General features: G+C 49.7%; 1 protein-coding gene and 1 pseudogene across 46 annotated transcripts; one reads left to right on the plus strand and one right to left on the minus strand.

The window, feature by feature from the left end:
• Positions 1–27411: 27411 nt before the first annotated feature.
• Positions 27412–59280, minus strand: LOC135964997 (presequence protease, mitochondrial-like). Of its 46 annotated transcripts, none has more exons than XM_065520219.2 (10): positions 59144–59280; positions 58644–58691; positions 56542–56644; positions 54148–54218; positions 53973–54069; positions 52465–52625; positions 48957–49006; positions 47422–47538; positions 46570–46664; positions 46074–46480 (listed from the first exon to the last, which is right to left on the minus strand). In XM_065520219.2, the coding sequence occupies exons 1-10, from the start codon at positions 59269–59271 to the stop codon at positions 46145–46147; spliced, it is 1206 nt and encodes a 401-aa protein (XP_065376291.1). In that variant the 5' UTR covers positions 59272–59280; the 3' UTR covers positions 46074–46144. The 46 variants fall into 46 exon arrangements, 18 of the variants coding, with proteins under 18 accessions (XP_073856988.1, XP_065376299.1, XP_073856989.1 ...); XM_065520222.2 differs by having other exon boundaries at positions 47387–47538; XM_065520227.2 differs by lacking the exons at positions 46074–46480; positions 46570–46664 and adding an exon at positions 38468–44940.
• Positions 42165–43695, plus strand: LOC102140647 (Y-box-binding protein 1 pseudogene; annotated as a pseudogene).
• Positions 59281–142094: the final 82814 nt, after the last annotated feature.

Here is a 142094-nt window from a genome sequence, read left to right on the forward strand (position 1 = left end):
TGAGAACTGAATGGCTCCTTTTTCCTGAGTTTTATTTTCCTCCTTAGAAATAATGTTTCATTTTCTTAATGACAATTTGCAGCTTACACACATCTTGCTTAGTTTTGTCTCATAACCCATACATGTTCCACACCCACGTACACAATACCACACCAAGACGAACATTCCAACATTCTCCGTAAGTACAAATTTACGGTGTTTCCCTGAGAAAATCACTAAGAGACTTTAGGAAGAATTGAGAACAGGAGGGGTCTGGATTAAATCGTTTCTTTCATGGCTGTGCAATCTACCAAAATATATATGTATGTTGGAAATGCTAGTGTCTTATAGTATAAAAGTAATAACACATGAGATTTGTTCCCATTCAAGAGTGATGTGGTTTACTCTGGCAATATTTAAGAAAATTGTCTCTCTACGTATCCATTGACCCAGCAATTCAGTTCCAATAAACATGACGGACAAAATTTATACAGATACAAAAGGAGATACATGTAAGATTATTCCTGAAGCATTTTTTTCATGACAATAAAAAAGTGGAAACAACTTAAATATCCCTCAATAAAATAAAGAAAAATGAAATTTGGTATGAGCATACAAGAATCTATCACAGAGTAATCCGAAAGAAGTCTCAGCAGGGTTCAGGGAAGTCTGGCATTGGAGGTTCTCAACTTCATGTACCTTAACATCTCCATCCAAGGTTGTAAGGTTCTACCCCTTCCCTCTCGGGGCCCTGGTTCCAGCGTGGGACTCTTGCCATTCCCAATTGCCACACATTGGAAATTCTATGTGTGTTCATCCCCACTGCCATAGTAATATGAATTAACTTTAAAACACTTGAGAGTAGGCTGGACGCAGTGGCTCACGCCTGTAATCCCAGCACTTTGGGAGGCCAAGGCAGGCAGATCACTTGAGGCCAGGAGTTCGAGACCAGCCTGGCCAACATGGTGAAACTGCATCTCTACTAAAATTACAAAAATTAGCTGGGCACGGTGGCATGTGCCTGTAATCCTAGCTACTCGGGAGGCTGAGGCAGGAGAATCACTTGAGCCAGGAAGGTGGAGGCTGCAGTGAGCTGAGATGGTACCACTGCACTACAGCCTGGGTAGCAGAGTGAGACTCTGTTTGGAAACAGAACAAAACAAAATCTCAAGAGGAAACCCACTGAAGACCATTTGTACCAGCTCTGGTCCCAGAAAGCAGATCTCCAGAGCTGGGTTACCGGATTTGGTCACCCACCTGACAGATAGCAACAGGAATTCATTTCTGGAGGAAGGAGAGATGGGGATAAATCCGCCCCTGTAGCCTGGCCATTCTTACGACTCTTACCCAGAGTGGGCTGGGAGTAGAAGCAGGAGGAAGGCATGCACCAACTTAAGCATGACCCCTGCAGCTTGACAGGTGTGAGGACCTGGGTAACAATGCTCCTGGAGCTCACTGATGGAGTCATCATGCTCAAAGCACTGAAGGGAGAAAACGGCACCCTCAGGTCAGTCAACTGTGAACTGAGGGTGGTATGAAAGCAAGAAGGTGGGCCGGTCACAGTGGCTCATGCCTGTAATCCCAGCACCTTGGGACACCGAGGCAGGCAGATCATGAGGTCAGGAGATCAAGACCATCCTGGCCAACATGGTAAAACCCCGCCTCTACTAAAAATACAAAAATTAGCTGGGTGTGGTGGCACGTGCCTATAATCCCAGCTACTCATGAAGGTGAGGCAGAATCACTTGAACCAGGGAATCGGAGGTTGCAGTGAGCCAAGATCGCACCACTACACTCCAGTCTGGTGACAGAGTGAGACTCTGTCTGAAAAAATGAACAAACAAAAATAGCAAGAACTCCTTCTGGAAATTTCTAGAAGAAATTTCTAGAAATGGTCTAGTGGTCTAGAGACCACTGGCCTTATCCCAAGGGCTGGCTTTTCTGAACACCAGGCCTGGGGTCTGATTGTAAGAGTGTTTGAAGTACTGAATTCACAGCTATGGCAAGATTCCCATGCTGAAACCAGCACCCTGAAAGGGAAGGAGTAGAACCTTACAACCTTGTGTAGGGATGTTAAGGGTCATGAAGTTGCGAACCTCCAGTACCAGACTTCCCTGAACCCCCAGGGCCTGCAGACATGGCCCCACGTTTCTAGAGGAGAGAAGCCTCCCTTCCCAGGACTCATGCAAAGACCTCCCCTAAAGCCTCCAAGGTGATTCTTACCATGGGGTGATTTGCCCTCCTGCCTTGGTTACTGCTGCAGCAATAGTTAAGATCAAGGCTTACCCAGTGGGGCAAGTACTGACCCTGGTGTGCATCACAGTGGATGAAGGTGGATGGGATGGTTAAATTTCAGGTATCAACCTGGTTAAACTATGATGTTCAGTTTTTGAGTCAAATATTGATCTAGATGTTGCTGTGACAGTATTTTGTAGATGTAATTAACACCTATAATCAGTCAACTTTACGTAAGAGCCTTAAGAGTAAAAATGGAAGATTCCTAGAAAAGAAAGAATTCTGCCTTAACTTCATAACATAGAAATTCTGCCCGAGTCACCAGCCTGTCACCCTGTCCTACAAATTTCAGACTTCAGGCTTCCCAGCCCTCACAATAGCATGAGCTAATTCCTCACAAGAAATCTATCTCTCTCTCTGTCTCTCTATCTATTTATCTATCATCTATCTGTCTATCAATTCAATTTAGTTGTTAAATATCCCCAGCATCATCAGTATCTTCTCATGTAATCCCACTCCAATTTTTAGGACCCTTTTCCTTCCCAATCAATGCCTTCACTTTAACAGCAGACACCCAGAGGTTGAAAATTCCATTTCTGTTATCATTCAATCACTCACGAAATGAGACTCTGATATATGTATCAGGTCAGGTTCTCTGGGTGACCCTATATTTGATACTATAGAACATTTCTGTCAAACTAATAAGTGGAATGACATTGCCTGGTTGTTCCAATCTGTGCTGGATGAAGTAGGAAAGAAAACCATGAGTTCTGGACTTCAAATTTCCAGCTTAAGTGACCTGAAGCTTTCTTTGCCTGCCATGAAAGAAACTCTTATCTCCTGTTGCCTCAGAGCTGAGATTGCTGACAATCAAACCCAGAGTCTCATCACATGAGTGGCTGAAAGATAACACAAATGGAATTCCAAACCTCACAGGACATCTGCTGTTAAAGTGAAGGCGTTGACTGGGAAGGCATGGGAATTGGAAAATTAGAATGGGGACATTCAGGAAGATGCTGATGAAGGGGAGATGTTGATTCCCTAAATTCTGCTGAGTCTTAGCCAGCAGCAGCAATCCCTCCACCACCATCTGGGAGGGTAATTCTGCTGTGCCTGAGAAGACTGTCAGATAGACAGCCACGTTCCTCACTAGAATGAGGACTTTTGGGTCTGCTTTATTTAGGTCCTTTCTTCAGGGGTGGGGCAGGAGAAATTCTCACCAGGAAACCAGAAAGGGGTTTTCTGAATCTAAAGTTATGGGCGCTGCCTAGTAACTCTGGATTCCTCGTGCCAATTGACAACAAGGCACAGAAAAAGAAACGGAACAGGCAGGGGTAATAACCCCGATTATCTGGAGGACATAGGGCTGCTGCTGCATCACAGAGCCAGGGAAAGGCTTGCCTCACATTCAGGGAGCTCACTAGGTGCCTCAGAGGGCTGCCCTGCCTGGTGATTTCCATGAGTGGACAACGGCAGGAGTGGACACCAGGGCTCACAGTGAAATGGTGACCAGGGGCTCAGACCCTTCCAGGATGAAGACCTGTTATACCCCGCAGAGAGGCCGAGGCCCATGGCTTGGGGAGAGGGACCACAGATGGGTGTTTGGGGAGTGCGGCATGTCCTGCCAGCCTTTCCATGATCTCTGAGCCCAGAAGCTATGACAAGCCTCCACCTTGACAAGCAGGGACAGGACACAGCCAGCCAGAGCGTGAAGGGTCTCAGCAGAGCCAGGCTGGACTACAGCGAACTCTGCCGGTGCCGCCCACTGCCCCACAGCGCTCACTTCTGCACAGCAAAGCCGGCTAGCGCTGGGTATCTGCAGCCCTCTTCTGTTCTCATCCCTTCCTGAGGCCTTAATAATGGAGTTGGGGAGCAGTGCCCGCCTCCTTCACCCCGTCGCTGTCTCTGAGGTGTGTTCACGCCGCTCCCCAGAGGCCCCAGTGGGACTCCCGCAGCTGCTCCTCTTGGAAGCAGGTGACTCACCGGCACATCCGCATCCCTGGTCTTTTCTCGTTTTTCCTCTTCCCTTCCAGCGTGTCCCAGGATCACCTCCCAAAGAGGTGACTTGAACCTAAATCCTTGTCTCAGGGTCTTTCTCCAAGAGAATTCAAAGTAAGAGAGTTCTGGAGGGTGCATTGGAGAAACAGATTACGCACAACTGTGGCTGCCTACGGGGTGGAGTAATAGGTCTGGAAATAGAGATGGGAGGGTTCAGACGTCTCGCTGATGAAGTGATCCCGGTCCACTGGTGAATGCTTGCTTTCTGTCTCTTGCTCCGAGCAAGCCCCTGATTGTTGGTTTCCCTCCTCCATGCCTCAGTGTGAAGCCGAGGGGACAGCAGTCGAGTGCTCTCAACGCACCTCTTCCAATGCTGCTCTACCCCCTCGGCCTGTACGCCAGTGATCGTTCTTTCCCGCCAGACTCTGCGGCTTGGACCCGTCGCCGTGCACTCTGTCCCTCTCTTCCCTTCTTCCTCCATCTCCAACCTCTCGCTCTAACCCCCATGACAGCTCCTGCCCACCTCCCCAGCCTCCAGGAGGAAGGACAGATTCTTCACCTGCCTTAGTGCTCTCAGGGGGAACCCGAGCCAGGGAAGACACATCTGTAAAAGTCACAGGAGCCATGATTATCTCCAGTCTACATGGAGGAAAATGAGGCATAAGAAGATTGGTGGCCAGTTAGGGGGAGTGCTGAATGTCTGAAATGCTTTTTAAGTGAAAAATGAGTCTATGGTTCTCTTCAACATGACAGAAAGATTTGCTTAGAAGGTGTGAAATTCAAGCAATCAATAACACTTTTTTTTTCAATTGAATTAGCAGGTAATTCATAATAGAATATAAACAAAGCTTATGAATTTTGTATAGAACCTTTATTCACGGTTACTTAGATGAAAAGAAGAAATAGCAAAGTGGTTAAGCCAATTTATCATTAATTCTTTAAAGTCAAACGTTAAAATCTTATTCCTTCACTATTGCCCCAAACAGGCCATCATTGCCAACAATCTAATATAAAAGTAGCATGCCATAGCCAGCTTTGATTCTGTAAATTTACAGGAATACATTTCGGAGGCATTTCCGGGAGCTGCCACTTATGGCAAAGAAGTCCACTGCTACGTGAAACCATGAAAGCACAGAACATTCCAAAGATCTTCAGCAAAAATTACTAGATATTTGGTCCAACCCACTAGATAGAAACAGTGACTTCGTGTCCTGAAGACAGGGCTGTTTCCTACACGAAATCCAAACTAACGGAAGTAAAAGATTTGTCCAAAGCAGTGCACCTTTGAGAACAGGAGATCGTGCTGTCTACGCTATGCAAAAATGCAGCTTACTTTAGTAACTATCATAACCATTAACATGTATTCTTATAAACCTGGTTTTTTAATTAGTTCATATGCAGTTTCCTGTAATCCAGTGTCTCTTCCTGACCTCTCCTCCCATCACCCTTGCCAGCTGGAGCTCACAGACTCAGATCTACTGCCTGCCCCACGCTCTCCTCCCAATCCTAACCCACGTGGAAATCCACTTCATAGATCCTCCTCCTATTCACACTCTTCTGCCGCCCACCTTCACTACCAAGTCCCTACAGGCTTGTGCCCCACAGCTCAGGATGTCAGCACCACGCCCTGGTGTTTTTCCTGCAGCTTTGTGTGTCTTTTTCTGATCTCTCCAGCAATTCCAGATTCCTTGAGGTGGAGACCAGGTCTCAAGAGCAGGGCACAGTTTGAAGCACGTGGCAGATTCTCAAGCAAAAAGAGGAGCTGAAGATGGAACCACTGTGATGGAAAGCTCTGATTCATCAATCGTGAACCACAGCACTCCTCGCTTACTCCATTGTTGACTAATGTTAACAAGGGGTATGGCTTTCAAAAGCAAGAAGTGGAGGAGCAGGCATTAATTCTAAGCCTAGAAAGTGGGAGCAGGAATTCCAGCACTCTGGGAGGCCAAGACGGGCAGATCACCTGATGTCAGGAGTTCGAGACCAGCCTGGCCAACATGGCAAAACCCCTTCTCCATTGAAAATACAAAAATTAGCCAAGGGTAGCAGTGCAGGCCTGTAATCCCAGCTACTCAGGAGGTTGAGGCACAAGAATTGATTGAACCTGGGAGGTGGAGGTTGCAGTGAGCCAAGATCATGCCACTGCACTCCAGTTTGGGTGACAGAGTAGAACTTAGTCTCAAAAATAAAAATAAAAAAAGGAATTCCAAATTGTGAGAATGATGATGATGACATGAAATCATTGTTCTTGTTCTGCATCTTTTATTTGTTTGTTTTTGTTTTGTTTTGTTGTTCAGTAAAATGGCATAGAATTTTATTTTAAGCTCTGGGATACATGTGCAGGAAGTGCAGGTTTGTAACATAGGTAAATGTGTGCCATGGTGGTTTGCCACACCTATCAACCCATCCTCTAGGTATTAAGCCCACATGCATTAGCTATTTATCCTGATGCTCTCCCTCCCACTACCCCACCTCCTGACAGGTCCCAGTGTGTGTTGTCCCCCTCCCTGTGTCCATGTGTTCTCACTTTCAGCTCCCACTTATAAGTGAGAAGATGCGGTGTTTGGTTTTCTGTTCCTGTGTTAGTTTGCTGAGGATAATGGCTTCCAGCTTCATCCATGTCCCTGAAAAGAACATGATCTTGCTTCTTTTAATGGCTGCATAATATTCCATGATGTACATATACCACATTTTCTTTATCCAGTCTATCATTAGTGGGCATTTGGGTTGATTCCATGTCTTTGCTATTGCGAATAGTGCTTCAGTAAACATATGTGTGCATGTATCTTTACAACAGAATGATTTACATTCCTTTGGGTATATACCCAGTAATGGGATTGCTGGGTCAAATGGTATTTCTGATTCTGGGTCTTTCAAGAATGGCCATGCTGTCTTCCACAGTGATTGAACTAATCTACATCCTCATCTATCATTCCGCATCTTGTACACAACGTATCTGGGTAATTGACTGCATGTTGCTCTTTGGAAAGAGTTGTGTGGGTGCTGTAAACACACTAACAGTATTGAGGCTATTCTTTACTTATTCCAAATCTTATGCTCTTGGTTTTTCTGGTCAAGTTAAACCTGAGATTTGTTTATTTATTAAATGGTAATCATTTAGGTACTACGCCAAGTAGGTAACATTTGCTTTTGTTGTGTTGTAAGTAACAAAATGCCTGATTTAATGTGGCTTAAACACTAAGGGAACCTAACTGTTTCATATAACAAAATGTTCATAGCCAAGGTGGGCAGCTGAAGTAGCAGCTGAATGCTATCAATGTTCTTAGATGCTCTTGGCTTTTGCCTCATGGTCACAAAGTAATAGCCATAGCTCCAGACATCACACCCTCAAACAATATCTCCAAGGCAGGAAAAGAGGCCAAGAGTTCCCAAATTTTCTTCTTTTTCATGGAGAAGGCCTTTCCTGTAAGACTTCCCTCAGGGACCTCTGGCCAGAATCAGGTCGTTTGCCCTTCTCAAAGACAAAAAGTGGCAAAGGGGAACAAAATTAGTAGAACTGTCATTGACTAGTCATAGCTCACTCTCTGGGACTGGAGATGCATTATTTTGAATGCATTGTCCCCCTCCCCATATTGGCACAAAACAATGGTACCAATAGAAAGAAAGGAGTTGCAGGGAGATGGCTTGTAGACATGCAGCCAACAATACCTGCTGCAGGTGCTCCTGATCCAGTCAAAGCAGACCCAGAAGCTATCAGCTTTGTGTGGCATCACCCACACCTGAAACACACTAAATGCCAAACAGCTCATTACCCACAGTTGAAAGGACTGCAGAAGAGAAAGTTCTACCTTCATCGTCTCCATGAGGCAAGAACTGAACTTTTGACAACAGAGCTCCTGAAACCCAGTAGATTGGACATCACTTACATATGTCATTTATTTCTTCTTAAGACAGAGAAGCTGCACTTTTTCTTCTCCCAGTTGAGGATTCTCATTGACAGAGAAACCCTTCTGAGTCTAGAAGGGTGCCAACAGGTTAGAATGTCAAAGAAATTCATGAACTCATTAGAGTTAAAAGTGTCCTTATGTAAGTTTTCAAAAAGAAGTCATCTTTCATTGTTGACTCGGATTGGAGTTCACAGTAATGGCCACAATGGCTTGTCAGTGACTATATATCAACCATTTGTTAAGCCATGATTTCAACTTGACTTTCTTTTAAATGCCTATCTCTTAATTCAAACAGTGACATTTCCGCTTCCATGTAAATTTACTTTAAATTACATATAACTCTTAGAGAATAGCGGTTCACAATGCTGTTCTTTAAACAAGACTCAGCTTCCTGGAGCTGATTTACAGCTAAGGACACAAAGATCTTTTAGCTAAAGCCACCAGAAAGGAGACCAAAGGGATGCAAGTTGCAGAACGATTCTAGCCCTTCCGTGCCTGTGCCTTCTACGAGAGACCCTATCTGAATCTTGGCTGCTCTCTGAAAACAAGAGGAAGAGTTTCTGTCCTGAGTCTGTCTACACCGTGTGTCAAACTAACTTAGAGTCCAAGTGTGCGTTAATTGCCTTTGTAACGCCGGTGTGCAGCACAGAACCAGGCTTCGCATGAGTTCAGCCAATCTTTTGAAGAATAAATTGAATATGTCTTCATGATTAATCCACCTAGAAGTGACTTTGTGAGGAGAGTCAATTATTTATTTGCCAAATATTAATTTTGAAGTACCAGAGGCCATCACTTGGCGTATGAGATTAAATCAGAGAACCCTCATGCATCTCACCATTTTGGGACATTTGGGGTTCATACAGAGCCTAAAATTCACTGTTCAAGCCCCTAATTCCATAGAGTGCTAACATGCTAAACTTCTCCTTCCTCAAACTTTGCCCAAACAAGCCAATTATCTTTCAGTGGCTATGAACCCAACTTCAATCTGTGATTTTGAAACTTCCAGGATAATGTCCCAGATAAATATTTGTAATATTAGCAGAGATGATTATCTACCAAATTAGGAAATTGTACTGTGCAGTCAATTTATGTAAAAATGATACTTGTTTTCCGGAATCAAAAGTATAAAGTTGACATAACCTAAAAAAAAAAAAAATTACCAAAGACAAGAAAGCTAAGATGGAAAGAAACAATGCTAATTTCTTTTTTATAGTGGTAACATATACATAACATAAAATTTCCCGTTTTAACCATATTTAAGTGTTTGTTACTATGGCAATAGGTGCATTCACTCTGTTCTGTAGCCACTACCATCTATCTCCGTAACTCTTTTCATCTTGCAAAACTGAAATTCTCTGCCCATTAAACACTAACTCTCTCCCCATTCCTCCTCCCACTGGCCCCTGGCAGCCACCATTCTACTTTCTGTCTCTATGATTTTGGCCACTCTGGATACCTCATATAAGTGGACTCACAGAGTGCGATTTTGTGTGTGGTTTATTTTATTTAGCACACCGCCCCCAGGGTTCATCCATGTCATGACATGAGTCAGAGTTTCCTTCTTTTTTTTTTCTTTTTTGTTTTTTTGAGACGGAGTCTTGCTCTGTCGCCCAGGCTGGAGTGCAGTAGCATGATCTCGGCTCACTGCAAGCTCCGCCTCCCGGGTTCACCCCATTCTCCTGCCTCAACCTCCCGAGTAGCTGGGACTACAGGCGCCCGCCACCATGCCTGGCTAGTTTTTTGTATTTTTAGTAGAGACAGGGTTTCACCATGTTAGCTGGGATGGTCTCGATCTCCTGACCTCATGATCCGCCCACCTCAGCCTCCCAAAGTGCTGGGATTACAGGCATAAGCCACCGCACCTGGCCCAGAGTTTCCTTCTTTTCAATGCTGAATAATATTCCGTCGTGTGTACATGTTGCATAGAACCATTCATCCTTCAACAGACACTCGGGTTGTTTCTATGTTTTAGCTACTGTGAATAATGCTGATGTGAACATGGATATACAGATACCTGTTTGAGGCCCTGATTTTACCCTTTTGGTGTATATGTCTAGAAGAACTGCTGGACCACATGGTTGGACTGTGTACTTTCTTGACAGGCCACCATAGTGTTTTCCACAGTGGCCGCACCATTTTACATCCTCACTGGCAACATTCGAGGGTTCCAACACTTGGTATTTCCTGGAGTGTGTTTCCATTTGCTTTTAGAGTAGCCATCCTGATGGGTGCGGAGAGGTATCTTACTGTGATTTTGATTTGTGTTTTCTTAATGATTAGTGATGTTGAGCATGTGCTTGTTGGCCATTGGTGTATCTTCCTTGGAGAAATGTCTACTCAGATCTTTTGCTCATTTTTAATCAGGTTGCTTGGTTTTTTATGTTAATAATACTAATTTCTTAACATACATCAATAATCTAAGGCTGGGTGTGGTGGCTCATGCTTATAATCTCAGCACTTTGGGAGGTCAAGAAGGGAGAATTGCTTGAGGCTGGGAGCTTGAGACCAGCCTGGACCACATAGCAAGATCCCATCTCTACAAAAATAAAAATAAAAAATTAGCTGGGAATGGTGGTGCATGGCTGTAGTTTTAGCTACTTGTTGGAGGAATTGCTTAAGCCTAGGAGGTCAAGGCTGCAATGAGCCATATTCACACCACTACACTCCAGCCTGGGTGACAGAGCAAGACCCTGTCGGGAAAAAAAAAAAAAAAAAGGAAAAGAAAAAGAAAAAAGAATATATTGTAACATTTCAAGCACTCATTGATATGGGTCAGATGTTTGTCCCCTCCAAGTCTCACGTTGAAATGCAACTCCTAATGCTGGAGATGAAACTTGGGAGGAGGTGTCTGGGTCATGAGGGCAGATCCCTCATGAATGGCTTGGTGCCCTCCTCACAGTAATAAGTGAGTTCTCACTCTGAGTTCCTGGGAGATCTGGTTGTTTAAGAGTGTGGCACCTCCCCCGCTCTTCCTCTCTTGTTCCTGCTCTTGCCAGAGGAGAAGCCGACTCCCCCTTCACCTTCTGCCATGACTGAAAGCTCCCTGAGCCTCCCCAGAAGCTGAGCAGATGCTGGCACCACGTTCCCTGTACAGCCTGCAGAGCCCCGAGCCAATTAAACTTCTTTTCTTTATGAATCACCCGGTCTTAGGTATTTCCTTGTAGCAACGCAAGAACAGACGAACACACTCAGTCTTAAAAGATTTTTATTTTAAAAACTCTCAAAAATATCTTAGATACGAATTATGAAACTTACCTTTATCCAGTGAGAGTTATGTAACTTCAGGCAAATTCAGATGAGGTAATTTAGCGTTCAGTCTATGAAGCGCTCGCATGTAAGGTTACATTTGCGAGACGAGTGTTTGGGACCATAAATGCTTACGGTTGTGACATGGTCACGACCTAACAATGCCATCATGACTTCAGTCCTCTCTCCTGATTTCTCGAGAAGCAGATTTCCAAGAACAAAACCAGGCAGGCTTTTCGCCCATCACCCTAACAATGGTGTTTCTATTCGGTCATCTTTTCCCACTGATGTGGGAAGGTCTGTGCCAATTTACATAGCCTACCTCCAGGCTGCTTATGTGAGCCGCCCATGGTCAACCAACTAATGAACAGCAGGGTGGACACTTGAACCCTGGACAGCTGGATTGTAAGTTCCCCTCTGCTTCAACTGTATCACCACATGGCCACACTCAAAGTGCACATCATTCCCGCCCACTCCCAACCCGTTAAGTACTGCCCAGGCCAATGCACTAGTCAGGCTTCTGCAGAGAGACAGGTGAACAAGATGCCTACAGAGAGGGAGGAATGGAGACACAGATATTAAGGAATTGTCCTAGGAGATCCCGGGGACTTAGCAGGTCCAAAACCTGTGGGGTGGATGGCAAGCCACAGACCCAGAGGAGACTGAGGTTCAAATCCAAGCGCCACCTGCCACAGAATCCTGGCAGGTCAGGGGAGGTCAGCCTTTGTTCTCTTCTGGCCCTCAACTGCTTGGATGAGGCCTGCCCACATTAGGAAGGAAGACTTGCTTCACTCAAAGTGCAGGGATTTGTATGTAAATCTCATCTACAAACACCCTCAGAGCAACATGCAGAATAATGGAATAATAGTGTTCAAAAGTAAGATGTTGCCTTTGCTTAAGCAGATACACTGTGTATGCACCTCACACACACACACAAGCACACCACCCGATTCCAGAAATACGGGCATTTCCTGGCACCAGTTTTAAAACTCTTTTATGAAATTATAGTAATATCAGATAATAGCTTTGTTTGTTTGCTTTAAAATCCTTATTAGCCAAATTGACATTTATGAACCTCTGTCATTCTCCAAAATGTTGAAAATGTTAGTGGTCTGTGAAATTCAAAAATAGTCAAGAGACTCACTATTCTGCAAGACTTCTGCAGGGAACCAGTGTCTCCACTCCTGCTTTTTATGCTGAGTTATTCATGAACTTCATTCCAAAAATACATATAGAATTCGTGTCAGGTGTCAGGCACTGTGCAAGGTATTCATTAAAAACCAGTGGAAAACAAAACAAAACAAAACAAATATCCCAACCCTACTGGACAGTGCAGGCTGTAGGGGTGAGAGGAGACAATCAGGAAACAGATGCTTCGTGTAACAGATAGTGACCGGGGCTGCAGAGAATAGAGGGAGAAGGAAAAAGGGGAGGATTTCATATAAGGATCCTAAGAGACCTCCTCGTAAGATGCTGCTCAGGGGGCTTACTCATCCCAGTGAGGATACACACAGCGCACCCCTGCACTGGCACTTACGATTGGAGAGTAGACATCAGGTTGGTGTAAAAATAATGGCAAGACTGCAATTACTTTTGCACCAACCTAATAGGAGAGCAGATGTCATACTCAAAGGTCCAATTAAAGGAAGAACTGGTATAGCTCAGGGCAAAATGAAACATTGAGCATTTTCACTCATTTAGACTAGACAACACAAATAAATTCAACTTAACAAATAAAATAATTCATCTACCTATGAGAACGAATGCCACACAATGGTCACCATACCACAACCAGCATTGCGGATCACTCTCCATTCTTCTGCCTTATTTAAGGGAAGCCAAGGCTTTCCTAGGGAAGACTTATTTTTCCTCCGCAGAAGTTGCAGCACTTTGTCACCTTGCTCCTGACCACCAGGCTTTCAGAGCAAAATCAGAGCTCATCTTGAAAGTATGTTTTGGAAAAAAAAGAAAACACAGAAACATTAATCCAAGCCATCTCCTTATTCTCCTGTGCATGCCTCCATTAAGATAGACCCTTAGTCCCACCATTGGTACAATGTATTAATTTAAATGGTAAACTGAATGGGATTGCCAGAATTTGGAGACGAATGTCTTCCAACTGGCTCGATCATAGTCAGCTAGGTACTAGCTCATAGTCTATTCAGTAATCTATTTGCTTGTAAAATATTGCTTCCCAAGGACAATATTGGATTTAGTATAAATAAATCCTTATTTTACAAGGCTCAAAATCAGAAAACTCACAGTGATCAGATTGAACTAAATATTTATTCACCTCTAAAACATGCATACAAAGATATCTGTCAATGCCCATTAGAAATACAATATCAAAAAGGCCATGTAAGCTGACAATAATTATCACAGTCTGCATTTAGCCACCCCCAACATCAACTGCTGTAAATTTATTTTTTTAAATGTCAACAGAATGCCACAAATAAATACCATTCTTAAAACTTTTAAGCTGTTTTAATCTTAGATTTGAAACATGCAATCATATTCATGCTTTGTTTCTCCTAGAAGAAAGTATTTGCTTTTGATTGTAGGGCAAATGATCAACACATTACCCATATAACCTGGAAGATTTGAGAAATGATAGGCCAAGGTTTCTTTAATTCATTTAAAAAAAATAAACACTGACTTTTAGTTCAATTGTTCACGATCTGATTACAGTGTGAAACACAAAATAAGGGGAAACCTATCTCAAATATTAATTTATGACATAAATGACAGGATTCAGGATTAGCACAAGAAGTGACAGGTTCACATACCCTTTGAGCTCCTTTCTCATGGTAGCTAGAGAAGGAAGGTCTGTGCTTTCTGTGCTCCGAGAACTGTCTGCTTAACCTGATGTCCACCGCTCCTTTCCGGGAGGCCTCCCCTCCATGATGCAGAGTGAGGGGTGCCTGCATTAGTCAGGGTGAGATCCATTGCTGTTATTACATTAAGCGAAGGGCTCAGAAATTGTTTTGGAGATGTTCATTCAAGACAAGCCAGTTCTCTTAGAAATGTCACGTTTATCCTGAGTTTTGTTTCCGGAACCTAAACTGTTTGAGAATCTCTCCTTCAAGGTGGCTTTTAAATATTAAAAACAATTGCAATAAAGGAGCACAGAGAGAGAGAGAGAGAGATTTCCTTCTTGCTGCCAGATTTTAGTTGGCTGTACATGCCCATTGTATTACATTAACAATATTTAAATTACAGACTGTTATAGTCGATCCTAAAAGAATGTCATGTTTCCCATTAGGACAGACAAGTCAAGTTTACTAGGCTTTGCTCTTATGTTCAGATACAGAACAGTGAAGAGATATTGCACATTCATATCAGTATTTTAAATAAATTAAAACCTAAGTGATTGTTTTTAACAGTGATCATGGTATTTAATTCTTTAAAAATATGAAAAAAAGGCTTCTTAGCTTAAAATGTGACCTATTGCTTCCCTTCTTAACCATCAATGTGAAGTTTTAGAATAAATAGAAACAGAAACACTTACCTTACTGGCTAATGTACAGTGTCAACTCAAATTGCTGGATGCATATCAGAAGTGACAGCAAATGCGTAGAAGAATGAAACTGGGTCCCCATCTCTCAAATTACCAAAATCAGCTCAACATTTATCAAAGACTTAAATCTAAGATCTGAAACCACCAAAATTCTAGACAATAACATTGTAAAAGCTTTTCTGGACATTGGTTTAGGCAAAGAATTAATGACTAAGACCCCAAAAGCAAATACGACAAAAACAAAAGTAAACAAATGAAACCTAATTAAACTAACAAACTTCTGCACAGCAAAAGACATCATCAGCAGAATAAACCCACAAAATATTCACAAACTAAGCATCCAACAAAGGACTAGCATCCAGAATCTACAAGGAACTCAAACAAACAAGAAAAAGAAAATTCCACCAAAAAGTGCGCAAAAGACACAAATAGACATTTCTCAAAAGAAGATATACAGCCAATAAACATATAAAAAATGCTCAACATCCCTAATCATCAGGAAAATGAAAATCAAAACCACAATGAGATACCACGTTACTCCTGCAAGAATGGCCACGATTAAAATATCAAAAAAAAAAAAAAAAAAAAAACAATAGATGTTGCCATGGATGTGGTGAAGAAGGAAACCTTTACATGCTGGTGGGGATGTAAATCAATACAACTACTATGGAAAACATCATGGAGATTCCTTAAAGAACTAAAAGTAGAACTACCATTCTATCCAGCAATCCTACTGCTGGGTATCTACCCAAAGAAAAAGAAGTCATTCTATGAAAAAGACACTTACACACGCATGTTTATAGCAGCACAATTCACAATAGCAAAGATATGGAGCCAACCTAATTGCCCACCGACCAATGAGTGGATGCAGAAAATGTGGTATATATACACTGTGGAATATTATTCAGCCATTAAATGGAATAAAATGTCTTTTGCAGCAGCTCAGATGGAGCTGGAGGCCATTCCACTATTCTAAGTGAAGTAACTTAGGAATGGAAAACCAAACATCGTATGTTCTCCCTTATAAGTGGGAACTGAGTTATAAGAATGCAAAGACATAAGAATGATATAATGGACTTTGGGGACTCGGCGGGGGGAAGATTGTGGGGGTGAGGGATAAAAGACTACACATCAGGTACAGTGCATACGGCTTGGGTGACAGGTGCACTAAAATCTCAGAAATCACCACTAAAGAACTTATCCATGTAACCAAAACCGCTTGTACCCCAAAAACTATTGATAAAAAGGCATGCCAAGTAAGAAAACAATAAAGTGATGGCAGTTCATACCTGAAAGCTGATAACACAGCTGATGACCACTGGCACCGAGGCTCTGTGCTGGTGACTTCAGAAATTCAAGTGTACGACAGCCACCACCTTGGATAGAAAAATCACAAACTAGGATAGGATATGATATGCACCTGTGAGTGTGTATCTCCTGTGTATTTTAATAAAATATACAATACAACATCAAGACAGTCACACAGATTGGACTGTTGTTCAAGAAGCCAGTGATGGAGAGCTGAGCCCATGAAGACCCAAGGAGCAGCTGTTTTTTCCTTTGAGCCCATTGAAGGGTGACGATACGATATTTCTGCCACCAATAAATAGTTTGTTGTTCCATGAATATCTTGGAAGCCATTCTGAAACTGATCAGTTCGAGAAAACAAGACAGCGATTACATGTTTTAGGGAGGAAAAGTAAATGCAGTAAGACTCACTCACCCTGTGTCTCGCTCAACCAAAGGATGGATGTGTCTGATGCATAGAGGTGTGGTGGTCTATATTCATTGAGGCTGGTAGGATTGGAAAACAAAACAGCATTCAATTATTGACCCAATTATTTGTGGATGGGGTGGTGATTTCCAGATCTCTTGTTTGTAGAAACACTTTTTTCTATCCCTTTTTGCCTTATTATTAATATTTAATTGATCATTATTATACAGGTTCCACCAAAGTGCAACGAAGGATCATGTGCCATCTGCAGTGTTTGGCATATTTTTTTCTAATTGTCATTATCCCTACAAGTTGACTTATTTTTATGTCACAGATAAGGCAAAGACTCAAAGGAAAGTGACCATGTTTCTAAACTTCACCCAGCTAATAAGCATCTGAGCTCGATTCAAACCCAAGTCTGGCTCCACAGCCCAAGCTCTTTATACAAAAATTATGTTCTATTTTATTTAGAAATATAACACCAGGCCAGGCGGGTGGCTCACACTTAAAATCCCAGCACTTTGGGAGGCCGAGACAGGCACATCACTTGAGATTAGGAGTTTGAGACCAGCCCTGCCAACATGGTGAAACCCAATCTCTACTAAAAATACAAAAATTAGCCAGGTGTGGTGGTGTATCCCTGTAGTTTCAGCTACTTGGGAGGCTGAGGCAAGAGAATCACTTGAACCCAAGAGGTGGAGGTTGCAGTGTGCCAAGATCATGTCACTGTCTGGGTGACAGAGTGAGCCAGCCTGGGCAACCAGCTTGGGCGTCCAGCCTGGGTGACACAGTGAGACTCCGTCTCAAAAACAAACAAACAAAAAAAGAAATACAAAACTGACTGCATATCAGGAGGTCCTTAAGAATAACAGCAGAGCCTGTGATGCAGCCCATGGCCCAAGAACCCAGAGAGGCATGGCCCTGCCAGCCCCTGGCCTTGGGACCATGGACACATCAGCAGATGGCGTCTCTCTCAGGATCCTTGCCCAGCAAGGAGGAACACTACTAGCACTTTCCTCATGAGGGTATTAGGACGATTACATAAATTAGAAATGCTAAAGGGCTTGGCGTGGTGCCTGGCACACAGCACAACACTTAAACAACAACAACAACAAAATCAGTAAAATAGAAATGTCAGTGCAAGAGACCATGCTCACATTGGGATCATGTTACTGAGACCTAGTATTTGCCAGTATGAAGCTTCTTTAGGAGAAGATCCCCAGACTGACCAATAGGATTCTGAGTTATGTCATATCAGGATCTGTCCAGGACTTGCTGGATGTAATTAGTAAAGGTGATCAACTTGGGAGAACAAAAGGTTGTTCATGGACATTCTTTTACCTTCTTTAATAGATAAAGCCTTGTGTTCCTCAGTGCACCCACGGATCTCTTGTGAAAGGAGACTTTAAGGATATAAATTCTTTTCTGGATGAAGCATGACTGATTTTTAGAAAAAAGTTTCAATGACCTAAAGATCAAACATTCATGGTATTCTTGTTCAACAAAGTAGATGCTGAGATTCAGTGAAGAGGTGTCGTTGGAAGTTCCTCTTTATTGCTATATTATTTTAAATAGTTTTAATAAGAAAATTTGAGGAAACTGCAGTAGTCAAATGAGTCAAAATGCCCCAGTCTTCTGAAGATTAGGAAATCCATGATTCAGGAAAAATAGTGGTGCTGATTATTCTCCAGTGGTTTTGGTTCAGCAGTTAATTCCATTTCTCACTGCGATTAAAACAGATAAAGCTGATGACATGTGCTTTGCATGCCAACAATCTCAACCTAAGTAAAAAAACCCAAAATTAATAAACAGCAACGTTCCAGTGTCCTTCACGACAACATTGAAGCCAGCGCCCTCCTTTAATGGTAACACTGACTGCTCCTAAGTCTTGGAATATCTTTTTTATTTATTTATTTGTTTGTTTGTTTATTTATTTATTTTTGTAAGTTCGAGTCAAGTCATCCATTTACACATCTGTAAGGGACTTTTCCTTTCCTTCCACCTCAGTATTTATGGGCCTAATTTATCTATAAACATAGGGACTTCATGTCCAGAGAGAACTCCCAGCACCAAAAGATATTCATCGGGATTCAGCATCATCTTAGGGAGCTAATTCAAAGAGTTCGGAGTCGTCATTAACTCATTCCCTCTCCACAGCAAACACTGTCTTCATTCGAGGAAGAGAAACACTTAGGACTGAGTAATGATGGTTATGAAAAATAAAGCAGTATCCTTATGTATTCGTCTGCTCTCATGCTGCTAATAAAGACAGACCCAAGACCAGGTAATTTATAAAGGAAAGAGGTTTAATGGACTCACAGTTCCACGTGGGTGGGGAGGCCTCATGATCATGGCGGAAGGCGAATGAGGAGCAAAGTCACATCTTACGTGGCTGCAGGCAAGAGAGCATGTGCAGGGGACGTCCCCTTTACAAAACCATCAGATCTCGTGAGACTTACTATCACAAGAACAGCACGGGGGGAAAAAAATAAAGCCCCCATTTTTCAATTACCTCCCACCAGGTCCCTCCCATGATACGTGGGGATTATTGCAATTCTAGGTGAGATTTGGGTGGTGACACAGGGCCAAACCATATGACCTCATGTACCACAACACCCTCAGTCAGGAATCTTAAATACCAACTTCTTAAGGTAGTTTTTAACCCGATGTTTTATATTCCTTGACACCACATCCTTCACTGCCAGGTAATGTCAACCCAGTATTTTTAAAGCAATTCATCTAAGTCAAGCTTCATGAAAACAACAACTATAATGGAACAATTGCTTTCTACTGAATAGAATATGAACTATAAAGATAGAATCTGATCCCATTCACTGTTTCTTTCAGTAAAGGATCAGTGAGAACCCTTCTCTTCTGGTCAGCCAGGAATGCTCTCTGCTGACGACATTTTTGCCTAAGTCCCACTGAATTCTCAGACTTCCTCCACCTGGAAATATCTGCTTCTCCTTTCAAGATCTTTATTTCAAAACTTAATTGTTGCTTACAAACTTATTCAAGGTGTGGTCTGCATATCCAGGGACGAATGCTGAGCTGCATAACTCCCCTGCAGGCCCCGAGTAGTTTTGGAGTTATGCTTCTCTAACCTGGGCATACTTGTCCCTGTAGGGGGTTTGTTTTCATCTCTCTACCATGGCAATAAGGGTGGCGTTTCAGGCTCACTTTTACTAGGAAATCACTTTCTAGCTAGAAGAGGAACGGAAAATCCTTCGTTTGAGTAGCGCCATGGTGTGCCTTCTGTGATAACGTTAGACTCTTCTGTCTGCTTCACACACACACATATACACTCATACACACACACACACGCACACATACACACTCATACACACACATACACACACACACACACTCACACACACTCTCTCACACACACACTCATACACACACACTCATACACACACACACACACACTCTCACACCAGTACTACCAGGAACATTTAATCATTTCAAGCTCAATGTCACACGGGTTAAACATTGTTAGAAAACGTCTCAGACTCCATGATTACCTTTACATATTGGCTGACCAGATGTATAATGGGAAGCATCCAGTGGAGGATTTTATGTGACATTATTGCCTTAGCATCATAAAAGAGAGTTTCAACCTACACCATGATGGATAGCTCCTTGTTTTTTCATAGTGCAACACCATCTGTGCTGGGAAATGGTCCACTTCAGAGAATTTTTTAGCAAATTTGAAATGTAAGATTTTGAAGAAAAACATTGTTCTGCTTTTACAAATGACTCACACTGTGCATTCATTATAAAAAAGCTGTGGCAGTGTAAGGTACTTCCTGCTAAATGAAAACATTTTGTATGAATATATTATCTTATAAACACTTAAGCAAGGATGACCCATTTTGTTCCCAAAGCAAATATTTTGATGCATAAGATACGGAAGTACACAGTCTCTAGCCTTCAATGTTCCTGTTTGAATTTGATAGTTTGTAGGGTACCCATGTTTCCACAGCATACAGAATGTGTGACATATATTCTTCTAGTTTGGTTTGCACATATTTCCCTTCTAAAGAGAGGAATACTTGTTGGAGAAGTGTCTTAAAATGCATGTTTTATTCTTATTCAGGCATGGTGAAGCCAATATATCAGGAGACAACCATCATTTAAAAGGTGGCTTGTTACTTTCAGTGTCCAAGAGGAAGGTGCACACCAAGCCTGGTATGAGGGCACCTGGGGAAGCACTAGGGTGGGTCAGGAGGCAGAAGGGGTTGGGGGAAAACGTGGGCTGGAGCCTCCCTTGTGGTTTCCCTGGGAAGAAACGGAGAGGCAGAGTGACGGGCTTGAGTGACAGGCTTGGGGTTGGCTGGTTTGAATCTGTTTGGAGACTCTGGACACAGTAGCTATCCCTAGTTGTCTGGCACCGGGCACTGGGATGCAGGGCAGGTGGGTCGCGGCCCTGGAGTGTAAGAGCCAGTGAAAGAGGTGGTTGGCGGTATTGCCTCTGAATTGGTTGGTTTGCATCTGAAAGGTGAGTTGTTTGCTCTCCAGGAGTGAGTAACCCTGGGAGGGGTGTCCTTCCAGGGTCCACAGACCCCAAGATGTTAAAGCATCACAATAAAAAGGTGCATTTAATACAAGAAGGACGAGCACATGAGCTGGCATCTATGGTTGTCATATCCCTTCGGAGCCTCGGATAATAAGTCTTCAAGAAAGGAGGAGAAAATGGACTTCAGTGAAGGGTAAATATGCGTGAACAATACACAAGCTCATAGCTAGGGAGATACAGGAGGAGGAAAACCTGGAAAAAAGAGCAGTTCAGAGAGTAGAAGTGTCCCTAATAATATGACAGGCTAGGATCTTTCAGGCTCTGGAATATCCACCTAGCTTCAGAACCAAAAGTACCAAATATTGAGAAATTAAAAATATATATTTTTCTTAACCATTTCATAAGAATAAAAGAAGGGCCCGGGCACTGTGGCTCATGCCTGTAATCCCAGCACTTTGAGAGGCCGAGGCAGGCAGATCACGAGGTCAGGAGTTCAAGACCAGCCTGACAAAAACATGGTGAAACCCTATTTCTACTAAACAAACAAACAAACAAACAAACAAAAATTTGCCAGGCGTGGTGGTGCCCATCTGTAATCCCAGCTACTCAGGAGGCTGAGTCAGGAGAATCGCCTGAACCTGGGAGGCAGAAGTTGCAGTGAGCCGAGACTGTGCCACTGCACTCCAGCCTGGGTGACAGAGTGAGACTCCACCAAAAAAAAAGAAGTAAAGGTAGATCATGAATAAAAGATTGGCAGCCAAATACCCTCTGTTTAAATAGAGATAAGCCTGAAATTGTGGTTTATTATAAATGCTTCATGTATCAGAATTGAGATGCTGTAGAATAACTCTTCTAGAATTGCCAATTTAGATTCATAATTTGTGTCCAGAGTCCACGATGAACCTGCCTGGGGGGATGGAAGGGGCGCAAGGACCTGGCCCTGGAACCAGAGAGCACGCAGGCTTTCATCCTGGCCCCTCCAGCACCACCATGTGACCATTTGAAAGTCACTCACCTCCCTGAGCCTCAGCAACAGCACGTGGACCCGGAAGGCCAACCTTTTAAGACCCTTATGAGGCTTAAATGAGATCACACACATAAATCCTGCAGACCATGCCTTGCACCCAGAGTGTGCCTCCACAAGCTTCAGCTCTGTCCATATGACAAAAATATAATCCTATAATCCTCACAAAATTACCCATGTCTTTTTAACTATAAACCTGATACGTTTCTCAGGTGATAAGCAGATTAACCTAGCAAAAAAAGGGGTCACGGTAAAGGTTAATGGACTAGCCCAAATTCAAAGCCAGTGGGGCTACAAGACATGAACCCCCTAAGGAGAAGAGCAGTTACAATGTGTATGCCTCTGCGCAAGTCATTTTACGCATAGTGAACTCAACAAATTGGTTACTGTGGAAGGAAATCTGGATACTTCTAAAAACCAAAAAAACAAACACAAATATAATGTGAGAGATGGCACCAGAAATCATCTGTGTGTTTGGCTGCTGATGTGGTTTGGCTGTGTCCCCACCTAAATCACATCTTGAATTGTAGCTCTCATAATTTCCGTGTGTTGTGGGAGGAACCAGTGGGAGATAATTGAATCACGGGGGGCACTTTCTCCCATTATATTCTCATGGCAGTGAATACGTCTCATGAAATCTGATGGTTTGATAAGGGGTTTTCCCCTTTCATTTGGTTCTCATTCTCTCTTGTCTGCCACCATGTAAGATGTGCCTTTAGCCTTCCACCACGATTGTGAGGCTTCCCCAGCCACATGGAACTGTGAGTCCATTAAACCTCTTTTTCTTTATGTTACCCAGCCTCAAGTATGTCTTCATCAGCAGTGTGAAAATGGACTGATACAGCTGCCTAAATGTAAAGATATGTTCACTAGACTTTATAGAGAGGCAGAAACAAATTCAAATTAGCTAAAAGAAATTTTCTGCTCATTCATGAAGTCAAAGAAATTCTCCAGTTCTCTGAGGACCATGAAACCAGGATGAATTGTTCCTTTTCATGATAATTTTCTAACATTGGCCATTTTATATTAATATAAAATACATGTTTAACATTTTAACATCTCCATCTCAGGATGCATCTTACAATCGGAGACTTCTTTCTTTCTGACTGATAGATAAAATAGTAGTGTGTCAAAGTAGATAGAATTTAAGATTCAATTAAAAACTGTTTTACTGGTATAACCCATAAATGAACAAAGACAAATGAAAAGTAATGCCAAGTAGGGCCAGGTGCAGTTGCTCACACCTATAATCCCAGCACTTTGGGAGACTGAGGTGGGTGGATCACCCGAGGTCAGGAGTTCAAGACCAGCCTAACCAACATGGAGAAACTATGTTTCTACTAAAAATACAAAATTAGCCAGGCGTGGTGGCACATTCCTGTAGTACTAGCTACTCGGGAGGCTGAGGCAGGAGAATCGCTTGAACCCAGGAGGCGGAGGTTGTGGTGGGCTGAGATCATGGCATTGCAGTCCAGCCTGGGCAACAAGAGTGAAACTTCATCTTCAAAAAAAAAAAAAAAAAAAAAAAGATAAAAGAGAAGTAAAGTAATGCAAAATCAATTGAAACTGCAGCCAAATTTCCTTAGAAAGCTATTACTGTCATAGGTTTAAAAAAGAAAGTGATCCAGTCAAAAAGAAAGAGGAGCAAAACAGGAGAACTTATGTCAAGACGTATTACAAACACTAAAATAACCAAGGGGTTGTGGTATTGGAGAAAGGATAGACACACTGATCAATGGTAGACAGTACAAAAACAGACTCACACTTAAAACAATCAATTTTTAACAGAGATGCAAAGGCATTTGATAGAAAAAGGACAGTCATTACAACAAATGGTTCTGGAACATGGCAGCATGTGCATTGCATATAAAAGGAAAGAAAGAAAAGAAAGAAGGAAAGAAAGAAAGAAGAAAAGGAAGAAAAGAAAGAAAAGAATGAAAGAAGGAAAGAAAGAAAGAGGCAGGCACAGTGGCTCACGCCTATAATCCCAGCACTTTGGGAGGCTGAGGCAGGTGGATCACGAGGTCAGGAGATCGAGACCATCCAGGCTAACACAATGAAACCTCATCTCTACTAAAAATACAAAAAAATTAGATGGGCGTAGTGGCGGGCGCCTGTAGTCCCAGATACTCAGGAGGCTGAGGCAGGAGAATGGCATGAACCCGGGAGGTGGAGCTTGCAGTGAGCCAAGATTGCACCACTGCACTCCAGCCTGGGCAACAGAGCCAGACTCCATCAAAAAAAGAAAGAAAGAAAAGAAAGAAAAGAAAGAAAAAAGAAAGAAAGAAAGAAAGAGAGAGAGAAAGAAAGAGAGAGAAAGAAAGAGAGAGAAAGGAGGGAGGGAGGGAGGGAGGCAAGGAAGGAAGATAGAGAGAAACTAACCCTTACCTCACACTATATACAAAAATTAACTATGGAATTTGGTTAGGCAAAAACTTCTTAAATATGACACCCAAAACACCATCATAAATGTTTTATGTTAAATTAAATTTCATCAAAATTCAAAAGTGTTTTAAATCTTCAATCTAAAGACTGGTAGAAATTATGTGCAAAACATACATCTGACAAAGGCATCTTATCTACAATTTACAAACTAGTCTTACTTTTAATCATGCAAAGTCTCAGGATACAAAATTAATGTGCAAAAATCACAAGCATTCTTATACACCAGTAACAGACAAACAGAGAGCCAAATCATGAATGAACTTCCATTCACAATTGCTTCAAAGAGAATAAAATACCTAAGAATCCAACTTACAAGGGATGTAAAGGATCTCTTCGAGGAGAACTACAAACCACTGCTCAGTGAAATAAAATAGGACACAAACAAATTGAAGAACATACCATGCTCATGGATAGGAAGAATCAATATCATGAAAATGGCCATACTGCCCACGGTAATTTATAGATAGATTCAACGCCATCCCCATCAAGCTACCAATGAGTTTCTTCACAGAATTGGAAAAAACTGCTTTAAAGTTCATATGGAACCAAAAAAGAGCCCGCATCTCCAAGACAATCCTAAGTCAAAAGAACAAAGCTGGAGGCATCACGCTACCTGACTTCAAACTATACTACAAGGCTACAGTAACCAAAACAGCATGATACTGGTACCAAAACAGAGATATAGACCAGTGGAACAGAACAAAGTCCTCAGAAATAATACCATACAACTACAGCCATCTGATCTTTGACAAACCTGAGAAAAACAAGAAATGGGGAAAGGATTCCCTATTTAATAAATGGTGCTGGGAAAATTGGCTAGCCATAAGTAGAAAGCTGAAACTGGATCCTTTCCTTACTCCTCACATGAAAATTAATTCAAGATGGATTAGAGACTTAAATGTTAGACCTAATACCATAAAAATCCTAGAAGAAAACCCAGGTAATACCATTCAGGACATAGGCACGGGCAAGGACTTCATGTCTAAAATACCAAAAGCAACAGCAACAAAAGCCAAGATTGACAAATGGGATCTAATTAAACTAAAGAGCTTCTGCACAGCAAAAGAAACTACCATCAGAGTGAACAGGCAACCTACAGAATGGGAGAAAATTTTTGCAATCTACTCATCTGACAAAGGGCTAATATCCAGAACCTACAAAGAACTCAAAGAAATTTACAAGAAAAAAACAAACAACCCCATCAAAAAGTGGGCAAAGGATATGAACAGATATTTCTCAAAATAAGACATGCATACAGCCAACAGACACATGAAAAAATGCTCATCATCACTGGCCATCAGAGAAATGCAAATCAAAACCACAGTGAGATATCATCTCACGCCAGTTAGAATGGCAATCATTAAAAAGTCAGGAAACAACAGGTGCTGGAGAGGATGTGGAGAAATAGGAACACTTTTACACTGTTGGTGGGATTGTAAACTAGTTCAACCATAGTGGAAAACAGTATGGCGATTCCTCAAGGATCTAGAACTAGAAATACCATATGACCCAGCCATCCCATTACTGGGTATATACCGAAAGGAATATAAATCATGCTGCTATAAAGACACATGCACACGTATGTTTATTGCGGCACTATTCACAATAGCAAAGACTTAGAACCAACCCAAATGTCCATCAGTGATAGACTGGATTAAGAAAATGTGGCACATAAACACCATGGAATACTATGCAGCCATAAAAAAGGATGAGGTTGTGTCCTTTGTAGGGACATGGATGCAGCTGGAAACCATCATTCTCAGCAAACTATCGCAAGAACAGAAAACAAAACACCGCATGTTCTCACTCATAGGTGGGAATTGAACAATGAGATCACCTGGACTCGGGAAGGGGAATATCACACACTGGGGCCTATTATGGGGAGGGAGGAGGGATGACATTGGGAGTTATACCTGATGGGTGCTGACGAGTTGATGGGTGCAGCACACCAACATGGCACATGTATACATATGTAACAAACCTGCCCATTGTGCACATGTACCCTAGAACTTAAAGTATAATAATAAAAAAAATAAAATAAAAAAATAAATAAAAGAAAACAAACATTCCAAGTCAAAAATGGGTCAACAATTTGGACAGACACTTCTCTAAAGATGACACACAGATGGCAATAAGCACATGGAAATGTGCTGAATATCAGAGTAATTAGGGAGATGCAATTGAAAGCCAGTGTGAGATACCAGCACACACACACGCATATCAAAAGGTGACCCTACCAAGTGTTGGTGAGAATGTAATACACCTGGAACTCTCAGATACTGCTGGTGGAAATGTAAAATGGTACAACAAGTTTGGAAAACAGTTTGGACATTTCCTTACAAATTACAAATATACTTTCCATTGAACCCCATCATTTCCCTCCTAGGTATTTCTGTAAAAGAAATGATAGCACCTGGGCAGAGTGGTGCATGCCTGTAATCCCAGTGCTTTGGGAGACCAAGGCAGGAGGTCTGCTTGAGCCCAGAAGTTTGAGAACAGCCTGGGCAACAGAGGGAGATCCTACCTCTACAAAAAAAAAAAAAAAAAAAAAAAATTAAAAAACAAATAGCCAGGCATGGTGGTATGTGTCTGCAGTCCCAGTTACTAGGGAGGTGTAGGAAAACTGCTTGATCCTGGGAGGTCTGCTTGAGCCCAGGAGGTCAAGGCTGCAGTGAGCCATAATTGCACCACTGCATTCTAGCCTGAGCAGCAGAGCAAGATCCTGTCTCAAAAGAAAGAAAAAGAAAGGAAGGAAGGAAGGAAGGAGAAGGAAGGAGAAAGAAAGAAAAAAGAAAAGAGAAGTGATAGTCTATTTCTACACAAATATTTGCACACTAATATTTACTGTAGTTTTATTTGTGACAACTAACCACCTAGAAACGACCTAGATATCCACCAGCAAGTCAATGGCTAAACCAATCAGGATCAGTGCAATGGAGGACGGCTCGGCAACGAAAAGGCAGCAGCCGCTGATGCAGCCTGTGTTGCTGAATCTTGAACACATCACGCTGAGCAAGAAGAGCTGGCAGCAGAACAGTGAGCACTGCAGGATTGCATGTTGCACAATTCAAGAAGATGCAGACACGTCTATAATGACAGGAAGCAGCTCTTCCTGGAGAGGGGCTTGCAGAAAGTGAGCGCAGGAGAACTCTGGGGTGATAGGAGCCTCGTTTTTCTGACTGTGATCTAAGTCTCACTGATGGGACATAAGTCAGAACTCCTCACTGTGTAGGTTTTAAATATGTGCAGTTTACTGTGCACCAGTTATGCCGCAATAAAGCCCTAAGCCAGGACAAAAAGAATACTAACACAATGGCAAGAAACCAAACATTTTTTGTCCTATTTTGGGCTAAAAAATATACAATAATTTTTTTAGATTTGAAGGTAGATTCATGCTAAAATACTGAGCTCAGAGGTGGTTCCTCAAATGTCCATGTCCTAAAGGAGAGTGCATTCTTATAATAGGTTGGTTATGACTTATTTTAAGTCCATATCGCATATTAGAAAGCACATTGCACTGAAAGTGATAAAAAGCCTTGTGTCATGGGGACCTGTAAACATGTACAGGTTTGGCAGAGAAAATTTCTGGGAAAATATCCAAATCTATTCTCTGTGGGAATGATCACTTTTAATCTTTTTTTTTTTTTTTTTTTGGTGACAAAGTCTTGCTCTTGTCCCCAGGCTGGAGTGCGATGGCACGACCTCGCCTCACTGCAACCTCTGCCTCCTGGGTTCAAGCCATTCTCCTGCCTCAGCCTCCTGAGTAGCTGGGATTACAGGGCGCACATCACCACGCCCAGCTAATTTTTGCATTTTTAGTAGTGATGGGGTTTCAGCACTTTGGCCAAGCTGGTCTCTGACTCCTGACCTCAGGTGATCCACCCGCCTTGGCCTCGCAAAGTGGTGTGATTACAAGCATGAGCCACTGTGCCCAGCTCTTTTAATCTTTTAATCAGGAAATCAGCACGACCTTTGAGAGAAGCATTTTAGGCCTCTGGACTCATTTACAGGTTTGGTAGGGCTCTGGGGCCACCCTGTGGTGAGGAGCAGGAGCACAGAGCACACACCTGCTAGAGAAAGAAGGGGAGAAAGACGTCACAGGCTGTCAGAGAGTACTGTTTTGTAAAGATTAGGGTCTTTTTAAAAAGCTTAGGTTACTTCATAATCGATAATACAGAAGCTATTAAAGTGTTTCTCAAATTTTACTATGCATAGGGATCACCCAACAAGTCCTGTTTAAATGAAGTTTGTGATTCAGCATTTCTTGGGGAGCCTTCATTCCTGCCTCTGTCATGCCCCATTCAGAATGCCCAGTGTAGATCGAAGGCCAGACTCTGAGCAGCAGGGCTTAGAAGGTGAGGAAGAGAGACAGACACTAATTCCCAAGGGTTGAAGTTAGCATCTTGAGCTGAACCTCAAGCATCCTAGCATTGTGTCCCATGCATGCACAGTCCCAGCCTTTTGGATTGCAGTGAGACACAGGGTCCCCATGAGCATGAGGGCGGCTGAGGCTTCCACAGAAGCTGGGCTGGGTGGGGACTCCGGGCACTCCTCATTCTCATGGAAGGGAGCTTACCAGACTCTTTGAAATTAAAGAAGTCCAAAGTCAGGTAGGCAAGGATTTCTGTTTTTCTCAATATTAGAGTCATGGTAACATGTATCTAAAGCTTATTTATTTGAAATTGCTTTTCAAGCCAGGCATGGTGGCTCATGTCTGTGATCCCAGCACTTTGGGAGGCTGAGGCAGGAGCACCATTTGAGCTCAGAAGTTCGAGACCAGCCTGGGCAACATAGTGAGACGTCGTCTCTACTAAAAGTAAAAAACAATTAGCTAGGTATGGTGGCGCACACCTGTAGTTCCAGCTACTCAGGAGGCTGATGAAGGAGGATCTCATGAGCCCAGGAGATCAAGGATGTAGTCAGCTATAATTATGCCAGTGCATTCCAGCCTGGGCAACAGAGTGAGATTCTGTCTCAAAAAATAAAAAATTTTTTTAAAGAATTTTATTTATATATATATATGTGTGTGTGTGTGTGTGTGTGTGTACATATGTGTGTATATATATATATTTTTTGAGATGGAGTCTCATTCTATCACCCAGGCTACATTACAGTGGTGCGATCTCAGCTTACTGTAACCTCTGCCTCCCAAGTTCAAGCAATTCTCCTCCCTCAGCCTCCAAAGTAGCTGGGATTATAGGCACCTGCCATCGTGCCTGGGTAATTTCTGTATTTTTAGTAGAGATGGGCTTTCACCATGTTGGACAGGTTGGTCTCAAACTCCTGACCTCAGGTGATCTGGCCACCTTGGCCTCCCAAACGGCTGGGATGACAGGTGTGAGCCACCGTGCCCGGCCTCTATATGTATATATTTTCTAAATTCCAAATTTGTCTAGCTAGGTAGGGAATGCAGCAAAAGAAAGGTGTCTAGAGCCCCATTTGTTCCAATACAATAAACATGGAAAGGACACTCATTTCAGCTAACACTGATTGAAGACGTCCCATGTTTGAGGCAGGATATCAGGGCAGGGGTCCCTACCTAACGTTGTGCAAAGAAACACAGCCCCCATCCTCAAAAAGGCTGGCATCGTGATGGGGTAAATTCTATTCGAAATGCCTCGTGGATGAATCTGTCATTTCCCTTATGAGCACAGTGCCACGTCCACCCTGCTGCTTGTCTTACAAATGGACCATTTGGGATCTGGTCCCAGCCTAAAGAAGTAAGGAGGCCAGGCGCGGTGGCTCACGCCTGTAACCCCAGCACTTTGGGAGGCCAAGACGGGTGGATCACGAGGTCAGGAGATCGAGACCATCCTGGCTAACACGGTGAAATCCCATCTCTACTAAAAAACACAAAAAACTAGCTGGGCGAGGTGGCGGCGCCTGTAGTCCCAGCTACTCGGGAGGCTGAGGCAGGAGAATGGCGGGAACCCGGGAGGCAGAGCTTGCAGTGAGCTGAGATCCGGCCACTGCACTCCAGCCTGGGCGACAGAGCGAGACTCCGTCTCAAAAAAGTTGCAAACTTTTAAACATCAAACCTGTTGTATAGCTCATAGTGACCCTTGTATTAAGCTGTGGTAAGTTCCAAGTTGTATTTCATTGTCATTTTCTAAAAACTAGGTGAACAGATGAAAAACAGAATTCAGTTTTAAAACAAGATATTAAGATAATGTTACTGGTTGAAGGTGTCCGATTCTTGGAGCCTTGAACCAAGAATTGCACACAACGCAAAAACGGAGCAAGGAAAGAATGAAGCAGCAAAAGCAGAGACTGACGGAAAATGAAAGCACACTCCACAAGGTGGGAGCGCCTGAGCACAGGGAGCCCGTTACTGAAGTTTCTGGGGTTTAAATCCCCTCTAGAGGTTTCCATTGGTTACTTGGTGTGCACCCTACGTAAATGAAGAGGATGAAGTAAAATTACAAAGTCATGTGCTCGGTGTACGCCCTGTGTAAATGGACAGGATATTTCCTGTCACAGCCCAAGAGTTTCCATTTGATTTAGTTCTCTGAAGTCAGGGTGAATCGGCCTTATGTTCCTGCCTCCAGACCCTTTTCTCCTGCCTCCCTGGAATGGATGGCAGGACATGGAAAAGTGTTTTGTCCAAATGACGTGCCCCAGGGCACTGGAAGCTGAGGACAAGAGGGAACCCGTTGGTGCCACTGAGGAACGCTCACCCGCGTCTCCACACCGCACAGAACAAAGTGAGTGTCCTTGTCCTGAACCCTCTGAAGTGAGTATCTCGCCTCAGCGCTTTCATGAAACCCTTTTTGGAGAGGCTCCTTCTCTCTCCTTTTGCAGTCACAAGGCAGCAGGGATTGCCCCTCTCATGCTGAAGTTCTTCTAAAAAAAAAAAGAGAATAAAATAATAGAATTAATGTAATGAATAATAAAATAATGAAAATGAAACTCTTTTTTTTTTTACAGAAGCAGCTCTGGAATTTCATGTATTGGCATTAAAAGCAGAAAATGGGCCTATAGGCCTGGCGGGGTGGCTCACGCCTGTAATCCCAGCACTTTGGGAGACCGAGGAGGGTGGATCACGAGGTCAGGAGATCGAGACCATCCTGGCTAACACGGTGAAACGCCGTCTCTGCTAAAAATACAAAAAATTAGCCGGGCATGGTGTCGGGCGCCTGTAGTCCCAGCTACTCGGGAGGCTGAGGCAGGAGAATGGCGTGAACCCGGGAGGCAGAGCTTGCAGTGAGCTAAGATCGCATCACTGCACTCCAGCCTGGGTGACAGAGCGAGACTCTGTCTAAAAGAAAAAAAGAAAAAGAAAAAGAAAAGGGGCCTATAGAGCTCAATTTAATGGCCAAAAATTAAGGAAAGAATAAAAAGACTCTGCTAATAATGGTGACATGAGCTGCTCATATTGTCATTTTTTCTGTGACCTAATATTGGGGAGGAGGTGGGACCACCTGCCACCAGGCTCCAGGTGATTTTCAGGCTGTTCCCCCAAATCACTGCAGCCTCTTCCCTCCTGGTCCCTTGATCCTGCTGCTGTGCCCGGCGTCCTGTGCGGCAGGAGGCACCTCGGCAACTGGAAGCTGAATCATGCAAGAAACTGCCTTTCCTTTTGTTCCTAAGCAGATAGCTACAGATAAAGGGTTACATATCTCCACAGGAAGCTGGTCTATGTTCACCTTATCTTATGTAAAGGGCTGATTTACCCATGTGAGATGAAGACATAACTGACCATTCTCCACCTGCTCTCTTTCTCTTGCAACCTGAGGAAGACCACAGGCTCCCTCTTTCCCCTCCAGCCCACCCTTCCCTCCAGCCCACCCTTCCCCTCCAGCCCACCCTTCCCCTCCAGCCCACCCTTCCCCTCCAGCCCACCCTTCCCCTCCAGCCCACCCTTCCCTCCAGCCCACCCTTCCCTCCAGCCCACCCTTTTCCTCCAGCCCACCCTTCCCCTCCAGCCCACCCTTTTCCTCCAGCCCACCCTTCTCTTCAGCCCACCCTTCCCTCCAGCCCACCCTTTTCCTCCAGCCCACCCTTCTCTTCAGCCCACCCTTCCCTCCAGCCCACCCTTCCCACCAGCCCACCCTTCCCTCCAGCCCACCCTTTTCCTCCAGCCCACCCTTCCCTCCAGCCCACCCATCCCCTCCAGCCCACCCTTTTCCTCCAGCAACCCTTCTCTTCAGCCCACCCGTCCCCTCCAGCCCACTCATCCCCTCCAGCCCACCCTTTTCCTCCAGCCCACCCTTCCCTCAAGCCCACCCTTCCCTCCAGCCCACCCATCCCCTCCAGCCCACCCTTTTCCTCCAGCCCACCCTTTTCCTCCAGCCCACCCTTCCCCTCCAGCCCACCCTTCCCCTCCAGCCCACCCTTTTCCTCCAGCCCACCCTTCCTCTTCAGCCCACCCTTCCCCTTTAACTACCGAAGCCCTCAAAATCATCTTGGGAGGAAGGCACAGACCACAGACTGTTTCTGTGATTCCGTGTTTTTTTCTCCCAAGCATGTCCTTAACCTTGGCAGAATTAACTTTTAAATGAATTGAGATCGGTTTCAGGCACCTTTTGGTTTACAATCGCATGCCTCAGCCATCGTGCTGCTCTCTGGCCTTTGTCCTCTTTTACCAAAGGAGGAAGGTGGATTCCATGATCCTAAAACCCCTTCAGCTCTCCATAGGTTTCTGGGAGGACACAATTACCTAAGAGATTAGAGAGAGCATCATAAAATATAAGTAGATGGTGTGTGGCATTTAGGGTTAAGTTTGGCTGCATGAAACAGAAGACTCAATCTAGCAGAGGCTCACACATATAGAGGTCTGTCTTTTCACATGAAAGGAATCTGAAGGCATTCAATCCTCCCCTGTGCACTGGATCTGTGATCTTATCAGAGAGCCCAGCTTCTCCTATCATTCCCTCAGGCACTTTGACTGAAGGTGGTTGTATCTTCTAGATCACCTCATGCCCCAAGAGAGCAGCTTTGTTCCTGCAATCACACTGTATTCAAAGCAGCAGGAAAAAGAGGAAAAAAAAAAAAAAAAAAGCCATACTCAGTAGTTTGGCTCCTTTTAAGGAGTCCTTTTGGAAGTCCTGCTCGACAATTCTTATATCAATAAGGGAGGAGACTACCCCTCATATTGTCTTATGCCCAATTTCTGCCTCCAAAGAAAGAAGAAGTAAAAACTAAAAGGCAGAAATGAAATCCACAGGCAGACAGCCCAGCGCTGCACCCTGAGCCTGGTAGTTAAAGATCGACCCCTGACCTAATTGGTTGTTATCTATAGATTACAGACATTGTACAGAAATGCACTGTGAAAATCCCTATCTTGTTTTGTTCCGATCTAATTACCAGTGCATGCAGCCCCCAGTCACGTACCCCCTGCTTGCTCAATCAATCACGACCCTCTCACATGCACCCCCTTAGAGTTGTGAGCCCTTAAAAGGACAGGAATTGGTTACTCGGGGAGCTTGGCTCTTGAGACTGAAGTCTTGCCAGTGTCCCTGGCCGAATAAACCCCTTCCTTCTGTAACTCGGTGTCTGAGGAGTTTTGTCTGCCGCTCATTCTGCTACATCACAAGGGCCAGAATGGACCCTCATGGCCACAATGGGTGCGCAAAGACAGCTGGGGAATGAAGCATTTAGTGCAGAGCCTCGGTCAGAAGGGGAGGAGGAAATGGATGTTGAACCAACTGTTTCTGTCACATGGCATTTTAGTTGAGCTTGGAAGGATGAGTGGGTTATTCACAGACAGGCTCGGAGGGAGACACAAGCAAGGATCATGTGTGGAAGAAGCACGCCGGGAATTCGCAGGATAAAAGGAGTCTCCCCCTCACTGCAGAGTCTTCTCGCTAAAAACTCAAGGGCTTCTGAATTATTTCCATATTCTTTCTTTCTGAATTTAGAAGATTTACAATTCAATTATATGTAATGCTAAGACATTGTCTTCTTGGGGATCATTTAAAAACAAGTCTGTTTGGGTTTGGAAAGAGAAACCTAAGACCCATGTGGATGGGGAGGGAGTTTCAAGGTTCCTGGAACACAATACTGGAAGGAATTCAGGCAAAATATTCCATGGCCTTCTGACTGCTCTCTGGTGCCTGCTGTGAAGCCTAAAAGCTGTGATGCTCCCCGGGAATGGCTATGTTCTGAAAGCTTTTCCAGGAAAGTGTCTTGAGCTGGGCTACATTGTTAGCTCTCTGGTTCACAGAAAGAGCCATCTCGAAGCCCAGAGGGCACTTAGATAAGAGAGACTCCATGGCACTCAAGGTTTCCTCCGTGGTTTTCTTCCAGACATCTCTGAGGCATCAGAAGTAAGGGTCAACAACTCAGTGTAATAGAAATTTTAAAATATTTGGATGGAAGGAGAAACCTTCAAAATTATGCCTATTATTTAGCATTTTATCTTCCACAAAGCAAAACAAACCTATAAACTTCTCACTGCAACTGTGAGGGAAGAGGATCCTAAAACATTTTGTCTTAGCCTGTTTCCTGCTTCTCTTAACAGAGTGCCTGAGACTGGGTAATTTACTAAAACAGAGATTCACTTCTCACAGTCCTGGAAGTGGGAAGTACAAGGTTAAGGGGTGGTGGGCATCTGGCAAGGACCTTTGTGCTGTGTCATCCCACAGGAAGGTGGAAGAGCAAGAGAGCATGAGGGAGGAAGAGGGGTCAAACTCACTTTTGTAACAGGCCAACTCTTGTGATAAGGAACCCACTCCCCCAATAACAACATTAGTCCACTCACGAGGGTGAAACCTTCATGATCTGATCACCCCTTAAAGATCCCTCCCCTCAGCACTACTGCGTGGGGGATTCAGTTTCCAACACTTGAAATTTGGGGGACACTTTCAAACCATAGTAAGAAATGGGAAAAATAAATTACTTACACAGTGTTTATCACTGATAATAAGGTATGCACAAAACATCATTTATAGTCTATATTGACTATAATATGTTGTGCTCTATTTTCTTGTTAATTCATGCAAAGAAATAAAAAGCAAAGAGAAAGATTTTCGAGAGAGGTATTAAGAAACAGCACCATAACCTTTAGTAAAACTGAGAAACTGGTGGAAGTAATTGTTTTAAAAACCTTTTTTATTTGCTGGTTGTTTGGAAGTCAGTGGTGACATTTCAAGGAGGAGTTGTCATTGGGAAGGCAGATTTCAGGAGGCTTTAGTAAGAGTGCATGAGGAAGATGGGGAAGGAAGGAGGACAGGTGACTTAGAAAGATTCTTGGTGGCCACTGGAAGTGCAGAAATAGAATGGTGACTTCAGGGAGAAGCAATTCAAGGAATGTTGTGCTTTTGCTTCTCTCTTTCTGTCCCTCTCCCCATCTCTCTTTCCATCTCTCTCTGCCTCTCACTTTGTCTGTCTCTGTTTCTCCCTCTCTGTGTCTCTCTCCTGGTTGCTCTGTCTCTCTCTGTCTCTTTTTAAGACTCTGTGTGTCTGTTTCTCTCTTCCCCTGGTCTCTTTCTCCATATTTCTATGTCTCTCTGTGTCTCTGCTTCTCTGACGTTTTCTGTCTCTCTCTCTCTGTCTCTCTCACTCTCCCTCTCTCTCTCTGTCTCTGTCTCTCTCTCTCTCTCTCTCTCTCTCTCTCTCTCTCTCTCTCTCTCTCTGTGTGTGTGTGTGTGTGTGTGTGTGTGTGTGTGTGTGTGTCTGTCTCACTCTCTTGGTTTCTCACTCTCACTTTCCATCTCGCAGCTGTCTTTGGTTTCACTATGCAAGCTGACTCTCCCCACCTGATGATCCAGTGGGATTAGCAGGAACCAAGTGGACGCCACAGCCCCCATGGGCCCGGGAAATCGCAGCTTCGTCATAGCTAAGCTCGCCGAGCTCAGTTTTTCCCACCACCTGGAGGATCTACTACTCTTCGTCCGTCCTTCCCGACCTCAGACTGCAGAGAATACCTGGGGGCGAAGGTCGAGGAAGCCGCGCCCGGAGGCTCCCAGCGCAGCCCCAGGAGGAATCCTGCTGGCAACTAGAAGCTGTGCGCGCAGCGGGGCTCGGCGCCGACAACAGCCGGAGCGGCCGGGCCTGCCGCGAACTTCCGCATCCAGGTGGGGTCTCCACGCCAAAATTCCACCCCGCCCCGCCATCGGCGCTCCCCGCAAGTGCAGGGTTTCCCCCCGCCCAGGCGTTCGCGCCCACTCAAGGTCTCCCTCACCCGGCCCGGGAGATGCTCCCCGCGTTCTATATCGCCCCGCCCTGGCGCGCCCCGCAAATGACGTGACCCCCGCCCCCCTGCGGTCTCCGCTCCCCCGGATGCTGCCCCTGCCCCCACTTGGGGAGCTCCGGGCATCTCTGAAGCCCCCAACCAGAGTCCTTCCTCCAGCCCACCCGCGAGTCTCGAGCACCAGAGACGCGGCCCTACCCGCAGGGGCCCCGCCTACCTGTGGCGCTATCCCCGCGTCTGCGGCCTACCTCACCGCTAGCGCGGCCCCCACCTAGGACGACCAGCGCGTAGGTGCTCCTGCCCACTCCCGTCCCCCGCCCGCACCTGCCCCTTTCCCTGCACCTAGCCGCGCCCCCGCTCCCGCAGCCCCTCCCGTGCGCTCGGGCCCCGCCCGTCACCGCCCATTGGCCCTGGGGCCGGGCGGGAGCGCGGGCGGGGCAGCAGTTCCGACTCCCGCGCGCGCGGGCAGGGTCCCCATTGCCTGCTGCGCACCGGGACTAGCGGCTCTCCTCGACCTCCTCGCCATGGACGCGGACGACTCCCAGGCCCCTAAGGGCTCCTTGCGGAAGTTCCTGGAGCACCTCTCCGGGGCCGGCAAGGCCATCGGCGTGCTGACCAGAGGCGAGGATGCTCAAGGTGCGCGCACCCCTCCCGGCGGCGAGGGAGGGACGTACGGAGCTGGGGAGAACAGGGCGAAGGGGATTTGGGGGATGGGGCAGAAGACGGGGGAAGCGTTGGGAGGACGCGGGGAAAGGTGTAGAAGCGATGGGAAGAACTGGGGAGAAGAGCGGGGAAGCGATGGGGAGAACTGGGGAGAAGCCCGTGCCCGGAAGCGGCAGGGGTACCTGTGGGGGCGGCATGAGCCAGCAGGGCAGCCCCAGGGCCCTTGCCGGGTGGGGCGGAGGAGGAAGGCACATGGCAGTAGGAATCTCCATCCAGAAGATAGTGAGCTTTCCACCCCCTCTGGTTTATGTTTTCAATTGAGCCTGACAGAGGGGGTCGCCTGGAGGACCCTCGGGAGTCGTTCTGCCTCTGAGCTGTAGGACCCGGCCGGGCTTCCCCTCCTAAGCGTGGGTACAGCGCTATCACTTCCTAAGTGGCCCCCCGCCCCTCAACTCCGCCCCACGCCGCCCCCTAGCATGTTGAGGAAGAAACGGCCGGGTCCCCGCGCGCCTCCTGTCGCCTCGTGCCCCGCGCGGCGTGGGCGGGGTCCCGGCTGCTGCAATGCGGGACGCGGCGGGGTTGCTCTGGCTTCCAGCCTGGCGTCTCCGAGGCGGTCCGGCAGCCCCTCGCGTTTCCACTGGGAGATTTTAAAAACGGGTGTCCTGCGCTCGCATGTGCTGTCGCCTTCCGGCTCGTGCTAAAACCGAAAACTAAAATGCGTCCCAGGCCCTCCCCGCCAGCCTCCGCGGACTGGAAGGACCAAGAAGCAGGGACTCCGGGACGTCAGCGGCGCCGCGGCGCGGGCTCTGGGCTTCCCCCTGCCCTGCAATGTGGAAGCGGCTCTCCAGGAGGGGCCCGAGTCTGGGTCCACGACGCGGGCGCGCCGGGAGGACATTTAACACTGAAGAGCGGGAGGTGATGGAGACTGCGCGCCCCAGGCTCCGGGTGCACGTGGGGGCGCCGATGCCCGGACGGTGGAGCGCCCCCATCCGTGCAGCCCCTGGCGGGGAGGTCGGCGCTTCCCAGGCGAACGCTACCTGGGAGCCTTAGCGATAGCGCGGGCTGGAGACGCGACGCGCCCGGAGCTGGGTTTTGATTTTTATTTTCCCGGTTCCTCCTGCCGAAGATGCGTGGAAAGGCCCGGATGGCGGATTTCCTCCCGTTTCGGGACCGCTCACTGCACAAAGATGGAGTGGGAATGGGCCCCCGCCCACGGCCCCGGTGACCTTACCTTCGCCTTTGAGCGCGCGGGGCGGCGCGGGTGCTGCAGGTTGGGGCGCTGTGGGCGCCGCCCCGCCCGCCGCGAGCGCCTACGTGATACCCGGACCATAGTCTCCCTGCGCCCAGGCACCGACATCCGTATGCCGCGCGCACTCAGCCAGCAGCGCAGCCTCCCCAGGCCCAGCGCCCTCGGCGGGAGACCCTGGTGGCAGCGCCAGGCCCCGCCCCGCAGCCCGCCCCCCAGCGCCCCTGGGAAGTGCTCTGCGTTAGCGTTCTAGTTAAAGGATCCCAGCATCAGCGTTCCTCCTGCAGGGCTGGGTTCTCAGAGAAAGAAAAGGTGATGCAGCAGAGGCTGGGATTGGAGAAATTAGGAGAGTGAAGTGGAAATAGTCTGGCCGGCGTGACTTAAACCGCCCGGGAGATGTGCGAGTACGAATGGAGCCGCCTTGGGGTCGGGATAGGACCCAGAGTGGCTTCTCAGTCAAAGGCCTTCAGAAGCAGAGGGAGCATCTTGAGTGACCTTACCCGGGCCGCGAAAGACAAGAAACCTTTGGCACGGGAAGAGGAACTGACCTCTGGAAGCCACCAGGGCGGGTGGAAGGTCAGGGTTTCAAGGTGATTATGGAATTTAAGTGCTGTGGGTCCTGCACGGTAGCTCATGCTTGTCATCCCAGTGCATTGGAAGGCCGAGGCAGGAGGATCGCTTGAGCCCAGGAGTTCCAGAGCAGCCTGGACAACATAGTGAGACTCAGTGTCTACAAAAAAATAAAAAAGAAAGAAAAAAACATTAAGATGCTGTATGTATTGGAAAATATTTATGGGTCATTCTTTTGAGCTCCATGTCCAAAAGCGTGCTAAAATGCTTGGGAGTTTGTGTACAGGCATGTGAGATTAGGATACATTGGCAGAATCGCCGTGTTCTCTGTTGCCCTGGTTTTGCCACCTGGGAGGAGTCACACGTATTGAAGGTTAGTAAGTCCACGCCTCTTCTGGGGAAAAAGGTACTTTGGAAACCAGTATTATGTGGGAACGCGGCTTGGTTGGTACAGCCTCGGGTTAATGGGAGACAGCTGCCCTCAGCTCTGCAGGTAGCATCAAATACGGTGGCCTTGAGCCCACATGGGTCACACCTAGGCTGTCCCTGGGGAAGCCCGCCACGGCGGGTCGCCTGGGCATTCTTTCCCTGGCAGAGCCGAAGTCACAATTTTTTTGCAGACTCTGTAGAGAGCTTTACCCTTCCGAGATACGATCTCGAACCTGTTGGAGCATTTGGACGCATTTCTTTTAAGGAAGTTCACCTCCAGATGTGCTTAGAGAGCCTGGTCTTAGCTGCCACAGATTTACAAATCCTTACAGTAAGTAGGTTATTCCTCGAGAATTTATCTGTTGTGCCCCCATTCTTTTTGCCATTTCATTCTGATTCTATATTAGTACTTGATTTTCCCTGACATAGAAGACTATTGCCTGTAGCTGGAGATGAGAGAACACATTCACATTCAAGTATCAATTTCAGGGGAATTATCTGTCAGATGTGAAATTATGGTAAAATTCCATATATTAAAATGACCATAGCTACCATTTGTTGAAAATATTTTGTGTACTAGGAGCTTTACAGTTCTTATCTCCAAGCCTAGATAGATGGTCCCAAGAGAGGCATGCCCTCATTTTGGAAGTGGGGAGAAAGACTCACAAAGAAAAATAGCTTAGGTAAGGGAGTGAGGTGCATACGCGATTGTGGTAGGAGCAAAACAGATCCTAATTCCAAATATTGTACTCTCCCTTAGACCAGGAAGAGTACTTATGTCTGGCTCTGTCACCCACGCTGGAGTGTAGTGGTGCCGTCATAGCTCACTGCAGCCTCAAACTCCTGGGCTCACGTGATCCTCTTGCCTCAGCCTTCTGAGTAGCAGGGAAGACAGGAATGCAGCATCATGACCAGCTAATTGTTGTTGTTATTATTATTATTATTATTATTATTTGTAGAGACAGGATCTCACTATGCTGCTGAGACTGGTCTTGAACTCCTGGCCTCCTCTAGTGAGCCTCCTGCCTTGGCCTCCCAAAGAGCTGGGATTACAGACATGAGCCATCTTGTCAGGCCTCCACCATGCTTTTCAGGGGCCTTTCTTGGTGAAGCTCCTTATTCTAGTTAATGCTCAAAAGTGAGCAAAACCAACTTGCTCAAAATTACACAGATATTCTTTGGGTGGTTTTGTAAGGGGAACAGAAAATAACTTTTTATAGCGATAGGAGTCAAGGTGGCAAAAATGATATTAAGGCTTAATACCAACGCGATGGGCTGCTTTTCTTCCCCGAGTAGAGTTTCATATTATTTAATTATAATATAAAATTGAAAATCTCTTTCCTATGTTCCTGACTCCCCAGGCCTTGAATGAAGAAAGTATTTCTCAGGCTGGGTTTTTTGTTTTGTTTTGTTTTGTTTTTTTCCCTACTTCTTTGGGTATCTTCTGTCTCAGGCTGTGGGTTTTTGTTTTGTTTTTTTTTTTTTTTTTCTCTGCTTCTTTGGGTATCTTCTGTTGTCCCAAGACATGTCTGGAAACTTAAATTGATTTTCACTCAACCTAAAATAAGCTCCACAGCTCTGGATCGCGGACTGACCATGACTAAGTGCCCACCGCCACATCATGCTGTGCCACACACCAAGAGTGACTCATTGTCTTCGTCACAGGTTGTGGCTTCTGCAGGGCCTGGTGCCTGGTGGAGCTGAGTGTACTGGGAAGTCCAGGTGCATCCTTAGGGTGGGCTGGATGTGAAAGCGGCGTCCTTTTTGCCTGTGGTGACGTGAACATCAATACAGTATTTATAGAAAGTTCATATAAATGGAGTAAGTATACCTTTCCAATCCTAGTGAGAATAGCTAGCGTTTAGTGACTCTCTGTTATGTGGCAGGCCCTCAGTGATGCTGGGCACTGACTTATCCCCACTTTACACATGAGCAAGGGATGCCCGAGGTGTACCAGCTTCCCTGAGTTCACAGAGCTCCCTGGTGTGGCCAGGCCCTGTGGCTGCAGCAGGGATGTTCAGGGCTGCGTGTAGCTGTGTCTTCACTGGTGTCCTTCTCGTGCCCAGCACCACACCTGGCGCTTGACAGGAACGCAAGCATTTGCTGCCTGCCTCCCGCCTGGAATCTCCACTGAGGAGCAGGAAACCAGGGGTTCTAGCTGTCTTCTTCATTCATGAAGTCCTTTAGAGGAATTCAACCCTCTCTAATCAAAAGTTTCCAATATCCTCAGGTCAATGTGTATAAACTGTTAAGACTTCAAGATTACAACCTCAAAACCGAAGTCAGAAGTGTGAGGTTTCAATTGACTGGACATGCATTAGGTCAATGACACACATATTTATTGGACACCAGGCTTGAGCCCCACATGGGCACCTTTGGTGTCTGAAGCAATATTCCTTGGGTGGTTTTGTGAGGGGAACAGAAAATGACTTTTTGTAGCGATAGGAGTCAAGATGGCAAAAATGATATTAAGGCTTAATACCAGTGTGATGGGCTGCTTTTCTTCCCCCAGTAGAGTTCATATTATTTAATTATAAGATGAAATTGAGAGTTCGATCGGTAGCGGGAGCGGAGAGCGGACCCCAGAGAGCCCTGAGCAGCCCCACCGCCGCGGCCGGCCTAGTTACCGTCACACCCCGGGAGGAGCCGCAGCTGCCGCAGCTGGCCCCAGTCACCATCACCGCAACCATGAGCAGTGAGGCCGAGACCCAGCAGCCGCCCGCCGCCCCCGCCCTCAGCGCCGCCGACACCAAGCCCGGCACTAGGGGCGGCGGGGTAGGGAGCGGTGGCCCGGGCGGCCTCACATCGGCGGCGCCTGCCGGCGGGGACAAGAAGGTCATCGCAATGAAGGTTTTGGGAACAGTAAAATGGTTCAATGTAAGGAACGGATATGGTTTCATCAACAGGAATGACACCAAGGAAGATGTATTTGTACACCAGACTGCCATAAAGAAGAATAACCCCAGGAAGTACCTTCGCAGTGTAGATGGAGAGACTGTGGAGTTTGATGTTGTTGAAGGAGAAAAGGGTGCGGAGGCAGCAAATGTTACAGGTCCTGGTGGTGTTCCAGTTCAAGGCAGTAAATATGCAGCAGACGTAACCATTATAGACGCTATCCACGTCCTAGGGGTCCTCCACGCAATTACCAGCAAAATTACCAGAATAGTGAGAGTGGGGAAAAGAACGAGGGATCGGAGAGTGCTCCCGAAGGCCAGGCCCAACAACGCTGGCCCTACCGCAGGCGAAGGTTCCCACCTTACTACATGCGGAGACCCTGTGGGCGTCAACCACAGTATTCCAACCCTCCTGTGCAGGGAGAAGTGATGGAGGGTGCTGACAACCAGGGTGCAGGAGAACAAGGGAGACCAGTGAGGCACAATATGTATGGGGATATAGACCACGATTCCGCAGGGGCCCTCCTGGCCAAAGACAGCCTAGAGAGGACGGCAATGAAGAAGATAAAGAAAATCAAGGAGATGAGACCCAAGGTCAGCAGCCACCTCAAGGTCGGTACCGCCGCAACTTCAATTACCCACGCAGACGCCCAGAAAACCCTAAACCACAAGATGGCAAAGAGACAAAAGCAGCCGATCCACCAGCTGAGAATTAGTCCGCTCCGGAGGCTGAGCAGGGCGGGGCTGAGTAAATGCCGGCTTACCATCTCTACCATCATCCGGTTTAGTCATCAACAAGAAGAAATATGAAATTCCAGCAATAAGAAATGAACAAAAGATTGGCGCTGAAGACCTTAAGTGCTTGCTTTTTGCCCGTTGACCAGATAAATAGAACTATCTGCATTATCTATGCAGCATGGGGTTTTTATTATTTTTACCTAAAGACGTCTCTTTTTGGTAATAACAAACGTGTTTTTTAAAAAAGCCTGGAAATCTCAATACGCCTTTAAAGGTTTTTAAATTGTTTCGTATCTGGTCAAGTTGAGATTTTTAAGAACTTCATTTTTAATTTGTAATAAAAGTTTACAACTTGATTTTTTCAAAAAAGTCAACAAACTGCAAGCACCTGTTAATAAAGGTCTTAAATAATTAAAAAAAAAAGATAAAATTGAAAATCTCTGAAGCAATGCTTCGGAGCCCAGTAGGATGGAAGGGGAAACTGAGAACAGTGCCATTTCGCCTCACACAGCTCTGGCACCCCTCACCATCCTGTGCACACACATTCTTTGATGGGATCTTTTGCAGTAATTAATTTTGCAAAACTTACTGGGTCTGGGAGGCAGACGATGAGTGATGGTGTCACCCCGTCGCACAGTGGGAGATTTGTGTGATGGCATCATTTTCTATGAATGCAGACCGCCTTGTGTGCCGTACTCGGATGACCCTTCGAAGCCAGACATTTTGTCATCTTTCAAAAGAAGCATGTTTTCCCCCTTGGTTACAGAAAACTAAAAGCTTTTGATACGGGACTCCAACCTTTTATCAGGGAAAATCAGGGCTCTTTAAATAAGCTCTACCAATCGGATGGGCCATCAGAAGCAATTAAAATTAGAAAGATGAAGATGCGGTAACAACCTGGTCAGGGCAAACGTCAGGATACCAGATTGCATGTTCACAGTTGCGTTTCTGTTAAGAACGTGCGGGTGAATATGGAACAGAGGGCCATGTGTCAGTAGTTGGGTTGCGTTTTATGTTTCTTTTCTACAAGCCCTTTCTGGTGTTGTGTTTGTGTTTATTAGAGAGTAGCTGCCCAGAGGCTGCCATTTCCCTCCCCACTCCTCCCTTCTCTGCATCTTCACCCCCAACTCCCAGTCCTTTGTTTGGAATTACAGTCATTGTGCTTGTCAGGATGGAAGAGGCAGCCAGACACATGGCAGACCAGAGCGCTGAGAGGCAGAGACTTATTTTCTATAAGTCCCGCCCTGGCCCCGCTGTCTCGAGTGCTGAGATAGGGTGTCGGTGTTTTCCTCTGCGGAATGGAGGCATCACTCAGTCTCTGTCTTCTCTCCCTGTCTCTTTCTTCACTCCCCTCTTCCCTAACACACATCCACGGTGAAAGTCTTCAGGAGGCAAAAGAGAAAAGGCTGGACTGTGCTGGACCCCCCAACCCCAGGGCCCATCTGCTGTCTTCCCAGCTTCCGTGTGCCCAGAGCCGCCTGGGGGAGCCTTCGGAGGTGCAGATCCTGACTGTGTGGGTCTGAGTGAGGCTCCGACTCTTACGGAGAGGGGGAGGGCGACAGTGCTGTGGGTCCCTCTGGGGCCAGTGCTGAGGTTTGCAAATCGTGCAGATCAGCTCCTCCACTTCTCCAGGTTTCTCCAACGTGAGATGCTCCCAGGAGTCCGGTGGGATTGTTTTCTGACTTTGACCAGGATTTTGACGGGGAAGATTCATTAATATAGGACCCCTTGTCTTAACGTACATATGTAAATGATCTGATCTGAAGTTTTCTGAATGGAAAATGATTGAAGGGGTGGCATGCAGTAGCCTCGGGGAGTCATTCCTTCCTATCTTTTCAGCTGTGTCTTACTATGATTAAGATTTTGTTTGTGTGTGTGGGGGGTTTTTTTGAGATGGAGTCTCGCTCTGTTGCCCAGCCTGGAGTGCAGTGGCTTGATCTGGGCTCACTGCAACCTCTGCCTCCTGGGTTCAAGCGATTTTCCTGTTCCAACCTCCCAAGCAGGGATTATAGACATGCGCCACCATACCCACCTGATTTTTTTTTTTTTTTTTTGTATCTTTAGTAGAGATGGGGTTTCACCGTGTTGGTCAGGCTGGTCTCGAACTCCTGACCTCAAGTGATCCACCCACCTCGGCCTCCCAAAGTGCTGGGATTACAGGCTTGAGCCACCACACCCAGCCTTATTTCTGTGTTTCTGTAATCATTGTGCACATTAACGGACCGCCTTTGGTGAGTCAGGGCAGGCTTTAGGCAAAAGAACCAAGCCCTCTCTGCCGGCCCCTGCGGCTCTCACTCCTGCGGCAAGTCGCGGGTACACTGTACCTATGGCCCGACCTGAGAAGAAAAGCTCCTGTCTTATGTAAGGGCCCAGGGAAGCCTCTGGTTGGGGCCCTTTGACCTGATCGGAAGATGAGGGAGGAGTCGGTAGAGGAGGGTGGGCCAGTGGAGGACTTTGAATTTGCCTTGGGGGAACTGGGAAGCAGACTGACTGTCTCCAATAAGGGTGGCTTTGTGGAGAGGAGAGGACAGGAGGGGAGGTCGTGAGTTTAGGGTCTCACAAGGAGCGGCCACAGATGGAAGGTTATGGGGTGGGGCATGTGGCAGGGCAGCCCTGTGCCCACAGATACGCCCCACCGAGGAGACCCAGGGACTCAGCTATTACAGCTGGAAGGCGGAGCATGTGAGCTGCGGCAGACACGGGCAGGTGGGGGTAAAAGGAGAGTCTTCGCAGCAGTGCTTAGAATAGCAAAAAGTAGGAAAACCAGCAAAAACCTATCAATAGGAGATTAATGAATCCATTAGGGCACCTGGAATGGAAGGAATTTTTGTCAGCGTTTAATAAGGAGCTTTGTGCTGGTCAAAAGTCAAGAGGTGCACAGTACACTCAAGGGCTTGTGTGTATTTTTTTGGAATTCCTTTGTTTGGAATTACGGTCATCGTGCTTGTCAGGATGGAAGAGGCAGCCAGACACATGGCAGACCAGAGCACTGAGAGGCAGAGACTTATTTTCTATAAATCCCACCCTGGCCCTGCTGTCTCCAGTGCTGAGATAGGGTCTCGGTGTTTTGAGAGACCTAGTATTGAAGAGCCGAATCCAGAGCAGCTCTGCACAGCAGATCCCCCTGGGGCCAGAGGGGCCGTTTGCAAATCCAAGCAGATCCGCTTCTTGGAGGTTTCTCCAACGGGAGCATCTCCCAGGATTGAGGCTTGCATGGGTGGCCTGTGTTATATATGCAATTTTAAATGATCTAGTTACCACATTAAAGAAAGGCGGGCTGAGAGGGGGTGACACTGGGTGCCATGACTCACGCCTGTAATCCCAGCACTTCGGGAGCCCAAAGTAGGTGGATCACTTGAGCCCAGGAGTTTGAGGCCAGCCTGGTCAGCATGGCGAGACCCAGTCTCTACAAAAAATACAAAACAATTAGTCGGATGTGGTGGTGCACACCTACAGTCCCAGTCCCGTGGGAGATTGAGGTGGGAGGATTGCCTGAGCCCAGGAGTTGGAGGCTTCAGTGAGCTGTGACTGCACTGGTTCACTCCAGCCTGGGCAACAGAGTGAGACCCTATCTTAAAAAAAAAAAAAAAAAAAAAAAAATTAAAAAAAAAACTATATTTTCTATTCAGCCCACTATTTTGATAACAATCAGTTATTGTGTTATTAATATTTTACACTGTTTTCCATACTAAGTCTTTGAAACCCAGTGTGTAAAGAATCTTCAAGTACATCTCCATGTGGACGGGACACATGTGGCCAGCGGCTCCTCTGAGGGACAGTGTGGTCATGGCGATGGGTGGCGTGTGCTGCCTGTACATAGGTCCCCATGTGTTTCTGCGAAGGCCCTGAGGGATGTGCAGGGGAGGGCTGACACCGTCCCAGCCATGCAGAGGACCCTGGAATGCAGCACGCTGCCAGCGCGCCCCCGCCCCAGCCCCTCTGCTGCCTGAGCTCTTTCCCAGATGTCCACTTAGCTAACCTCCCTCACCTTCTTCCCTTTCCTTCTTTCCCCAAACGTCACTCTCAGGCAGGTCTGCAGGCTCTCCGATTGTCAATGGCAGCCCTTCCCCATCCTCCACCCTCTTAACACCCCCCACCCCACTTGCTATTTTTCTCCTCAGTGCTTACAGCCATCCACCCCTGGGCATCATGCATTTGTTCACCGTGTTTCTTGCTTTCGGGTCTCTCTTGATCGGAACAAGCTCCGCCAGGACCAGAGGCTTTCCATTTTGTCACCGATGCATCCACATAGTGCCCGGTAGAGATGGCTCTTGGGGCACCTGAGGTGGACAGTGGCCAGTGGTTGAGCCCTACAGATTTATCTCAAGCCCTCCCCTGACCCTACCGGAAGACACGGTGGTCTGCACAGTCCAGATAGTCAGAGAGGCCCCCGGCTCGATGACTTTGAACCGGTGGGGGTGGGGAGGGAGGAACAGCACCGTTGACAGAATCCCCCCTTGGTATCCCACCTCCCCATGCCTACATAATCCCTACATTATCAAAGGAGAGACCCCTAGAAGGTGTTTTGGCAGGAGTGAGATCAGCGCAGTGTAAGCTCATTTTCTGACAAACCAGTGGGAGTCGGCAAACTGACTTTCTCAAAAAGAATGTATGCATCGAAATTAACGAGTGATCAGCAGTGTGGGAAAATTCAGGAAAAGTAGTTCAGTGCTGTGAGAGAGGGCGAGGCAGGGAGCTTGATTACTCCAGACAACAGAGGAGGTAAAAGGATAGACATAGATTATTTCATTTGAGTTCATCTATTTTTTTTTTTGAGACGGAATCTCGCTCGGTTACCCAGGCTGGAGTGCAGTAGCGCAATCTCGGCTCACTGCAACCTCCACCTCTCGGGTTCAAGCGATTCTCTTGCCTCAGCCTCCCAAGTAGCTAGGACTACAGGCGCATGCCACCACGGCCGGCTCAGTTTTCTTTGTATTTTTAGTAGAGACGAGTTTCACCCTGTTAGCCAGGATGGTCTCAATCTCCTGACCTCGTGATCTGCCTGCCTTGGCCTCCTAAAGCGCTGGGATTACAGGCATGAGCCATCGTGTCCAGCCTATTTTTTTTTTTTTTTTAAATACAATTTAGATTTTATCAGAGCAGAATCCTAGGAAGCTGAGATTTGTAAACTGGGAAATCCAGCTCCTCCAAGTCGCCAGGAAATCAGGGTGACCTAAATCATTCTTGCTAGGCCCTGGTGTGGGCCGGGGATGACTGACTCAAGGAAGAAGCCATCTTGTGACTCTCTTACCTGCACTGTGGTTTAGGAAGAAGCTGTTAAAAAGTATATCATATGAAGAAAGTGATTTACTAATTGGTCAGAGTAATGACCACGTATTTCCTATGTAACCACTCCCTCATTATCTCCAACTTTATCTTTGGTTCTCATGACAAGATTATCACTTCCCAGAAAACTGGGGTTTTTGCAAATGACGAGGAGGTGTTTTTCCAAATGGTAAGGTTCTTTGGTGGGAAGATGTTTTCTCCTGGAAATCCTTAGGAAAGTTACTTGATTCTTGGGTTGGGCTCCCAAAACCAAAACAAAACGAGATGGATTATCCCCAGGATACCTGAGCTATAAGGACAATCTGTAGCTTGAGTGTGGAGTGAAAGACACTGAAACTGCCCTTTGTCCCAAATGGCTGTGTGCGGGGCCCTAGAACAGCCCTAAGGAGGTGGTGAAACAGGTGACATTTACCTGTGAGGCTGAAAGCCCGCACGGCAGGTGTGCACGTCTTCATCCTTGTCCTGTGGGTGACAGAGCCCGCCAGTGAATGCTGGTGCATTTCCTTTTTGTTTTTCATCCACCGTGTTCTCCTCCCTCCTAACCCCTCACTGAATGTTCCTGGGGCTTCCTCAGGTTTCACCCTGCAGGGCCCAAAGGAAATAAAACTAGGGTTTACCCTGTAGCTTCACCACTTCACTAAGGTCGTTACCTTCCAGTAATCAGTTTATCCCCCTCAGAGCCTCAGCTTTCTCATCCCTCCAGCTAGGTGTCAGGAGCTCTGCGGGCTTCCCGTGAGAATCATCCGGGCCAGGGCTCTGGCTGTGGGTGTGCGGTCAGCAAGGGACTCCCTACTAGGTCCCACCAAGTGCTGCCAGCCCCTGAGCTCAAGGAGGACACGTGAAGAAAAGCCCTTTGCAATGTAGGGCTCCATCCCACCAACGTGCGAGTGAACAGAAGTCCTTTCAGGACCTAGTGTTGTGTATTTTTAAAAGTGTGGTGCCCCGTCACCTGGAAATTGCTAGAAACGCACGTCCCCAGGCTCCCTCTCCACCTGTGAAACTCTGGGGGTGGCCCAGCTACCGGGGGTGCCGCGGCCGCCGATGGTGAGCTCCTGCTGTGGGGTGGTGTCACCGTTCTTTCCAGGTGGGTACAGATGGACCCAGGGGTGGGGGGTGGGGAGAATCCCGCAGGGACTTCAGGGACTGAGTTTAGTGCTGGGGTGTGTTTCTACTCTGCACAGGAGTCTCCTGGGGTCACCTTGTGTATCATGTCCAGCTTTTTTTTTTTTTTTTTGAGACAGTGTCTCGCTCTGTCACCCAGGCTGGAGTGTGGTGGCGCAATCTCCACTCACTGCAAGCTCCTCCTCCCGGGTTCACGGCATTCTCCTGCCTCAGCCTCCTGAGTCGCTGGGACTACAGGCGCCCGCCACCACACCCAGCTAATTTTTGTCCTTTTAGTAGAGATAGGGTTTCACCACGTTGGTTAGGCTGGTCTTGAACTCCTGACCTCAGGTGATCTCCCCGCCTCGGCCTCCCAAAGTGCTAGAATTACAGGCTTGAGCTACCATACCCAGTGGGCTAATTTTTAAGTTTTAAGAGATGGGTTCTCGCTGTTACTCTTGCTGGTCTCAAACTCCTGGCCTCAAGCAATTCTCCCATCTTAGCCTCCCAAAGTGCTTGAATTTGCAGGCATGAGCCACTACACCTAGCCAGAAATTGATCTTTCATTTTAAACTTCATCTAGAGATGTGACAAAAACCAAATGAGGTATTTGTTAAAATACTTTATAACCCTAGGTACAGTAATAGAGTAATCCAACTGACAATTTCACAAAACTCAATTTTTGGCAACAAGTTCAAGGTTATACATGTTAATAAAGATAACACATTTATTCAACCAGAGGAAAAAGGTTACAATGACAGAATTTATCTTTTTCTTTACTATGTTGCCTGAGCTATGGTTAAGGTTTGGGGAACTAGTATTTTAAAGAACCTTCAGAAATTTCTCATTCTAGAATTTAGAAACAAATGTTACACTCTCAGGGTTGAGAGAATCCAGGAGCAATCACCACCCCTAGTGTCCAGATACTACTCTCCAAAGGCCCTTCCCCACTAGCCACAGAAATCAGAGCTCCCTGGGAAACAGAGAGTTGAGCCTCTGGAGCAGGAGGGCCTGGCTGTGCCTGCATTAGGGAGGTGGGGGTGGGGGCATAGAAACCAAAGAAGTGAGACCAAAATGGGCCAACAGCTGTAGCAAACGTGGGCATAAAAATAAATAAATTCCATCTGATCACATGGTCTCAAATATATACATATACAGAAATATTTGTGAGGTCACAGTGGTACTAAAAAACAAAACAAAGACGACTGGGGGGAAAAAAGAAGAAAAGAAAGAACTCTCTTCTCCATGTTGGGCGCAGTGGCTCACGCCTGTAATCCCAGCACTTTGGGAGGTCAAGGTGGGCAGACTGTTTGAACTCAGGAGATCGAGACCAGCCTGGGCACCACGGCGAGACTCTGTCTCTACAAAAAAATATAAGCACTAGCTGGGCATGGTGGTGCGCACCTGTAGTCCCAGCTACTCAGGAGGCTGAGGTGGCCCAGGAGGCTGAGGCTGCAGTAAGCTAAGACCATGCCATTGTAGTCCAGCCTGGGGGACAGAACCAGACCCTGTCTTTAAAAAAAAAAAACAGCCAGCCTCTTCTGTCAACATTAGAGGTAGTTCCTGCACCACCCCTCCTCCTCAAACTGGACTTCCCAGGGAGAGCAGCCACCCCTGCCTTTTCCACAGAATGATATTTCAAGATAACCCGAGAGCCCCAGCTGATGTGGAGCTCTTCTTTGAAGAAGTCCAGCAAACGAATGAAGAATTACAGAATTTGAAAACTTAAACTCTAATAAATGATTCAGGCAATAATCCTCAATGAATATGAAAACCATTAATAGGTTGATGAGGAATTATCACAGGACACCAGAAACTCAAGTGCACCAGATGGTCTGTGGCTGAAGGGAAAAAGCAGATCTTCACAAGACAGTGGCCGACTCTCAGCATGCACCCCGCTGGCGTGAGACCCCCAGTGGAGGCAAGCAGGCCTCACAGGAAGGTAGGATGTGGCCACCTATGCAGAGCTCCCCACGAGGGACTCTGCTTAAAAAGGCGCAGCCTGACTCAAACTAAGGCTTTGGATCTAAGTTCCAGTTCTCAGGAAACACAGGAACATGGTACCCAACACCACACAGGAGCAGCAGGACACCTGGAAAGTGAGAGCGCCCGGAGGAAACCCGGCCTGTACACTCCTCTGCCGTCCGAGAGGGTGCCCAGGAGAGACCTGGGCCGACCAGGTGTGATCTGTGGGACCCTGTGCAACAAACACTTTGGGGCCAACTAGAAAATGTGAATATGGAATAAGAAATAGGCAGTTTTATGAAAGTATGTTTTATTCTATTAAAACTGTAAATGGCATTAGCTCATGTAAGAAAAAATCCTCATGTTTTAGGGTCACAAATTCAAATATTTAGGAGTGAATGATGATATTTATAATTTACTTCCAAAAACTTCACAAGGAAAAGGATATCTTTTACGTGATAACGTGATAAGTGTTTAGGGGCTCATTATCCTAGTCTACTTTTCTGTATGCTTGAAAGTTTTCATAATTCTTTTTACATAAACTAATCTTGCAAATATGTCTTTACATTAGCATTTATATGTAAATTATTAGTGTTTTATATAATACATATAACTATATTATTACTATAATGACCTATATGAGTGACATAAGAAACAAGCGATGTATCAGAAAGTGCGGATGTGATGAAGGTTCTGTGACTGCATCCACTACGGGAAGAGCACTTCTCCATGCCAAGGACAGGCTCGAAGCTAAGCATTGCTAAATGTGAGAGACGCCATGTCATGAAATTGTAAGAACACAAACAAGTTAACTTTCCACAATCCACCATCAAACTTTTCCAACAAAATATTACCTAGCATTGCTTGGGTGATAGTGAGTGGCATGAAATTGCTTAAGCTGCTCCCATGTAAGCTCCGGGATGCACAGTGGGTCACCCCCGGAGACCACTGAGTATGTGTGGTCGGGAAGAAGTCTGTTTTGAAGGTGCTGGGGGAATATCCTCTCATTGTCTGTCTTGAAACGTGAAATAAATAAGAATATATACATGTAAAATAATACACACATGCTACATTACTTACAATATAGCCAATTAATCACATTCTGGTGCATATGCCTGTAATACTTTGCAAATAAAACTGTTCTAATGGTTTAAAAAAAAAAAAAAAAAAGACACCCCTGCAGGCATTGTCTAACACCGTATTCACTCATCACCCATGCCCAGGACCCAAGGATTGAGAACAATGGCCTTTTTGATGTGTGTTGCAACAAACGCACAGCCGAGGGCTGTAAATCGGAAGGATCACCAGGTCTGCCCACTAGCCAGGAGGGAAGTGGGGAGAAGCTCTCACCCTAACTTGAGTTTTAAGAAGACTCCTTGGAAGAAAAGACCACCAAATTGAGAATGAAAGGTAAGAAATAGTTCACCAGCTGAGGGGGGCTACGGGAATCAGAGAGCAGGCCACCCACGAGCCTCAGGGACACCAGCACAGGCAGGTTGTCAAAGTCACAAGGGGACATGAAGACACGTGCCCAGGACAGCAGCTTTTAATCCAAAATGGTCTCAAGGCTCCTTTACACTCTGAAAAATTAACCCATTTATGCCTGAGGTTGCAATTTTTTTTGTAAAAATTCAGACCTTGGCAATGACCTTGAGCTGTAGGATATAAATAACTCCCACAAGCTTAGGATTCCAATAATGGAACACTAGGCATAAATGGGTTTTAATGAGGACCCAAAGAGCTTTTGATTATGTGGGCTTTTTTGCCTGTGTAGGTGCTTGTGTTTATATAATTTTTCTATATTCTAAATTAAAGCTGAGACATTTAAAAAATACTTATGCATTAAGGTAAGCCATCATTACATGTTAATATAAATATGTTTGAAAAATATTTCTCATAACAAAGTAAAAAACTGACTACTAAGAGTGATGCTGTGTTGCCTTTTTTGCAAACCTCTGTAGTGTCTGGCTCAGAGGTGAAGCTGGACTCCCCCATTTGCTCTGTATCCAGCTTGCTGCGTGTCACACACCTCGCCACACAGCCTCTAGAAAGTACACCATGTACTTGGGCAAGAATGAGTGAAAAAGACAATGTGTTGATAGTGGTATGAAAATAGCTTTTCTCTCGCTGCAGATCATATACGGGGGTCGCCAGACATGGTCTGAGACATGGTCTGAGACAGCAGCCTGGCCCCGCTACCCCCTGGCTTCTGCTCACAGCACTGACCCAGCTAATTCAAGAACATGTCACCTATAATGAGAATATTAAATAAAAATCAACCACCTTCCAGATGTGTCTGTATCATGGTACTGCACATGGGTAAGGTAAGCTGAACACAACATTAAAAAGAAAGAAAACTTACAAACCCTCCCTTCATCTCACTAAAGATGACTCCTTTAAAGACCAAGGGCGTCTGGGGGTCGCTAGGATTCTCGTGTTCCAGCCACCATCCTTCCTGCCTGAGCACAAATAATTATAAGCTGACAGTGACTCAAATACTAAAGTCTGTATCAACTAGTTAATCACTCATGACATACCAGAAATCCAGCTCGCGTAAACATGGGAAAAAGGTGGCGTCCAAATACACCGAGAGGACATTCTGAAGGTCCTTGGGATTTTGTGTGGAAAATGGATACAGAGTATAATCACTAGCTGGGTACAAATGAAAAGTGAAATTGTAAAATATAACAGATTTCTACTAAAATTATTGAATCTCAAGCCTCATTTCCCCTTTGTCCTAGGACAGTAAGTTGTAGCTATTCTTGAGATGGGGCAGTGGCTCCATGCTCTGGCCCCCGACCTTACTTTAGGTAATCCTCCTGGTAAGTGTCCATACTTCTCGGTATGAAAGAAACTGTCTTCTCTTTCAGTCACGCCAGCCGGCCCTCTCCCGCAATCACATACCACGTCCCTGTGATCACCACGCCACTTGCCACCCCCTCCGTCCAGGGGCCATGAGTCACCTGGCCAAGCGCATACAGCAAGTCGCTGGCAGAGGTGAGACCTCGGGTCTCCTCAGCCCAATCTAGGGAGCCTGCCATCCAACAGTCGTGCATGAGCGGCCACTACGACCTGCATCATCTACCGCTGTTAAATCACTTGTTTCCAAGCTTACCGTACTTTGTAACAGGCGATCAATGCATTTAAAATCAGCAGATACAGTGAGATGTCTGCTTTCTAACAATATATAGCTTTAATAATAATAGCGCTCATGGTAGCTATTTCTCAAACAAGAAACATGACTTATCCTAAGTTTCTATGGCTGGACACAGTGGCTCACACCTTTAATCCCAGCACTTTGGAAGGCCAAGGTGATATGGTTTGGCTGCGTCCCCACCCAAATCTCATCTTGAATTGTAGTTCCCATAATCCCCACATGTTATGGGAGGGACCTGGTAGGAGGTGATTGAATCATGAGAGCGGTTCCCCCCATGTTATTCTCATGACAGTGAGTACGCTCTCATGAGATTTGACGGTTTTATAAGGGGCTTCCCCCTTCACTTGTCATTCTCTTCCCTGCCACCCTGTGAAGAGGTGCCTTCCACCACGATTGTAAGTTTCCTGAGGCCTCCCCAGCCATGCAGAACTGGGAGTCAATTAAACCTCTTTACTTTTTAGTTCATTCTTTATAAATTACCCAGTCTTGGGTATTTCTTCATAGCAGTGTGAGATTAGACTAATACACAAGACAAGAGGATTGCTTGAACCCAGGAGTTTGGGACCAGCCTAGACAACAAAGCAAGTTTCCATCTACACACACACACACAATGAGCCAGGCGTGGGGGCACCTTGTCCCAGTTACTTGGGAGACTGAGGTGAGAGGATCGCTTGAGCCCAGAGGTTTGAGGCTGCAGTGAGCCCAGATCATCCCACTGCACTCCAGCCTGGGCGACAGCGTGAGTCCCAGTCTCAAAAATAAGTACATTTCTATAAAATTTGAAAAATAAAGGAGAGTGAGTTTATAGTACTGGTTACTATTAATAAGGGCCTCACCCAGAGTGAGGTGTCTTTGTCCTCACTTTGCAGGATTTCACAAATGCTCTGAGTCTGTTGTCAGGACTCCCATGCCTGGACCTTGCCTGGGACCCCCTAGTCACTGCCCTGGTTCCCTTGCTGGAGCCCTGCCCAGAGGCAGCTGCTTTCTCACACCACCCTCTCCAGGAGCTCTTCCCTCTCCCCCCAGCAGCAGCAGCAGCAGCAGCAGCAGCAGCAGCAGCAGCAGCAGCTCCCGCCCTTGTCCTTGGCCCTCCGCATGGCGTCTACCATGTGCCTCCAGTCACAGCCGCATCAGTCTTTCTAGACGGTAAGTTGTTTTTTAAATTTGCTACAACATCAAGCATAGCACAGAGCCAACAGCTGGCCAAATATGTGAAGTGTTGTCATTTTTAGTTACTATGCTAAAAAAAAAAAAAAAAAAAAAAAAAAAAAAAGGAAAAGATTTAAGCAAAAAACAAAACAAAAATGAATCCATTTTAATATAAACCCAAGTAAGTATAGGTCCACAATTTCTTCTTTATAATTTTGAAACCCAAAAGGCTCAGAAAACTGAAAGATTCTGCAGAAGTTTAGAGCAAACTATTTGATGGCAAAACCTGACTGAACAGATCAGGGCACTGAGTCTTCGTGCTCACACTCAGCGAATCACCAGGTTTGGCTGCGGAAACCCTAGTGTGTCTGATGGCAGAGACCCAGCTGGAAGTGTTACTCTCTCAAATCTGACAAGAATCAGGCTTCGCAGGATTCCAGGAAGGGACCGGGGGTCATTTCTCTCACAAGCTCTGTTCAGCCGAGTAGCCATCATGCAACAGGAGCTGGGCCAGGGCCTTGGGACACAAGGACAAGGCTAGTCTCCACCTGAAGGGCCCGTACCTATGCCAGAAGCCACACCTGCAATGTATGTGGATTTATAAGGAGGTGCCGAGGACCCATACCTGGTTTACGGTGAATCCGTGGATCTTGTCTCCTAGTTGATACCGTAGAGCCCTCTCACAAGCCCGGTTACTGTTCCATCGCCACGCTCTGTGGTGTGCATGTCTAGATTAAAAGTCATCTAAGTTAGATGAGCTGCAGGAAAATTATCTGGCTAACATTATTCAGCCACATAGTGAAAATACTCTCATGTGATAAAGATTATTAATTAGAAAAAAATTAAAATACTGCATCTTCCAAAATCTTGCACATTCCAGAAAACTAATTTCTGGTAAGGTCCTTCCCATTTTAATGACCTTTTATCTTAACTAAAGCTTCAGTGTTGGAAACATTTTCTTTATACATGTTCAAAAATGACTATAATACAATTATGGTTTAAATTCCCCTTAAGAAACTCTTAAACAAAAGGGCTTCTTTTCCTCACAAGCCTTCAAAATATTGGAAGAAATTCACACTACAGTTAAATCCCATTACATGCCTACCGAATTGGTGAAAACTTTAAAAGCCTAATATTACCAGGAACTCTCACACACTGCTACTCATACTGCTCTTATACTGCTACATACACTGCTACCTGTCCCACAGGAGTACAAAGTGGAACAACTTTGGAAAAACACTTGGCATTCTTTAGAAAGCTGAACGGGCAGGGCGTGGTGGCTCACACCTGTAATCCCAGCACTTTGGGAAGCCGAAGAGTTAGAGACCAGCCTGGCCAATATGGTGAAACCCAGTCTCTACTAAAAATACAAAAATTAGACAGGCGTGGTGGCGGGTGCCTGTAGTCCCAGATACTTGGGAGGCTGAGGCAGGAGAATCGTTGAACCCGGGAAGCGGAGGTTGCAGTGGGCCGAGATGACGCCACTACACTCCAGCCTGGGCGTCCAAAAAAAAAAGAAATCTGAATACTGGAAATCCATTCACCTCTTGGTCTATATCCTCCACACCTTACACTGCTGCCCCAGCACTCACGGACAAGATTGTCAGCACGAACTCTGACAGTCCCAAACTCAACTCACCTGGAGGTGTAACGACAGCAAATGGATAAACTGCGGACTAATCATTCAATCAAAAGAAAAAAAAAACTAACCAATAAAAGGGCCTACAACTGCATGTAACAAAGATGCAGGTCACATGATGTTAAACAAAAGATACACACGATACAGTATTATCCTAAACAGGTATTATTCAAACAGGTAACAAGATACTGTCAGAATGCATAGAGATGGTAAAATATTTTTTAAAAGCAAGGACATTTCTCTATGTCATGACAGTGCTAATCTAAGAGGGAGAGAGGGTTATGAGCAGTTAGGGGAAATCTTCAGCTTGGTCATGGGGACACTTTTTTTTTTTTTTTTTTTTGAGACAAGAGTCTCGCTCTGTTGCCCAGGCTAGAGTGCAGTGGTGCAATCTCGGCTCACTGCAACCTCCATCTCCTGGGTTCAAGCAATTCTCCTGCCTCAGCCTCCTGAGTGGCTGGGACAAGTGCTCACCACCACGCCCAGCTAATTTTTGTATTTTTAGTAGGGACGGGGTTTCACCATGTTGGCCAGGCTGGTCTTAAACTCCTGACCTCAAGTGGTCCGCCCGCCTTGGCCTCTCAACATGCTGCGGTTACCGGTGTGAGCCACTGCGCCCAATCTACTTATTTTCTAATTATTCTCACCTGGATGAGATGGGTTACACCTGTAAGCCCAGCAATTTGAGAGGCTGAGGAGGGGGATCACTTGAGCCCAGGAGTTCAAAACCAGCCTGAGCAACAGAGCAAGATCCCGTCTCTTAAAAAAAAACCCAAAAAAACAAACAAAAAAAACAACTATTATTCTCTCAAATTGTACTATATGTCTTACAGGCTTTTCTACATTAATATATCCCACCAAAATATTTTAAAGATATATACAGGGAAAAAAAACACCTATTCAGTCACTGGCAATATTAGGAAGATATGCTATAGTCAACATTTGCTTACTGATTTAGCAAATTTCAGAATTATGGGACAGAGAAGCATTTTAAGAAGTTACTTATCAGCAAGGACGTGATAGGAAACCCCTGAGCGGTAAGGCCAGGGTCTCCCCCGAACTTTCCAGTAACCTGCTGCCAAACTCACGCCACGGACGCCCCGTGTCTCCCCCAGGCCTGGGCCGGCAGCGCTGAACTGTTACATTAAATACGGGCACGTGGATTACCATGAACACTAAACCGCTTCGTCATTTTTTTCCCCCATAAACTGAGTCATTAAAAAACCAAAAAAGTTAAATTCCGGGAGGCTTCAGTTCTCTGAACACAGCCGGGTTTAGTGGGCTGTGGGCGCCTCGGGTCTCTTAAGGACTCGGCCTCCAACAAAAATGAACTAGGAGCAAAGCCATCAGCGAGAACCGCAACTGCCGGCCCCATTTACTACCCCCATTAAAGCCCACGCCAATGGAGGGCCCTGCCCGGAGCGCCACGGGCAGGCCCGGCCCCCAGCCCTGGGAGGCGCAGGAGCTCCGGGGTCCTCCGGCCTCAGAGCCTCGGATGCGGGAGCCCAAGGAAGGCCCCGGCAGAGGCTCGGGGTGCGGGGCGCCCACAGTGCGGGGAGCTGCCAGGCCTGGGCGCAGGGACGCGGACCTCCGGCCCGCCCTGGACCTTCCTCTCCCGGGAGCCAGCACGCCGAGCACTTCTAGCCGCCCAATGCAGCGTCTCAGCCGCCTCCGCGAACTCAGCCCCTGCAGCGCGCCCAGCGCCACACGGCGCATGATCAGCGCGGGGCTGGCGAGGGACCCCCCCCCCCACTTAACCCGACGTAGGGCGTGGGGCGGGGCTTGCCGTGACGGCCACCACTCCTATTGGTCAGCGCGAACGGCAACGTCCTCTGCGATAGGCTGTAGATGAAAAGGGCGGGCCTCCACTGCTCTGGGACGGGCGGGAGGGCGGTGCAGAGGGAGATGGGCGGGAGGAGCTGGGCCGACATGCCGAAGGAGGCGGGCAAGGCGAGACGCGTGCTCACGGGTAAAAGGGGAGCGGCAGGCTTGCCGAAAGGGGCGGGGTGCGGCCAGCAGCAGGATGTGGACAGTTGATGGGAGGGGGAAGTGGGCAGGGGAGAAGTGGGGCGTGGCGAGAGGCGTGTCTATGCAGATGAGTGGGGCCGGGTGAAGGGCGGGGCTGCGCAGGTGAAAAGAGGGGCTCCTGGAGGGCGTGCTATATTGGGCGGGGCTGGGCAAGTGAGGGGAGGAGCTTAGTGAGGGGTGGCTTTTTGCAGGTGAGGAGTGGCGCCTAGTAGGCGGGGATGCAGGTGAGCTGGGCCTTGGGGATGGGGCTTGCAGGCGATGGGGTGGAGCCAGTGGGGCGGGGCTGCAGGCAAGCTGCGCCTTGGGGGCGGGACTTGCATGCGAGAGGCGGGGCCTTGTGGGGGCCGGGCTGGCAGAAGAGGGTGGGGCTTGGTGATGGACCGGGCTGTTGGAGTGAGGGTAGTGGCCTGGTCGGGGGCTGCCGGAAGCTGGGCCAGGTGTCCATTGGTAATCCTCTCTGGCCTTGGTCATGTGGCTCAGGCTGTGCCCAGCAGGGAGGCCAGCCCGATCGATCTGCCGTCTCCACCCTGAGAGTGAGGGCTCCTTCCCCCAGCGTGGGTTAAAGCAGGGAGGTCGGGCCCCATCGAGGGTGGGGTCTCCACCCTTCCACCCTGAGAGCGAGGGCTCCTTTCCCCAGCGCGGGTTAAAGCACCGTGTGTCCACCTGTGCAGTGGCTGGTCCAAAGGTGCCCTGGAGGGCAGAAACCCTGGGTCCTGCCGCTGGTCCGGGGCGTCTGCTTCCCCTTCCTGCAGTTCCTGGGAGGGTCTGTGTGTCCAGGGGCTCTGATCCCTGCCTCAGAACCACGGGTGAGGGGTAAAAATCGCCCGCTTTGGAGCTGGCCTGGATCTTGGTTCTGTGGATCCTCGCTGTGTGGCTCTGGAGCAGTTCTGTCCTCAGGAGGGGGATCCTCACAGCCGCCTCTTGGGGCCCTGAGGAGAATTAATAGGACGATCCCCGGGTAGCTGCTCGTGGCCCTGTGCAGAGCCAGTCCTGTGTCTCCACCAGTTCCTTCCCTCTGTGCTCCCCCACACTGTCACATCGCCAGCCTTTATTTCCTTTTCCTTGGACCCAGGCAGCGAATGCCCCGTTGGCCTTGGCAGCCCCTTCTCTAATCTGTCCTCAAATCACTTCCTGACGGACAGCCCTGACCGGCCATTGTCGTGACCAAAACCCCACAAAATAGAACCCAACTTTCCTATTAAGCTGTGCAGAGCTGTCCCAGCCCCACTTCCCACAGGCTGTCCTCATTCGCCATGGGATCCGTGGTTCTCACCTGGGGCTGGGGGTGCCCCTGGCATCTGGTGGGGAGTGTCAGGGATGTCCCTCCAGGCCCAGTACAGTCCCCCAGCCGGTGGCCAGCAGACAGCAGCACCCAGCCTGATGTCCCTGTGGCTTCCGGTTCCCCGAGGCCAACTGTGCTTTGCTGCCTCTTCGTCCTCTCAGATGGGTGTCCTCTCTCCACCTTCGCTGGTTAGCAGTGTTCCATCCATTAGAGCTCAAAGCACTGCCTCCCGGCAGCGCAGCCCCTTCTCCTGGCCTGCCGTCTGCCTGTGCCCCGCCGTCTGTGACATGTCCTCGCGGGCCCATCAGAGCGAGGCTCCCAGGGATGGAGCGGTTCCTGTGTCTCTGTCCCACCTTCTCTGGACCTGGCACCGTGCCCTTTGCCGACAGAGGTCTTGGGTTGATTGTCAGCAAAGCAGACAATCTTTATGGCTCTAAATGGCTGTGAACATGCTTGATTGGGTTATTTTAAAAATAGTTGTATATGTAAGCATTTGAGTGTGACACAGGTGGATGTTTGGGCGAATGGTCTTGTTCTTCAGGGAGTAACCACAGGCCCGTCCACAAGGACCATTTCCAGCTGATTTATGGAACGCTGTTCTACCTGGTTAATTTTCAACGTTATCTCAGCCTGAGAGGCAGCTCAGCATGTGACGAAGATCACTGGTTTGAATCCTAATCTGCTCCTTAGGAGCTGCACCTTCCATGCCTCCGTTTCTTCCTTGGTTAGGTAGGAAAGGTATGAGCTACCTCAGAGCTGTGAGTGAGGTCTGCATTGAGTGACCGCATTAAAGTGCCAAGAACTGCACCCAGAGGATTGATATTTAAAGACCTTTAAACATTCCGATGCTGCATTTTAGTACCCGGGTAAAACAGCAAAGTTATTACAGATGCAGATGGAGACCCTCAGTGAGGTGGGGGCTGATGGCAGGAGGTGGATCACCGACCCTGTAACGAGGGCGTGGTCTGTTCGAGGCTGAACGAAGTGCATGTCATTGCGTGTACCACGGAGGTCCCTCTCGTGAAGTCCTGGAAGGGTCCATGTGGCTGAGCTGTGCGGTCTGTCTGTGATGTTCGGCAGGAGCAGAGCTTTCAGGTGCAGCCTTGCTCTTGTGTGCACGGCCCTCAACGGTCTCAAAAGTCTGAGGCTTAAAGCAGGTTTGGGATTTCCTGACACCTCCTGGCCATCTAATTTGCCTGGCAAGCATGTTTTTCTTGGGTGTAAAGGTGAAGGAGTGGGTGATTCTGGTGAAAGTGTACTAATTACTGCACTTCTGGGTCAGTGGCACTTGATTGAAGACACTGTCTGCCCTGGATGGACGTCTCTGGGGTGGTGATAACCAGTGGCTGGATGTCGTGGGGTTGCCAAGAAGATGCCAGCTTTTTCCTTTTTCCTCAGTAACAACACCCTACTTTGTTTAGGGAAGCAGCGCACCCAGCTGAAAATCCAATTCTCTTGCACGGCGGAGCGGCTGGTGACACAGGTCCAGATGCTGGGATGCTGATGGTGGGTCCTGGAGAGGGAGGTGTCGGGAGGCTTTCCCGACCCACAGCAGCCCTGGGCCCTTGTCCGGCCTTCTTGCCCCAGGCATGACCCCTGGAGGGAAAGCAGCTTCGGGAGCCCGAGGGCCAGAAGGCAGAGTCCTGGCGTGTGGGGCAGGCCTGGGCCAGGCTCCTCGGAGGATGTCACAGAGCTGCTGCCCATGCAGGGACCACCCACCTCTGAGCCCCACGCAGATTTTCCTCCGTAGCCGAGTGAAATCCTGGTACAGCGAGTGAGGCAGTCAGAGGCACCTTTTGTGGAAGGAGGACAAAGCTGGAGAGAAAGAGGTTTTCCTAAAAGGCACAAGGCGCTGATTCTGCGTTAGGGATAATTCCTAGGAGTGTGGTTGCGGGTGGGTGGAAAACTGTAGCCAGAGAATAAGTGGGAATGGCCCTTGCTGGTATTTAACTGATTCGTTCACGAATGGTCTGAACAGTTCTAGTGAAAAGAACATTTTGGACACAGATGTTTTCATCCTGCCTCACAAGCAGCATGACCGTGGGCTGTTCCATCCTTCCTGGGTGACAGTGAGAGGGTCTCAGACCCTTCCGGCCCTGTGCTGGCATTTCCCCAGGGTGTGTGTCCCGTCCTGAATAGGCTGGAATGCCTCTGGGTGCAGCTGAGCCTCTTGAAAAGGGAAGAGTCATGTGAGGTGCTCTGGGTGAATAGGAAAATGAGGGAGGACAGGGAGAGGGGCCTGGAGGTGAGGAGGATGGTGAGCAACACTGGGGACAGGGGACGGAGGGTAACACCACTTCTCCAGGTGCCTTTGGGGGATGCTGCCACCTCTCACACCCCACAGTGAAGTCAACAGGATTCTGTCCCCAGGAGCCCCAGAGCCTGGCAGCTGGGATTGGCCCAGTATGAACCACCGTTCACTGGCTCTGCACCCTGGGACAGGCTCCCTGGTGTTTCTGCCCTGGTTTCCCCTCTGGACAGTGGGACCCTGAGTGTCCCCATCACAGCTGCGCCCAGAGCCCTGGACTCCAGGGTGTCGTAGGCACTCATTAGCGTTTCTTTTGTCATGGTCCGTGGACGAAGTGGCTCTTTCTTTGTGTGTTCACAGCCCTCCTGCTCATTTTAGCTTCTGGGAACACTTTTTAACATAGCTTCGTATGTGGGGAGGACTCGAGTGATTAATTGAATGTTTCATCAGGTGCGGTTCTTCTGTTTCCCAGTTCTGACACAACATTTGGTGAAATTTCCAGGGACTGTGGTCAGCCTCACGGTTTCACTCTGTCATTTTCTAATGCAGTATTCTTTGGGAGTCTTTTAAATTAAGTGCCGTCATTTAAAAATAAGTTTTATAATATGCAGTTTCAGGTTAATTCTTTACCTTCGTGTCTCAGGCAGTGGCTACCCACCTGTGAGTTGTCAGAAAGGTTCACACAGTTTTCCAGGGCGGCCTTTGCATTTACTGGAACTATTAAGAGCTCGTTCCTGCTTCAGCGTGATTGACCTGCAGTGCACGTGAGGCCGTGCGTGGCTTAGCGTCTTCTGCAGGCTTAGAGATCACTTTCTGTTCTTCCCCAAGCCTGCTCTGCTGTGCCGAGTGTTCACTGCGGGCGACGGTCACACTGTCTGGCACGGGCCACCGAGGCCACAGGGCAGACTCCACATATCAGAACCTGCAGAATGGCAGAGTCCGGCCTGGTCGCCGCCCTTTAGGGGGAGCAAAAAGCGCAAGCCTGTGATCAGAGCTGTGCTAGCCCAGAAAGCCTCGGAACAGGTTTAATTGAGGAATCGGCTCCTACCAACTGCCCATGTTTAGGATGTGTTTGAGTTTTTGTGATTTTTCCTGCACTGAAGCTACTGGGCTGGCTCTGAGTCACTGTCATGGGACTTCACCTTGCCCCGACGGGAAGCGGCGGGGGAGGGCCGCACAGAGGCTTGTGGTGGTGATAATGAAGGGCTTGTTGCCTCTTGGGACAGCGAGTTCAAGCTCTTTGTAATTGTCAGCGTAAATAGTGACCCGCTGAGGACGCGGCTGTAATTCAGGGTGGCATGGTTGATTGTCATCGTTGATATCAGGTGCCTGTCTCTAAAATGAGGGTAGCCCTAGTGCGGCTCCAGGAGGGCAGCTCCTGCCAAACACACGTGCTCCTGGGCCCTTGCAACCAAGCTCGTGCTGCCAGCCACGCCTGCAGCTGTGGGTGCAGCGGGGTCTTCATGGCACTGAGCGCCTCCCTCCTTTGCTTGTGGGGCCCAGCCCTCCGTCCCACCTGGTCCCCAGTGCGGCTCCTCCCTGGGTTCTCCCAGCTGCGTGCACACCTCCGTCTTCACAGCTTCCATAGTTTTCTCGTGGGCGCCCCAGGTGGGCGCCTGGGCAGGGTTCGTGTGTTAGTCGAGTTCTCTCCAGCCATCCCTGGCTTGTGGCACAGCAGGTCCCTTCAGATGAGTCAGCCAGCTGTGTGCCTGCATGTTCAGGATACCTGTCAGGGGCCTTTCTCATGTCAGCGCAAGATCTACGCTCACCTCCTCCGTGGGACTTTGAAGCCTGCCCTGGAGAGACTCCAGCCACGTCCAGAAGGGCTGCCCGGGTCCCCACGGGCTGGTGGGAGTGACTTCTGAGCCACTCGAGGCCCCACTTTGTGTTCCTACACCCCACAAAGCCACTTAAAGCACCATGTTCTGGTGCCCTGCGTCTCTCGAGTGTGGCACACAAGCCTGGACGGGGATCTGAGCCGGTGCTGCCTTCCTCAGGCTTTGGGGCCCTTGGAGCACTCGTGGCTGTGATTCTCACCGCTGTCTGGGCTCCCCTAGAGGGTCTTACCCGCAGCCTGAGGGCCACATTGGCAGCCACCGAGGAGCTGGCAGGTCCGGCGTTGGTCCCACTCAGTCCTTCTCGACTTTGGTGACAGAGGAGACAGCAAAGCTTCAGCTGGGAGCCCCAGGCCTTCTCAGCTTGGGGCCCTGGGACTGAGATAGCACAGATCCTGCCATCCACGTGCTGGGGCCCCCGCTGTGCGGCTCCCTCCTCTGGTCAGGGGCCGCGCCCTTGGGCTGGGCAGCTCCGGGTCCTCGAACTCAGGGGCTCAGGGCGGGTGTTGGATGCAGAGAGGAGAAGGGCGGCGGTTTGAGCCCAACTGTGTTGGCTTCATCTTCTGCCTTTTGTCCCTAAGTACATTTGCAAAGTTTTCCAAATGAAAACTCAGAAGGGAATTTTAATGACTGGAATCTGTGAATTCCATGGAAGACAAGTCTGTCCACCTCTTTCACCCACCTCACTTCTCCCCATTGGGGCCCTCAACCCTGCGTCCCTCCCCTCCTCCCCTCAGCGCCACAGCATTTCGGTGTCATCCCCTTCCCTGCACGCGTCCTCATGAAAACCAAGTGCGGCTGGAGGGAGATGCCTGCACCCGCTCCCGTGACCTTCCCGGCCAGCCCGGCTGCAGCGGCCCCTCGGCAGGCATCTGTCTGGTGCTGCCTCCGTGCTCCTCCCGTCACCTGACGCTCCTGCTCCTGAATCTTCACGCGTGTGCTCCGTGCAGCCACTTCACGGGCTCCCTGGGAACGGAGACAGTGTCTCACGCCGGTCAGAATGCTCTTCTCTGTCCACTGAATAGTCCAACACGGAATCATTCCTCTGTGATTATTTATGCTTTGTTATGTAGAACTGGAATGAAGAAAAAGTGAATTTAGACATTACAGCCATCAGGTTGAAGCTAGGTAATTGCATTAGGGAATTAAATGAGAGCATTTGAGCTTCTCGAGTTCTAATTCCACATCTTCGTATCCCCATCACCCCATACCCAGTGTCTAACACAGCTCTTGGTCTAGGAGTTTCTTGATAAATGCTTATTGAATTGAACTGTACTGAGCTTAACATTCCCACCCAGAGTTAGAAGCCAGTCCCTGAGCAAATTGCATTGAGAACGTGAGTTTGACGTTACTGTGGTAAGGGGTGTCCTACACGTCATAATTCCTAGTCAATATCGGGTATTTAGTCAAATAGACTCAAGTATAGAGAGGCATTGGTCCATCTGGCGAAAGGGCAAGGCACGGTGCTTTAGGTCCAGGTCCCCAATATCAACTATGAAAATAAAATGTTGTCAACTCCAATTACAGCCCTGTCCTCAGCTGGTCACTGTTTACACTAACAATTATAAACAGCTTGAACTTGCTGTCCTGAGAGGCAACACACCCTCCATTCTCTCTGCAGCAAGGCTGCCTTGGTGAATGGAACATGCCCCTCCTCCCTCCCTCCCTCCCCCTCCTCTCTCCCGCCCTCCCCCATCCTCTCTCCCTCCCTTCCCCTCCTCCCTCCCTCCCTCCCCCCTCTCTCTCCCGCCCTCCCCCATCCTCTCTCCCTCCCTCCCCCTCCTCTCTCTCTCCCTCCCTCCCCCCTCCTCTCTCCCTCCCCCCTCCTCTCTCCCTCCCTTCCCCTCCTCTCTCCCTCCCTCCCCCCTCCTCTCTCCCTCCCTCCCCCTCCTCTCTCCCTCCCTTCCCCTCCTCTCTCTCTCCCTCCCCGTCCTCTCTCCCTCCCTCCCCCCTCCTCTCTCCCTCCCTTCCCCTCCTCTCTCCCTCCCCTCTCTCTCCCTCCCCCTCCTCTCTCCCTCTCTCCCCTCTCCTCTCTCCCTCCCTCCCCCCTCCTTCTTCCTGTCTTCTCTCACGTTTCTCCCCCCACCTTCTCTCCTGGGTGAGGCGCAGAAGAGAAGAGACCTCAGGTATCTTCTGCTTCATCCAAGCAGCTTGGGGACAGCATCAACAACTGCAATTTGGCTGCCCCAGCAGGTGCCCCAGGGCAGCCTTTCTAATGGGAATCCTGGAATCATATCTTTCCTTAATGTGTCCTAAAGGCTGGAGGACAAGAAGTGAAACAGTGCTCCATGCTCAGTCCTGTGATTTTGTGTATTTATTGGACTTACTTTGAAATTAAACTAAATGATACCCAAGGTAGAGCATTAAAAAAAGAAAAAACAGGCTACAGTGTTTGAAAAACAAACAAAACCATTTGGTTTGTTGGTTTGTTTTTAGACCTTCACAGGCTCCTAGGTCACAAGTTTCAGTTTCTCAGTGAGTGACATTCTCTCCGGAAGCTGTGTCAGCCTCTTGTTTAATGATATCAGCCACAGCAGAAAGAAGCACTCCATAGGCCCCGTGCTCAGCACGGGCTCCTGCCATCTTCTGTTCATGCTCATCACAGCTCTGTGCAGTGGGCATCCTCCTGATCCATATGGGAGGATGGAGGATGGAGGCAGAAGGGTGAGTGACAGCAGGATCACATGAGGGGTCTCTCCCGAGGTAGGGAGGGGAGCCAGCCCAGAACCTCAGTGCCCATCACGTCCTTCCTCCTCCTCATCTGCCTCTCCATGACTGTTTAACTCAGACTGCAGGGACAGATGTGAGTATGTGCAGAGCGTGTGTGCACCCCTGGGGGTGTGTGCTTATATTGGCAGGAAGGGGTGTGAGCATGTACAGAGCGTGTGTGCACACCTTGGGGATGTGTGCTGGCATTGGCAGGGACAGATGTGTACAGAGCATGTGTGCACACCTCGGGGGTGTGTGCTGTTGTCATGGACAGACGTGAGCGTGTACAGAGTGTATGTGCACCCTGGGGGTGTGTGCTGGTGTTGGCGGGGACAGATGTGTACAGAGCGTGTGTGCACACCTGGGGGTGTGTACTGGAGTTGGCATGGACAGACGTGAGCATGTACAGAGCGTGTGTGCACACCTGGGGGTGTGTGCTTATGTTGTTTTGTAAGCGGAAAATATGTGGCCCATTGCGTCAGGTGGCGATGCGCCCATGCTGAATCTGTCAGTGGCCCTTGGGTTGGGGTCTCCATCTCCCCAGATAGCACTCAAGTGTCTTGAGGTTTCAGATTCTTCCTCTCCGGGTACTTGGGCCTCCTCAGGACCAAACAGAACCAGCCAACTGCAAACTACAAGAACATTCAAATGCATCTTCAGTAGGAAAAACAAAAGCAACTGGAATAATTTTCCAACTTGACCCTGTGGTTAAGCCGTTAGATACTCCAGCCAACAGATTGAATCACTTTACAATCACACCATTTAAAATGGTTGTGAGAGTTGCAGAGCTTTACTGCTAAACTTTGAAATAATTGAAGCATTCTGCTCCACTTGCTTACAAACTAGGGGGATAACTTTCAGTCCAAAGTAGCAACCTTCTAAATCCAGCTTAGATGTGAGGCTCCCACTGACACAGGAAGAGACAGTGGCCCTTGTTTATTCTCCTGTGTTCAGACACTTTGTCATTTCTTTTGTATCCTGATCATCACTTCTGCTTTTCCAATTCAAACTAAAGGGAGTTTAGTTCTGTTTTCGAGAAGCTGTGGTTAGTGGTTTCTTTTCATGGTTTGCTTAATCTCTTAAGTCTGGTGCTTGCATTTACCCAAATGGAGTTTTCTTTAGTACGACGGTGCCGTAGCCCAGGGCTTCTCCCTCCATATCTGCTCCCCAGGACGCCCCCTAGAAATGGGTGCTGGAGATCCAGCCCCTCTCCGTGTGCAGTTTTCTTTGAGTCCAATGTAGGTTTGGCTCAGAGAAGAAAAGAGGCCTCCAGGTTAGGTGCCCCTGACTGCTTGCTTGTGAATTGTTTAATGATAAGGCGCCTTCCAAGCTAATTTTACACATTGATAGTTGTAGCTTGAAGTATCACTGCAGTCATAAGAACAAGAAACACTCCCATAAAGTAGATAGGCAGAAAAAGCCATAAAAGTTTAATAAAGTGCAAATAAAATGGTGGTGTAAGAATGTACAGTGGGAAATGCTCTCAGTCCAGCCAGATTGGCTGTGGCGTCCTCCTGTAAATACATTCAGCCACATGTGGCCCTGATCGCAATCACTACTATGAATTGTGATCCAGAATGTTCTTGGGGTCTGATGCCTGGGCTGTGCCAGCAGCTGAGTCTGATTGGGCGTCATGGCGGTGATGTGCTTAGCGCGGCCAGCTGGGCACCCGTGCACTTGCCACGTGCAGCGGTTATTCTGGTGATGGAGTTGCACGCGGTGCGGCTTGTCCACCTGGGCTACTTAAAGTACCGGGAACTCAACCACGGGCGGGCGCCTCCCAACATGGGAGCTGTCTTTTTTTTTTTTTTTTATCCAGGGACCTCTGGCTCTGCAGACCCTGACCGCCGGTCCCTGAGCCCACGGGGAGGCACTGGAGGGCTCTGCTGGGCCATGGAGGTCCCCGAGCAGGTGGTCGCTCATTGCTTGTGCAGTGGTCCTATGGCCTGTGAGTTTATTCCCGGGGTCTGCGTGGGCGAGGTTAATCAGTTCACAGCTGGGCACGTACCCCTTACACAGGTGACACTAGTTAAAGGGGAATCTATATTAGCTCGCACGGGAGTGCGTGAGGAGCTGGGAGGTTGGGGAGGCTTGGCCATAGCACTCAAAGCCCGGGTTCCTGACGTTCTGCGTCTTCCTGTTGGGCCGTCAGGGCCGCTGTGTGGTTCTGGAGACTGGTGGGTGCTCTATGCACCAGGGGATGCGTGAAGCCTCTAGAGGCCACAGGAGGGAAGGAGATGGTCGCTTTCCCAGAGCCAGCCCTGCTGACACCTGGACGTTAGGTGGTGGGACCTGTTTTGGACTCCAGCTTCCAGAAATGTGAGAAAATAAGTCAGTGTTTAGGGCGCTAAATTTGGGGTGATCTAGTGGATAAATAGAAAACTAGCCCACAAATGTGCACGCATTGAAATGTGCTCTGTCCAGGTGTTCATAGTGGTGTGAGGGGGATGGCGTCAGGGCTCTGGGAACTGCAGTTTTACAGAAGGAAGGGGGCTTGCCACGCCTTTCCTCATGTAACTGAAGGTATGTATGCCTGCCACACTGCCCAGGATACGGGGACTAGAATTCTGACTTTTTTTTTTTTTTTGAGACAGAGTCTTGCTCTGTTGCCAGGTTGGAGTGCAGTGGCCAGATCTCGGGTTTACACCATTCTCCTGCTTCAGCCTCTCAAGTAGCTGGGACTACAGACGCCCACCACCACGCCCAGCTAATATTTTGTATTTTTTTTTAGTGGAGACGGGGTTTCACCGTGTTAGCCAGGATGGTCTCGGCCTCCCAGAGTGCTAGGGATTACAGGCTTAAGCCACTGTGCCCGGCCTCTGACTTTATTTTTTTATGGGAACCAAACCACAGAACATGGTGAGGGCTGAAACGAGCTTCTTACAGCCTGAACTGGGAAGAGGAATCGCAAGTAGTTTTTCTACACAGACCTGTCCTTTCAGGTTTTGTTACGTTCTGGAAAAGGGAGAAGCCAGGCACACCTCGGTAAGGGACAGTGTTTGTGGAGGTGGTGCAGCTTCAGCCTGAACATGGCCGTGTGGCTGGGAGGCTCAGAAACTGCCCTCCAAGGGCACTCGTCTGTTCCTTATTGCACTAATACCTCACTTACAGAAATTACAGAGCAGTGCGGGAGGCTTCTGGTCTGGATGGGTTTGTGTGGACTGAGGTCACGGGGTGTTGTCCCAAGTGTTTATCCTGATCTGGCAGAGGCTCTGTTCCCAAATAATCCACAGTTTCAGAGCCTATATCTGAGGGATAATCTTTTAACTTTGTTGCATAAAAGCAAACAAAGTATGTCTTGAGGGTCTAAAAATCCATTTAGTAGTCATGGCTGTAAACTCAAATATGGGGCTTTGGGATGGAGTGAAAACCACCGTCACCTGGCGTGGACGCTGCGTGGTATTTTTAGCGTGGCGGCCTGCTCGTGCCTCGAGCTCCATCGGCAGTGTGAGCAACAGCTGTGCAGTTGAGAAATGTGGGCAGGTCAGCTTGCTCCTCCAGGGGCCTGCGGGTGTCTGGGTGAGGGGCCTGGGATGAGGCCACGTTAGTGGGAAGGAGCTTGGTTGTGTCAGCCGATGTCTGCTTCTACAGGCCCGCAAGCCAGCCAGAACCCAGTTTTCATTTGGTCATCTAATGCCAGGAAAAAAAAACCTGTTAGAGATTCTAATTTATATTAATCATTTGACCATGCATAAAATGTTATAAATGCATGAGGCTTTACAACCTGGCAGATGTGTAACTCACATGTTATGATTGAATCAAACTGTTGAAGATGTTTCACTTGAAGGTGTTTAGCATTTTATGCGCAAACCAAATGCCACTAGCATTTTGAAAGAGTATTTTTGAATTTTAAACAGTGGAACAGTGCTGGGTCTCTGGGATGCTGGTGAGGTGGACGTGACCTCAAGCTCTTGGAACTGGCAAGCAAGCAGGATTCCTAACTTGTCACACCTGCAGTGCTGGAAGTCAAAGTGAATTTCTGTAAATGAGGTATTAGTGCAATAAGGAACAGATGAGTGCCCTTGGAGGGCAGTTTCTGAGCCTCCCAGACACCCAGGAGGAAGCCGGGGTGGGGGAAGTTGCCCACCAGAACGTGGATGGTGGAGCCGGGTTTGCTGGTGGCCCTGCGTGGCAGGTCATTACGTGTAATAAGGAACAGGTGAGTGCCCTTGAGGGCGGTTTCTTGGCCCCCCTTCAGAACCGCAAGTGGAAGACGCCCCAAAGTGGGGGTTTGGTTATCCACAGGAGCCTGGATGGTGGAGCCGGGTTTGCTGGTGGCCCTGCGTGGCAAGTCATTACTTGCAATAAGGAACAGGTGAGTGCCCTTGAGGGTGGTTTCTCGGCCCCCTTTGGAACCGCAAGTGGAAGACGCCCCAAGGTGAGGGTTCAGTTTTCCACCGGAGCCTGGATAGTGGGGCTGGGTTTGCTGGTGGCCGCTGCGCGGCAGGTCACTGTGGAGCAATGGGAGGTGAGTGGAGTGGGAATAGAGAATGCACCCTCCAGTTACTGCTGGGAGTTGGCTCTGGTAGCAGAGGGGGCATAGAGGGATTCCCATCAGGGTCAACGCTGCTGGGGTCCCACGTGTGCTGGACGCCGAGATGTGGCTATATGTGATCTCAGTGTCCACAGGTGCCCTGGGAAGTGGGTTCAGTTACCTTCCCATCTCACATTTGAGAAATCTCGGGCTCACATCACAGCGGGTTTGGGTGGAACTGATGTCTCAGGCAGGATGTTGGCCCCAGAGCCCAGCTCTTAGGCCCCCGTGCTATTTTCAGTTCACCAAGCTTGTAGAGAGGTGTGAGGTGGTGGGGGGGGGGGGCAGCTGAGAAACCAACACAGTAGGAGGGGGGCAGGAAATAAACCAGGCAGGAGACACAGGCAGTGCTTGGGAGGTCTGTGCAGGATCTGGGTGTAGGGGGCACCTCTGGGCCTGTGAACCCTGTTCTGTACTCCCGGCTTGCCCAACTTTGACTCTCAGCCACATGCTGCACACTTTAGGTGAAATCTCAGTCCCTAGAGTGGTGCAGGCATCTTTTCTCCCTGGCTTTGCCTCTCCTTAAATCAGTCTCAGTAGGTATGGTGGGGGTGGTTGGTGGCCTATGGAATTTGCCCTCCACCTCCCCATGCTTGTCCTGTCTGACCTGTTACATGGATGTCTCTTCAGAGCCTGCAAATCGGTGGAGGCCATGGCAGCCTCTCGCTGACGGGCCTCTCAAACTTTTTTATTCATCAGAATCGTATTAAATGCTGATTCCTAGGCACCCCATTAGACTCTCTACACCTGCCTGGCATGGGTACTTTGAAGAAGGTACAGAGGGTTGCTGGGCTGTTCCAGGAGGGAATTTGCATTTGTAGAATGTCCACTGTGGTCCTTGCAGCACTCTACTTTCCACGCACACGTGACATTAAACCTGGAAGACCTGGGTGCTGTGCTGGTGAGGAAGCCCCGGTTGAATGAGGGGCTGCTGGGGCTCGGACTTGATTCCTGGGCTGGGGGCTGTGGGCTTGTTCTCTTCAGTGGGCCTGCTGATGGGATGCCCTGGGAAGTCCTGTGCACTCGGGGGAAGGTGCAGAGACAGGCTCCGGAAATACCATGGATTTAAAAATTCCTATTGGAAAATCTTTTATGAGCAAATTAATTTGCATCTGACTGAAGACAATCATTGCTTGAATAATTGGTTTGTTTACAAAATTGGTCCTATGAACAGATTAAAGTTTTCATTCATGCCTTTTCTATAACGTAAATAGGAGCTATTACCACAACCTAAATTAGCTTTAAATTTTGTATCAGATTGCAGTCCAGATTACAAATGGCTGCTTGATAATCTAATTGATAAAATGGAGGAATTTAGTACTTGGAACCCATATTGAAGAAAACAGAATGGCTTTGGTTTCTCAAAAGCATGTGACTGAGGAGTGACCCGGGGTGAAGAGAAGTGGCTGGAGTCATTACACTCAATGAGGTGATCTGCCCCAGCCTTTCTCTTTTGTCTTCTGGATAAAAGGCGATACATGTGTAAAAATTCAGCGCTGAGTTCGTCTCTGCCCTGAGCTTCTCATACGGTCATTAATGTGACGGGGCTGTATCTGTGAAGCTTCCATACAGGCACAAAGGAATTTGGCTAGAGTACGGTGGCCGGCGACCTGTGGCGTCTGGGCCACGTGTCATTTCCTAAAGCCCTTTTGGGTGAAATGACAGTCGCAATGTCTGTTTGGGGAAGTGTAATCTCACGCATGAGTTGCAGGTTTTAAACACCAAAACCAGGAAGATTGGTGGGAGTGGCTGTCTTCCAAGTGGTTTTCTGTGCTGCCATGGACAAGGCGTGGATGTGTCATCCGTTGGTGAGATCCACTGGTGAAGGGGCTAAGCAAACCCGGGCGTGTGTGAAGCTACCTCTCTTCTGGCATCCCAAGTAAATAGACATTTTGTAAAACTTGTGAATTGGATCCTAACCCTGAGTGTTGAAGTCTGGTGCAGTGTCTTGAGCCCTCTTCTGCAATGAGGGAGAGTGACTGTAAATGATTCCTCAGTGGTGAAAGTTCAAATTTAGCTTCCCTGAGGAAGCCAGACCTCAGTCACCCGTATCTCCATTGTGAACACTGCGGCCCCTACGCGGGTGGCTGCAAGTTTCCAGGCCCTCCTTGGAGAAGCAGCCGTGTGGTGCTTGGTGATTTGATAACATCAGCCACCTTCTGTCTTCTGTCTAATCATGGTACAAATGATTCTGCAAGGAAACGGATCTGGTTTCTTCCTGATCGTTGGAAGAAGCAGCCCGCCTAGGGACTGCACCGTCCTCTGCACTTTCACAGCGAAGCCTGTGTCTGTCTCCGAGGCGTGTCGTGTGTCCTGGGAATCGCGGGAATTGACTTCTTAATTCTTCCTGCTTTTGAGGGCTCGGGCAGCTCTGCCTGTTTCACCCGGATGAGCAGCGGGTGGTCTCTGGCTGCTGTGGGACCAGGGCTTGGGGTGCGTCATCACATCCGGTGGCCTGTCCAGGTGGGCATCACTGTCTTTCGCCTGTTGGCCAAGGCAGCTGTGATGCCATGTGGGTCATGCTTGTGTCAGGGCCAACCCAGTTCTTCCTGTGCACACCTCTCCTGGAGTGCCTTTCCTTAAGATGATGTGTTGAATTAGCGTGGAGAATGCAGAGAGGCTCTGGGCCTCCTCATTCTTACTCCCTGGAGCTGTGATGCCCGACAAGGGAGCCCATAGCCAGAGGCTCCTTTAAATTTAATTAGAATAAAGATTTGATAACATAGCTAAGTAATTTGAAAACAACTTCACAGATTAAATTCCAGATTCAGCCCTTCAGGCCCAGTGGCCACGTTTCGGGGCTCAGCAGCTGTAGGTGGCTGTTGTCTTTCTGTGTTGGCTGAGCAGATTGGGACATTTCCAGTTCAGCAGGCAGTTCTCTTGCATGGCTCTGCCTGTGGTGAGGGCACCTAGGCTGGAGAGCCTCGTGGGGATCCCTTAGGCCTCTGGCTGCAGCCAGGCTGCACGGTTCCTGTGCCCCTGGTCCTCTGCAGGCCCAGATGGATCCCACCACAGAGCCAGCACTGCTAGACTTGGGTACTGTGTGCAGACAGCAGAGGGGCACGTCCGGGCCTTGCAGGGGCTGGGGTGATGGGTCTCCTTGGTCAGGCTCCCGTCTCTGAGTTTTCAGGGGAGATGCATCCACCATCCACACCGTGCACCAGAGGAAAACTGCAGGCTTCTCTGTGGATGGTGAATTGAGATCATGCAGAGTGACTAGGCTTGGGCTTCTGACCAGCATGGAACCTGATGATACCTTTAGGTGGAACCTGACATGCCTCCGTGTGTACATAGTAAAGAGAATGCAGTGTTTTGAGGTGGAAGGTTCTGGGAGTATTGGCCATCGGTGATTGTCCTGCCATGGAGGACTTTGAATGTGCAGGCACTGGTTTAGGATAACCCTGGTTTCCTGGTCCTGTATGTGGGCATCCCTGAGTATGCCGGGCTGGACGAAGGCAGGGCAGATGGGAGGGTGACAAGAGGTCAGGTGTTTCCAGCTGTGGAGAGATGCCATCAGATGGCTGAGATCAGGAGGGTGGTGGCCGGGGCACCAAAGCAGGGGTGCGTGGAAATGCCATGTTTCCCGGGGTGGGGGAGGACCTGTTGAACTCTATTCCTGGGCAACATTTCTTCTATTCTCAGGAACCTGTGCCATTGTAATTGACTAGCAAATTCTGTAATTGCTGTAATTACTGTTAAGTCCCCATCCCAATTACCATGAATTAGCAACAGTGATAAGTTTCCCTGGTCAAGCCTTGCCGAGAAACAGTGGAACTAGTTTTAGTTGCCTTGAGTTCCCTCCAAATCGGATTCCTTAGCGGCTTGTGTCCCCACAGCTGCTGCAGTTCCTCCCGGGCCTGGCAGGCACATTCTAGACATTCACATCTCTGCTCAGATGCAGGCGTGCACATTATTTATAGAAAATCGCACTGTGCTGTGATCGGCTTGAGCTGACATTTTGTAGGTGAGAGGCAGAGGCCGAGGACCTGTGAGGGACTGTGTGAGCGTCCTCATTGACTTGGAGCAGGTGCACATCTGTTCTTCAAAAGTTCTAATGGGATGAAATTAGAAATATGAATTTTTAACATTCACATGTTATGAGCTCTGTTCAGTGATTTCCTCTGAAATGAGAGACTATTTGCGGATGAGGCAGTCAGCCTGCAGCTCTCCTTAGAACTGTCCTCGATGCCGTCCTATGGCCTCTTCCTGGGTGTGGGGTGCTCTGCTTGAAGCCAAACCAAAGGAAACAATGTGGTCAGTGTGCATCATTACTGCAGCCAACTCAACGCACACACCCACGGGGAGGGGGGCCGGAGCACTTAGCATTTTAAATGCATTTAACATTAAACCAGCAAGTCAGCCGGTGCTTTCTGTAACCAAGCTGCCTGGCTTATGGAAGCCTGATACTTGACTTTTCGGAAGAGAATACTTCTGTGGAGTGTCAATATTTGTCTCATTTCTTGAGACTTTGTTCCAAGTGATGAACGTGTGTAAATTAGGACCTTTTTGTGTAAATTGAGCCGCAGAGCTCTCTAGACACAGGGGAGTAAACGGCTGTGAAAGATGCCGCCTGATGTGAGCTGTGGCCAGGCACTTTGGAACCTGCGATCCCATCTCCATCCTTTCAAAGGACGTAGAGGAATACAAAATGCAGATGGGAGAGTTCATATTTTTGGCATCTTTGTTCTTTTGAAATCAAAGTGCGAAGAAAAAGTTTGGCCTTGAGGTCTTACCCCATACTTGTTTTTCTCCTGAGGTTTTAAAATTTTCTTAACTGCTTTTTTCTCCCCTGATCCTTGGGGAACTTCTATCTCCGTGTATCAAAAGATATGGTTAAATTCAACACTGAAATTTAAAAACATGCTTCATATTTTTCTTTTAACTGATGTATCTGACATTGGTGAAGAACTAAGTGGGCGTATTGGTTTTTATTTTTTTGAGACAGTCTTACTGTGTTGCCCAGGCTGGAATGCAGTGGCACGATCTTGGCTCACTGCAGCCTCACCACCTGGTTCACGCCATTCTCCTGCCTCAGCCTCCTGAGTAGCTGGGATTATAAGTGCCTGCCACCATGGCTGGTTCATTTTTGTATTAGTAGAGATGAGGTTTCAACATGTTGTCCAGGCTGGTCTTGAACTCCTGACCTCAGGTGATTCACTCACCTTGGCCTCCCCAAAGTGCTGGGATTACAGGCATGAGCCACCACACTCAGCCTGGGATATTCTTGATTGTAACTGTAATAGATCCCTTTAACAAAAACAAAACAGAACCACCAAAAAAAGCTGTCTGAAAAGTCCCAAAATTAAAGAGCTCACTTGGACAGGGATTTGGACACCAGTTGAATGGCCCAGCACAAACCATAGTTACATGGGCCACTAAGCCTGTTAGATCCTTAGGGTATTTGAAGTCGTGGGGATATTTGCATTTCTGCCTCTGGATATCGTGTTAGTATGAATTCAGCTAGTGTTTGAGAGCCAGGCTCAGATCCAGGAAAACAAGAGCCCCTGCCCTCATGGCACTTCTCGTGTGTGTGTGTGTGTGTGTGAGGAAAATACAAAGCATAAGATTTTTTTCAATGAGCTGGGAAGATGGAAAAACAAGCTTAAGATGTTTACTTCAGAAGAGAAGTGCAAGGAATACTCAGCTTTGCTGCTGCTGAAGGAGGCCCCTGGCGGAGGTTGTTTCAGAGGTGGGGTCTCTCTGAGAAAGGTGGTAAAAGGGAAATAGGATGCCCCGTCTGCTTTGCCAGAGATGGAGAAAGTTAGTATCCCCAAAACAGCCTCAGCGTTCTGGCAAAGGCTTCAGAAAACCAGCTAGGATGTGGGACCTTGTTGGCCGCTGGGTAGAAGGAAAACATTGCTGGTCCTGAGGACTGTACTGTTCTTCCACTGCTATAAAGAACTACCTGAGGCTGGGTAATAAGGAAAAAGGTTTAGTCGGCATACAGTTCTGTGGGCTGTACAGGCTTCTACATCTGGGGAAACTTACAATCAGGGTGGAAGGTGAAGGGGAGGCAGGCATGCCTTCACATAGCTGGAAGGCGAAGGTGCCATGCACCTCCAAACAACCAGATCTCAGAACTGTCGCGAGGACAGCACTTAGGGGGGAGTGTGCTAAACCACTAGAAACCACCGCCATGAGTCAAAAACCACTAGAAACCACCGCCATGAGTCAATCACCTCCCACCAGGGCTCACCTCCAACACAGGGTTACAGTTCAGCATGAGATTTGGGTGGGGACACATAGCCACACCGTGTCAGGCTTCCCATTCTTCTCCTGCACGTGCTTCGCAAATGGTTCTGTCATTAGTTTTTGTTGATACATAATATATATACATATTTTCGGAGTGCATGTGATATTTTTGATTCATATATTGATTAAATCTGGGTACTTGGGATGTCTTTCACTTTAAACATTTTCTTTTCCTTGTGCTGGTAATGTTCAAATTCTCTCCTAGCTGTTTTGAAATACACAGATGACCCACTGCCATCCCCCTGCTGATTTGTCAATAGTAGGTCTTGTGCTCCCATTAGGCTGTGTGTTTGTGCCCGTTACCAGCCTCTGCCCATCCTGCTTATGAGTGGGCTCTGCTGGGCCCTGTTCACCACCTACCCTTGGCCTCCATGAGATCTGCTCTCAGCTCCTGCTTATGAGTGAGAACATGCGCTGTTTCTTTGCTTGGCTCGTTTGCTTAACGTAATGTCCTCCAGCTCCATGCTGCCACAGATGACAGGGCTCTCTGCTGTGTGGTGGAATATTATTCTTGTGTATGTTTGGGCCACCTTCCCTTCATCCCCTGTTGACGGGCGCTCGGGTGATTCCAGACCTTGGCTGCTGTGGATGATGCTGCGTTGAAGCTGGGAGCAGTCACTGACTTTATACTCAGGGGACATGGGCCATTTTTGTTCTCAAGCAGCCTATCCCCAAAGCCCTCCGTGGAATGCCATATTCCTTTGTGCCCATGGATTCCACTAGGATGAACCACTGGGAAGGGGCTTTGAGTGAACTCTTGGGTTTGTCTTTAATTGGTACCTGGCTGCACTGACCAAGCGGGGGTCCCAGTGACCCTGGACACTGCCTCATATAAAGTCCAAAGATGTAGTTAGGTTCTTTTTTTAAACTTTAAGAAAAAAAATGCTATAGCTTAACCAGGTCAAAAGTGTTATCAGTTAGTGTTTTTCATATTGGAAAGGTGTATATTTTCTAAGAAAGAAAAAAATCTTGTTAAATACTCTAACCACAGATGAAATCATGTCAAGGAAAGAGGTACTATTTTGGGGGAAAATTACCCCTTCATGTCAAAGATCAAGGAGATGGCTTACATTGTTTAAGTGAGTTAATTATGAAGTCTTAAGTGGTTTTGAGAAGACAAACTGGATGCTGCAAGACATGAGACTGATGCTGACTTAACGTTAGTCAGCCCTGACAGAATATGGCTATTTAAAGCTTCCTCCAGTATTGCTTGATAGATTGTAAGTTAAAGATCTGTTTGATGCTTTTATTTTACAAAATATTGAGAAAGTTTGACAGCCAAGGAACAGCCTTCAACCAATTTCTTCCTAATTTCTATCACCAGAAAAATTTGTCCGGTTAATTCCAGAATTTACTTTTGGAAAGTTTCTGTAAGGAGAGCAGAGGTATTGGTGGTTGAATGGTGACTTGAATTTAGGTGAAGATCGTTAAATATTTCATAGTCATGTTTGTCTGGGTGGTTTTAGCAATTTTATATTAAATTTAGAACTGTGAGTCAAACCAAATGTGTTCTTTTGCTTTTGTGATACTCCTTTGTATGACTATACTGGTAAAGAATGATAAAATGTGTATTGGGTATTTTTTCTGTGTAGATATTAGAATTTTTAGGGGAACAAATTCTTCTAATAGACATTGTGCTGTGTGTTGGGTCCTTTGTATATTGAGTCACTATAATGACCACTTGAAAGTGTGTTTCTATACAAGATCTTTTATATGCTGACTTGTGTTACACAAAATCCTTCATTCTCTAAGACGACTAAGCAATGGGTTGGAGGAGAGGTTTAATCCCCCATTAGGTCTATTCCAAATGCCCAGAATTGAATGCAAGGACCAATTATGTTTTTCAAGTGGGGGGTGTGTGTGTGTGGTGGACTCCTTTTTAGGTCATGGGAGGGAGGCAAAGCAAAGTTCAGATTTGCTGAGGAATATTTGTGCATATTCTAGTGAAGAAGTCATATGACTTCACTGCACCTGCATACTCTGATTTTGGTTTCATTAGTGTCCATAGCCACAAGCCTCAGCCACCTCTGGGAACCCACCCTGAGGGTCTGTGGTGAGGGTTATTAGAGTCGTGTGTCTTAGCGAATGGCACAAACGGCCCTGTGGGCCTACTTTGGCTTTGTTTGAACCTGTAGATTGTTAAACTCATTTTAGTTTAACATTTTAAGGATTATAAATTGTGATTCTTCTCTGAGGTTTCTGTTGTCTCTGAAGACAGGAGCCACAATACAGATGGTCCCTGGCTCACAATGGTTACATTTGTGATTGTTTTTCAACCTTGTGATGGTGTGAACTAGTCACACTCAGTGCATTGTTCGGCCCGAGATGGGCTGCCTCTGGATGAACCCGTTGTAAGTTGAAACTATTATGTCAAATGCACCTTCTATTTAGGATATTTTCAGCTTACGCTGGGTTTATTTGGAACAGTTTCATCCCATGGTAACGTAGGGAGCATATGTGCTCATAAAAGTAGAGGCGATCTGATAGATACCACGAGATATCTCTCTGATGTTACAGAGATACGATGAAAACAATCAAGTGGGACTTGGAAGCCTTGTAGGGACTCACATGGGCAGCTCCTGGAATGGAAATGTGAGCGCTACTGGCTTCTGGATGTGACGTCTGTGCCTTCTACTTAGCCCAGTGGGTTATCAGCTGTTCTTCAGGGCAGAGAGGTCCAGCGTTCCTGTGTGTAGGTGTTTGAGCTGCCTTAAGAGGCTAGCTCAATTCTCTCTGGTGTCTTCAGGGCTTTTAGGCCTTCTGAACAAGCAGGAGGAAGGACGACTTTGTAGAACTTTGGAAATCTCAACGGACTTCAGGGCCATCCCCCTTGGCAGGAGAGAGCTCCACTGGAGGTTAGCAGGGTGCCGTGTGGACCTGTGCTGGGCCCAGGTGTGTACAGACGTTGTGAGGGCCACAGGACACAGATCGGTCTTGGTTCACAACTGGGGTCGATGGCCACGCAGCATTTCTGCCAGGTACATAAGTGCGGGGACTTGGGTTTTGGATTGTGCGTCCTGGTTGCCTAGTTGCTTGGAAGACCCCTATTCAGACTCCAGACTGAGTCACTGTGACAGGCCTCTGGCTTCACACGCCACACGGAAGCTGTGGTGTCGGTCACTGACGCCCACCAGATGTCAGATGTGTATGTATATCTTCCCTGGTCTCGGGATGGGTCTTGTTTTGAGGTTATAGTAAATATTCTTTAAGAGGGGTTTTGGATTTTCTGTCTGCAGGGAGTGTTTGAGCAGTGAGATCCCCTTCCCAACTAATGAGACTTCATATCACAGCAGGTAATTACGGTAGCGGGGCGGGTGGCAGAACCCTGAACTGTGGCTGTTTCTGGTGTCTCGCCCCGCGGACAGAGCGTGCTGGGGCCTCCGTGGTCCTCTGTGGGGTGGGTGGGAGCGCATGAGCTGGGTGCTGCTAGGCCGTGGCTGGCTCCCCAGCCCGGGGTTAATGCAGGACTCGTTAGACAACTTGGAACCCAGAAAGCAGCACGAGGAGCATGGGTTTGTGCATTTCTGGATCCTTGGTTCTTCCCAGTCTCAGACGCTGCGCAGGCTCTGAGGGGTCTCGCCAGGAAGACTTTGCACAGTCGGCTCCGGGGTGGAGTGGGGCTGCAGCGGGTCTTGTAGGAGCTGGAAGTGTAGGGGGGTGAGTGTCTTGCAAGCGGGACCTTTCAAATGGGCCCACCAGGATGCGTCTATGGAAATGGTGCTGCCTAACGCAGGGCTGCGGCCAGCAGGGAATGAAAGGCTACAGAGGGCTCTTTCTGCTCTCTTGAGAGAGTCTGCACAGGTTTTCTCGGTTTTTGTCTCTTTGGAGGATGCTCCCCCTTTCTTGGGCTTACCTGGCCTTCTGAGGTTCCTCGTTGAGTATGACAAAGCCCTGAGAAAGAATTCTATTGCATAATTGTTATACTGGTGGCTGGATAAATCACCTGCAAATGTCGGTAACTCAGTAGCTCTGAGGGTGTTCAATATCGAAGACAGGTGGGAATGAAATACTCAAGCCAGGAGTCAGAGGATCTGTTCTCTGCTTCACACTGGGTCCCTGGCTTGCCGAGAGTCTTCACAATCGATCCAAAATGGGGATAATGAAGTCCACGAATTAGGCTTCAGCTGCGAGCTGCGTCCAGCACAGTCTTGGGTGAATAAGTTTATACATCTGGTGAGAAGGGCGGGCGTAAGTTGATCTTACTCGTGTGTTCAGAAAGGAGAAGTAAAAAGCTTCCTTTGTAATTCCAGGACCGTCTATCCCAGGAATGCCAAACCCCACTGGCTTTCACCCGACGCTGTCGTAGGTGACGCCGTATGGAAATGAAGGACCCATGTGCCGCATACCTGAGCCCCCAGTACCCGTCTCCCTCGAGGGCCGTGGCCGAGCCCTCCTGATTTCGCTGGGTTGCCAGCCTGGGGATCTGTAAGCCCAGCGACGCCTGCGGTCTCGGCCCCCCTCCCCGTGGGGACAGGAGGTGGCTTCCGGAGGCTGGTGATGAATGCCTGAATGAAGCCGACTTGTGACTGCAGTTCTGTCTAAGGGCCTCCCCGGGTGTTAGATGTCAGTAAATGACACCTGTGTGTGTGGATCTCATGTGATGAGAGAAAGAGGGGGGGGAAACCAAAGCTTGTGGAGTCTGCAGGTTCTGGACTTGGGGATGTGTGCACCTGTGTACTTGGTGAGGGGTGTGAGGTCTGGAATGAGTGTGCACGTGTGTCACGTTTGTGCGTGTGTGGTGAGTGTATTTAGCAGGTGTGTGTGGAGTGAGCATGTTCATGCGTGTGTCGTGTATATTGGAGGGTGTGTGGAGTGTGTACACGCATCACATTTGGTGAGTGTATTTGAGGGCGTGTATGGAGTGCATAGATGCGTTTGCGTGTATAGTATCGGGTGAAGGGGTGGCATGTGTGGAGTAAGCATGCACACGTGTGTGCTGTGTGTGGGGTTTCTGCCTGGTCCTCCCCTGAGCCTGCCCCTGGGCCCTGCTGTCCTGGCAGCTTTACAGTTTGGTGTGTCTTTGATTCCGGAAGATTCTGGAACCCGACTCCGAAGCTGTGATCGCAAACTTGCAGCCCTCGGAGGACGCTGGCCCGTGGAGCCGGCACGAGGATCTCTGGGCTGGCCTCTCCCTGGGCTGGGCTGGGCTGGGCCCCTCTGTCCACAGCAGAGCGTGTCCGATGATTGAGCTGTGCGGGTCTGTGGCTCCCCAGCCTCGAGTCAGCCCTCGGTTCTGGTCCCGCCTCTGTTTTTCTTGCTGAGGGGCTCCGGGAAGTGGTGCCTGGGATGACGTTTTCACCCTGGGGTTGCTTCGCCTGCTGCCCAGGTGCTGGCTGCCTGAGCCCTGCTGCCGTCCTGGGTGGACGGGGCTGGCGCGGGGACATCCCTGAGCACCTGCGGGAAGAGGCAGGTTTAGGAAGTGCCAGAGGTGAGTGGCTTCCTCCCAGACTTGATTTTCTGGAAAGTTCTGGGCCTCATATTTTTCCCTAAGGGAAGTTAGGAACTGAGTTTCTCTTCAGGGGAACGTCTTTGCAGCGTCTGTTGTTAGAATGTTCTCCAGGTGTGGAATACCCGGGGCCGTGTGTGTTTGGGAACATCCGTGTCCTGAGCCAATTCAGTAGGGAATGGAGAGAGGCCTCCCTCCTGTCAGCTTGGCCTCTGTTTCCAGCTTGCGAGTTGTGGGGGTTGGCGGCTGCTGGTATCCCAGGGAGAGGGAAACACTGGGTGGCGTGGGATGGGAACGTTCGCTCTGACAAGGTCAGTGGGAAAGCGTCTAAGCAAACGTCGCTGTTCTCCGGGCTCCTCGGGGTCGAGCTTGTTTTGTGGTGTTGAGGGAAAAAGCTACCCTTGTTCCTGTTCCTCACCATTTGCATGGTGTCCAGGGCTTGTTCCGCCGGAGAGGTGATGCGCGTGAATGGGGGTCAGGTCTCAGGCTCCGAGGTTATTTGGAATCTGTCAACGGACTTCCTAAACACACCGGTGCTTGGTAAAGAGATGTTCCTGATTGGCTAAAACATCTCAACAGGACGTGATAGCTGGTGGTGGTTTAAAGACTACCACAATTTTCCTGGTGCTTTTTAAATGCCTGTTGAATAGGGGAGGATTCACAGTTTTCTTTTCCCGTCTGCGTACTTGATACTTTATTTGTGTTTTTATGTGGGTGTGCAGTTAACAGGATTTCGAAGCAGTCTCAGCCCTGGGGAGACTTCAGGGCAGCCTCAGTCAGCGCTGAAGGGAGGCAGGGATTTGGGGGCTACCTCCTCCACAGGACGCGGACACCAAGGGCCAGAGGTCAGCAATCTCAGTGAGGTGACACAGACGGGCACACCCAGCACCCTGGCCCCTGTGCCTCTCCTTCACGTTTGTCTCTGCTCCAAGCTGCTCTCCTGGGTCATCACGGGTGATCTCTAGGCGCGTGCTTGGTTCTTGCAGAAGTGGTGTCTGGCTGTGGTCAGTGGGGGCTCTCGGGACTTCCATGTTTTTGGCTCCCGTCAATATTGGGCAGTGTGGTGTATGTTTGTTTTGGAGTGGTAGATCCGGGTGGATTTTGGCTTTGCCAACTCATTTAATACGTGTTTCTCCTGTTTCTGTATCGGGTGTTCTCTGGTTAGAAAGGGGGATGACGGTGGTGGAACGGCTTCTGGCTGTTGAGCCCCTGCTGAGAGCTGTTTGGCGTGCACAGATCCGTTTCGGCACAATCTCTATGAGCAGCCCTGGGCAGTGCAGAAAGCGAGGCCCAGGTGAGGCTGTCGGACACAGGAGCGCCCCGACCTGTGTGCTTTCAGCCTCTGAGCCGCCCCTCTCCTGACTGCTTACCAAGCTGTATCGATACTGAAATCTGAGCATTGAAAAGTCACCAGGGGAATGCCATTTCCAGGGATCTTACTGTGAGCCTTCTGTTAAAGGTTCCATGTCGAGTAATGAATTGCCTTTGAATGCAGGTACCAAACAGGCTCCCTGGGATAACTCATTCCATAGACACTTTTTAAAATAATGTTCCCAACTAGCTATCCTTTACATTCTTTCTACTTAAGAGGTGCTCTGCTCTCCTGTGCGCTTTAGTGATATGCCGTGTTTGCTTTGCGTGCACTTGGGTTTTCAGAAGAAAACCGTGTTTGCAGCTACACTTGGAGTACAACATTCTTCTTCCTATTAGTGTAGATGCTCCATGAGAGGAGATATGCTCATGCATTTCTGTGTGTTTTGTGGGGAATAAAAGTAGTCGCCGGCTCTAGCAAACCTAGAAGATGCCCAAAAGGTGATACACGTGAAAATACGCGGCCACTGCCATAAATCGCCTTGTATGATGTGTGGCAAAGTGCTGTGTGTGTGCTGTCTATGGAGAAAATGAGTCTTCCCTCTTTTCCCAAGAGGTAACAGTTGAATAGACTTCAGAAGTTGTCTTATTTGCAAATGGTACCCTCCTTCCATTGTTTTGAGACGTCGTCATAGGAACTCACACATGTAATTGTTTTCTCAGTTAGAACCTCCAGGTTTTGTCATAGTCCCTTTGTGTCATTACAGCGTCTGGTTCCACTTTATTTAAAGCAGGAAGAGGCCAGCCACGTGGCCTCGCTGGTGCTTCCCAAGCACAGGGTCTCATAAGGGGCGTGAGCACTTGGTTGGGAGACGTGCTGTTCTTCCTGATAGAAACCCCATGGTGCCATTCGCTAGTCCCCTGCGGTGTTTGTTCCACCCTAAATGCACCCAGTTTCTGTTGGTTTTTAGTTGGTTTGTATTTTCCGAGACAGGGTCTTGCTCTGTCACCCAGGCTGGCATGCGGTGGCGTGATCCCTGGCTCAGGCGATCCTCCCACCTCAGTCACCCGAGCAGCTGCACCAGCATGCCTCGGGCGCGCACCAGCATGCCTGGCTAATTTTCTTTTCTTTGTTGCAGGGATGGGGTCTTGTTGTGTTGCCCAGGTGTGGCTCTGTTTTCTGTTGAGTGTACAGTGGGTTTTTATGGGGAACCTCTGTATTTGGGTCGGGGGTGTGGCATCCTGGTCAGGAAATGGCCCTCAGGCTTCCTTCCTGCCCAGCAGGGTCACGAGTGGTGTCTCCACCTGGGCTGGTGTGTGTGCTGGCCAGTAGGGGCTTAGTCCTGGACTGCAGACTGGTACTGGTCCATGGTCTGTTAGGAACCGGGGTCATAGCCGGAGGGGAGTGGCGGGCGAAGTAGGCATGACCGCCTGAGCTCTGCCTCCTCTTGGATCAGCGGCAGCATTTAGATTCTCCTAGGCGCTGGGACCCTCTCGTAAGCCGCGTGTTCTCCTAGGCGCTGGGACCCTATTGTAAACGGCATGTGAGGGATCTCGGAGGTGCTCCTTATGAGGATCCAATGCCTGACCTGAGGTGGAACAGTTGCATTTCAAAACCACCCCTCAGAAAAATGGTCTTCCACGATACCCATCCCTGGTGCCAAGAAGGCTGGGGTCCTTCACCTACATCGGGAGGGATGTACCGTGTCAGACTCACTGTGGTCGACGGGCTGAAGGCCAGGTTTCGTGAGGTCACGTGTCGGCTTGTAGGACTTTCTCTGGCAGAGGTGCGAGTGACTTCTGTTCACCGTGAGAGGCTCATGTCGGGGGCTTCATGGCCTGGGGGATGGCAGCCTGTTTGAACTGATCGAGCAATCTCACGCTACCCGTACTTTCTGAAACACCCGTGAGTGACTTTTCACACGTTCTTTGAAGCGGCGTCCTGCCCGTGCTCCTTGGTAATGAGCGAACGCTTTGGTTGACCCCTCATCCCCTTTCTTTGGGGTGTGTTCCGGTCTCGGTTCTCACGCGTTCTGCTTCTACGGGAATTTCTGAAGCTGCTGAGTGTAGAAAGCACTGAGGAGGCTGTGCTCCCACCCCCGTGAGCCTTCCAGGCATCGTCCTCTCCCCTCAGCGAGGCGACGTCCATGGCACACCGAGGAGGCTGTGCTCCTGTCCCCCGTAAGCCTTCCAGGCGTCGTCCTCCTCCCCTCCAGGGGGACAGGAGGAACCTTTCAAACCCTTCTTAAACTTGTTTCCATGTCTTTGTTTTAACAACTTTCTTTGCATCTTCTCCCTTATCCAGAAGTGAGGGTGAACGCTGAGTTATTCACAGGAGTCAAGAAACCACACACAGCCCAAAGTGACATTTGTTTCCCCGAAATGATTTGTGTGTGTGTGTGTGTTCACCTTAAAATGCAGCTCAGTAAAACAGGTGTGTTTTGAGGAATGACTTTAAGTTACCCTGGTAAAAATGTGACAGTTAAATTTCATCCAGTCTCTGCAGGTGTCCACAACCCCCTTCAGTGGTTGCGTGTGAGTTTATGTGACTTGGTTTTTTTTTTTTTTTTTAAATTCTTGAAGAAAGAAAATCTGTTGTTGCTGAGGACTTCAGAGGGTGTGCTGGGATTGTGTGGGGCGGACATCGGGGGCTTCAGTGTGTGGCCGCCTTGAAAGACGTTCAAATTCAGGCTGAGCGTCCCTACTCCAAAATGCTCTGAAAGGTGAAACATTCCGAGCTCTCCCTCATGACACTGGCAGGAAATGCTCTTCGGAGCACTTTGGATTTCAGGCTGGGGATGCTCAACCCGAGGCAGTCTGGGCTCGCTGGACTGGTTTTTGTAGGAGCCACAGAAGGGAAGGAGGGTCAAAGTGGCCACGCCTGGCTCCTGAGAAGGGCGGAGCAGAGGGAGGTGGGCGCGGAGGGCAGCAGCGGAGTCCCCAGCGTCCGGGGCTCCTGTCCCTGGTGGAGTTGAGAGCCTCCTCTAGTGGTGGCCTCTGCCCTGTCAGCAGCCACTGAGGCCTGGAGAGGAGGGAGCCTGGGAGCTGGGGGCTGAGGGAGGAGGAAGGACAGGCCTGCTTCTGGAGAGAGCTGGCGTCAGCCTGTGCTAGCCTCGTGTGCGACTCCTGCGTCCGGGGTGCACGGCCGTGCCTCGTGGCGCAGCGGTTCCCGGGGTGCGCAGCACTCTTGTCTGCAGTAACGGCTTTGTCTCCAACCCTTGGAGAGGCAAGTTACCTTTTCCCCCCTCCCCCCCAGTGAAAAGAGGTAGAGAAATCTTACAGAAATGCATTTGCTGGAATGTCTATTTTCCGATAAATCTGCAAGTATCTCCTAGTGAGTCTCGTGTGTAGAGTAAGGACAGTTCATGCATATCTTAAAGCAGGTACATCTAGCAACGCAGAGCATCCCGGTGCTAGGATGGAGTTTCCCACTAACTCTGGGAGTGGAATCTGTAGAGCCTCGGGTGCTTGCACCATGAGGTTAGCGAGGGTGCAGGTGCACCCACAGCCCTGCCTGTGCCGCGTCCCTCCTGCTATAGAGCGTCTGCCGAGGCCTGCGTGGGTCGCCTGAGCGTTGCTGTTCCCTTTTTCACATGAGCCTTTTTATCGAACACTAGGATAAACTTGGCCTCACATCCTTTGTGGGGAGAGAGAAAAGTATATCTGGGACGTCTTTAATTACATGTTGGAAAATAGATTTGGGCAAAATATTTCTGCATATGCGTGCTCGGTGGGCGTGGGGTTCCCTGCCGCACCCTGAGGCACGTTCGCACGCACGTTGTGATTTAATCTTGGGTCTATGGCAACAAAACTGTAGAAGCTGGCTATGACTTACTTTCTCAAATCTAGAAATAAACATACAATTGGAATCATCATCTATTGGACTTCTTTGTAAAACCTGAGGTGAGCTATCATTTTTGCTTGGTATGTTAACAGTTTCAAACTGAAATTTCACAATGAGGAATTGTGACCATTTTGTTTTCGTATCAACATATTGCTTCGCCAAGTTTCTTCTCACTAATAGTTATCCTTTCTCTGAATGCGGCGTCATTGTTATAGAATTAAGGAAAAGGTTGGTTGGGCACGCTGGCTTATGCCTGTAATCGCAGCACTTTGTGAGGCCAAGGCAGGAGGATCACTTGAGGCCAAGGAGTTCAAGACCAGCCTGGACAACAGAGCAAGACACCCCATCTCTCTAACAAGAGAAAAATTAGCTGAGTATGGTGGTGTGCGTGCCTGTGGTCCCTGCTACTCTGGGGTCCGAGGTGGGAAGAACACTTAAGGCTACGGTGAGCTGTGATTGCTCCACTGTACTCCAGTCTTGGTGACAGAGCCAAGACCCTGTCTCAGAAAGAAAAATGTTAAAAAAAAAAATCCAGAAATGTCATTTTCTTCTTTTAATCATCCCAAAAGAGAAATCGGTTTTTTCTAAGCGTGTAAAGGGTGACTGTTATAAGATTCTTTCCTTGCCTTGTTTCTCCTTTTCAAATATTTACAGTATTCTGTCCACATCGTGTCTCATCATCTCGTTACAAAGGTGTCTTCGAGGTTAGTGGTGGTTCTGTGTTGCACCTTGGAGAACAGCCGGCATGAAACCTCTTACCACCACCGTGCGCATTGTAGTCCCAATTAAAATCCTCTCCAGAGACGCCTGTGCTGCTTATGAAAGCAGAACTTTGGTTGTGCTAAAATGTGCATTCAGCGCATGGTTTTAAGTTCATATCTGAGATGATGCTGTAGAATTCATTAATCATATGGGATCAGTAATGATGGCAGGTAATTCTGGCTGATGTCACTTAGAGGATATTTTTCACTTCAAGTTACAACTTCCTTCGTGATAGTCATTTTGGGATTCATTTAAATATGTGCTTTATTTCACAGCTCAGATTTTCATTAGACATTTCATAACATAGGATTTTGAAAGCAGATTTGGCAAAATCTTTCTAGCAAAATGTCTGACGTCAGAAGGAACAGCACTCAGAATTACTGGTAACTGTGGACCATTTTAAGGCTGATGATAGAAGTCACTTGAACGGTCAGGGCTGCTTTGTGAGGCGGATGGGGTTTTTGAACCCTGACCCTCCTGACACGCCAGCCCTGGCCCTGGCCCTGGCCCTGGCCTTCTCTCCTCTCCTCTCCACTGGGAGATGAGAAGGTGCCAGCATCCACCTCACAGGCCATCGTGAGAACCCGGGACTCAGGGTTTGTGTTCCTCTTGCAGGTGGCGCCGCAGATGTGGGGGCCTGACGATATATACACACTGCAGGCTGCCAGTGTCGGGGTAATCCAGTTTTCGTCAAAAGGTGGGATTTGCTTTGCTCCCCTGCGGACCAGGTGCGGTGCTGCTGTTGCAGCAGGTGTGTGCATCCTCTTGGGTGGTCCTCAGGTGGACAAGGAGTCACCGATTCCGATTCCCAGGGTGAGATGTGAGCGGGGACCATGGACCTCATGTGTTCAGAGGGGAGAAGTAGTAACAAAGCTTCCCTTGTAATTCCAGGACCGTCTATCCCAGGAATGCCAAACCCCACTGGCTTTCACCCGACGCTGTCGTAGGTGACGCCGTATGGAAATGAGGACCCATGTGCCGCTTACCTGAGCCCCCAGTACCCGTCTCCCTCGAGGGCCGTGGCCGAGCCCTCCTGATTTCGCTGGGTTGCCAGCCTGGGGATCTGTAAGCCCAGCGACGCCTGCGGTCTCGGCCCCCCTCCCCGTGGGGACAGGAGGTGGCTTCCGGAGGCTGGTGATGAATGCCTGAATGAAGCCGACTTGTGACTGCAGTTCTGTCTAAGGGCCTCCCCGGGTGTTAGATGTCAGTAAATGACACCTGTGTGTGTGGATCTCATGTGATGAGAGAAAGAGTGGGGGGGAAACCAAAGCTTGTGGAGTCTGCAGGTTCTGGACTTGGGGATGTGTGCACCTGTGTACTTGGTGAGGGGTGTGAGGTCTGGAATGAGTGTGCACGTGTGTCACGTTTGTGCGTGTGTGGTGAGTGTATTTAGCAGGTGTGTGTGGAGTGAGCATGTTCATGCGTGTGTCGTGTATATTGGAGGGTGTGTGGAGTGTGTACACGCATCACATTTGGTGAGTGTATTTGAGGGCGTGTATGGAGTGCATAGATGCGTTTGCGTGTATAGTATCGGGTGAAGGGGTGGCATGTGTGGAGTAAGCATGCACACGTGTGTGCTGTGTGTGGGGTTTCTGCCTGGTCCTCCCCTGAGCCTGCCCCTGGGCCCTGCTGTCCTGGCAGCTTTACAGTTTGGTGTGTCTTTGATTCCGGAAGATTCTGGAACCCGACTCCGAAGCTGTGATCGCAAACTTGCAGCCCTCGGAGGACGCTGGCCCGTGGAGCCGGCACGAGGATCTCTGGGCTGGCCTCTCCCTGGGCTGGGCTGGGCTGGGCCCCTCTGTCCACAGCAGAGCGTGTCCGATGATTGAGCTGTGCGGGTCTGTGGCTCCCCAGCCTCGAGTCAGCCCTCGGTTCTGGTCCCGCCTCTGTTTTTCTTGCTGAGGGGCTCCGGGAAGTGGTGCCTGGGATGACGTTTTCACCCTGGGGTTGCTTCGCCTGCTGCCCAGGTGCTGGCTGCCTGAGCCCTGCTGCCGTCCTGGGTGGACGGGGCTGGCGCGGGGACATCCCTGAGCACCTGCGGGAAGAGGCAGGTTTAGGAAGTGCCAGAGGTGAGTGGCTTCCTCCCAGACTTGATTTTCTGGAAAGTTCTGGGCCTCATATTTTTCCCTAAGGGAAGTTAGGAAGTGAGTTTCTCTTCAGGGGAACGTCTTTGCAGCGTCTGTTGTTAGAATGTTCTCCAGGTGTGGAATACCCGGGGCCGTGTGTGTTTGGGAACATCCGTGTCCTGAGCCAATTCAGTAGGGAATGGAGAGAGGCCTCCCTCCTGTCAGCTTGGCCTCTGTTTCCAGCTTGCGAGTTGTGGGGGTTGGCGGCTGCTGGTATCCCAGGGAGAGGGAAACACTGGGTGGCGTGGGATGGGAACGTTCGCTCTGACAAGGTCAGTGGGAAAGCGTCTAAGCAAACGTCGCTGTTCTCCGGGCTCCTCGGGGTCGAGCTTGTTTTGTGGTGTTGAGGGAAAAAGCTACCCTTGTTCCTGTTCCTCACCATTTGCATGGTGTCCAGGGCTTGTTCCGCCGGAGAGGTGATGCGCGTGAATGGGGGTCAGGTCGCAGGCTCCGAGGTTATTTGGAATCTGTCAACGGACTTCCTAAACACACCGGTGCTTGGTAAAGAGATGTTCCTGATTGGCTAAAACATCTCAACAGGACGTGATAGCTGGTGGTGGTTTAAAGACTACCACAATTTTCCTGGTACTTTTTAAATGCCTGTTGAATAGGGGAGGATTCACATAGTTTTCTTTTCCCGTCTGCGTACTTGATACTTTGTTTATTTGTGTTTTTATGTGGGTGTGCAGTTAACAGGATTTCGAAGCAGTCTCAGCCCTGGGGAGACTTCAGGGCAGCCTCAGTCAGCGCTGAAGGGAGGCAGGGATTTGGGGGCTACCTCCTCCACAGGACGCGGACACCAAGGGCCAGAGGTCAGCAATCTCAGTGAGGTGACACAGACGGGCACACCCAGCACCCTGGCCCCTGTGCCTCTCCTTCACGTTTGTCTCTGCTCCAAGCTGCTCTCCTGGGTCATCACGGGTGATCTCTAGGCGCGTGCTTGGTTCTTGCAGAAGTGGTGTCTGGCTGTGGTCAGTGGGGGCTCTCGGGACTTCCATGTTTTTGGCTCCCGTCAATATTGGGCAGTGTGGTGTATGTTTGTTTTGGAGTGGTAGATCCGGGTGGATTTTGGCTTTGCCAACTCATTTAATACGTGTTTCTCCCGTTTCTGTATCGGGTGTTCTCTGGTTAGAAAGGGGGATGACGGTGGTGGAACGGCTTCTGGCTGTTGAGCCCCTGCTGAGAGCTGTTTGGCGTGCACAGATCCGTTTCGGCACAATCTCTATGAGCAGCCCTGGGCAGTGCAGAAAGCGAGGCCCAGGTGAGGCTGTCGGACACAGGAGCGCCCCGACCTGTGTGCTTTCAGCCTCTGAGCCGCCCCTCTCCTGACTGCTTACCAAGCTGTATCGATACTGAAATCTGAGCATTGAAAAGTCACCAGGGGAATGCCATTTCCAGGGATCTTACTGTGAGCCTTCTGTTAAAGGTTCCATGTCGAGTAATGAATTGCCTTTGAATGCAGGTACCAAACAGGCTCCCTGGGATAACTCATTCCATAGACACTTTTTAAAATAATGTTCCCAACTAGCTATCCTTTACATTCTTTCTACTTAAGAGGTGCTCTGCTCTCCTGTGCGCTTTAGTGATATGCCGTGTTTGCTTTGCGTGCACTTGGGTTTTCAGAAGAAAACCGTGTTTGCAGGTACACTTGGAGTACAACATTCTTCTTCCTATTAGTGTAGATGCTCCATGAGAGGAGATATGCTCATGCATTTCTGTGTGTTTTGTGGGGAATAAAAGTAGTCGCCGGCTCTAGCAAACCTAGAAGATGCCCAAAAGGTGATACACGTGAAAATACGCGGCCACTGCCATAAATCGCCTTGTATGATGTGTGGCAAAGTGCTGTGTGTGTGCTGTCTATGGAGAAAATGAGTCTTCCCTCTTTTCCCAAGAGGTAACAGTTGAATAGACTTCAGAAGTTGTCTTATTTGCAAATGGTACCCTCCTTCCATTGTTTTGAGACGTCGTCATAGGAACTCACACATGTAATTGTTTTCTCAGTTAGAACCTCCAGGTTTTGTCATAGTCCCTTTGTGTCATTACAGCGTCTGGTTCCACTTTATTTAAAGCAGGAAGAGGCCAGCCACGTGGCCTCGCTGGTGCTTCCCAAGCACAGGGTCTCATAAGGGGCGTGAGCACTTGGTTGGGAGACGTGCTGTTCTTCCTGATAGAAACCCCATGGTGCCATTCGCTAGTCCCCTGCGGTGTTTGTTCCACCCTAAATGCACCCAGTTTCTGTTGGTTTTTAGTTGGTTTGTATTTTCCGAGACAGGGTCTTGCTCTGTCACCCAGGCTGGCATGCGGTGGCGTGATCCCTGGCTCAGGCGATCCTCCCACCTCAGTCACCCGAGCAGCTGGGACCTCGGGCGCGCACCAGCATGCCTGGCTAATTTTCTTTTCTTTGTTGCAGGGATGGGGTCTTGTTGTGTTGCCCAGGTGTGGCTCTGTTTTCTGTTGAGTGTACAGTGGGTTTTTATGGGGAACCTCTGTATTTGGGTCGGGGGTGTGGCATCCTGGTCAGGAAATGGCCCTCAGGCTTCCTTCCTGCCCAGCAGGGTCACGAGTGGTGTCTCCACCTGGGCTGGTGTGTGTGCTGGCCAGTAGGGCTTAGTCCTGGACTGCAGACTGGTGTACTGGTCCATGGTCTGTTAGGAACCGGGGTCATAGCCGGAGGGGAGTGGCGGGCGAAGTAGGCATGACCGCCTGAGCTCTGCCTCCTCTTGGATCAGCGGCAGCATTTAGATTCTCCTAGGCGCTGGGACCCTCTCGTAAGCCGCGTGTTCTCCTAGGCGCTGGGACCCTATTGTAAACGGCATGTGAGGGATCTCGGAGGTGCTCCTTATGAGGATCCAATGCCTGACCTGAGGTGGAACAGTTGCATTTCAAAACCACCCCTCAGAAAAATGGTCTTCCACGATACCCATCCCTGGTGCCAAGAAGGCTGGGGTCCTTCACCTACATCTGGAGGGATGTACCGTGTCAGACTCACTGTGGTCGACGGGCTGAAGGCCAGGTTTCGTGAGGTCACGTGTCGGCTTGTAGGACTTTCTCTGGCAGAGGTGCGAGTGACTTCTGTTCACCGTGAGAGGCTCATGTCGGGGGCTTCATGGCCTGGGGGATGGCAGCCTGTTTGAACTGATCGAGCAATCTCACGCTACCCGTACTTTCTGAAACACCCGTGAGTGACTTTTCACACGTTCTTTGAAGCGGCGTCCTGCCCGTGCTCCTTGGTAATGAGCGAATGCTTTGGTTGACCCCTCATCCCCTTTCTTTGGGGTGTGTTCCGGTCTCGGTTCTCACGCGTTCTGCTTCTACGGGAATTTCTGAAGCTGCTGAGTGTAGAAAGCACTGAGGAGGCTGTGCTCCCACCCCCGTGAGCCTTCCAGGCATCGTCCTCTCCCCTCAGCGAGGCGACGTCCATGGCACACCGAGGAGGCTGTGCTCCTGTCCCCCGTAAGCCTTCCAGGCGTCGTCCTCCTCCCCTCCAGGGGGACAGGAGGAACCTTTCAAACCCTTCTTAAACTTGTTTCCATGTCTTTGTTTTAACAACTTTCTTTGCATCTTCTCCCTTATCCAGAAGTGAGGGTGAACGCTGAGTTATTCACAGGAGTCAAGAAACCACACACAGCCCAAAGTGACATTTGTTTCCCCGAAATGATTTGTGTGTGTGTGTGTTCACCTTAAAATGCAGCTCAGTAAAACAGGTGTGTTTTGAGGAATGACTTTAAGTTACCCTGGTAAAAATGTGACAGTTAAATTTCATCCAGTCTCTGCAGGTGTCCACAACCCCCTTCAGTGGTTGCGTGTGAGTTTATGTGACTTGGGTTTTTTTTTTTTTTTTTTTTTTTTTTTTTTTTTTTTAATTTTTGAAGAAAGAAAATCTGTTGTAGCTGAGGACTTCAGAGGGTGTGCTGGGATTGTGTGGGGCGGACATCGGGGGCTTCAGTGTGTGGCCGCCTTGAAAGACGTTCAAATTCAGGCTGAGCGTCCCTACTCCAAAATGCTCTGAAAGGTGAAACATTCCGAGCTCTCCCTCATGACACTGGCAGGAAATGCTCTTCGGAGCACTTTGGATTTCAGGCTGGGGATGCTCAACCCGAGGCAGTCTGGGCTCGCTGGACTGGTTTTTGTAGGAGCCACAGAAGGGAAGGAGGGTCAAAGTGGCCACGCCTGGCTCCTGAGAAGGGCGGAGCAGAGGGAGGTGGGCGCGGAGGGCAGCAGCGGAGTCCCCAGCGTCCGGGGCTCCTGTCCCTGGTGGAGTTGAGAGCCTCCTCTAGTGGTGGCCTCTGCCCTGTCAGCAGCCACTGAGGCCTGGAGAGGAGGGAGCCTGGGAGCTGGGGGCTGAGGGAGGAGGAAGGACAGGCCTGCTTCTGGAGAGAGCTGGCGTCAGCCTGTGCTAGCCTCGTGTGCGACTCCTGCGTCCGGGGTGCACGGCCGTGCCTCGTGGCGCAGCGGTTCCCGGGGTGCGCAGCACTCTTGTCTGCAGTAACGGCTTTGTCTCCAACCCTTGGAGAGGCAAGTTACCTTTTCCCCCCTCCCCCCCAGTGAAAAGAGGTAGAGAAATCTTACAGAAATGCATTTGCTGGAATGTCTATTTTCCGATAAATCTGCAAGTATCTCCTAGTGAGTCTCGTGTGTAGAGTAAGGACAGTTCATGCATATCTTAAAGCAGGTACATCTAGCAACGCAGAGCATCCCGGTGCTAGGATGGAGTTTCCCACTAACTCTGGGAGTGGAATCTGTAGAGCCTCGGGTGCTTGCACCATGAGGTTAGCGAGGGTGCAGGTGCACCCACAGCCCTGCCTGTGCCGCGTCCCTCCTGCTATAGAGCGTCTGCCGAGGCCTGCGTGGGTCGCCTGAGCGTTGCTGTTCCCTTTTTCACATGAGCCTTTTTATCGAACACTAGGATAAACTTGGCCTCACATCCTTTGTGGGGAGAGAGAAAAGTATATCTGGGACGTCTTTAATTACATGTTGGAAAATAGATTTGGGCAAAATATTTCTGCATATGCGTGCTCGGTGGGCGTGGGGTTCCCTGCCGCACCCTGAGGCACGTTCGCACGCACGTTGTGATTTAATCTTGGGTCTATGGCAACAAAACTGTAGAAGCTGGCTATGACTTACTTTCTCAAATCTAGAAATAAACATACAATTGGAATCATCATCTATTGGACTTCTTTGTAAAACCTGAGGTGAGCTATCATTTTTGCTTGGTATGTTAACAGTTTCAAACTGAAATTTCACAATGAGGAATTGTGACCATTTTGTTTTCGTATCAACATATTGCTTCGCCAAGTTTCTTCTCACTAATAGTTATCCTTTCTCTGAATGCGGCGTCATTGTTATAGAATTAAGGAAAAGGTTGGTTGGGCACGCTGGCTTATGCCTGTAATCGCAGCACTTTGTGAGGCCAAGGCAGGAGGATCACTTGAGGCCAAGGAGTTCAAGACCAGCCTGGACAACAGAGCAAGACACCCCATCTCTCTAACAAGAGAAAAATTAGCTGAGTATGGTGGTGTGCGTGCCTGTGGTCCCTGCTACTCTGGGGTCCGAGGTGGGAAGAACACTTAAGGCTATTTTCTTCTTTAATCATCCCAAAAGAGAAATCGGTTTTTTCTAAGCGTGTAAAGGGTGACTGTTATAAGATTCTTTCCTTGCCTTGTTTCTCCTTTTCAAATATTTACAGTATTCTGTCCACATCGTGTCTCATCATCTCGTTACAAAGGTGTCTTCGAGGTTAGTGGTGGTTCTGTGTTGCACCTTGGAGAACAGCCGGCATGAAACCTCTTACCACCACCGTGCGCATTGTAGTCCCAATTAAAATCCTCTCCAGAGACGCCTGTGCTGCTTATGAAAGCAGAACTTTGGTTGTGCTAAAATGTGCATTCAGCGCATGGTTTTAAGTTCATATCTGAGATGATGCTGTAGAATTCATTAATCATATGGGATCAGTAATGATGGCAGGTAATTCTGGCTGATGTCACTTAGAGGATATTTTTCACTTCAAGTTACAACTTCCTTCGTGATAGTCATTTTGGGATTCATTTAAATATGTGCTTTATTTCACAGCTCAGATTTTCATTAGACATTTCATAACATAGGATTTTGAAAGCAGATTTGGCAAAATCTTTCTAGCAAAATGTCTGACGTCAGAAGGAACAGCACTCAGAATTACTGGTAACTGTGGACCATTTTAAGGCTGATGATAGAAGTCACTTGAACGGTCAGGGCTGCTTTGTGAGGCGGATGGGGTTTTTGAACCCTGACCCTCCTGACACGCCAGCCCTGGCCCTGGCCCTGGCCTTCTCTCCTCTCCTCTCCACTGGGAGATGAGAAGGTGCCAGCATCCACCTCACAGGCCATCGTGAGAACCCGGGACTCAGGGTTTGTGTTCCTCTTGCAGGTGGCGCCGCAGATGTGGGGGCCTGACGATATATACACACTGCAGGCTGCCAGTGTCGGGGTAATCCAGTTTTCGTCAAAAGGTGGGATTTGCTTTGCTCCCCTGCGGACCAGGTGCGGTGCTGCTGTTGCAGCAGGTGTGTGCATCCTCTTGGGTGGTCCTCAGGTGGACAAGGAGTCACCGATTCCGATTCCCAGGGTGAGATGTGAGCGGGGACCATGGACCTCATGTGTTCAGAGGGGAGAAGTAGTAACAAAGCTTCCCTTGTAATTCCAGGACCGTCTATCCCAGGAATGCCAAACCCCACTGGCTTTCACCCGACGCTGTCGTAGGTGACGCCGTATGGAAATGAGGACCCATGTGCCGCTTACCTGAGCCCCCAGTACCCGTCTCCCTCGAGGGCCGTGGCCGAGCCCTCCTGATTTCGCTGGGTTGCCAGCCTGGGGATCTGTAAGCCCAGCGACGCCTGCGGTCTCGGCCCCCCTCCCCGTGGGGACAGGAGGTGGCTTCCGGAGGCTGGTGATGAATGCCTGAATGAAGCCGACTTGTGACTGCAGTTCTGTCTAAGGGCCTCCCCGGGTGTTAGATGTCAGTAAATGACACCTGTGTGTGTGGATCTCATGTGATGAGAGAAAGAGTGGGGGGGAAACCAAAGCTTGTGGAGTCTGCAGGTTCTGGACTTGGGGATGTGTGCACCTGTGTACTTGGTGAGGGGTGTGAGGTCTGGAATGAGTGTGCACGTGTGTCACGTTTGTGCGTGTGTGGTGAGTGTATTTAGCAGGTGTGTGTGGAGTGAGCATGTTCATGCGTGTGTCGTGTATATTGGAGGGTGTGTGGAGTGTGTACACGCATCACATTTGGTGAGTGTATTTGAGGGCGTGTATGGAGTGCATAGATGCGTTTGCGTGTATAGTATCGGGTGAAGGGGTGGCATGTGTGGAGTAAGCATGCACACGTGTGTGCTGTGTGTGGGGTTTCTGCCTGGTCCTCCCCTGAGCCTGCCCCTGGGCCCTGCTGTCCTGGCAGCTTTACAGTTTGGTGTGTCTTTGATTCCGGAAGATTCTGGAACCCGACTCCGAAGCTGTGATCGCAAACTTGCAGCCCTCGGAGGACGCTGGCCCGTGGAGCCGGCACGAGGATCTCTGGGCTGGCCTCTCCCCGGGCTGGGCTGGGCTGGGCCCCTCTGTCCACAGCAGAGCGTGTCCGATGATTGAGCTGTGCGGGTCTGTGGCTCCCCAGCCTCGAGTCAGCCCTCGGTTCTGGTCCCGCCTCTGTTTTTCTTGCTGAGGGGCTCCGGGAAGTGGTGCCTGGGATGACGTTTTCACCCTGGGGTTGCTTCGCCTGCTGCCCAGGTGCTGGCTGCCTGAGCCCTGCTGCCGTCCTGGGTGGACGGGGCTGGCGCGGGGACATCCCTGAGCACCTGCGGGAAGAGGCAGGTTTAGGAAGTGCCAGAGGTGAGTGGCTTCCTCCCAGACTTGATTTTCTGGAAAGTTCTGGGCCTCATATTTTTCCCTAAGGGAAGTTAGGAAGTGAGTTTCTCTTCAGGGGAACGTCTTTGCAGCGTCTGTTGTTAGAATGTTCTCCAGGTGTGGAATACCCGGGGCCGTGTGTGTTTGGGAACATCCGTGTCCTGAGCCAATTCAGTAGGGAATGGAGAGAGGCCTCCCTCCTGTCAGCTTGGCCTCTGTTTCCGGCTTGCGAGTTGTGGGGGTTGGCGGCTGCTGGTATCCCAGGGAGAGGGAAACACTGGGTGGCGTGGGATGGGAACGTTCGCTCTGACAAGGTCAGTGGGAAAGCGTCTAAGCAAACGTCGCTGTTCTCCGGGCTCCTCGGGGTCGAGCTTGTTTTGTGGTGTTGAGGGAAAAAGCTACCCTTGTTCCTGTTCCTCACCATTTGCATGGTGTCCAGGGCTTGTTCCGCCGGAGAGGTGATGCGCGTGAATGGGGGTCAGGTCGCAGGCTCCGAGGTTATTTGGAATCTGTCAACGGACTTCCTAAACACACCGGTGCTTGGTAAAGAGATGTTCCTGATTGGCTAAAACATCTCAACAGGACGTGATAGCTGGTGGTGGTTTAAAGACTACCACAATTTTCCTGGTACTTTTTAAATGCCTGTTGAATAGGGGAGGATTCACATAGTTTTCTTTTCCCGTCTGCGTACTTGATACTTTGTTTATTTGTGTTTTTATGTGGGTGTGCAGTTAACAGGATTTCGAAGCAGTCTCAGCCCTGGGGAGACTTCAGGGCAGCCTCAGTCAGCGCTGAAGGGAGGCAGGGATTTGGGGGCTACCTCCTCCACAGGACGCGGACACCAAGGGCCAGAGGTCAGCAATCTCAGTGAGGTGACACAGACGGGCACACCCAGCACCCTGGCCCCTGTGCCTCTCCTTCACGTTTGTCTCTGCTCCAAGCTGCTCTCCTGGGTCATCACGGGTGATCTCTAGGCGCGTGCTTGGTTCTTGCAGAAGTGGTGTCTGGCTGTGGTCAGTGGGGGCTCTCGGGACTTCCATGTTTTTGGCTCCCGTCAATATTGGGCAGTGTGGTGTATGTTTGTTTTGGAGTGGTAGATCCGGGTGGATTTTGGCTTTGCCAACTCATTTAATACGTGTTTCTCCTGTTTCTGTATCGGGTGTTCTCTGGTTAGAAAGGGGGATGACGGTGGTGGAACGGCTTCTGGCTGTTGAGCCCCTGCTGAGAGCTGTTTGGCGTGCACAGATCCGTTTCGGCACAATCTCTATGAGCAGCCCTGGGCAGTGCAGAAAGCGAGGCCCAGGTGAGGCTGTCGGACACAGGAGCGCCCCGACCTGTGTGCTTTCAGCCTCTGAGCCGCCCCTCTCCTGACTGCTTACCAAGCTGTATCGATACTGAAATCTGAGCATTGAAAAGTCACCAGGGGAATGCCATTTCCAGGGATCTTACTGTGAGCCTTCTGTTAAAGGTTCCATGTCGAGTAATGAATTGCCTTTGAATGCAGGTACCAAACAGGCTCCCTGGGATAACTCATTCCATAGACACTTTTTAAAATAATGTTCCCAACTAGCTATCCTTTACATTCTTTCTACTTAAGAGGTGCTCTGCTCTCCTGTGCGCTTTAGTGATATGCCGTGTTTGCTTTGCGTGCACTTGGGTTTTCAGAAGAAAACCGTGTTTGCAGGTACACTTGGAGTACAACATTCTTCTTCCTATTAGTGTAGATGCTCCATGAGAGGAGATATGCTCATGCATTTCTGTGTGTTTTGTGGGGAATAAAAGTAGTCGCCGGCTCTAGCAAACCTAGAAGATGCCCAAAAGGTGATACACGTGAAAATACGCGGCCACTGCCATAAATCGCCTTGTATGATGTGTGGCAAAGTGCTGTGTGTGTGCTGTCTATGGAGAAAATGAGTCTTCCCTCTTTTCCCAAGAGGTAACAGTTGAATAGACTTCAGAAGTTGTCTTATTTGCAAATGGTACCCTCCTTCCATTGTTTTGAGACGTCGTCATAGGAACTCACACATGTAATTGTTTTCTCAGTTAGAACCTCCAGGTTTTGTCATAGTCCCTTTGTGTCATTACAGCGTCTGGTTCCACTTTATTTAAAGCAGGAAGAGGCCAGCCACGTGGCCTCGCTGGTGCTTCCCAAGCACAGGGTCTCATAAGGGGCGTGAGCACTTGGTTGGGAGACGTGCTGTTCTTCCTGATAGAAACCCCATGGTGCCATTCGCTAGTCCCCTGCGGTGTTTGTTCCACCCTAAATGCACCCAGTTTCTGTTGGTTTTTAGTTGGTTTGTATTTTCCGAGACAGGGTCTTGCTCTGTCACCCAGGCTGGCATGCGGTGGCGTGATCCCTGGCTCAGGCGATCCTCCCACCTCAGTCACCCGAGCAGCTGCACCAGCATGCCTCGGGCGCGCACCAGCATGCCTGGCTAATTTTCTTTTCTTTGTTGCAGGGATGGGGTCTTGTTGTGTTGCCCAGGTGTGGCTCTGTTTTCTGTTGAGTGTACAGTGGGTTTTTATGGGGAACCTCTGTATTTGGGTCGGGGGTGTGGCATCCTGGTCAGGAAATGGCCCTCAGGCTTCCTTCCTGCCCAGCAGGGTCACGAGTGGTGTCTCCACCTGGGCTGGTGTGTGTGCTGGCCAGTAGGGGCTTAGTCCTGGACTGCAGACTGGTACTGGTCCATGGTCTGTTAGGAACCGGGGTCATAGCCGGAGGGGAGTGGCGGGCGAAGTAGGCATGACCGCCTGAGCTCTGCCTCCTCTTGGATCAGCGGCAGCATTTAGATTCTCCTAGGCGCTGGGACCCTCTCGTAAGCCGCGTGTTCTCCTAGGCGCTGGGACCCTATTGTAAACGGCATGTGAGGGATCTCGGAGGTGCTCCTTATGAGGATCCAATGCCTGACCTGAGGTGGAACAGTTGCATTTCAAAACCACCCCTCAGAAAAATGGTCTTCCACGATACCCATCCCTGGTGCCAAGAAGGCTGGGGTCCTTCACCTACATCGGGAGGGATGTACCGTGTCAGACTCACTGTGGTCGACGGGCTGAAGGCCAGGTTTCGTGAGGTCACGTGTCGGCTTGTAGGACTTTCTCTGGCAGAGGTGCGAGTGACTTCTGTTCACCGTGAGAGGCTCATGTCGGGGGCTTCATGGCCTGGGGGATGGCAGCCTGTTTGAACTGATCGAGCAATCTCACGCTACCCGTACTTTCTGAAACACCCGTGAGTGACTTTTCACACGTTCTTTGAAGCGGCGTCCTGCCCGTGCTCTTTGGTAATGAGCGAACGCTTTGGTTGACCCCTCATCCCCTTTCTTTGGGGTGTGTTCCGGTCTCGGTTCTCACGCGTTCTGCTTCTACGGGAATTTCTGAAGCTGCTGAGTGTAGAAAGCACTGAGGAGGCTGTGCTCCCACCCCCGTGAGCCTTCCAGGCATCGTCCTCTCCCCTCAGCGAGGCGACGTCCATGGCACACCGAGGAGGCTGTGCTCCTGTCCCCCGTAAGCCTTCCAGGCGTCGTCCTCCTCCCCTCCAGGGGGACAGGAGGAACCTTTCAAACCCTTCTTAAACTTGTTTCCATGTCTTTGTTTTAACAACTTTCTTTGCATCTTCTCCCTTATCCAGAAGTGAGGGTGAACGCTGAGTTATTCACAGGAGTCAAGAAACCACACACAGCCCAAAGTGACATTTGTTTCCCCGAAATGATTTGTGTGTGTGTGTGTGTTCACCTTAAAATGCAGCTCAGTAAAACAGGTGTGTTTTGAGGAATGACTTTAAGTTACCCTGGTAAAAATGTGACAGTTAAATTTCATCCAGTCTCTGCAGGTGTCCACAACCCCCTTCAGTGGTTGCGTGTGAGTTTATGTGACTTGGGTTTTTTTTTTTTTTTTTAAATTTTTGAAGAAAGAAAATCTGTTGTTGCTGAGGACTTCAGAGGGTGTGCTGGGATTGTGTGGGGCGGACATCGGGGGCTTCAGTGTGTGGCCGCCTTGAAAGACGTTCAAATTCAGGCTGAGCGTCCCTACTCCAAAATGCTCTGAAAGGTGAAACATTCCGAGCTCTCCCTCATGACACTGGCAGGAAATGCTCTTCGGAGCACTTTGGATTTCAGGCTGGGGATGCTCAACCCGAGGCAGTCTGGGCTCGCTGGACTGGTTTTTGTAGGAGCCACAGAAGGGAAGGAGGGTCAAAGTGGCCACGCCTGGCTCCTGAGAAGGGCGGAGCAGAGGGAGGTGGGCGCGGAGGGCAGCAGCGGAGTCCCCAGCGTCCGGGGCTCCTGTCCCTGGTGGAGTTGAGAGCCTCCTCTAGTGGTGGCCTCTGCCCTGTCAGCAGCCACTGAGGCCTGGAGAGGAGGGAGCCTGGGAGCTGGGGGCTGAGGGAGGAGGAAGGACAGGCCTGCTTCTGGAGAGAGCTGGCGTCAGCCTGTGCTAGCCTCGTGTGCGACTCCTGCGTCCGGGGTGCACGGCCGTGCCTCGTGGCGCAGCGGTTCCCGGGGTGCGCAGCACTCTTGTCTGCAGTAACGGCTTTGTCTCCAACCCTTGGAGAGGCAAGTTACCTTTTCCCCCCTCCCCCCCAGTGAAAAGAGGTAGAGAAATCTTACAGAAATGCATTTGCTGGAATGTCTATTTTCCGATAAATCTGCAAGTATCTCCTAGTGAGTCTCGTGTGTAGAGTAAGGACAGTTCATGCATATCTTAAAGCAGGTACATCTAGCAACGCAGAGCATCCCGGTGCTAGGATGGAGTTTCCCACTAACTCTGGGAGTGGAATCTGTAGAGCCTCGGGTGCTTGCACCATGAGGTTAGCGAGGGTGCAGGTGCACCCACAGCCCTGCCTGTGCCGCGTCCCTCCTGCTATAGAGCGTCTGCCGGGGCCTGCGTGGGTCGCCTGAGCGTTGCTGTTCCCTTTTTCACATGAGCCTTTTTATCGAACACTAGGATAAACTTGGCCTCACATCCTTTGTGGGGAGAGAGAAAAGTATATCTGGGACGTCTTTAATTACATGTTGGAAAATAGATTTGGGCAAAATATTTCTGCATATGCGTGCTCGGTGGGCGTGGGGTTCCCTGCCGCACCCTGAGGCACGTTCGCACGCACGTTGTGATTTAATCTTGGGTCTATGGCAACAAAACTGTAGAAGCTGGCTATGACTTACTTTCTCAAATCTAGAAATAAACATACAATTGGAATCATCATCTATTGGACTTCTTTGTAAAACCTGAGGTGAGCTATCATTTTTGCTTGGTATGTTAACAGTTTCAAACTGAAATTTCACAATGAGGAATTGTGACCATTTTGTTTTCGTATCAACATATTGCTTCGCCAAGTTTCTTCTCACTAATAGTTATCCTTTCTCTGAATGCGGCGTCATTGTTATAGAATTAAGGAAAAGGTTGGTTGGGCACGCTGGCTTATGCCTGTAATCGCAGCACTTTGTGAGGCCAAGGCAGGAGGATCACTTGAGGCCAAGGAGTTCAAGACCAGCCTGGACAACAGAGCAAGACACCCCATCTCTCTAACAAGAGAAAAATTAGCTGAGTATGGTGGTGTGCGTGCCTGTGGTCCCTGCTACTCTGGGGTCCGAGGTGGGAAGAACACTTAAGGCTACGGTGAGCTGTGATTGCTCCACTGTACTCCAGTCTTGGTGACAGAGCCAAGACCCTGTCTCAGAAAGAAAAATGTTAAAAAAAAAAAAAAAAAATCCAGAAATGTCATTTTCTTCTTTAATCATCCCAAAAGAGAAATCGGTTTTTTCTAAGCGTGTAAAGGGTGACTGTTATAAGATTCTTTCCTTGCCTTGTTTCTCCTTTTCAAATATTTACAGTATTCTGTCCACATCGTGTCTCATCATCTCGTTACAAAGGTGTCTTCGAGGTTAGTGGTGGTTCTGTGTTGCACCTTGGAGAACAGCCGGCATGAAACCTCTTACCACCACCGTGCGCATTGTAGTCCCAATTAAAATCCTCTCCAGAGACGCCTGTGCTGCTTATGAAAGCAGAACTTTGGTTGTGCTAAAATGTGCATTCAGCGCATGGTTTTAAGTTCATATCTGAGATGATGCTGTAGAATTCATTAATCATATGGGATCAGTAATGATGGCAGGTAATTCTGGCTGATGTCACTTAGAGGATATTTTTCACTTCAAGTTACAACTTCCTTCGTGATAGTCATTTTGGGATTCATTTAAATATGTGCTTTATTTCACAGCTCAGATTTTCATTAGACATTTCATAACATAGGATTTTGAAAGCAGATTTGGCAAAATCTTTCTAGCAAAATGTCTGACGTCAGAAGGAACAGCACTCAGAATTACTGGTAACTGTGGACCATTTTAAGGCTGATGATAGAAGTCACTTGAACGGTCAGGGCTGCTTTGTGAGGCGGATGGGGTTTTTGAACCCTGACCCTCCTGACACGCCAGCCCTGGCCCTGGCCTTCTCTCCTCTCCACTGGGAGATGAGAAGGTGCCAGCATCCACCTCACAGGCCATCGTGAGAACCCGGGACTCAGGGTTTGTGTTCCTCTTGCAGGTGGCGCCGCAGATGTGGGGGCCTGACGATATATACACACTGCAGGCTGCCAGTGTCGGGGTAATCCAGTTTTCATCAAAAGGTGGGATTTGCTTTGCTCCCCTGCGGACCAGGTGCGGTGCTGCTGTTGCAGCAGGTGTGTGCATCCTCTTGGGTGGTCCTCAGGTGGACAAGGAGTCACCGATTCCGATTCCCAGGGTGAGATGTGAGCGGGGACCATGGACCTCATGTGTTCAGAGGGGAGAAGTAGTAACAAAGCTTCCCTTGTAATTCCAGGACCGTCTATCCCAGGAATGCCAAACCCCACTGGCTTTCACCCGACGCTGTCGTAGGTGACGCCGTATGGAAATGAGGACCCATGTGCCGCTTACCTGAGCCCCCAGTACCCGTCTCCCTCGAGGGCCGTGGCCGAGCCCTCCTGATTTCGCTGGGTTGCCAGCCTGGGGATCTGTAAGCCCAGCGACGCCTGCGGTCTCGGCCCCCCTCCCCGTGGGGACAGGAGGTGGCTTCCGGAGGCTGGTGATGAATGCCTGAATGAAGCCGACTTGTGACTGCAGTTCTGTCTAAGGGCCTCCCCGGGTGTTAGATGTCAGTAAATGACACCTGTGTGTGTGGATCTCATGTGATGAGAGAAAGAGTGGGGGGGAAACCAAAGCTTGTGGAGTCTGCAGGTTCTGGACTTGGGGATGTGTGCACCTGTGTACTTGGTGAGGGGTGTGAGGTCTGGAATGAGTGTGCACGTGTGTCACGTTTGTGCGTGTGTGGTGAGTGTATTTAGCAGGTGTGTGTGGAGTGAGCATGTTCATGCGTGTGTCGTGTATATTGGAGGGTGTGTGGAGTGTGTACACGCATCACATTTGGTGAGTGTATTTGAGGGCGTGTATGGAGTGCATAGATGCGTTTGCGTGTATAGTATCGGGTGAAGGGGTGGCATGTGTGGAGTAAGCATGCACACGTGTGTGCTGTGTGTGGGGTTTCTGCCTGGTCCTCCCCTGAGCCTGCCCCTGGGCCCTGCTGTCCTGGCAGCTTTACAGTTTGGTGTGTCTTTGATTCCGGAAGATTCTGGAACCCGACTCCGAAGCTGTGATCGCAAACTTGCAGCCCTCGGAGGACGCTGGCCCGTGGAGCCGGCACGAGGATCTCTGGGCTGGCCTCTCCCTGGGCTGGGCTGGGCTGGGCCCCTCTGTCCACAGCAGAGCGTGTCCGATGATTGAGCTGTGCGGGTCTGTGGCTCCCCAGCCTCGAGTCAGCCCTCGGTTCTGGTCCCGCCTCTGTTTTTCTTGCTGAGGGGCTCCGGGAAGTGGTGCCTGGGATGACGTTTTCACCCTGGGGTTGCTTCGCCTGCTGCCCAGGTGCTGGCTGCCTGAGCCCTGCTGCCGTCCTGGGTGGACGGGGCTGGCGCGGGGACATCCCTGAGCACCTGCGGGAAGAGGCAGGTTTAGGAAGTGCCAGAGGTGAGTGGCTTCCTCCCAGACTTGATTTTCTGGAAAGTTCTGGGCCTCATATTTTTCCCTAAGGGAAGTTAGGAACTGAGTTTCTCTTCAGGGGAACGTCTTTGCAGCGTCTGTTGTTAGAATGTTCTCCAGGTGTGGAATACCCGGGGCCGTGTGTGTTTGGGAACATCCGTGTCCTGAGCCAATTCAGTAGGGAATGGAGAGAGGCCTCCCTCCTGTCAGCTTGGCCTCTGTTTCCGGCTTGCGAGTTGTGGGGGTTGGCGGCTGCTGGTATCCCAGGGAGAGGGAAACACTGGGTGGCGTGGGATGGGAACGTTCGCTCTGACAAGGTCAGTGGGAAAGCGTCTAAGCAAACGTCGCTGTTCTCCGGGCTCCTCGGGGTCGAGCTTATTTTGTGGTGTTGAGGGAAAAAGCTACCCTTGTTCCTGTTCCTCACCATTTGCATGGTGTCCAGGGCTTGTTCTGCCGGAGAGGTGATGCGCGTGAATGGGGGTCAGGTCGCAGGCTCCGAGGTTATTTGGAATCTGTCAACGGACTTCCTAAACACACCGGTGCTTGGTAAAGAGATGTTCCTGATTGGCTAAAACATCTCAACAGGACGTGATAGCTGGTGGTGGTTTAAAGACTACCACAATTTTCCTGGTACTTTTTAAATGCCTGTTGAATAGGGGAGGATTCACATAGTTTTCTTTTCCCGTCTGCGTACTTGATACTTTGTTTATTTGTGTTTTTATGTGGGTGTGCAGTTAACAGGATTTCGAAGCAGTCTCAGCCCTGGGGAGACTTCAGGGCAGCCTCAGTCAGCGCTGAAGGGAGGCAGGGATTTGGGGGCTACCTCCTCCACAGGACGCGGACACCAAGGGCCAGAGGTCAGCAATCTCAGTGAGGTGACACAGACGGGCACACCCAGCACCCTGGCCCCTGTGCCTCTCCTTCACGTTTGTCTCTGCTCCAAGCTGCTCTCCTGGGTCATCACGGGTGATCTCTAGGCGCGTGCTTGGTTCTTGCAGAAGTGGTGTCTGGCTATGGTCAGTGGGGGCTCTCGGGACTTCCATGTTTTTGGCTCCCGTCAATATTGGGCAGTGTGGTGTATGTTTGTTTTGGAGTGGTAGATCCGGGTGGATTTTGGCTTTGCCAACTCATTTAATACGTGTTTCTCCTGTTTCTGTATCGGGTGTTCTCTGGTTAGAAAGGGGGATGACGGTGGTGGAACGGCTTCTGGCTGTTGAGCCCCTGCTGAGAGCTGTTTGGCGTGCACAGATCCGTTTCGGCACAATCTCTATGAGCAGCCCTGGGCAGTGCAGAAAGCGAGGCCCAGGTGAGGCTGTCGGACACAGGAGCGCCCCGACCTGTGTGCTTTCAGCCTCTGAGCCGCCCCTCTCCTGACTGCTTACCAAGCTGTATCGATACTGAAATCTGAGCATTGAAAAGTCACCAGGGGAATGCCATTTCCAGGGATCTTACTGTGAGCCTTCTGTTAAAGGTTCCATGTCGAGTAATGAATTGCCTTTGAATGCAGGTACCAAACAGGCTCCCTGGGATAACTCATTCCATAGACACTTTTTAAAATAATGTTCCCAACTAGCTATCCTTTACATTCTTTCTACTTAAGAGGTGCTCTGCTCTCCTGTGCGCTTTAGTGATATGCCGTGTTTGCTTTGCGTGCACTTGGGTTTTCAGAAGAAAACCGTGTTTGCAGGTACACTTGGAGTACAACATTCTTCTTCCTATTAGTGTAGATGCTCCATGAGAGGAGATATGCTCATGCATTTCTGTGTGTTTTGTGGGGAATAAAAGTAGTCGCCGGCTCTAGCAAACCTAGAAGATGCCCAAAAGGTGATACACGTGAAAATACGCGGCCACTGCCATAAATCGCCTTGTATGATGTGTGGCAAAGTGCTGTGTGTGTGCTGTCTATGGAGAAAATGAGTCTTCCCTCTTTTCCCAAGAGGTAACAGTTGAATAGACTTCAGAAGTTGTCTTATTTGCAAATGGTACCCTCCTTCCATTGTTTTGAGACGTCGTCATAGGAACTCACACATGTAATTGTTTTCTCAGTTAGAACCTCCAGGTTTTGTCATAGTCCCTTTGTGTCATTACAGCGTCTGGTTCCACTTTATTTAAAGCAGGAAGAGGCCAGCCACGTGGCCTCGCTGGTGCTTCCCAAGCACAGGGTCTCATAAGGGGCGTGAGCACTTGGTTGGGAGACGTGCTGTTCTTCCTGATAGAAACCCCATGGTGCCATTCGCTAGTCCCCTGCGGTGTTTGTTCCACCCTAAATGCACCCAGTTTCTGTTGGTTTTTAGTTGGTTTGTATTTTCCGAGACAGGGTCTTGCTCTGTCACCCAGGCTGGCATGCGGTGGCGTGATCCCTGGCTCAGGCGATCCTCCCACCTCAGTCACCCGAGCAGCTGGGACCTCGGGCGCGCACCAGCATGCCTGGCTAATTTTCTTTTCTTTGTTGCAGGGATGGGGTCTTGTTGTGTTGCCCAGGTGTGGCTCTGTTTTCTGTTGAGTGTACAGTGGGTTTTTATGGGGAACCTCTGTATTTGGGTCGGGGGTGTGGCATCCTGGTCAGGAAATGGCCCTCAGGCTTCCTTCCTGCCCAGCAGGGTCACGAGTGGTGTCTCCACCTGGGCTGGTGTGTGTGCTGGCCAGTAGGGCTTAGTCCTGGACTGCAGACTGGTGTACTGGTCCATGGTCTGTTAGGAACCGGGGTCATAGCCGGAGGGGAGTGGCGGGCGAAGTAGGCATGACCGCCTGAGCTCTGCCTCCTCTTGGATCAGCGGCAGCATTTAGATTCTCCTAGGCGCTGGGACCCTCTCGTAAGCCGCGTGTTCTCCTAGGCGCTGGGACCCTATTGTAAACGGCATGTGAGGGATCTCGGAGGTGCTCCTTATGAGGATCCAATGCCTGACCTGAGGTGGAACAGTTGCATTTCAAAACCACCCCTCAGAAAAATGGTCTTCCACGATACCCATCCCTGGTGCCAAGAAGGCTGGGGTCCTTCACCTACATCTGGAGGGATGTACCGTGTCAGACTCACTGTGGTCGACGGGCTGAAGGCCAGGTTTCGTGAGGTCACGTGTCGGCTTGTAGGACTTTCTCTGGCAGAGGTGCGAGTGACTTCTGTTCACCGTGAGAGGCTCATGTCGGGGGCTTCATGGACTGGGGGATGGCAGCCTGTTTGAACTGATCGAGCAATCTCACGCTACCCGTACTTTCTGAAACACCCGTGAGTGACTTTTCACACGTTCTTTGAAGCGGCGTCCTGCCCGTGCTCCTTGGTAATGAGCGAATGCTTTGGTTGACCCCTCATCCCCTTTCTTTGGGGTGTGTTCCGGTCTCGGTTCTCACGCGTTCTGCTTCTACGGGAATTTCTGAAGCTGCTGAGTGTAGAAAGCACTGAGGAGGCTGTGCTCCCACCCCCGTGAGCCTTCCAGGCATCGTCCTCTCCCCTCAGCGAGGCGACGTCCATGGCACACCGAGGAGGCTGTGCTCCTGTCCCCCGTAAGCCTTCCAGGCGTCGTCGTCCTCCCCTCCAGGGGGACAGGAGGAACCTTTCAAACCCTTCTTAAACTTGTTTCCATGTCTTTGTTTTAACAACTTTCTTTGCATCTTCTCCCTTATCCAGAAGTGAGGGTGAACGCTGAGTTATTCACAGGAGTCAAGAAACCACACACAGCCCAAAGTGACATTTGTTTCCCCGAAATGATTTGTGTGTGTGTGTGTTCACCTTAAAATGCAGCTCAGTAAAACAGGTGTGTTTTGAGGAATGACTTTAAGTTACCCTGGTAAAAATGTGACAGTTAAATTTCATCCAGTCTCTGCAGGTGTCCACAACCCCCTTCAGTGGTTGCGTGTGAGTTTATGTGACTTGGGTTTTTTTTTTTTTTTTTTTTTTTTAAATTTTTGAAGAAAGAAAATCTGTTGTTGCTGAGGACTTCAGAGGGTGTGCTGGGATTGTGTGGGGCGGACATCGGGGGCTTCAGTGTGTGGCCGCCTTGAAAGACGTTCAAATTCAGGCTGAGCGTCCCTACTCCAAAATGCTCTGAAAGGTGAAACATTCCGAGCTCTCCCTCATGACACTGGCAGGAAATGCTCTTCGGAGCACTTTGGATTTCAGGCTGGGGATGCTCAACCCGAGGCAGTCTGGGCTCGCTGGACTGGTTTTTGTAGGAGCCACAGAAGGGAAGGAGGGTCAAAGTGGCCACGCCTGGCTCCTGAGAAGGGCGGAGCAGAGGGAGGTGGGCGCGGAGGGCAGCAGCGGAGTCCCCAGCGTCCGGGGCTCCTGTCCCTGGTGGAGTTGAGAGCCTCCTCTAGTGGTGGCCTCTGCCCTGTCAGCAGCCACTGAGGCCTGGAGAGGAGGGAGCCTGGGAGCTGGGGGCTGAGGGAGGAGGAAGGACAGGCCTGCTTCTGGAGAGAGCTGGCGTCAGCCTGTGCTAGCCTCGTGTGCGACTCCTGCGTCCGGGGTGCACGGCCGTGCCTCGTGGCGCAGCGGTTCCCGGGGTGCGCAGCACTCTTGTCTGCAGTAACGGCTTTGTCTCCAACCCTTGGAGAGGCAAGTTACCTTTTCCCCCCTCCCCCCCAGTGAAAAGAGGTAGAGAAATCTTACAGAAATGCATTTGCTGGAATGTCTATTTTCCGATAAATCTGCAAGTATCTCCTAGTGAGTCTCGTGTGTAGAGTAAGGACAGTTCATGCATATCTTAAAGCAGGTACATCTAGCAACGCAGAGCATCCCGGTGCTAGGATGGAGTTTCCCACTAACTCTGGGAGTGGAATCTGTAGAGCCTCGGGTGCTTGCACCATGAGGTTAGCGAGGGTGCAGGTGCACCCACAGCCCTGCCTGTGCCGCGTCCCTCCTGCTATAGAGCGTCTGCCGGGGCCTGCGTGGGTCGCCTGAGCGTTGCTGTTCCCTTTTTCACATGAGCCTTTTTATCGAACACTAGGATAAACTTGGCCTCACATCCTTTGTGGGGAGAGAGAAAAGTATATCTGGGACGTCTTTAATTACATGTTGGAAAATAGATTTGGGCAAAATATTTCTGCATATGCGTGCTCGGTGGGCGTGGGGTTCCCTGCCGCACCCTGAGGCACGTTCGCACGCACGTTGTGATTTAATCTTGGGTCTATGGCAACAAAACTGTAGAAGCTGGCTATGACTTACTTTCTCAAATCTAGAAATAAACATACAATTGGAATCATCATCTATTGGACTTCTTTGTAAAACCTGAGGTGAGCTATCATTTTTGCTTGGTATGTTAACAGTTTCAAACTGAAATTTCACAATGAGGAATTGTGACCATTTTGTTTTCGTATCAACATATTGCTTCGCCAAGTTTCTTCTCACTAATAGTTATCCTTTCTCTGAATGCGGCGTCATTGTTATAGAATTAAGGAAAAGGTTGGTTGGGCACGCTGGCTTATGCCTGTAATCGCAGCACTTTGTGAGGCCAAGGCAGGAGGATCACTTGAGGCCAAGGAGTTCAAGACCAGCCTGGACAACAGAGCAAGACACCCCATCTCTCTAACAAGAGAAAAATTAGCTGAGTATGGTGGTGTGCGTGCCTGTGGTCCCTGCTACTCTGGGGTCCGAGGTGGGAAGAACACTTAAGGCTACGGTGAGCTGTGATTGCTCCACTGTACTCCAGTCTTGGTGACAGAGCCAAGACCCTGTCTCAGAAAGAAAAATGTTAAAAAAAAAAAAAAATCCAGAAATGTCATTTTCTTCTTTAATCATCCCAAAAGAGAAATCGGTTTTTTCTAAGCGTGTAAAGGGTGACTGTTATAAGATTCTTTCCTTGCCTTGTTTCTCCTTTTCAAATATTTACAGTATTCTGTCCACATCGTGTCTCATCATCTCGTTACAAAGGTGTCTTCGAGGTTAGTGGTGGTTCTGTGTTGCACCTTGGAGAACAGCCGGCATGAAACCTCTTACCACCACCGTGCGCATTGTAGTCCCAATTAAAATCCTCTCCAGAGACGCCTGTGCTGCTTATGAAAGCAGAACTTTGGTTGTGCTAAAATGTGCATTCAGCGCATGGTTTTAAGTTCATATCTGAGATGATGCTGTAGAATTCATTAATCATATGGGATCAGTAATGATGGCAGGTAATTCTGGCTGATGTCACTTAGAGGATATTTTTCACTTCAAGTTACAACTTCCTTCGTGATAGTCATTTTGGGATTCATTTAAATATGTGCTTTATTTCACAGCTCAGATTTTCATTAGACATTTCATAACATAGGATTTTGAAAGCAGATTTGGCAAAATCTTTCTAGCAAAATGTCTGACGTCAGAAGGAACAGCACTCAGAATTACTGGTAACTGTGGACCATTTTAAGGCTGATGATAGAAGTCACTTGAACGGTCAGGGCTGCTTTGTGAGGCGGATGGGGTTTTTGAACCCTGACCCTCCTGACACGCCAGCCCTGGCCCTGGCCTTCTCTCCTCTCCACTGGGAGATGAGAAGGTGCCAGCATCCACCTCACAGGCCATCGTGAGAACCCGGGACTCAGGGTTTGTGTTCCTCTTGCAGGTGGCGCCGCAGATGTGGGGGCCTGACGATATATACACACTGCAGGCTGCCAGTGTCGGGGTAATCCAGTTTTCATCAAAAGGTGGGATTTGCTTTGCTCCCCTGCGGACCAGGTGCGGTGCTGCTGTTGCAGCAGGTGTGTGCATCCTCTTGGGTGGTCCTCAGGTGGACAAGGAGTCACCGATTCCGATTCCCAGGGTGAGATGTGAGCGGGGACCATGGACCTCATGTGTTCAGAGGGGAGAAGTAGTAACAAAGCTTCCCTTGTAATTCCAGGACCGTCTATCCCAGGAATGCCAAACCCCACTGGCTTTCACCCGACGCTGTCGTAGGTGACGCCGTATGGAAATGAGGACCCATGTGCCGCTTACCTGAGCCCCCAGTACCCGTCTCCCTCGAGGGCCGTGGCCGAGCCCTCCTGATTTCGCTGGGTTGCCAGCCTGGGGATCTGTAAGCCCAGCGACGCCTGCGGTCTCGGCCCCCCTCCCCGTGGGGACAGGAGGTGGCTTCCGGAGGCTGGTGATGAATGCCTGAATGAAGCCGACTTGTGACTGCAGTTCTGTCTAAGGGCCTCCCCGGGTGTTAGATGTCAGTAAATGACACCTGTGTGTGTGGATCTCATGTGATGAGAGAAAGAGTGGGGGGGAAACCAAAGCTTGTGGAGTCTGCAGGTTCTGGACTTGGGGATGTGTGCACCTGTGTACTTGGTGAGGGGTGTGAGGTCTGGAATGAGTGTGCACGTGTGTCACGTTTGTGCGTGTGTGGTGAGTGTATTTAGCAGGTGTGTGTGGAGTGAGCATGTTCATGCGTGTGTCGTGTATATTGGAGGGTGTGTGGAGTGTGTACACGCATCACATTTGGTGAGTGTATTTGAGGGCGTGTATGGAGTGCATAGATGCGTTTGCGTGTATAGTATCGGGTGAAGGGGTGGCATGTGTGGAGTAAGCATGCACACGTGTGTGCTGTGTGTGGGGTTTCTGCCTGGTCCTCCCCTGAGCCTGCCCCTGGGCCCTGCTGTCCTGGCAGCTTTACAGTTTGGTGTGTCTTTGATTCCGGAAGATTCTGGAACCCGACTCCGAAGCTGTGATCGCAAACTTGCAGCCCTCGGAGGACGCTGGCCCGTGGAGCCGGCACGAGGATCTCTGGGCTGGCCTCTCCCTGGGCTGGGCTGGGCTGGGCCCCTCTGTCCACAGCAGAGCGTGTCCGATGATTGAGCTGTGCGGGTCTGTGGCTCCCCAGCCTCGAGTCAGCCCTCGGTTCTGGTCCCGCCTCTGTTTTTCTTGCTGAGGGGCTCCGGGAAGTGGTGCCTGGGATGACGTTTTCACCCTGGGGTTGCTTCGCCTGCTGCCCAGGTGCTGGCTGCCTGAGCCCTGCTGCCGTCCTGGGTGGACGGGGCTGGCGCGGGGACATCCCTGAGCACCTGCGGGAAGAGGCAGGTTTAGGAAGTGCCAGAGGTGAGTGGCTTCCTCCCAGACTTGATTTTCTGGAAAGTTCTGGGCCTCATATTTTTCCCTAAGGGAAGTTAGGAACTGAGTTTCTCTTCAGGGGAACGTCTTTGCAGCGTCTGTTGTTAGAATGTTCTCCAGGTGTGGAATACCCGGGGCCGTGTGTGTTTGGGAACATCCGTGTCCTGAGCCAATTCAGTAGGGAATGGAGAGAGGCCTCCCTCCTGTCAGCTTGGCCTCTGTTTCCGGCTTGCGAGTTGTGGGGGTTGGCGGCTGCTGGTATCCCAGGGAGAGGGAAACACTGGGTGGCGTGGGATGGGAACGTTCGCTCTGACAAGGTCAGTGGGAAAGCGTCTAAGCAAACGTCGCTGTTCTCCGGGCTCCTCGGGGTCGAGCTTGTTTTGTGGTGTTGAGGGAAAAAGCTACCCTTGTTCCTGTTCCTCACCATTTGCATGGTGTCCAGGGCTTGTTCCGCCGGAGAGGTGATGCGCGTGAATGGGGGTCAGGTCGCAGGCTCCGAGGTTATTTGGAATCTGTCAACGGACTTCCTAAACACACCGGTGCTTGGTAAAGAGATGTTCCTGATTGGCTAAAACATCTCAACAGGACGTGATAGCTGGTGGTGGTTTAAAGACTACCACAATTTTCCTGGTACTTTTTAAATGCCTGTTGAATAGGGGAGGATTCACATAGTTTTCTTTTCCCGTCTGCGTACTTGATACTTTGTTTATTTGTGTTTTTATGTGGGTGTGCAGTTAACAGGATTTCGAAGCAGTCTCAGCCCTGGGGAGACTTCAGGGCAGCCTCAGTCAGCGCTGAAGGGAGGCAGGGATTTGGGGGCTACCTCCTCCACAGGACGCGGACACCAAGGGCCAGAGGTCAGCAATCTCAGTGAGGTGACACAGACGGGCACACCCAGCACCCTGGCCCCTGTGCCTCTCCTTCACGTTTGTCTCTGCTCCAAGCTGCTCTCCTGGGTCATCACGGGTGATCTCTAGGCGCGTGCTTGGTTCTTGCAGAAGTGGTGTCTGGCTGTGGTCAGTGGGGGCTCTCGGGACTTCCATGTTTTTGGCTCCCGTCAATATTGGGCAGTGTGGTGTATGTTTGTTTTGGAGTGGTAGATCCGGGTGGATTTTGGCTTTGCCAACTCATTTAATACGTGTTTCTCCTGTTTCTGTATCGGGTGTTCTCTGGTTAGAAAGGGGGATGACGGTGGTGGAACGGCTTCTGGCTGTTGAGCCCCTGCTGAGAGCTGTTTGGCGTGCACAGATCCGTTTCGGCACAATCTCTATGAGCAGCCCTGGGCAGTGCAGAAAGCGAGGCCCAGGTGAGGCTGTCGGACACAGGAGCGCCCCGACCTGTGTGCTTTCAGCCTCTGAGCCGCCCCTCTCCTGACTGCTTACCAAGCTGTATCGATACTGAAATCTGAGCATTGAAAAGTCACCAGGGGAATGCCATTTCCAGGGATCTTACTGTGAGCCTTCTGTTAAAGGTTCCATGTCGAGTAATGAATTGCCTTTGAATGCAGGTACCAAACAGGCTCCCTGGGATAACTCATTCCATAGACACTTTTTAAAATAATGTTCCCAACTAGCTATCCTTTACATTCTTTCTACTTAAGAGGTGCTCTGCTCTCCTGTGCGCTTTAGTGATATGCCGTGTTTGCTTTGCGTGCACTTGGGTTTTCAGAAGAAAACCGTGTTTGCAGGTACACTTGGAGTACAACATTCTTCTTCCTATTAGTGTAGATGCTCCATGAGAGGAGATATGCTCATGCATTTCTGTGTGTTTTGTGGGGAATAAAAGTAGTCGCCGGCTCTAGCAAACCTAGAAGATGCCCAAAAGGTGATACACGTGAAAATACGCGGCCACTGCCATAAATCGCCTTGTATGATGTGTGGCAAAGTGCTGTGTGTGTGCTGTCTATGGAGAAAATGAGTCTTCCCTCTTTTCCCAAGAGGTAACAGTTGAATAGACTTCAGAAGTTGTCTTATTTGCAAATGGTACCCTCCTTCCATTGTTTTGAGACGTCGTCATAGGAACTCACACATGTAATTGTTTTCTCAGTTAGAACCTCCAGGTTTTGTCATAGTCCCTTTGTGTCATTACAGCGTCTGGTTCCACTTTATTTAAAGCAGGAAGAGGCCAGCCACGTGGCCTCGCTGGTGCTTCCCAAGCACAGGGTCTCATAAGGGGCGTGAGCACTTGGTTGGGAGACGTGCTGTTCTTCCTGATAGAAACCCCATGGTGCCATTCGCTAGTCCCCTGCGGTGTTTGTTCCACCCTAAATGCACCCAGTTTCTGTTGGTTTTTAGTTGGTTTGTATTTTCCGAGACAGGGTCTTGCTCTGTCACCCAGGCTGGCATGCGGTGGCGTGATCCCTGGCTCAGGCGATCCTCCCACCTCAGTCACCCGAGCAGCTGGGACCTCGGGCGCGCACCAGCATGCCTGGCTAATTTTCTTTTCTTTGTTGCAGGGATGGGGTCTTGTTGTGTTGCCCAGGTGTGGCTCTGTTTTCTGTTGAGTGTACAGTGGGTTTTTATGGGGAACCTCTGTATTTGGGTCGGGGGTGTGGCATCCTGGTCAGGAAATGGCCCTCAGGCTTCCTTCCTGCCCAGCAGGGTCACGAGTGGTGTCTCCACCTGGGCTGGTGTGTGTGCTGGCCAGTAGGGCTTAGTCCTGGACTGCAGACTGGTGTACTGGTCCATGGTCTGTTAGGAACCGGGGTCATAGCCGGAGGGGAGTGGCGGGCGAAGTAGGCATGACCGCCTGAGCTCTGCCTCCTCTTGGATCAGCGGCAGCATTTAGATTCTCCTAGGCGCTGGGACCCTCTCGTAAGCCGCGTGTTCTCCTAGGCGCTGGGACCCTATTGTAAACGGCATGTGAGGGATCTCGGAGGTGCTCCTTATGAGGATCCAATGCCTGACCTGAGGTGGAACAGTTGCATTTCAAAACCACCCCTCAGAAAAATGGTCTTCCACGATACCCATCCCTGGTGCCAAGAAGGCTGGGGTCCTTCACCTACATCTGGAGGGATGTACCGTGTCAGACTCACTGTGGTCGACGGGCTGAAGGCCAGGTTTCGTGAGGTCACGTGTCGGCTTGTAGGACTTTCTCTGGCAGAGGTGCGAGTGACTTCTGTTCACCGTGAGAGGCTCATGTCGGGGGCTTCATGGCCTGGGGGATGGCAGCCTGTTTGAACTGATCGAGCAATCTCACGCTACCCGTACTTTCTGAAACACCCGTGAGTGACTTTTCACACGTTCTTTGAAGCGGCGTCCTGCCCGTGCTCCTTGGTAATGAGCGAATGCTTTGGTTGACCCCTCATCCCCTTTCTTTGGGGTGTGTTCCGGTCTCGGTTCTCACGCGTTCTGCTTCTACGGGAATTTCTGAAGCTGCTGAGTGTAGAAAGCACTGAGGAGGCTGTGCTCCCACCCCCGTGAGCCTTCCAGGCATCGTCCTCTCCCCTCAGCGAGGCGACGTCCATGGCACACCGAGGAGGCTGTGCTCCTGTCCCCCGTAAGCCTTCCAGGCGTCGTCGTCCTCCCCTCCAGGGGGACAGGAGGAACCTTTCAAACCCTTCTTAAACTTGTTTCCATGTCTTTGTTTTAACAACTTTCTTTGCATCTTCTCCCTTATCCAGAAGTGAGGGTGAACGCTGAGTTATTCACAGGAGTCAAGAAACCACACACAGCCCAAAGTGACATTTGTTTCCCCGAAATGATTTGTGTGTGTGTGTGTTCACCTTAAAATGCAGCTCAGTAAAACAGGTGTGTTTTGAGGAATGACTTTAAGTTACCCTGGTAAAAATGTGACAGTTAAATTTCATCCAGTCTCTGCAGGTGTCCACAACCCCCTTCAGTGGTTGCGTGTGAGTTTATGTGACTTGGGTTTTTTTTTTTTTTTTTTTTTTTTTTTTTTTTTTTAAATTTTTGAAGAAAGAAAATCTGTTGTTGCTGAGGACTTCAGAGGGTGTGCTGGGATTGTGTGGGGCGGACATCGGGGGCTTCAGTGTGTGGCCGCCTTGAAAGACGTTCAAATTCAGGCTGAGCGTCCCTACTCCAAAATGCTCTGAAAGGTGAAACATTCCGAGCTCTCCCTCATGACACTGGCAGGAAATGCTCTTCGGAGCACTTTGGATTTCAGGCTGGGGATGCTCAACCCGAGGCAGTCTGGGCTCGCTGGACTGGTTTTTGTAGGAGCCACAGAAGGGAAGGAGGGTCAAAGTGGCCACGCCTGGCTCCTGAGAAGGGCGGAGCAGAGGGAGGTGGGCGCGGAGGGCAGCAGCGGAGTCCCCAGCGTCCGGGGCTCCTGTCCCTGGTGGAGTTGAGAGCCTCCTCTAGTGGTGGCCTCTGCCCTGTCAGCAGCCACTGAGGCCTGGAGAGGAGGGAGCCTGGGAGCTGGGGGCTGAGGGAGGAGGAAGGACAGGCCTGCTTCTGGAGAGAGCTGGCGTCAGCCTGTGCTAGCCTCGTGTGCGACTCCTGCGTCCGGGGTGCACGGCCGTGCCTCGTGGCGCAGCGGTTCCCGGGGTGCGCAGCACTCTTGTCTGCAGTAACGGCTTTGTCTCCAACCCTTGGAGAGGCAAGTTACCTTTTCCCCCCTCCCCCCCAGTGAAAAGAGGTAGAGAAATCTTACAGAAATGCATTTGCTGGAATGTCTATTTTCCGATAAATCTGCAAGTATCTCCTAGTGAGTCTCGTGTGTAGAGTAAGGACAGTTCATGCATATCTTAAAGCAGGTACATCTAGCAACGCAGAGCATCCCGGTGCTAGGATGGAGTTTCCCACTAACTCTGGGAGTGGAATCTGTAGAGCCTCGGGTGCTTGCACCATGAGGTTAGCGAGGGTGCAGGTGCACCCACAGCCCTGCCTGTGCCGCGTCCCTCCTGCTATAGAGCGTCTGCCGGGGCCTGCGTGGGTCGCCTGAGCGTTGCTGTTCCCTTTTTCACATGAGCCTTTTTATCGAACACTAGGATAAACTTGGCCTCACATCCTTTGTGGGGAGAGAGAAAAGTATATCTGGGACGTCTTTAATTACATGTTGGAAAATAGATTTGGGCAAAATATTTCTGCATATGCGTGCTCGGTGGGCGTGGGGTTCCCTGCCGCACCCTGAGGCACGTTCGCACGCACGTTGTGATTTAATCTTGGGTCTATGGCAACAAAACTGTAGAAGCTGGCTATGACTTACTTTCTCAAATCTAGAAATAAACATACAATTGGAATCATCATCTATTGGACTTCTTTGTAAAACCTGAGGTGAGCTATCATTTTTGCTTGGTATGTTAACAGTTTCAAACTGAAATTTCACAATGAGGAATTGTGACCATTTTGTTTTCGTATCAACATATTGCTTCGCCAAGTTTCTTCTCACTAATAGTTATCCTTTCTCTGAATGCGGCGTCATTGTTATAGAATTAAGGAAAAGGTTGGTTGGGCACGCTGGCTTATGCCTGTAATCGCAGCACTTTGTGAGGCCAAGGCAGGAGGATCACTTGAGGCCAAGGAGTTCAAGACCAGCCTGGACAACAGAGCAAGACACCCCATCTCTCTAACAAGAGAAAAATTAGCTGAGTATGGTGGTGTGCGTGCCTGTGGTCCCTGCTACTCTGGGGTCCGAGGTGGGAAGAACACTTAAGGCTACGGTGAGCTGTGATTGCTCCACTGTACTCCAGTCTTGGTGACAGAGCCAAGACCCTGTCTCAGAAAGAAAAATGTTAAAAAAAAAAAAAAATCCAGAAATGTCATTTTCTTCTTTAATCATCCCAAAAGAGAAATCGGTTTTTTCTAAGCGTGTAAAGGGTGACTGTTATAAGATTCTTTCCTTGCCTTGTTTCTCCTTTTCAAATATTTACAGTATTCTGTCCACATCGTGTCTCATCATCTCGTTACAAAGGTGTCTTCGAGGTTAGTGGTGGTTCTGTGTTGCACCTTGGAGAACAGCCGGCATGAAACCTCTTACCACCACCGTGCGCATTGTAGTCCCAATTAAAATCCTCTCCAGAGACGCCTGTGCTGCTTATGAAAGCAGAACTTTGGTTGTGCTAAAATGTGCATTCAGCGCATGGTTTTAAGTTCATATCTGAGATGATGCTGTAGAATTCATTAATCATATGGGATCAGTAATGATGGCAGGTAATTCTGGCTGATGTCACTTAGAGGATATTTTTCACTTCAAGTTACAACTTCCTTCGTGATAGTCATTTTGGGATTCATTTAAATATGTGCTTTATTTCACAGCTCAGATTTTCATTAGACATTTCATAACATAGGATTTTGAAAGCAGATTTGGCAAAATCTTTCTAGCAAAATGTCTGACGTCAGAAGGAACAGCACTCAGAATTACTGGTAACTGTGGACCATTTTAAGGCTGATGATAGAAGTCACTTGAACGGTCAGGGCTGCTTTGTGAGGCGGATGGGGTTTTTGAACCCTGACCCTCCTGACACGCCAGCCCTGGCCCTGGCCTTCTCTCCTCTCCACTGGGAGATGAGAAGGTGCCAGCATCCACCTCACAGGCCATCGTGAGAACCCGGGACTCAGGGTTTGTGTTCCTCTTGCAGGTGGCGCCGCAGATGTGGGGGCCTGACGATATATACACACTGCAGGCTGCCAGTGTCGGGGTAATCCAGTTTTCGTCAAAAGGTGGGATTTGCTTTGCTCCCCTGCGGACCAGGTGCGGTGCTGCTGTTGCAGCAGGTGTGTGCATCCTCTTGGGTGGTCCTCAGGTGGACAAGGAGTCACCGATTCCGATTCCCAGGGTGAGATGTGAGCGGGGACCATGGACCTCATGTGTTCAGAGGGGAGAAGTAGTAACAAAGCTTCCCTTGTAATTCCAGGACCGTCTATCCCAGGAATGCCAAACCCCACTGGCTTTCACCCGACGCTGTCGTAGGTGACGCCGTATGGAAATGAGGACCCATGTGCCGCTTACCTGAGCCCCCAGTACCCGTCTCCCTCGAGGGCCGTGGCCGAGCCCTCCTGATTTCGCTGGGTTGCCAGCCTGGGGATCTGTAAGCCCAGCGACGCCTGCGGTCTCGGCCCCCCTCCCCGTGGGGACAGGAGGTGGCTTCCGGAGGCTGGTGATGAATGCCTGAATGAAGCCGACTTGTGACTGCAGTTCTGTCTAAGGGCCTCCCCGGGTGTTAGATGTCAGTAAATGACACCTGTGTGTGTGGATCTCATGTGATGAGAGAAAGAGTGGGGGGGAAACCAAAGCTTGTGGAGTCTGCAGGTTCTGGACTTGGGGATGTGTGCACCTGTGTACTTGGTGAGGGGTGTGAGGTCTGGAATGAGTGTGCACGTGTGTCACGTTTGTGCGTGTGTGGTGAGTGTATTTAGCAGGTGTGTGTGGAGTGAGCATGTTCATGCGTGTGTCGTGTATATTGGAGGGTGTGTGGAGTGTGTACACGCATCACATTTGGTGAGTGTATTTGAGGGCGTGTATGGAGTGCATAGATGCGTTTGCGTGTATAGTATCGGGTGAAGGGGTGGCATGTGTGGAGTAAGCATGCACACGTGTGTGCTGTGTGTGGGGTTTCTGCCTGGTCCTCCCCTGAGCCTGCCCCTGGGCCCTGCTGTCCTGGCAGCTTTACAGTTTGGTGTGTCTTTGATTCCGGAAGATTCTGGAACCCGACTCCGAAGCTGTGATCGCAAACTTGCAGCCCTCGGAGGACGCTGGCCCGTGGAGCCGGCACGAGGATCTCTGGGCTGGCCTCTCCCTGGGCTGGGCTGGGCTGGGCCCCTCTGTCCACAGCAGAGCGTGTCCGATGATTGAGCTGTGCGGGTCTGTGGCTCCCCAGCCTCGAGTCAGCCCTCGGTTCTGGTCCCGCCTCTGTTTTTCTTGCTGAGGGGCTCCGGGAAGTGGTGCCTGGGATGACGTTTTCACCCTGGGGTTGCTTCGCCTGCTGCCCAGGTGCTGGCTGCCTGAGCCCTGCTGCCGTCCTGGGTGGACGGGGCTGGCGCGGGGACATCCCTGAGCACCTGCGGGAAGAGGCAGGTTTAGGAAGTGCCAGAGGTGAGTGGCTTCCTCCCAGACTTGATTTTCTGGAAAGTTCTGGGCCTCATATTTTTCCCTAAGGGAAGTTAGGAACTGAGTTTCTCTTCAGGGGAACGTCTTTGCAGCGTCTGTTGTTAGAATGTTCTCCAGGTGTGGAATACCCGGGGCCGTGTGTGTTTGGGAACATCCGTGTCCTGAGCCAATTCAGTAGGGAATGGAGAGAGGCCTCCCTCCTGTCAGCTTGGCCTCTGTTTCCGGCTTGCGAGTTGTGGGGGTTGGCGGCTGCTGGTATCCCAGGGAGAGGGAAACACTGGGTGGCGTGGGATGGGAACGTTCGCTCTGACAAGGTCAGTGGGAAAGCGTCTAAGCAAACGTCGCTGTTCTCCGGGCTCCTCGGGGTCGAGCTTGTTTTGTGGTGTTGAGGGAAAAAGCTACCCTTGTTCCTGTTCCTCACCATTTGCATGGTGTCCAGGGCTTGTTCCGCCGGAGAGGTGATGCGCGTGAATGGGGGTCAGGTCGCAGGCTCCGAGGTTATTTGGAATCTGTCAACGGACTTCCTAAACACACCGGTGCTTGGTAAAGAGATGTTCCTGATTGGCTAAAACATCTCAACAGGACGTGATAGCTGGTGGTGGTTTAAAGACTACCACAATTTTCCTGGTACTTTTTAAATGCCTGTTGAATAGGGGAGGATTCACATAGTTTTCTTTTCCCGTCTGCGTACTTGATACTTTGTTTATTTGTGTTTTTATGTGGGTGTGCAGTTAACAGGATTTCGAAGCAGTCTCAGCCCTGGGGAGACTTCAGGGCAGCCTCAGTCAGCGCTGAAGGGAGGCAGGGATTTGGGGGCTACCTCCTCCACAGGACGCGGACACCAAGGGCCAGAGGTCAGCAATCTCAGTGAGGTGACACAGACGGGCACACCCAGCACCCTGGCCCCTGTGCCTCTCCTTCACGTTTGTCTCTGCTCCAAGCTGCTCTCCTGGGTCATCACGGGTGATCTCTAGGCGCGTGCTTGGTTCTTGCAGAAGTGGTGTCTGGCTGTGGTCAGTGGGGGCTCTCGGGACTTCCATGTTTTTGGCTCCCGTCAATATTGGGCAGTGTGGTGTATGTTTGTTTTGGAGTGGTAGATCCGGGTGGATTTTGGCTTTGCCAACTCATTTAATACGTGTTTCTCCCGTTTCTGTATCGGGTGTTCTCTGGTTAGAAAGGGGGATGACGGTGGTGGAACGGCTTCTGGCTGTTGAGCCCCTGCTGAGAGCTGTTTGGCGTGCACAGATCCGTTTCGGCACAATCTCTATGAGCAGCCCTGGGCAGTGCAGAAAGCGAGGCCCAGGTGAGGCTGTCGGACACAGGAGCGCCCCGACCTGTGTGCTTTCAGCCTCTGAGCCGCCCCTCTCCTGACTGCTTACCAAGCTGTATCGATACTGAAATCTGAGCATTGAAAAGTCACCAGGGGAATGCCATTTCCAGGGATCTTACTGTGAGCCTTCTGTTAAAGGTTCCATGTCGAGTAATGAATTGCCTTTGAATGCAGGTACCAAACAGGCTCCCTGGGATAACTCATTCCATAGACACTTTTTAAAATAATGTTCCCAACTAGCTATCCTTTACATTCTTTCTACTTAAGAGGTGCTCTGCTCTCCTGTGCGCTTTAGTGATATGCCGTGTTTGCTTTGCGTGCACTTGGGTTTTCAGAAGAAAACCGTGTTTGCAGGTACACTTGGAGTACAACATTCTTCTTCCTATTAGTGTAGATGCTCCATGAGAGGAGATATGCTCATGCATTTCTGTGTGTTTTGTGGGGAATAAAAGTAGTCGCCGGCTCTAGCAAACCTAGAAGATGCCCAAAAGGTGATACACGTGAAAATACGCGGCCACTGCCATAAATCGCCTTGTATGATGTGTGGCAAAGTGCTGTGTGTGTGCTGTCTATGGAGAAAATGAGTCTTCCCTCTTTTCCCAAGAGGTAACAGTTGAATAGACTTCAGAAGTTGTCTTATTTGCAAATGGTACCCTCCTTCCATTGTTTTGAGACGTCGTCATAGGAACTCACACATGTAATTGTTTTCTCAGTTAGAACCTCCAGGTTTTGTCATAGTCCCTTTGTGTCATTACAGCGTCTGGTTCCACTTTATTTAAAGCAGGAAGAGGCCAGCCACGTGGCCTCGCTGGTGCTTCCCAAGCACAGGGTCTCATAAGGGGCGTGAGCACTTGGTTGGGAGACGTGCTGTTCTTCCTGATAGAAACCCCATGGTGCCATTCGCTAGTCCCCTGCGGTGTTTGTTCCACCCTAAATGCACCCAGTTTCTGTTGGTTTTTAGTTGGTTTGTATTTTCCGAGACAGGGTCTTGCTCTGTCACCCAGGCTGGCATGCGGTGGCGTGATCCCTGGCTCAGGCGATCCTCCCACCTCAGTCACCCGAGCAGCTGGGACCTCGGGCGCGCACCAGCATGCCTGGCTAATTTTCTTTTCTTTGTTGCAGGGATGGGGTCTTGTTGTGTTGCCCAGGTGTGGCTCTGTTTTCTGTTGAGTGTACAGTGGGTTTTTATGGGGAACCTCTGTATTTGGGTCGGGGGTGTGGCATCCTGGTCAGGAAATGGCCCTCAGGCTTCCTTCCTGCCCAGCAGGGTCACGAGTGGTGTCTCCACCTGGGCTGGTGTGTGTGCTGGCCAGTAGGGCTTAGTCCTGGACTGCAGACTGGTGTACTGGTCCATGGTCTGTTAGGAACCGGGGTCATAGCCGGAGGGGAGTGGCGGGCGAAGTAGGCATGACCGCCTGAGCTCTGCCTCCTCTTGGATCAGCGGCAGCATTTAGATTCTCCTAGGCGCTGGGACCCTCTCGTAAGCCGCGTGTTCTCCTAGGCGCTGGGACCCTATTGTAAACGGCATGTGAGGGATCTCGGAGGTGCTCCTTATGAGGATCCAATGCCTGACCTGAGGTGGAACAGTTGCATTTCAAAACCACCCCTCAGAAAAATGGTCTTCCACGATACCCATCCCTGGTGCCAAGAAGGCTGGGGTCCTTCACCTACATCTGGAGGGATGTACCGTGTCAGACTCACTGTGGTCGACGGGCTGAAGGCCAGGTTTCGTGAGGTCACGTGTCGGCTTGTAGGACTTTCTCTGGCAGAGGTGCGAGTGACTTCTGTTCACCGTGAGAGGCTCATGTCGGGGGCTTCATGGCCTGGGGGATGGCAGCCTGTTTGAACTGATCGAGCAATCTCACGCTACCCGTACTTTCTGAAACACCCGTGAGTGACTTTTCACACGTTCTTTGAAGCGGCGTCCTGCCCGTGCTCCTTGGTAATGAGCGAATGCTTTGGTTGACCCCTCATCCCCTTTCTTTGGGGTGTGTTCCGGTCTCGGTTCTCACGCGTTCTGCTTCTACGGGAATTTCTGAAGCTGCTGAGTGTAGAAAGCACTGAGGAGGCTGTGCTCCCACCCCCGTGAGCCTTCCAGGCATCGTCCTCTCCCCTCAGCGAGGCGACGTCCATGGCACACCGAGGAGGCTGTGCTCCTGTCCCCCGTAAGCCTTCCAGGCGTCGTCGTCCTCCCCTCCAGGGGGACAGGAGGAACCTTTCAAACCCTTCTTAAACTTGTTTCCATGTCTTTGTTTTAACAACTTTCTTTGCATCTTCTCCCTTATCCAGAAGTGAGGGTGAACGCTGAGTTATTCACAGGAGTCAAGAAACCACACACAGCCCAAAGTGACATTTGTTTCCCCGAAATGATTTGTGTGTGTGTGTGTTCACCTTAAAATGCAGCTCAGTAAAACAGGTGTGTTTTGAGGAATGACTTTAAGTTACCCTGGTAAAAATGTGACAGTTAAATTTCATCCAGTCTCTGCAGGTGTCCACAACCCCCTTCAGTGGTTGCGTGTGAGTTTATGTGACTTGGGTTTTTTTTTTTTTTTTTTTTTTTTTTTTTTTTTAAATTTTTGAAGAAAGAAAATCTGTTGTTGCTGAGGACTTCAGAGGGTGTGCTGGGATTGTGTGGGGCGGACATCGGGGGCTTCAGTGTGTGGCCGCCTTGAAAGACGTTCAAATTCAGGCTGAGCGTCCCTACTCCAAAATGCTCTGAAAGGTGAAACATTCCGAGCTCTCCCTCATGACACTGGCAGGAAATGCTCTTCGGAGCACTTTGGATTTCAGGCTGGGGATGCTCAACCCGAGGCAGTCTGGGCTCGCTGGACTGGTTTTTGTAGGAGCCACAGAAGGGAAGGAGGGTCAAAGTGGCCACGCCTGGCTCCTGAGAAGGGCGGAGCAGAGGGAGGTGGGCGCGGAGGGCAGCAGCGGAGTCCCCAGCGTCCGGGGCTCCTGTCCCTGGTGGAGTTGAGAGCCTCCTCTAGTGGTGGCCTCTGCCCTGTCAGCAGCCACTGAGGCCTGGAGAGGAGGGAGCCTGGGAGCTGGGGGCTGAGGGAGGAGGAAGGACAGGCCTGCTTCTGGAGAGAGCTGGCGTCAGCCTGTGCTAGCCTCGTGTGCGACTCCTGCGTCCGGGGTGCACGGCCGTGCCTCGTGGCGCAGCGGTTCCCGGGGTGCGCAGCACTCTTGTCTGCAGTAACGGCTTTGTCTCCAACCCTTGGAGAGGCAAGTTACCTTTTCCCCCCTCCCCCCCAGTGAAAAGAGGTAGAGAAATCTTACAGAAATGCATTTGCTGGAATGTCTATTTTCCGATAAATCTGCAAGTATCTCCTAGTGAGTCTCGTGTGTAGAGTAAGGACAGTTCATGCATATCTTAAAGCAGGTACATCTAGCAACGCAGAGCATCCCGGTGCTAGGATGGAGTTTCCCACTAACTCTGGGAGTGGAATCTGTAGAGCCTCGGGTGCTTGCACCATGAGGTTAGCGAGGGTGCAGGTGCACCCACAGCCCTGCCTGTGCCGCGTCCCTCCTGCTATAGAGCGTCTGCCGAGGCCTGCGTGGGTCGCCTGAGCGTTGCTGTTCCCTTTTTCACATGAGCCTTTTTATCGAACACTAGGATAAACTTGGCCTCACATCCTTTGTGGGGAGAGAGAAAAGTATATCTGGGACGTCTTTAATTACATGTTGGAAAATAGATTTGGGCAAAATATTTCTGCATATGCGTGCTCGGTGGGCGTGGGGTTCCCTGCCGCACCCTGAGGCACGTTCGCACGCACGTTGTGATTTAATCTTGGGTCTATGGCAACAAAACTGTAGAAGCTGGCTATGACTTACTTTCTCAAATCTAGAAATAAACATACAATTGGAATCATCATCTATTGGACTTCTTTGTAAAACCTGAGGTGAGCTATCATTTTTGCTTGGTATGTTAACAGTTTCAAACTGAAATTTCACAATGAGGAATTGTGACCATTTTGTTTTCGTATCAACATATTGCTTCGCCAAGTTTCTTCTCACTAATAGTTATCCTTTCTCTGAATGCGGCGTCATTGTTATAGAATTAAGGAAAAGGTTGGTTGGGCACGCTGGCTTATGCCTGTAATCGCAGCACTTTGTGAGGCCAAGGCAGGAGGATCACTTGAGGCCAAGGAGTTCAAGACCAGCCTGGACAACAGAGCAAGACACCCCATCTCTCTAACAAGAGAAAAATTAGCTGAGTATGGTGGTGCGTGCCTGTGGTCCCTGCTTCTCTGGGGTCCGAGGTGGGAAGAACACTTAAGGCTATTTTCTTCTTTAATCATCCCAAAAGAGAAATCGGTTTTTTCTAAGCGTGTAAAGGGTGACTGTTATAAGATTCTTTCCTTGCCTTGTTTCTCCTTTTCAAATATTTACAGTATTCTGTCCACATCGTGTCTCATCATCTCGTTACAAAGGTGTCTTCGAGGTTAGTGGTGGTTCTGTGTTGCACCTTGGAGAACAGCCGGCATGAAACCTCTTACCACCACCGTGCGCATTGTAGTCCCAATTAAAATCCTCTCCAGAGACGCCTGTGCTGCTTATGAAAGCAGAACTTTGGTTGTGCTAAAATGTGCATTCAGCGCATGGTTTTAAGTTCATATCTGAGATGATGCTGTAGAATTCATTAATCATATGGGATCAGTAATGATGGCAGGTAATTCTGGCTGATGTCACTTAGAGGATATTTTTCACTTCAAGTTACAACTTCCTTCGTGATAGTCATTTTGGGATTCATTTAAATATGTGCTTTATTTCACAGCTCAGATTTTCATTAGACATTTCATAACATAGGATTTTGAAAGCAGATTTGGCAAAATCTTTCTAGCAAAATGTCTGACGTCAGAAGGAACAGCACTCAGAATTACTGGTAACTGTGGACCATTTTAAGGCTGATGATAGAAGTCACTTGAACGGTCAGGGCTGCTTTGTGAGGCGGATGGGGTTTTTGAACCCTGACCCTCCTGACACGCCAGCCCTGGCCCTGGCCCTGGCCCTGGCCCTGGCCTTCTGTCCTCTCCACTGGGAGATGAGAAGGTGCCAGCATCCACCTCACAGGCCATCGTGAGAACCCGGGACTCAGGGTTTGTGTTCCTCTTGCAGGTGGCGCCGCAGATGTGGGGGCCTGACGATATATACACACTGCAGGCTGCCAGTGTCGGGGTAATCCAGTTTTCGTCAAAAGGTGGGATTTGCTTTGCTCCCCTGCGGACCAGGTGCGGTGCTGCTGTTGCAGCAGGTGTGTGCATCCTCTTGGGTGGTCCTCAGGTGGACAAGGAGTCACCGATTCCGATTCCCAGGGTGAGATGTGAGCGGGGACCATGGACCTCATGTGTTCAGAGGGGAGAAGTAGTAACAAAGCTTCCCTTGTAATTCCAGGACCGTCTATCCCAGGAATGCCAAACCCCACTGGCTTTCACCCGACGCTGTCGTAGGTGACGCCGTATGGAAATGAGGACCCATGTGCCGCTTACCTGAGCCCCCAGTACCCGTCTCCCTCGAGGGCCGTGGCCGAGCCCTCCTGATTTCGCTGGGTTGCCAGCCTGGGGATCTGTAAGCCCAGCGACGCCTGCGGTCTCGGCCCCCCTCCCCGTGGGGACAGGAGGTGGCTTCCGGAGGCTGGTGATGAATGCCTGAATGAAGCCGACTTGTGACTGCAGTTCTGTCTAAGGGCCTCCCCGGGTGTTAGATGTCAGTAAATGACACCTGTGTGTGTGGATCTCATGTGATGAGAGAAAGAGTGGGGGGGAAACCAAAGCTTGTGGAGTCTGCAGGTTCTGGACTTGGGGATGTGTGCACCTGTGTACTTGGTGAGGGGTGTGAGGTCTGGAATGAGTGTGCACGTGTGTCACGTTTGTGCGTGTGTGGTGAGTGTATTTAGCAGGTGTGTGTGGAGTGAGCATGTTCATGCGTGTGTCGTGTATATTGGAGGGTGTGTGGAGTGTGTACACGCATCACATTTGGTGAGTGTATTTGAGGGCGTGTATGGAGTGCATAGATGCGTTTGCGTGTATAGTATCGGGTGAAGGGGTGGCATGTGTGGAGTAAGCATGCACACGTGTGTGCTGTGTGTGGGGTTTCTGCCTGGTCCTCCCCTGAGCCTGCCCCTCCCCTGAGCCTGCTCTTCCCCTGGGCCTGCCCCTCCCCTGGGCCTGCCCCTCCCCTGGGCCTGCCCCTCCCCTGGGCCTGCCCCTCCCCTGGGCCTGCCCCTCCCCTGGGCCTGCCCCTCCCCTGGGCCTGCCCCTCCCCTGGGCCTGCCCCTCCCCTGGGGCTGCCCCTCCCCTGGGGCTGCCCCTCCCCTGGGGCTGCCCCTCCCCTGGGGCTGCCCCTCCCCTGGGCCTGCCCCTCCCCTGGGCCTGCCCCTCCCCTGGGCCTGCCCCTCCCCTGGGCCTGCCCCTCCCCTGGGCCTGCCCCTCCCCTGGGCCTGCCCCTCCCCTGGGCCTGCCCCTCCCCTGGGCCTGCCCCTCCCCTGGGCCTGCCCCTGGGCCCTGCTGTCCTGGCAGCTTTACAGTTTGGTGTGTCTTTGATTCCGGAAGATTCTGGAACCCGACTCCGAAGCTGTGATCGCAAACTTGCAGCCCTCGGAGGACGCTGGCCCGTGGAGCCGGCACGAGGATCTCTGGGCTGGCCTCTCCCTGGGCTGGGCTGGGCTGGGCTGGGCCCCTCTGTCCACAGCAGAGCGTGTCCGATGATTGAGCTGTGCGGGTCTGTGGCTCCCCAGCCTCGAGTCAGCCCTCGGTTCTGGTCCCGCCTCTGTTTTTCTTGCTGAGGGGCTCCGGGAAGTGGTGCCTGGGATGACGTTTTCACCCTGGGGTTGCTTCGCCTGCTGCCCAGGTGCTGGCTGCCTGAGCCCTGCTGCCGTCCTGGGTGGACGGGGCTGGCGCGGGGACATCCCTGAGCACCTGCGGGAAGAGGCAGGTTTAGGAAGTGCCAGAGGTGAGTGGCTTCCTCCCAGACTTGATTTTCTGGAAAGTTCTGGGCCTCATATTTTTCCCTAAGGGAAGTTAGGAACTGAGTTTCTCTTCAGGGGAACGTCTTTGCAGCGTCTGTTGTTAGAATGTTCTCCAGGTGTGGAATACCCGGGGCCGTGTGTGTTTGGGAACATCCGTGTCCTGAGCCAATTCAGTAGGGAATGGAGAGAGGCCTCCCTCCTGTCAGCTTGGCCTCTGTTTCCGGCTTGCGAGTTGTGGGGGTTGGCGGCTGCTGGTATCCCAGGGAGAGGGAAACACTGGGTGGCGTGGGATGGGAACGTTCGCTCTGACAAGGTCAGTGGGAAAGCGTCTAAGCAAACGTCGCTGTTCTCCGGGCTCCTCGGGGTCGAGCTTGTTTTGTGGTGTTGAGGGAAAAAGCTACCCTTGTTCCTGTTCCTCACCATTTGCATGGTGTCCAGGGCTTGTTCCGCCGGAGAGGTGATGCGCGTGAATGGGGGTCAGGTCGCAGGCTCCGAGGTTATTTGGAATCTGTCAACGGACTTCCTAAACACACCGGTGCTTGGTAAAGAGATGTTCCTGATTGGCTAAAACATCTCAACAGGACGTGATAGCTGGTGGTGGTTTAAAGACTACCACAATTTTCCTGGTACTTTTTAAATGCCTGTTGAATAGGGGAGGATTCACATAGTTTTCTTTTCCCGTCTGCGTACTTGATACTTTGTTTATTTGTGTTTTTATGTGGGTGTGCAGTTAACAGGATTTCGAAGCAGTCTCAGCCCTGGGGAGACTTCAGGGCAGCCTCAGTCAGCGCTGAAGGGAGGCAGGGATTTGGGGGCTACCTCCTCCACAGGACGCGGACACCAAGGGCCAGAGGTCAGCAATCTCAGTGAGGTGACACAGACGGGCACACCCAGCACCCTGGCCCCTGTGCCTCTCCTTCACGTTTGTCTCTGCTCCAAGCTGCTCTCCTGGGTCATCACGGGTGATCTCTAGGCGCGTGCTTGGTTCTTGCAGAAGTGGTGTCTGGCTGTGGTCAGTGGGGGCTCTCGGGACTTCCATGTTTTTGGCTCCCGTCAATATTGGGCAGTGTGGTGTATGTTTGTTTTGGAGTGGTAGATCCGGGTGGATTTTGGCTTTGCCAACTCATTTAATACGTGTTTCTCCCGTTTCTGTATCGGGTGTTCTCTGGTTAGAAAGGGGGATGACGGTGGTGGAACGGCTTCTGGCTGTTGAGCCCCTGCTGAGAGCTGTTTGGCGTGCACAGATCCGTTTCGGCACAATCTCTATGAGCAGCCCTGGGCAGTGCAGAAAGCGAGGCCCAGGTGAGGCTGTCGGACACAGGAGCGCCCCGACCTGTGTGCTTTCAGCCTCTGAGCCGCCCCTCTCCTGACTGCTTACCAAGCTGTATCGATACTGAAATCTGAGCATTGAAAAGTCACCAGGGGAATGCCATTTCCAGGGATCTTACTGTGAGCCTTCTGTTAAAGGTTCCATGTCGAGTAATGAATTGCCTTTGAATGCAGGTACCAAACAGGCTCCCTGGGATAACTCATTCCATAGACACTTTTTAAAATAATGTTCCCAACTAGCTATCCTTTACATTCTTTCTACTTAAGAGGTGCTCTGCTCTCCTGTGCGCTTTAGTGATATGCCGTGTTTGCTTTGCGTGCACTTGGGTTTTCAGAAGAAAACCGTGTTTGCAGGTACACTTGGAGTACAACATTCTTCTTCCTATTAGTGTAGATGCTCCATGAGAGGAGATATGCTCATGCATTTCTGTGTGTTTTGTGGGGAATAAAAGTAGTCGCCGGCTCTAGCAAACCTAGAAGATGCCCAAAAGGTGATACACGTGAAAATACGCGGCCACTGCCATAAATCGCCTTGTATGATGTGTGGCAAAGTGCTGTGTGTGTGCTGTCTATGGAGAAAATGAGTCTTCCCTCTTTTCCCAAGAGGTAACAGTTGAATAGACTTCAGAAGTTGTCTTATTTGCAAATGGTACCCTCCTTCCATTGTTTTGAGACGTCGTCATAGGAACTCACACATGTAATTGTTTTCTCAGTTAGAACCTCCAGGTTTTGTCATAGTCCCTTTGTGTCATTACAGCGTCTGGTTCCACTTTATTTAAAGCAGGAAGAGGCCAGCCACGTGGCCTCGCTGGTGCTTCCCAAGCACAGGGTCTCATAAGGGGCGTGAGCACTTGGTTGGGAGACGTGCTGTTCTTCCTGATAGAAACCCCATGGTGCCATTCGCTAGTCCCCTGCGGTGTTTGTTCCACCCTAAATGCACCCAGTTTCTGTTGGTTTTTAGTTGGTTTGTATTTTCCGAGACAGGGTCTTGCTCTGTCACCCAGGCTGGCATGCGGTGGCGTGATCCCTGGCTCAGGCGATCCTCCCACCTCAGTCACCCGAGCAGCTGGGACCTCGGGCGCGCACCAGCATGCCTGGCTAATTTTCTTTTCTTTGTTGCAGGGATGGGGTCTTGTTGTGTTGCCCAGGTGTGGCTCTGTTTTCTGTTGAGTGTACAGTGGGTTTTTATGGGGAACCTCTGTATTTGGGTCGGGGGTGTGGCATCCTGGTCAGGAAATGGCCCTCAGGCTTCCTTCCTGCCCAGCAGGGTCACGAGTGGTGTCTCCACCTGGGCTGGTGTGTGTGCTGGCCAGTAGGGCTTAGTCCTGGGCTGCAGACTGGTGTACTGGTCCATGGTCTGTTAGGAACCGGGGTCATAGCCGGAGGGGAGTGGCGGGCGAAGTAGGCATGACCGCCTGAGCTCTGCCTCCTCTTGGATCAGCGGCAGCATTTAGATTCTCCTAGGCGCTGGGACCCTCTCGTAAGCCGCGTGTTCTCCTAGGCGCTGGGACCCTATTGTAAACGGCATGTGAGGGATCTCGGAGGTGCTCCTTATGAGGATCCAATGCCTGACCTGAGGTGGAACAGTTGCATTTCAAAACCACCCCTCAGAAAAATGGTCTTCCACGATACCCATCCCTGGTGCCAAGAAGGCTGGGGTCCTTCACCTACATCTGGAGGGATGTACCGTGTCAGACTCACTGTGGTCGACGGGCTGAAGGCCAGGTTTCGTGAGGTCACGTGTCGGCTTGTAGGACTTTCTCTGGCAGAGGTGCGAGTGACTTCTGTTCACCGTGAGAGGCTCATGTCGGGGGCTTCATGGCCTGGGGGATGGCAGCCTGTTTGAACTGATCGAGCAATCTCACGCTACCCGTACTTTCTGAAACACCCGTGAGTGACTTTTCACACGTTCTTTGAAGCGGCGTCCTGCCCGTGCTCCTTGGTAATGAGCGAATGCTTTGGTTGACCCCTCATCCCCTTTCTTTGGGGTGTGTTCCGGTCTCGGTTCTCACGCGTTCTGCTTCTACGGGAATTTCTGAAGCTGCTGAGTGTAGAAAGCACTGAGGAGGCTGTGCTCCCACCCCCGTGAGCCTTCCAGGCATCGTCCTCTCCCCTCAGCGAGGCGACGTCCATGGCACACCGAGGAGGCTGTGCTCCTGTCCCCCGTAAGCCTTCCAGGCGTCGTCGTCCTCCCCTCCAGGGGGACAGGAGGAACCTTTCAAACCCTTCTTAAACTTGTTTCCATGTCTTTGTTTTAACAACTTTCTTTGCATCTTCTCCCTTATCCAGAAGTGAGGGTGAACGCTGAGTTATTCACAGGAGTCAAGAAACCACACACAGCCCAAAGTGACATTTGTTTCCCCGAAATGATTTGTGTGTGTGTGTGTTCACCTTAAAATGCAGCTCAGTAAAACAGGTGTGTTTTGAGGAATGACTTTAAGTTACCCTGGTAAAAATGTGACAGTTAAATTTCATCCAGTCTCTGCAGGTGTCCACAACCCCCTTCAGTGGTTGCGTGTGAGTTTATGTGACTTGGGTTTTTTTTTTTTTTTTTTTTTTTTTTTAAATTTTTGAAGAAAGAAAATCTGTTGTTGCTGAGGACTTCAGAGGGTGTGCTGGGATTGTGTGGGGCGGACATCGGGGGCTTCAGTGTGTGGCCGCCTTGAAAGACGTTCAAATTCAGGCTGAGCGTCCCTACTCCAAAATGCTCTGAAAGGTGAAACATTCCGAGCTCTCCCTCATGACACTGGCAGGAAATGCTCTTCGGAGCACTTTGGATTTCAGGCTGGGGATGCTCAACCCGAGGCAGTCTGGGCTCGCTGGACTGGTTTTTGTAGGAGCCACAGAAGGGAAGGAGGGTCAAAGTGGCCACGCCTGGCTCCTGAGAAGGGCGGAGCAGAGGGAGGTGGGCGCGGAGGGCAGCAGCGGAGTCCCCAGCGTCCGGGGCTCCTGTCCCTGGTGGAGTTGAGAGCCTCCTCTAGTGGTGGCCTCTGCCCTGTCAGCAGCCACTGAGGCCTGGAGAGGAGGGAGCCTGGGAGCTGGGGGCTGAGGGAGGAGGAAGGACAGGCCTGCTTCTGGAGAGAGCTGGCGTCAGCCTGTGCTAGCCTCGTGTGCGACTCCTGCGTCCGGGGTGCACGGCCGTGCCTCGTGGCGCAGCGGTTCCCGGGGTGCGCAGCACTCTTGTCTGCAGTAACGGCTTTGTCTCCAACCCTTGGAGAGGCAAGTTACCTTTTCCCCCCTCCCCCCCAGTGAAAAGAGGTAGAGAAATCTTACAGAAATGCATTTGCTGGAATGTCTATTTTCCGATAAATCTGCAAGTATCTCCTAGTGAGTCTCGTGTGTAGAGTAAGGACAGTTCATGCATATCTTAAAGCAGGTACATCTAGCAACGCAGAGCATCCCGGTGCTAGGATGGAGTTTCCCACTAACTCTGGGAGTGGAATCTGTAGAGCCTCGGGTGCTTGCACCATGAGGTTAGCGAGGGTGCAGGTGCACCCACAGCCCTGCCTGTGCCGCGTCCCTCCTGCTATAGAGCGTCTGCCGAGGCCTGCGTGGGTCGCCTGAGCGTTGCTGTTCCCTTTTTCACATGAGCCTTTTTATCGAACACTAGGATAAACTTGGCCTCACATCCTTTGTGGGGAGAGAGAAAAGTATATCTGGGACGTCTTTAATTACATGTTGGAAAATAGATTTGGGCAAAATATTTCTGCATATGCGTGCTCGGTGGGCGTGGGGTTCCCTGCCGCACCCTGAGGCACGTTCGCACGCACGTTGTGATTTAATCTTGGGTCTATGGCAACAAAACTGTAGAAGCTGGCTATGACTTACTTTCTCAAATCTAGAAATAAACATACAATTGGAATCATCATCTATTGGACTTCTTTGTAAAACCTGAGGTGAGCTATCATTTTTGCTTGGTATGTTAACAGTTTCAAACTGAAATTTCACAATGAGGAATTGTGACCATTTTGTTTTCGTATCAACATATTGCTTCGCCAAGTTTCTTCTCACTAATAGTTATCCTTTCTCTGAATGCGGCGTCATTGTTATAGAATTAAGGAAAAGGTTGGTTGGGCACGCTGGCTTATGCCTGTAATCGCAGCACTTTGTGAGGCCAAGGCAGGAGGATCACTTGAGGCCAAGGAGTTCAAGACCAGCCTGGACAACAGAGCAAGACACCCCATCTCTCTAACAAGAGAAAAATTAGCTGAGTATGGTGGTGCGTGCCTGTGGTCCCTGCTTCTCTGGGGTCCGAGGTGGGAAGAACACTTAAGGCTATTTTCTTCTTTAATCATCCCAAAAGAGAAATCGGTTTTTTCTAAGCGTGTAAAGGGTGACTGTTATAAGATTCTTTCCTTGCCTTGTTTCTCCTTTTCAAATATTTACAGTATTCTGTCCACATCGTGTCTCATCATCTCGTTACAAAGGTGTCTTCGAGGTTAGTGGTGGTTCTGTGTTGCACCTTGGAGAACAGCCGGCATGAAACCTCTTACCACCACCGTGCGCATTGTAGTCCCAATTAAAATCCTCTCCAGAGACGCCTGTGCTGCTTATGAAAGCAGAACTTTGGTTGTGCTAAAATGTGCATTCAGCGCATGGTTTTAAGTTCATATCTGAGATGATGCTGTAGAATTCATTAATCATATGGGATCAGTAATGATGGCAGGTAATTCTGGCTGATGTCACTTAGAGGATATTTTTCACTTCAAGTTACAACTTCCTTCGTGATAGTCATTTTGGGATTCATTTAAATATGTGCTTTATTTCACAGCTCAGATTTTCATTAGACATTTCATAACATAGGATTTTGAAAGCAGATTTGGCAAAATCTTTCTAGCAAAATGTCTGACGTCAGAAGGAACAGCACTCAGAATTACTGGTAACTGTGGACCATTTTAAGGCTGATGATAGAAGTCACTTGAACGGTCAGGGCTGCTTTGTGAGGCGGATGGGGTTTTTGAACCCTGACCCTCCTGACACGCCAGCCCTGGCCCTGGCCCTGGCCCTGGCCCTGGCCTTCTCTCCTCTCCACTGGGAGATGAGAAGGTGCCAGCATCCACCTCACAGGCCATCGTGAGAACCCGGGACTCAGGGTTTGTGTTCCTCTTGCAGGTGGCGCCGCAGATGTGGGGGCCTGACGATATATACACACTGCAGGCTGCCAGTGTCGGGGTAATCCAGTTTTCGTCAAAAGGTGGGATTTGCTTTGCTCCCCTGCGGACCAGGTGCGGTGCTGCTGTTGCAGCAGGTGTGTGCATCCTCTTGGGTGGTCCTCAGGTGGACAAGGAGTCACCGATTCCGATTCCCAGGGTGAGATGTGAGCGGGGACCATGGACCTCATGTGTTCAGAGGGGAGAAGTAGTAACAAAGCTTCCCTTGTAATTCCAGGACCGTCTATCCCAGGAATGCCAAACCCCACTGGCTTTCACCCGACGCTGTCGTAGGTGACGCCGTATGGAAATGAGGACCCATGTGCCGCTTACCTGAGCCCCCAGTACCCGTCTCCCTCGAGGGCCGTGGCCGAGCCCTCCTGATTTCGCTGGGTTGCCAGCCTGGGGATCTGTAAGCCCAGCGACGCCTGCGGTCTCGGCCCCCCTCCCCGTGGGGACAGGAGGTGGCTTCCGGAGGCTGGTGATGAATGCCTGAATGAAGCCGACTTGTGACTGCAGTTCTGTCTAAGGGCCTCCCCGGGTGTTAGATGTCAGTAAATGACACCTGTGTGTGTGGATCTCATGTGATGAGAGAAAGAGTGGGGGGGAAACCAAAGCTTGTGGAGTCTGCAGGTTCTGGACTTGGGGATGTGTGCACCTGTGTACTTGGTGAGGGGTGTGAGGTCTGGAATGAGTGTGCACGTGTGTCACGTTTGTGCGTGTGTGGTGAGTGTATTTAGCAGGTGTGTGTGGAGTGAGCATGTTCATGCGTGTGTCGTGTATATTGGAGGGTGTGTGGAGTGTGTACACGCATCACATTTGGTGAGTGTATTTGAGGGCGTGTATGGAGTGCATAGATGCGTTTGCGTGTATAGTATCGGGTGAAGGGGTGGCATGTGTGGAGTAAGCATGCACACGTGTGTGCTGTGTGTGGGGTTTCTGCCTGGTCCTCCCCTGAGCCTGCCCCTGGGCCCTGCTGTCCTGGCAGCTTTACAGTTTGGTGTGTCTTTGATTCCGGAAGATTCTGGAACCCGACTCCGAAGCTGTGATCGCAAACTTGCAGCCCTCGGAGGACGCTGGCCCGTGGAGCCGGCACGAGGATCTCTGGGCTGGCCTCTCCCTGGGCTGGGCTGGGCTGGGCCCCTCTGTCCACAGCAGAGCGTGTCCGATGATTGAGCTGTGCGGGTCTGTGGCTCCCCAGCCTCGAGTCAGCCCTCGGTTCTGGTCCCGCCTCTGTTTTTCTTGCTGAGGGGCTCCGGGAAGTGGTGCCTGGGATGACGTTTTCACCCTGGGGTTGCTTCGCCTGCTGCCCAGGTGCTGGCTGCCTGAGCCCTGCTGCCGTCCTGGGTGGACGGGGCTGGCGCGGGGACATCCCTGAGCACCTGCGGGAAGAGGCAGGTTTAGGAAGTGCCAGAGGTGAGTGGCTTCCTCCCAGACTTGATTTTCTGGAAAGTTCTGGGCCTCATATTTTTCCCTAAGGGAAGTTAGGAAGTGAGTTTCTCTTCAGGGGAACGTCTTTGCAGCGTCTGTTGTTAGAATGTTCTCCAGGTGTGGAATACCCGGGGCCGTGTGTGTTTGGGAACATCCGTGTCCTGAGCCAATTCAGTAGGGAATGGAGAGAGGCCTCCCTCCTGTCAGCTTGGCCTCTGTTTCCAGCTTGCGAGTTGTGGGGGTTGGCGGCTGCTGGTATCCCAGGGAGAGGGAAACACTGGGTGGCGTGGGATGGGAACGTTCGCTCTGACAAGGTCAGTGGGAAAGCGTCTAAGCAAACGTCGCTGTTCTCCGGGCTCCTCGGGGTCGAGCTTGTTTTGTGGTGTTGAGGGAAAAAGCTACCCTTGTTCCTGTTCCTCACCATTTGCATGGTGTCCAGGGCTTGTTCCGCCGGAGAGGTGATGCGCGTGAATGGGGGTCAGGTCGCAGGCTCCGAGGTTATTTGGAATCTGTCAACGGACTTCCTAAACACACCGGTGCTTGGTAAAGAGATGTTCCTGATTGGCTAAAACATCTCAACAGGACGTGATAGCTGGTGGTGGTTTAAAGACTACCACAATTTTCCTGGTACTTTTTAAATGCCTGTTGAATAGGGGAGGATTCACATAGTTTTCTTTTCCCGTCTGCGTACTTGATACTTTGTTTATTTGTGTTTTTATGTGGGTGTGCAGTTAACAGGATTTCGAAGCAGTCTCAGCCCTGGGGAGACTTCAGGGCAGCCTCAGTCAGCGCTGAAGGGAGGCAGGGATTTGGGGGCTACCTCCTCCACAGGACGCGGACACCAAGGGCCAGAGGTCAGCAATCTCAGTGAGGTGACACAGACGGGCACACCCAGCACCCTGGCCCCTGTGCCTCTCCTTCACGTTTGTCTCTGCTCCAAGCTGCTCTCCTGGGTCATCACGGGTGATCTCTAGGCGCGTGCTTGGTTCTTGCAGAAGTGGTGTCTGGCTGTGGTCAGTGGGGGCTCTCGGGACTTCCATGTTTTTGGCTCCCGTCAATATTGGGCAGTGTGGTGTATGTTTGTTTTGGAGTGGTAGATCCGGGTGGATTTTGGCTTTGCCAACTCATTTAATACGTGTTTCTCCTGTTTCTGTATCGGGTGTTCTCTGGTTAGAAAGGGGGATGACGGTGGTGGAACGGCTTCTGGCTGTTGAGCCCCTGCTGAGAGCTGTTTGGCGTGCACAGATCCGTTTCGGCACAATCTCTATGAGCAGCCCTGGGCAGTGCAGAAAGCGAGGCCCAGGTGAGGCTGTCGGACACAGGAGCGCCCCGACCTGTGTGCTTTCAGCCTCTGAGCCGCCCCTCTCCTGACTGCTTACCAAGCTGTATCGATACTGAAATCTGAGCATTGAAAAGTCACCAGGGGAATGCCATTTCCAGGGATCTTACTGTGAGCCTTCTGTTAAAGGTTCCATGTCGAGTAATGAATTGCCTTTGAATGCAGGTACCAAACAGGCTCCCTGGGATAACTCATTCCATAGACACTTTTTAAAATAATGTTCCCAACTAGCTATCCTTTACATTCTTTCTACTTAAGAGGTGCTCTGCTCTCCTGTGCGCTTTAGTGATATGCCGTGTTTGCTTTGCGTGCACTTGGGTTTTCAGAAGAAAACCGTGTTTGCAGGTACACTTGGAGTACAACATTCTTCTTCCTATTAGTGTAGATGCTCCATGAGAGGAGATATGCTCATGCATTTCTGTGTGTTTTGTGGGGAATAAAAGTAGTCGCCGGCTCTAGCAAACCTAGAAGATGCCCAAAAGGTGATACACGTGAAAATACGCGGCCACTGCCATAAATCGCCTTGTATGATGTGTGGCAAAGTGCTGTGTGTGTGCTGTCTATGGAGAAAATGAGTCTTCCCTCTTTTCCCAAGAGGTAACAGTTGAATAGACTTCAGAAGTTGTCTTATTTGCAAATGGTACCCTCCTTCCATTGTTTTGAGACGTCGTCATAGGAACTCACACATGTAATTGTTTTCTCAGTTAGAACCTCCAGGTTTTGTCATAGTCCCTTTGTGTC

The sequence above is a fragment of the Macaca fascicularis genome, chromosome 9 (genome assembly GCF_037993035.2).
Source record: "Macaca fascicularis isolate 582-1 chromosome 9, T2T-MFA8v1.1".
Lineage (NCBI taxonomy): Eukaryota > Metazoa > Chordata > Mammalia > Primates > Cercopithecidae > Macaca > Macaca fascicularis.

What these genes read in the sequence shown, in the direction of transcription:
- LOC135964997 (XM_065520219.2), bottom strand. Translation starts at nt 59,271, where the DNA reads ATGCGCCGTGTGGCGCTGGGCGCGCTGCAGGGGCTGAGTTCGCGGAGG. An exon ending in ACGGATTCACCGTAAACCAG is followed by an intron (nt 54,219 to 56,541) that starts GTATGGGTCCTC and finishes CAAAATCCCAAG; the next exon opens with GACCTTCAGAATGTCCTCTC. An exon ending in TATCACCCAAGCAATGCTAG is followed by an intron (nt 49,007 to 52,464) that starts GTAATATTTTGT and finishes TGTCACCCACAG; the next exon opens with GACAAGGATGAAGACGTGCA.